The sequence below is a fragment of the Xiphias gladius genome, chromosome 21 (genome assembly GCF_016859285.1).
Source record: "Xiphias gladius isolate SHS-SW01 ecotype Sanya breed wild chromosome 21, ASM1685928v1, whole genome shotgun sequence".
Classification (NCBI taxonomy): domain Eukaryota; kingdom Metazoa; phylum Chordata; class Actinopteri; order Istiophoriformes; family Xiphiidae; genus Xiphias; species Xiphias gladius.
The window spans coordinates 12808031-12945421 of record NC_053420.1 but is presented as its reverse complement, the minus strand read 5'-3'; the positions used below and the strand labels follow the sequence as shown (position 1 = coordinate 12945421).

The window sequence follows — 137391 nt, the reverse complement described above, 5'->3', positions numbered from 1 at the left end:
AGCAAGGGGGTGTAAGTTGTTTGGTGTGTGTGTGTGTGTGTGTGTGTGTGTGTGTGTGTGTGTGTGTGTGTGTGTGTGTGTGTGTGTGTGTGTGTGTGTGTGTGAATACATGTGTTTCTGAGCACTTCCATTTTTTGCTACTTAGAAACTTACTTTACACTTAATATTTCTTTTAACTTCTACTCAACGTCACTGGTGGATGCATCTTACGTCTTGCTCCACTACATGTAGTTCACAGCTGCCAGTACTGTTCCAAATTACTTTGCAGATTAAGCTTTTACATTAAAAATTTATGATAAGCTTATAAAAAACAATGTATTGTTCAAGATTAAACTAACTTTTTGGCTTGTGACCATTAATAAAAAAAAAATAAAAAAAAGACACACAAAAATTAACACATTTCCCAAGATGTGACTCTATTTCCGAATCCAAACAAAGATGGTATGAAAATGGCCTTGCTCGATTTGCATGCAAGAAACATAATTTAAAACGTTTGTCACCAGTTATATTTGTTGATTTATGTTACTTTCCATTATTCCAATAACATTTTTGCTAAAATGTGTTTATTTTTCTCCTGTTTGTAAAAAATGAGTAAAGAAATTGGGTCACATGTGTCTGTGATGAGGCCCTACAAGTAGACACTGTTTCATTTTAAAGGTTCACAAGCCAAAAAATCTGGGAACCATTATTACAGAAGATCGGAAGGAGCCTAAAAGGTCATTATTCATGCCATAATAACCACATGCGAACAATTTGGCCCATATAGGAATAGTGGCGATTGTTTTTGTTTTTCTAATACCATCTACCTCTCTTTCATTCTACCTACTCACGTCCCACAGTGACCAAACCAAGATCTACTGGACCAATTTATTATCAGCAGCCCCCTCTAATTATTCCCTATGGAATAAGGTTTGTGTTTATAGATACAATAAGCCTAAAAGGGTTTCATACTGTATGTTGTTCTCTTACATAAATTACTCCTATTAATATCTCTGCAGCTTTGCACTGTTAGCCTGTTAACCTCAACGGATGTATGTGGATCAGAAATCATACAGCATGTATTGATTTGTGAAGTTTTTCTTTTTTGAACAAGAACGATGAATCAGCGATTGCGACAGAGCTCGGATTTCTCATGAACCTGCATTGCAAAACCTCCACAGGAAACGTGTTTATGGGGCCAAGTGCTTGTGCTTGAATACGGTTTAGCCACTAAGAACATGTCATCAGTATCAAAGTATCTCTCTGAGCCAGTAAAGATGGATACTTGACATCTGAGCGAAGTGTGAGGTGGGGGGAGTTGCAAATGGGGTGATTTCATGACATGCTGAGCAGAAAAACATACATCAACAGTACCATCAGTTGTAACTGTTGATTCAGAAGCCCATTTAAATCAGAAAAAGAAAAAGAACAGATGGAAAAATTTAGGAACAATAAAAAATGTGCGTAACTCAATATTATGGGATGTTGGGTCAAATTAGCAGGTATTTAGTTATATTTTTTTACTTACAAGATCAAATCCAAACTAAGAAATAACGATTAAACGGTTTGATGTACTAAGTCAAAATTATTTTTTAAAAAAATTCAAACAATTACATGCAAAAAACAAAAAAAGTCAAATTTACAAGATAGAAAGTGAAAATGATGAGGTCAAAATTTAATAATAACGTACTATCTGATCATTTTGATGTGGTAAGACGAGATTTTGATTTATTATCTCACAATTCTGACTTAATATGCCATAATCTTAATTATTTTTAGTTCTCTCATTTCTAAAATTTCATAGTTTCTTCTCCTTTTCCTGACAGAAACGGGCTTCCATGTATTTTCCACAGTACATCTGTTTTTTTCAGACTATAAAGGAATATTTATTCATTCAGTTTGTCTGGAAAGAGATCAACATAGTTGAAACACGTAGTTTTCACTGGACAGCAACGATATGATGGAAGACTATAATGGATAGATTTTTCAGCCCAGATTAGCACAAAATTGTCCCCAATCGCCAAAAATCCAAGTGAAATTTGGTGAAGATTACATGTAACCCTGTCTCCTAGAAATTATGTGTATATACAATTTAAAATGCAGCAGCCGATACGTTTTGTGGTGATGTGAGATCTCCTGCTGATAAACCTGTCAAAGATACAGATTAAGTGCCACTCATGATGGGTTTTATGGATGGAGTCACTTTCCACCGAGGCAACAACACTGCAACCAGCACGGCGAGATGATGGACAGATTGTAAAGCAGCCAGCATTTATAGCCCGATCCACAGAGATTACAGCACTGCTGGCCCTCCCCTATGTTGTGGTGGATGGGAGTGGATGCAGGGCCATGTGACCGAGCTTACACCTCTCCCTCTCACACACTCGCTTGATCACACACAAAAAATGAGGGATTTTTCGAAATATGGTCGTAACCTCTGGTCTCCATCCTTTCCTTTCCTTTCCCCTCTCTCGTCTCATTCTCAACTGTGATTGGGTGAATTCCTGCTCAAGCAGAAGAAATCAAGTAGCAGCATCCTATATTTAGACCCCTGTTTGATCATATAAGCCTCTCCGCTGCACTCTCTGCGGCTCTCAGCTCTGTCAATTACAGGGTGCATGTGTTGTTTCATATTTTCTCCTTGATCTGATAGTGGTCAAGAGAGGACTGGTTTCCTTTTCCTGTCACATCTTTCGCGCATGGCAGTTTCGGTGGTGTGGGAGTACGAGTTTGTACTGTAAAATGAACATGAATATGACTATGAACTGTATTATTGTATTAAATCTTTATTACTGAGATGAGATATTTTCAGTTGCTTCACTCAAACACACGCAGTTTGCATACAGTAACTCATAACTCAAGTGAATGAATCTAATAATTTCTCAGTCAAGCTGAATTATATAAAATAAATTTAAACTCAGTGCCAAAAAATGACAATTTTTTTATATAAGAATAAAATGTATTCTCTTGATATCAAATTAATGGTACATTTCCTGCAGGTTTTTTTTTTTTTTTTGGTTTTGGCCAGATCTGCAGGTCCATACCTGCAGAGTTTCTAGCAGTCATACTTCAAAACTACTGCTGGCATAGATGAAGTTTACCAACCTAGGCAGAGAATGCAGGAAGTTACTGCACGAAATAGCCTGACACATAAGCTCCAGTAAAACCACAACTTGTCATTTTAATACTCGGTTTCTTGCCAAGCCAGCTGTTGTCCGCTGTTTTCAGTCTTTCTGCTAAGCTAAGCTAACTGTCTGTAGCTTCATATTTAACGGACAGATATGAGAGTGGTGTCAATCTTTGCGTCTTACTCTCGGCAAAGAAAATAAATAATCATATTTCCCAAAAACGGTCCGAAACTTCATCAAATAAAGCAACAAAGCAACGTTGGAAATAATGTAAACAAATGGTGGACAAATAGCTAGATGTACTTTGGCAGATGGAGTACATATCTATCTATTGCTCTATCTAGGCTGTACTTTTATGCTTTGACACTCATACAAACGCACACACCCTTTCAGTATTCCTGCGTGAGAGTATGTAACTGATTTTTACATATAAGGAAAACACACTACACATGCACATCCATAATTGTTTATGTTTATTAAACATTGCGCTATATTGCTTCCCTAATACTGCATTGCCCATTTCATATCACAGAAAAATTAAATTAGTTGTGCATCTTTATTTCAAGTCATGTTTAGTTTGCGTAATTACCTTTATTTCTCAGGGTATAGAGGTTTAAGGGACTCTTAAATAAGGCCTAATGTCAGGATAATGCATCATTTAACATCACGTAGCTACAGTACATGCAGTATAATGCTTGTTTTGCAGAATGAGCAGCATCTCCGGAAATGCTGTACATTCATTCTCACCAATAATAAGCCTATAGGGAACCACCAGCTCTGCTCTGTTACTTAATCGTCTCCCTGCGAGAGAACAGAAGACATCACATGCTGCTCTTGCTGCTGCTGCTGTGCTCTCTGTTTCTGTGTCTCTGTCATCCCTGTCATCCTTACTGTGTCTCATGCTGTTGTTCTTTCTTAATTTTTCTATTTTTCACTCCCTGCATTTCTTATGTGAGTCTCTGCTGTTATCCAGTAGTGCCAGTATTGGTACTTCACTGAGTAGTTCCATTAAATGCTACTTTATATGTATTGTATGTGTGTACCAAATGTCATACCGTGTCAGTCAATCCAGTAATTGTTGAGACATTTTATTCCAAACCACAAATGTTGGCCTTTTGGTGGCACTAGATAAGAACTCAGAGGATCACCAATATCAGTAGGATTCATCCTCTGGGGACACAGCGCCTTTTTACACTGTTGTATTGCTACTTATACCCATTCACGAACCATCCTCTTTCTCCAGCTCTCTTTCTCCTTTTACTCCAACTCAGTCGTTTGTTCTTTTCTTTCTTTGCATCTCTTTCTCGGCTTTACCCCTGAACTCCCCCTCTTGCTCTCCTGCTTTCTCTCTTGCACAGCTCCCCACCCACTTTCATTTCCTTTTCATCTGTAAGAGGAAATCTTGCCTTTGAGCAGCACAGAATCAATCCCCCACGGACTCACTTCACCTCAACACATGACAGAGTCTGCGCATTATGTCTCTGGATTTTGGAGGCATTATAGGCAGGCACATCCAAACAAGAAGATCCATTGAGTGTCACAGGCATAAATGCAAATTAATATAATAAGCTTGAAAAAACAAACAAACACCGGTATACTCTTGAGTAAGACTTGAAGGGTGACATAGTTATGAATATGTAATATGTTCTTTTTTTAGCGTTAAATTAGGAGTTGATACAGTATGTAACAAGCCCATAAAGCAGTGGTTAGAATTTGTTAGTATGAGATAGTCTATAATATATAAATGATAGTGTTAACATGGCCAAATTTTAAACAAATTTGGGCATTACTCAGGTTGTAACTCACATTCATCAGTCATCTTAATTGACGTTTTTTCCTCTGTGCACAATTCACTATGGTAGTTAGCTCTTGTTTAGTGAACATTGATCATAACGTCTTTTTACTTTGCATTGTGGGATAATTTCACTACATAGAGAACAACAGTTCTCATGAGAAATTTGGACAAAATGGTGAATACTGAAAATTTATGGACACAACCAGGGCTAACCGGCCACTTACTGTATTTTTCTGTCTGCTCTTTGGTGCTTCGCAGGTAGAACACAGTGGTTACCATTATGTTGGAATTAGTCGATGTTAATGTAAGAAAATATTACTCAACGGAGGGCATTATATTCCCACTTACACTTACAGCACATATTTATGTAACTAATCAACATAAATTGATGATGAATCATGTAACTCTCATTGCCTCCTTACAGTTGACTGAATTGACCAACTAATTACTTGATCTGAATGTGAAAGATTTCTCATCACATTTGCCCTGGAGATGCGTCAACATGTAAGTAAACAGATAAATGCAGTAGATGTAAAAAGTAGAATATCTCTGTTATGTTTCCATGGAGTTAAACTGCAGATCCCCTTTAAAATAGCAGAAGTGACAGTAACAGCCTCTGTCCTTCCTTTCGGCTTCTGCAGTAGTGCTCTTGAGCAACACGGTATGTCAACGGTTGCTCAAGCAGAGCGGCTAAGTAGGAGGACTCTGCAGCAGTTGTGGTGTCCTCCCTCGCCAGATGCTACACATATGATGAATAACGACTACCATGCTAATGCCCTCTTTTTCTTAGTTTGTAGCATTGACTGACTATATAACAAAACACTGACTGTCCTCCATCAGAGAAAATCACTTGTACATCGGACTTGTAAAGTCTCTCCACTTCCTCTTCAAGCTGGCTTCGTTAGTCATTGAGTGATTCTCTCTCTCTCGCTGTGAGTATACGTGTGTGTGTGTGTGTGTGTGTGTGTGTGTGTGTGTGTGTGTGTGTGTGTGTGTGTGTGTGTGTGTGTGTGAGAGAGCTTGTGTTTTGTCCCAGATGTACATCGTGTTCTGAATGATCAAATGCAAATATAGTGTTTGAGGTTTCTGTTCTACTGACGCGCAGCATGGGCAATTATCCACTGAACATACTCTCTTTCCTGCACCCTATATCAATCCATCTTTCTCTTCACGCTGAATCTAACTTCTCGTTTGCTGACTGACTTCATTCATTGTGGTCGAAGGACAGTATAGGAGAACCAAAGGCAGAGTCAACAGATGAGAAAACAGAATAGAGAAGCAGAATGTGTATTGGTGTGGGTAGAAGATAAGTGGGTGGTCTCTGCTCCGATTGAACTTTCTTATTGGTTAATGGGAGGGGATGAATGAAAGGATGCTGATTTGAATGAAGGCCAGATGTCACCGAGCATCAGGGCATGAAGCACCGCTGGGATGACAGGAGGGAGGGAGGAGTGAGGGAGGGAGGAGGTAGAAATGTGAGTCAGAGTTCTCTTTGTCCTACCATCTATCTATCTGTCTATTTGTCTCTCCTCCCTCCATCCTTCACATCACTGTGGATAAGCTGGCACACACACATCAGTACAAAATACAGAGTAGAGTTGAAATGTTGAGTAACAAAATTAGAGTATAAGACTAATAAAAGACAGGTCAGGAAAATCAAAGATCTCAGTTTTGTAATTTTGTTGTAAAAGAAGTCAAAGTCAATTATATTGAGTCTCAAAACACACGAATCATTCTTTAAAATACCCACCATGTTTTATGGTTTTAGCCATGCTATCATTGTGGCTCTAGGGATGTCAACGTCTGTCTCTCAGTCAGTAAGTCCAACAATTTGATCCTAGGCCTAATGAATGGATCGCCATGAAATTTTGTACAGACATTCATAGTCCCAAGAGGATGAAGCCTACTGAAATTGGTCATCATGTGGTTCACATATCTGGTTTAAGTTTATGACTAAATACATGCAAAACGTCTGACATTCCCATCAGCCTCAACAGTACATAGTCTTTAATGCTAATTGGAAAACGTCCTGTTGTAAAAAACGAGCCCATAGGTCGTCTGTGCAAGCAGCTTATTACAACCAGTAGTAACGTTTTGTTGTTAGGTGGTGGCTGTAGTAATTATGATGAGAGCAAAGGAAGAGGCCCGGTGACGTAGTATAAAGAACGACAAAGTCCGTGGTAGGAGGAGGAGGGTGGTTTGGAGGGATGGGTCAACAAAACACAGGACTTTCACACAGGAGAGAACGCAATTCGTTTCCTGTTCGAAACCGATAGTCATTGTTGTTTCTTTTAATCGTGACCGTTCCTCAACTGTGCGTTTACTATTGTAACCATGACGACAATGCATGCCTCCTATGGGTCGTATCTGAGGGTAGGGACAAACGACTTATAGGCTCGCTTAATATGAAGGGCTTGTTGGCTAATTAGCAAATGTTAGCATGCTAACATAATAAAACTGAGATGGTGAGCATTGTAAATATTGTACCTGCTAAATATGAGCATGTTAGCATTGTTCTGGTCAGCATTTTAGCATGCTGATGTTAGCAGTAACTCAAGGCCCCACTGTGCCTGAGCACTGCCTCACAAAGCTGCTAGCATGGCTGTAGACTCTTGGTTCTTGTTGTCATTATATCGGAGCCATTCAGCTGATTGATGCTGCATTGTTGTGTTTGTTTTGTATGTATATTATTTTGTTTTATTTTCTTTGTATGTTAGAGCTTTTTTCTATCAATTCAGGTTCTTTAGCTATATCTTTCTTTTTAAATTTTTGATTTAGGGGGAGGACCACTGTATAAACCTGTGGCTTCTTGACTGCCTCTGTCATATCTGTTTCACATCTGTTATATGTTTTTATTCTGTTTATATATGTGCAAAATTATAAAATAGTGGCATCCTGATGACCTATTGGTCTAAGACGTCCCACCGCTTTCGTTCCCTCTCCATGTTTCCTGTCTACATCCAGTGTCAAGTTTCAAATAGTGGCAATAGGCTAAAAAGATGATAAAAACATTATAATAGAATATAAACTAGACTTTTTGTCTTGTTGATACTCACTGCTGCAGACTAATTTCAGTCAATTCTAAAAAAATTCTGAGGTTCAGTGCTTAGCCAGATTGTGTTTATATTTGCTAATTTATTTTAGAATAGCATTTATTACTTGCGAATTTCACAGCTGGTTTCACTTTTACTTGCTCTTGTTCTTTGCTTTGAGTTTGCACAGCAGTCTTGTTTGACTTTGTCCATCATATTTGACTTTGTGCATCAGTTTGCTTCTGGCAAGTAGAAACAACAACAGATGTCAGTCTGCATTAAACAGTGAGTCAGGACACCAGACAGATACAAATACCGTTTTTTTCAATAAGTGGTATGAAATCCCAAAACAGTGTACAACTGAAAACATTCCCATTAGCTATTTTTTGGCATAAACATAACCTTAACTGGTGTTGTTCATGCATAACTAGTAGATCCAAATTTTGTGATTCAAGGAAGTAAACTATTGTTGTTGTAATGTTACTTCAGTATTCCTCAGGAAACCTTCTTGAATTTTGCTTGGAAATATCTTAATTTTCCTGTACAACATTGCTGCTATACGGCTTAAAATAGAAATAAAACCTGGTGAAATAAAAGCTAACATATCCAAACATTTATAACAGACAGTTTTGTTTTCCTCAGTGAATGCAAAGCTAAAAAACACATTTTAGACCCCGTACAGCATACACTCATTTGTCAGACATCAAAACAATTTTCAAAAATCTAACCTTTTCTTTGAAAACACTATCAATGTGATATCCAACAATAATCTTAGAAATGTAGCCCAGATAATGGTTTTCTTCTGCTTAAATGACCTCGAAAGACTGAGACATGCTGATATTTCTTCCAGAATTAATTACTGTAATGTACTCGTCTCAGGCGTCTCCAGTCTGCTCTCAATCAAACTAATTCAAAACTCAGCAGCAAGAAAATGAATGTGAGCCAGTAAATATGATTACATTGTATCAGTCTCTGTTCATTGGCTCATTGTGAATGCACATATTGATTATAAACTTGTGTTTCGAACTACCAAAGCATTACGCTGTCTCTCCACACAATACATCACTGATTCCCTCGCAGCTGTGTTCACAGGATACACGTTCATTGTTATTTTTCAAAGAGACAGCTCAGAGCGCAGCCTTTTCTACTGTAGCTTCTTGACTGTGTCAGGGTATCAGACACGGTCTCATTATTGGTGACTTGGTCAAGACTCAACACCAATTTATTTTCTGCAGCCTAAAGGTCACCTGAGCTCTCAATCTAGCAACAATACTTTCTCCGTCTTCTCTTCTTTCTTTTTTTGCCTAAAGTATTTCAGTTACTTGCCTCTGCTTCTGGCTGTCAGGAATACTGTGTTCAGACACACACACAAGAGATAAGACTTTATTGATCCCTTGGAGGGAAATTCACATGTTACAGCAGCACAAGAGACAGTCGTACAAGCAGCCATACTACAGTAAGACCCATATTAATGTAACAAATAATATAAAAAATATAAAAAAATAAATACCATAAAAAAAGCTATGTACTACATATATTAGGGCTCAAACTAACAATTATTATTACTGATTAATCTGCCGATTCTTTTCTTGATTAATAGATTAATTGTGTAGTCCAAGAAAAGAAATTAAACATTTGTGAAAATTGCTCAGAGGCTGCAGAAATGTCTTCAACAGTATAAAACCTTAAGATATTCACTTTACTGTCATATATCACAAAGACAAACAGCAAATCTTCACATCTGAGGAGCTGGAGCCTGGGAGTGTTTGGCATTTGTGCTTATAAAATGACTGAAATGATTATTAGAATAGTTGCCAATTAATTTTCTGTCCATCGACTACTTGATTAATCGTCTAACTGTTGTAGATTTAAGTTATACTTTACACTACCTTTAAGTACAGTATGAATTGTGCAGATATTTGTTGGGATATACAAAAAATTCCTTACAGAGGATACAGTTACTTGTTAGTCTTAGTAGTAAATGATAACTATTAAAACAACAAAGCTTCACATCAATAAAACTTGAACCAGCAAATGTTTTGCTTGATGAATGATTAAAAAGATTAATTAATCATAGAAAATTGGTTGACTAATCAATTAACCGACTGATAGTTTCAGCACTAGTATGAAACTGGTTGTTAATTTGTTTGCTGAACATGGCCCCAAACTTTGGCATACCCTCCAGCTGGATCTGAGAACAGCAAACATCCTGGTCAAGATCTATGTTTTTAATCTGTTTTTTAAATTTAATCCAACCTCATTAAACGTTTATCTTCGGTATCTACATTATTTTTTCCTATTGGTATTATTGGTATTGTTTTTAATGTTTGATCATATTGCTATATTCAAACTTATTGTTATTGTATGTTTTCTTTTTTTCAAACACTGTTTTTAAACCTGTTTAATAAAGCACCGTGGGATGCATCTTGGCATGAAAGTTGCTATACAAGTAAAGTCATTTTTATTATTATTGTTTAAGTAAATATGAATTTTTTCACAACCTGGGTGCACGGCCAGATTAACCGTGGTGGGTTCTCAAACCACAATTAGCTGAGGCCCCCCGTTGACCCCCAAATTCTACCACTCTCTGTCCGTTATGTACCTCTATGTATTAGTTAGTAAAAAGTAGTTTGTTTGTGGCAACTTGATGAAGCAGAAATTAATTCAGGAGCATGTGCCATGTAGGCACAAGATAAACTGAAAAAATAAAGGCTTTAAAACCATATTTTAACTCAGGGCTCCTCTGGCAGACAGTATCTCAGTATTAATAGTATGTAATAATGCAGACATAAGGCCCCTGTTATTTCAGTTTATATTGTGGTTGTAGTTGTGTAAATAAGAAGCTAATTAAATTACCACAAACTAATTTTGGCACAGTGAACCTGGAGCCTTCAGGCCCCTTGAGGGTCATTAGCCACATTGCAGGTACCTGCTTTCCCTGGGTGTCATATTTCTGGCTAATCTGCTTATAGGTTAGCATTAAACTGTACTCTCCACTGTCACAGTAGAGACTGTAGACAGTTGCACTTTGCTGGAAACAGCTGTACCACAGGACCCAAAGAACCACCAGCCTAAAATCTTCTCTTTAAACAACAGCAAAAAACATGGAAGGATTACCATACGGACCTACTGGGCAAAGCCTCAGGGGCCCAAGAGTTCGGGGGGCTTTTACCTCTCTGTGGCCAGTGTCCCATAGTCTCATAATCCTTCCATGAGAAAAACTCTCTTGTACATGATTTAGGCCATGCTCCACACTTCTCCTGATATATAACTTCTCAGTTTTACTGGCCAGGTCACATCTCAATGTAAACAAATGAGAGCCATGCATCACGAACACAGTTCGTAAACGAATTGTGGCTTCTGGGTTGACCATTGACCCACAAGTAGCTCTGCAATGCTAAAGACTCTCATAATGGATTTTTAGGGCGCAAAACTTTAAATGTTTACTTTCATTTAGATTGTTTTAATTAGACTTCCCAAAGGTTGCTTGTGTTAGTTAAGATTGAAACGTTTAAAAGCTGTCTGAGACACATAATTTCTTGGCGGTCGTATGATTGTTTTAATTGCACATGTTCACAATATCTATAATGACATTGATGTGTGCAGCGCAATAAGACCAAGATTATTGGAGAATTTTCATTTTAAAAGGCTTTAATCTCTGCCTTTCAAAACAGTTACAAATATCTGTGGAGAAATAAATCACTATTATGATGTTACAACGCTCTGGTTTAAGTTTGGTTAGGTTTAGGCACAAACAGCCTGGTTAGATCACTGGGTTAAAATAAACACTTTATAAAGGCTAGCTTTCACTTGAACATAAACTTATGTATTTTGGGGTCTCTTGCTGAATGGCCTGATGCTGTCATCCTTCTCAGGAGGACAGTCTCCTTATCACAGATGACATGGATTGAAAAAAAGTGATTTACTGGTTAAATAACGGACCCAAAACTGAGCCAAACGAACTGTATTAATCATATTCTGGTGACTCACTTGTATCACTGCCACACTCGTCCACATTCACACTGTGCACACACATTTATTTCACAAACAGTACACACATAAATGTGTTTTCACAACACACCTACGCGTGCACACACACACACACACACACACACACACACACAAGCACACACACCTACGCGCGCACACACACACACTTGGACACAGTGCAGCTCAGCATTGGGTATTTTTGAACACAGTGTTGTTGGGTAGCCCGTTATACAATATGTGTCTCAGGGACAGCCAGTCTTACTCTGACCTGTTTTCTGTCTCAGTGGGAAGGTGGGAAGAGACTGGCCTCACAAACAGGCACGACTCACCATTATCCTCCCAGAGAGAGAAAAAGAGAGAGAGAGAGATGAAGTTATCATCACTGCCACCAGGTTTTTCTGCTGAATTATACTGACGAGGTACTTGAACAAACATAAAACCAGCACTGCAGACTGAAAACACTGAGGGGACGTTGTGATGTGAGGTGCATTTGATATGAAAATGTAATTTTTAAGTGTTGATGGTCTAGAAAATGAGGTTTTGAATTAAGTAACATACAGTATAGGGTTGAAGTGATGGTGCTGACATGCTGTGATGAGACCTTTATTGTCACTGCAGTGCTGGTATTTCACAGTTTCACATAACCTCATGTATATTATTTATGTCATACAACATTTGCCACGACAATTTTAATTACTGCTTGTAGAATTGTTTTTTGTTTTTTTTTGTCCCTCCTTACTATCTCTACCCCACTGGTCTATTCCCCATTCTGTACATCAGTGTATCTTCAGCTATATCTCAATATGCACTTCTGCTGGTTAGATGCTAAACTGCATTTCACCGTTGTGGTACTTACTGTGTGAAATGACAATAAAGTTGAATCTAATCTAATCTGATTTAAATAACTGAATCGAAGACATAGGCATTTCTTTCTGTCTTTCTTTCTTTCTGTCTTTCTTTCTCTTCAGCCTCAGACTCTTTCGCTGTGTTCAGTATCCCTCCTTTGTTTATGCATTCATTATTCCCCTACATGGTAAACAAGATTTCTGACACCCATGAATCATAACCTTTCAGCAGGTGTCATTTTGAATGACTGTAATTTTCCCTTCAATAAAAAGCAAATCATTGCACTGAGGGATTATAGCAAGAAGAAGTGTACGCGCTGCACTACTTTTTCGTTCCATAGTGGGAATTTGTGAGGGCACTACATAGAGCATACATTTCATAAGTAGATTTCAGATGCTCAGATAAAATAGTGTGATTGTGTTAAGTCAGTCACAATCACTCTGGCTCTGTGTAGAAGTCATCGAGCTGGCGTCTTCTCTCCTGGAAGACCTTCATAGAGTCACACTCAGTTGTAAACAGAAAAAGTGCCAGAAATAGTTGTGTTAAGAAGACAAGAGAGCTTCAGAGAGAAGTACAAATGGAGGTGTTTTTGAAGCTATTTGACCATCCAACAAGCAATTCAGATGAAGCATAGCTCAAGCAGCTATATTATTATTATTAATTTGGAATCTGTATAAATTTGGAAAGATTTTCTGAAGGAAATGCATGTGTGCTTATATGTACTGTAGAATCGATGTGTATTTGAAGTTTCACTTTGCTGAAACAGTTTAATTGTTTACCTTAGGAAAACCAGGATTACAGTCCATAAATGGCTAAGAGTAAGGACTTGTTTTTTTTTTTTTGGTAATGATGTGACCGTGTCTCTTCATCCTTTGTGAGGCTAGACAGTTCGAAATTAAATTAAACGAACCGTGTTTTTGCTCTGAGATGAGTGGCAAGCCTCAGTCTAGCTTTAATATTGTGAATCACTGCCAATTACTATAAATGCTGTATGCTGTTCACTTCGGATTTCTCTCTGGAGAATGTATCTTAGCTTTCCGGATTTTAAAAAAAACAAATTATGAAAGCACTGTTATGTGTGACTGTTATCCAAAAGTCCATGTCCATGACCCAGCCTGGGTGTTTTTGATCTTCAATATTCTTTGTTAAACCTCTGTGAAAAGACACAGTATAGTTTAAAAAAAAAAAAAAAAAAAATACAAATAAATACACATTGTCTTGTAACATGACCAGGCTCCTCAGAGATATGATTCACGTCTACTGAAGAGGTTGTTTGGCTCCAGGTTTGTTCTGATTATTATCCTGCTTCTTTTCTTTAGGCCTGGACAAAACCGCTCGCCAGTCTTATTCAGTGGTCTGCTGTATCTTTGTAGTTTTCAAGCCCTTTCTCTGAGGACCTACATACTGAACCATTTTATAATTCATTTGTACAAACCACTTTTGAAACTTATCATATTTGGCTTACCTTGGCTTTTTGGCTGCCAAAAATGTTACTTTATCCATGTTGTTTCACATCATTAGTAAAATTAGAGTTGCCCCTAACTAGTATTTATAGTAGGAAAAAAAATTGATTTTTACCAGAGAAAGAATAATTTTCTGATAAGATGTACTTAAATATGTGTCAGCATACATGTTATTTTACGTTTTTTTGTTTTTTTTGTTATTTGAATCTTTAACTGAAAATATTTTATATATATATAAAATATTTAGCAGCAAGCTACATAAAATTGATAAATTATTTCGTGTTTTTACTTAACTTTCGGTGATAATTGTGTTGATGCTGCACGTGTATTATTAGAGTATATCAACAAAACTGTACCGACTCATATGTATGTTGTGTCATGACAGTAGCAGAAATGAGAAGTAACCTAAAGAGAAAAAAAAAGTATAAATCAAAATATCAAACAATCAATAACACTAACAGGCACTGAAACTTGTGCAAATTAACCAAACTGCAGCAGTGAGTCTCTCCAAAGTCCGTAGGCAGCAGGAAACCGAAGTTATAGCCACAGGCTAACAGACTGAAAGACTAACGAGCACTTAGTCTACTGTCTGAGCCAGGTACAGAAACGAATCCTGTGAGCCCCAAAGCTCCCAAGCTGTCTCTTCCTCATTCTTAGGCTTGCGGGCTGCAGTTCGGCTTGTATGTGAAATGTCAAGGGCAGTGAGACTGTACGAGAGCTGGTATCAGCAGGAGCCGCATGGCGTCGAGTCTGCAAGTTTGTAAGGGTTTGTACAAATGGTCTCAGCAGCGAGTGCATAGAGCTACGATAAGGCCTAAAGGAAAAATGTGTTAGTCAGTCACCTAACACACTGCTTGAAGCTAAACCTTTTACACAGTACTCAGGTGAGTTTTTAACACTGTATAAGGTCGTAATTCTTTCATTTACATGGCTTCAAGTTAGTTTGGTAACATATAGAAAGCCGAGTAGGCGAGAGATGACGAGAGCTTTTTTAAGTCGGACTTGAGAGTGCAGCATATGGCTGTTTCTTGGAGGCAATGAGTACCTGTGTACACCTGGTCCGTACTGAACTTGCAAAAGTACTAGTAGAAAAGATTAGTCCGTTTGTTTGCAGACTCAAGATATGTTCCAAGCGCCCAATTCAATTCAGTGCACTTTTTTTATTGCAACTTCCTCGTCTTCTTACCTAATTGGTGAATATTTTGGTCTCCATACACTTCATAGTTACTAGTCATGTTGGTGTATATACTGTAGTAACAGTCATTTTTGTTTTTTGTGCTTAATTTTTACTGTATATAGCAGATGTTTACAATGTGTATAGTATTTTGGTTTTGTAAAAATTTTTAAAGTTACTTGCATCTATGCATCTGTTCTTGTACTTCTTTACTGCTGTGACACTACAATTTCCCTACATGGAATCAATAAAGTTTATCTTACTGAAGTTTGCTCGCAGTTTACTCATGAAAACATATCCTTATGACCAAACAACGTGTCCCACTCTACTTCATCTTAAGAGTTAATAGTTGCCCTTTTTCATTGGTTATGATGCCTTTGTAAAATATTGACACAATATTCACATAGGTGCTGGGCCTTGACCCCTATGACTTGGCTCGAATAAACCCCATAGAAAAAGCAGAAAAAAAAGGTTTGCTGTAGCACTTCTAGGCATTTAAACTGTTATTTATTAGTTATGAGAATTGTGTAAGACTATAATTGGTGTATTATGGTACAATTGCTGCATTTCCTACAGTATCTCAAACATTTTCAAAATTTTTAGCAAATGTTTAGATTCCTGCATTTCCATCTCTCCTCTTCTTTTATTGCCACATTGTTGCTGCCGAAAGAAATATGTGTGAAGTAATCCGTTTGCTTGTAGAAGGCTACATGCTCGTGGTACATGTGGTACAAATAATATGGCAGCCTGATCATCAAAACGTTGCTCCACAGCGCCACTATTGATCAAAAACTCCACAGGGGACCTTTAAAAGTAAAAGGTTTAATTCAGTGTTCATTGTGGCGGTTCGTGTGGTGGGGGTAGTGGGTCAACATGGTGACAAAAATGCCTACAAATTTTGGCTTCATGATAATATATTTAAACATATCAGTTATGAGGCACAGTAGCAACCTGAATCTTTCTGACTAAACTGTTCTTTTATTCACTTTTTTCTCCTCCTTTTGCTCGCTCTGCGTTTTCATAGCAGGAATTAATCTGCTGTCAGTGTGTGTGTAATTACAATGGGAGCTCTTCAGTAGTTGGCCTGTACATGTTGACTCACACACACACAGTCGTGCGCACACACTCAATGCAGGCTGAGAGTGGTGCTTACAGCTGGAACCCCACTGCTATCTGTGTGATGGGAAAAAAAGTAGGTCTCTCATCTCGTTAATCACACATATACAGTTCGCTGCAAGATGAAGGTGTTGATTAAACGTGCTGGTGAGAGAAAAAGAGAACTGCAGCTCTGCCTGAGGATTTTTACAGTGAGGTGATTTTTCGGTCAGCCCAAAAATCTTCTGTGCTGATCAGATGTTGAGTTTTCCTGTTGGTTTTTTTGTTGCTGAGAAAAGCACTCTCACACTTCAGACTCATAATCCCTGAAAAATACTTGAAAGTAAAGTAATGCTAGGGTGACATAATGCTAAGCTAGGGTGACATAATAAATAATAGTGCACTGTATGCAATGTAATGAATGTAATGTAAAACTAGCACAACAGCAGCATACATAAATATTTTTAAAATACAATATCATATAAATCATAATTTTTCTAATTTGAAGGATTACATTTATCCCCAATTAATTTCTTTCTTTATGGAAACAGTGTTTGTAAGGATCCCGTACGCACTTCAGTGAAGTCCGACAGTGCAAGAAACAGCAATCGGATGATCAAACGGGTTGTAAGCAAGCAAATAGTTTAGCCTGATTATACTTAAAGTTAAAGTGAGCTTGCCCAAAATGTTGGTAATAACCCCTCATTGCACATGAAATCGAGGAATGATGGCCAGAACTATGAAAATAAGGTCCAAGTTGTAATAAAAACAAATTATTCTGTAATATTGAGCCCAAAATCCCTCAGTAAGATGAAAAAAAATGACTCACTTATACTTACTCATCAACTTCCTGTCAGGTGCATTAGACATCCTTGAGCACTGGTCCACACCATCTACCTCACCTGTGCCTTAAAGCTACCTCACTGAACTGCTTTGCCTGGCACTTACTACCACACTGCCAGCGTGCTGCTGCAGCGCTGCTACTAGCAGCACTATTGAGTTTGCCTTTGATAATGCCCATAAATAATAATAATCATCCATCATTGACAAGTGGTATGAAAAGTGAACAGTTGTTACCAGAAAGCAGATTCGTGATTTTCGTTCGCCCTCGTTCAGAGCAAGAGAAGAGAAGAGAGAACCTACTGTTCTCTTAACATAGTCACATAATACAATTATAACCAACATCAAGTTTCTGTTATGACTATATAGTAAACACGTAGCCTTGACTTTCTCTTTTAGTAACATGCAATAGCTAAAAATTTCTTTAAAAAATTAATATTTTTTTCATGTCTGTGTCATACTCTGACTACAAAGATACAGCAGACCACATATTCAGCCTAGACAAAGAACCTATAGTGAAAGGTGTCAGTTTTATTTAATGTTGCTAGTATGATGTCAAATGACTGTCAATAGATCTTTTCCCTGTCTATTTTTGCTGAGAACCGCACGCTTCATGCACGAGGCCCGACCCGCACCTCAGGTGCACTTCTCACGCAGAGGAGGTAAGCAATGTGGCTTGGGCAGACACCACATATACAATATTTACTCTAATGTGGGTGGGAGCAGGCAGTTAGCATCACCATTGTGTGACGAAATTAAATATATTTAAATTTAAAAATCTGTCCATGCTGGGCTTAAAGGGGACCTATGATGCTCATTTCCAGCTCTATATTTTTATTCTGAGACTCCACTAGAGTAGCTCTGCAGGATTCACAGTTCAAACAAAGGTCCTTTTTTTCTCAAACTGCCTGTTATTCAGCCCCTCAGTTGAGCCTGTGACTAAAACAGGCAATATAAGCTCCAGGCTCTTTAATCCCCCCCCCAAAAAAAGCCCACTTTCTACTGATTGGTCATCCTCTGCCAAGCACCCAGTGCTTTTGAGCACCGCCTCATCCTCTTATGGTGTGGAGGTTCTGAAACCAAATTTTAAAACTAAGTAACTAGTTACTAAAACTAAATAACGCAACATAATTGATTGGAAATGGCAACTTCTTAGTTCCATTCCAGTTACATGTTCGAGCCCGAATCTGATGTATTTGTAGGAAATTCACTAAAATGCTGACTGAAGTGGTAAACATCTCCTATCAGGAAATACCAAAGCTAATGTTGCGAGTCGCTAAACAACTGTACAGTAAACTTGCGCCGTCAGTTATTTGTATGCTGGTGTAAATTAACATTAACATTAGTACATTAAGCCTGTACTTTGTGGGCATGCTGTGCCTAGAGCTGTGCCTGGAGCGGATGACCGTATAAAGAAATCTTCTTCTTTGGAGTCTGCACTCCAAACTCACTCCAAAAAGTGAGACATCTGATCTGTAAACAGTTACGCTATCTCTGCTTCTCAGAATTCAGACATTCCAGCATCTGGTTTGTATCTGCTGCTATGGGAAACAGCACAAACTATCAGAGAAACAGGGACTCGATCCATAATGTTTTTATCCAATCTTAGGTCCCACAGCTTCAAGTTTAATCCATAAGGAGGTGAGGTGCACAGATTTCCAATATAAAACACTGGTGCGGATTCTAGTGATCAGACTTTTGTTATTTGATTAATTTTTTGCAAAAATCCAAATATCTGTCTCACCGTCATAGCCAAAGAAAATTTGTAACAGAGCCACAGTATTTGAGGTCCCTCTCCCCCATAAAATATTTCTCACGTACAGGTGGAGAAGTTAAGAAAATCCTGACAATGTGAGATATGATCATTTTCCTCTGCGCTGCCGCTGCCTCATGTGTTCCTGAGCAGAGGCCATGTGACAGCAGATCCAGGCAAGCAGCCAGAGGAGAGCAACTGCACAGACAACAATGCACAGGAACATGCACGACAAATTACACACGCATTCATGTCCACGCCAATGTATCTCTCCATCCATGAGAGCAAACATGCTGTGGCCAAACACACACAGACACACTATTTTTTCTGTATATGTGCAGACAAAGTCACGTGCGTGTAACACGAAAAACTAACATCGAGAGGGAATACAAAGAAATGCATGCTACACAAGCCTGCTTACCCCTTCTGTCGGTCTCAGGACTTTCTTTCACTAACTCAAGGCCAGTGATGTGTGAAACTGAGATGTGCAGCATGTGACTCCATTAATGAATGAATAGCTCTCAGCATAGACTGTGTGAGTGCGCTTGCATGTGAGTGTGTATGTCTTGAGTACAGTGGAATTAATACTCCCTTTGATCCCCTCTTACAGATCACTCAGTACTATAGATGACTGTGTATACTGTATGTATGTGTGTGTGTGTGTGTGTGTGTGTGTGTGTGTGTGAGATGGAGTGCAGAAGAGAGGGGGTGTTGGCAAATCCCTCTCATTCAGCAGCTAGCTACTGTTTGATATATCATTCAACTAAAAACGAGCCTTGGCAGAGGGAGGGAGAGGTGGGGAGAATGACGGGGTCGAGGCAGAAAATTGAAGCTGACAGAGATGAAGTGAGGCGGTATGTGACAAAATCGGAAGAAAAAAAGATGAGAGAGCCAGAGAAAGGAAAGAAGATGGAGAGAGAGAGGTGGTAGAGGGATGAAACAGGATTGAGAAAAAATGGGAGAGTATAAAAGGAAAGAGGCCACTGCAAAGGATAATTAGAATCTAGGATTTATATTTCCTCTCCATTGATTAACTATGAATGGAGCTGGCAGTGCAGTTTTGCAGGGCAATGCAGGGCTCCCTCTCTCTCTCTCTCTCTCTCTCTCTTTCTTTCTCTCTCTCTCCGTATTTGTGTGTGTGTGTGTGTGTGTGTGTGTGTGTGTGTGTGTGTGTGTGTGTGTGTGTGTGTGTGTGTGCGCGCGTGTGTGTGCACGCTTTGGTGTGGCCTGCATCGTGTACCCGAACACACAAACGTGGTCGAGCAGAATCGTTGGCTGTGTCCAAACATCCTGAGTGGAACACAGTGATCTGTGAAAAGTCATGTGATCAGTTGTGCTCTGAGGAGCACACACACTCCAGTAATCAGCACTCCAGCGGTAGCTCGACTCCTATTAAGAAAGAGAGGAGGGAGAGGGAAAAGAAGACAAAAGCCCTGACAAATGTTGGATTTTACGAATGAGAGCAAGAGTATGCATTTCTGCCTTTTGCTGTCTCCAGGCAGTAACAGGCAAACTCCAGTTGGAACTGAACTAAAACAAGATGTTTGTGTGTATGTCTATATGTCTTTTTGTTTATTCTCTCCTCCGCCTGCCATTTTTCAATATCTTTTTTACTTTATATGAATTTTACTAACATAGTAGTATTATACTATTAGTCTGATTGTAGAATTTACTGTATATCTATTTTGAACATCACCACTTAAGTCTGACTAAGGATGCATGAATATAACTGCCACATAAAAATTGTTTAATGTCTTCTGTTCATAGTGTCTAATGTGTCACTGCTGCGATAAATCTCTGAGAAGTGGAGCTAAAATTTTTTCAGTGCTACACTCCAAATAGCATGGTCTGCACTTCAGCTCCATTCAGGTCCTTTATACCATTAGTGGAAATACTGTATCTGTCATATATCATAAATGAGTCACTGGAATCAGTTTTATTCCTCTTTTATTTTTCGTAGTTGATTGTCAAAACCTTAGATTGCTTAACTCATAATTACAGATCCCTTGGCATTTTTTTTTTGGCCTCACTAGTGGCTCTTGGTGAAGTGAAATCATAACTTCCCAGTTGTGTACCAGGAGTAAGAAAACTTCGTTCAAAATCTAGCTGTAAGTATGCTAATAACTAGAAATACAACCTTGGAATGTAGACTTTACTAACAATACGGCTCGAAACGTATGTTTAGATAAGGATGGGAAGTTTTTGAAAAACAATCAAATATTGTTGTTTGCTCAATATTTATCTGTTACCATTTCCCACAAGCCCACATTCGTGGACTAAATTCCCTACCTCCCTCACCTCTCATTAACGAGATGAGGCGTTGTGGTTAGTTGAAACATGTCTGTAATAACATCTGGATGGAGAGGACTGAACGCTGTGAGATAGAGCTGGAGACATGACCTTGGAAAAGAGCATTTGTGAGTGTTATGGATATGGACAAAACCAAGTTACAATGATATAAGTATGTAATTTTTTCATTGGGGTTGTACTTTTTTCTGTGCTCACAAAGTAATTGTTGTTACACTTTGTTAAAATCTCAAAAGTTTCAATTTCTTATAAAAACTGCTGTAGGGAGTGGCAATTTGTTTTAGAATATGGAAGGTAACTTCCAGGAACCCACTTCATTTTTTCCTGAAAGATCGATGAAAGAAACGCTGAATGAGAAACTGTACAGAATGACAGAAACTAGTGCAACAGAGGCTAGTCTGGATGTGACGCCAGGACTTTGGCTTCCTGCAACCATCAGATGGATTGCCATAAAATGCGGCACAGATATTATTAGTCACCAGGACATGAATCCTCCTTAAATCTTGTAAGCCTCAACTGTACTTTGACATAAATTTACAGCATGCTAACATGCTGCTAACATCCGTAAGCATACATTGTTGGCATACTGGGAAGCTAATACGTAGACATTAAATCCTAAACATTAGAATGCTAACACGCTAACATCACTTGGTTAACGTCAGTATTTTTTACAAAACATCGTTGTCGGGTCAAACCTTGGAACTAAAAAAAAAAAAAAAAAAAATCTAAACAATATTTTACATTAGTTGCAAAGTCTGGTCCACCTGGGGCCTTCTAAATAAAAGTGACCTTATATTCTTTTAGTAGTGGTGGCAGCTGACGTTGCTGTCTACTGTCCTAGATGAGGCCTTGAAAAACAGAGGATTGTGTGTGTTTATTTCGGGGCTAAATCATGAGCGAGGCAGCAGCATGGAGGTACAAGTTCCTCCTGAGGCCATGGTCCATCTGGGAGCAAACACAGCCAGCATGATGGTTTTTTGGTTTTTTTTTTTGTTTTTTTTTAAATTTCTGTTCAACTCATGGTCACCCCTGCTATTACAGAAGAGCTCCTTCACACTGTCTTTATTTGTCTTGCTGGACCTTAAATTTGAATCTGAAAGAAGGTTTCCCTGATCACGTTAGTGAATGGTCGTCATCACTGGGAGCCGGTTACACCAGCTCTTCATATGTTTAAACTTGGCATAGTTACAACTTAAATGTTTAAGATTTACACAATATTACATTAAAAAGGTTGGATAACACATTCTTTCTTATTTAGAGATTAGTTGTTAGTAAATACTTACACCCTTAAACTTAATAACTTAAGTGCCAGGTAGCTGTAGGGTAGCTAATTGAATAAACTGATATATGATTAAAATGCTTTTAATAATGATGGACTAGGAACATTTTAATTGTGTTTCTTAAAAATAACACACTAGGCTATATCTCAAATTATAAAACAACACACCAGGACTGTTAGCCAGATTGGCCTAATAGCATCAGATAGCTTAGCTTAATTATTTATGTACTACTTCTCCTAAACTGCATGAATACCACTAACGCTTAAACACAAATATTTCCGCATGTGTTCAAATATACAAATATAATAAAGTTATAACAGTATTTCCAAAGGATAGTTTAAGGTATTGTTTGGTCTTAAAACTGTTGTTATGGCAGTTCAAGTATGTGTCAGCTTGTGATGCTACTGTGACTTTCAGATTACAATGATACTTTTTTAAAGACAGGGCTATAGACTGATTTACAAATTACTAGACTTTTCACCAGTAAATCAATACTTTGAAACAAGTAGTTTCAAAGTATTGAGTAGTTAGAAGTTACTTGGAACTTACGACACACTTTTTATTATATTAATATAATATCATAAAATATGACATTAAAAAAATTACTTAATTACTTTACAATCTTACTCCACTTGATAACTTAAATTACTAGTTACTTTGCAGATTCAGATTGATAATATAAAATATAGTTAACAGATAAATTTTGATGTATGATTATAGGGTTAGGATGAGGTAAGATAAAGCTTTATTGATCCCCCAGGGGAAGATTCACAAGCTAACCAGTAGTATATAACGTAATTAAAATGATCATCATTAAAGTGATGCAGTATAATCCTATTATATAAAATATATGATTTGGAAATGGGCCATTCTGCATAATAAGTACTTTTACTTTTGGTTCTGTTCGTACATTTTAATACTAATACTTTTGTACTTTTACTTAAGTACATTTTTCAATATACTCCATGACTTTCACTTGTAAGAGAGTATTTCTACACAGTAGAATTGCTACTTTTACCTAAGTAAAATATCTGAGTACTTCTTCCCCTAATGAATACATCCAAAAAACATGACCCAGCCTAGTTTTTTGTAGGTGCCTGTGTTTTGTCTAATAATAGTGATGTATTTCAAATTAAAAAAAAATTTTGTTTTTTTTTTTGTTTTGTTTTTTTGTCAGGGCTGTTTTGTAGAGCAGGCCTGTGTGCGTCAGATCCCATGAGACACCGGCCCATAACTCTGACCGTGTGCCAAAGCTTCCACAAACTATCGATTCTCCGGTGCACTTTAGATGTAATCCAGCTCTCGGCCCCCATCAATCCTCTCAGCCCCCTCTGCATCCCGCTGCAGCATCCAAAACTGCCTCATAGGGTACCAGGTCTGACTGGAAATTATCGATCCTGGCATGGACCATCTGATTATGATGTGTTTTATGACTCTCGGGATGGGAGCTTTATTGTTTTAGTGGCCGCATCTGGTTTCTGATGATGGACTTGATGAGGTCAGAGTAGAGGGAGAGGAGAGGAGAGGGAGGCAGAAGTGAAGAGAAAAACACAAAGAACAATAGAGAAAGAGAGAGAGAGAGAGAGAGAGAGAGATGCGTTAGAGGGGAGAGTTTAATCGATACTCTAAAGCATGACATCATCGTTTAGCCAGTCTGGAGGGACGTCAGGCGCTCTGCCAGTAACTGACAACAACCAGACCCCGGCCATGAATCATTAATGTCATCCATGCCTCTGCTTTGGTTCAGTCCACTCTGATGTTACAGGCCACGGCACCTTCAAGCCATGCAGCATGTTTGTCAACAACAGCAGCAACTGATTTCAAATGCTGCTGTTGTTGTGTGGAACTAATTAATAGCATTGGAGCTTGAAGCCAGACACTACAAACCATTACTACCACTACTAGACCATCACTTTGTTTTTCATTTTTGCAGTGGTTTATTGGTCTACCTGGTTGCATACGACTTTGCTTTTTTAAAAATGATTCCTTTATCATTTCTTATAGTTTGTCTTTCTTTTTTTGTACCATTGGTTTGTGTTTCATCCTCAGCATTGTCATTTCTAGCAGCAGTAGGAGCAGTAGTAGCAATAACTAGTGCTGAAATTGAAACACAAACTATAAACAAGAAAACCATTTCAATAATCAATTAATCGGTCAGGTCATTTATCAAGCAAAAATGCAACATTTGCTGTCATACATTTGAATAAATAGGGGTCTAAAAAGTGGATTTTTGCTCTAATGAATAATTCTGACAGATGGTTGAGATCATCAGCACTGAAAACTGTATTTTACCGGTGTCCAAGTAGTATCATCCTCGGTGTTACTGAATTGGTTTGATCTGTGGGTGAGCAGACTGAACTAGTCTTAAATCTCCACCATCATCCATCAAAAATATGGCTTAAAGAGTTCTTTATCATTTAATTTTACAAACAACTGACACGATGATTTGCAGCAACTGTGAGCAGGTCTTAGTGATTTAGGGGTCCTCTGGACTGCCACTATATTTTCACAAATTTAGGAGCTTAACATGACTTCATGGGGTTGCGTACTAATAGCATGCCGCTTTCAGGACGCTTCGCGTGTCATTTCTACACATTTTAAGCTTTTTCGTGTGTAGTATAACATCTTTTAGTCCTGCGTGTCATTTAACACCGTTTTCGGTTAGGGTTAGCTTTAGGGGTTAGTAAGTACAGCAATGACGTGGTGTGAAATTACTCAAAAAGCAAAAAATGCGTAGTGATAAAATGCAAAATGACTTAAGCAATCGGTGTGCTATTCATATTACACATCAAGTTTTATTAGGAGTCTTAATGTCAGGACTGACACACCCCTTATTTTTTGGGGTTTCTCAAAACTCAGCCAGTTAGGAGCTACAGTACTTTTAGCCTGAGGATGTTTTGTGAATGTTGCCCCTGAAGCACAAGACACAACATTTTTATTTTTATTAACATTTTACCAGACCTCAGCTTTCTCCTAATCTAAACCAAAGTGCTTTAGTTGCCCTGAAGCAATGTGCTTTGTGCTTTTCCCAGCCAACCACTGGAAAAAAAAACCTTGTCTTTGAACACAACCCAGGCAGCAACTACGTGTCGTATTAAAATGCAATTGGCAAAACAATTAAGTAGTATACTAATCTAATTTCTAGAAGAAAGGGTTGACTGAAGTATTGTACTTTGATGACTTCTATTACACAACATTTACACTCTTTCTGTTTTCAAGTAGTACTAATATTACAACATAGAACTACTATTACCTATTATTATTATTACTTGTACTATTGTTTACTACTGTTACTACTTCTTTTCACATTATTACTCTTACTGTATAACTAATAAAACTACTAAGACCGCAACTACTATTCCAACTACAGCTACAATACAATATATCATACGACCACTCCTGCATCGCCACTACTGCTACAATATTACTACTACTACCACGTACCTTGAGAACAAAAGGTATAACTTATATCTACAAAGTTTTTTTTCAATAATTGATGCAAGGCAATTGCAATGGTTTTTTGAAATTACATGTAAACATATTTTTCATATGACCCTGCCTTTTAGGAGCCATACATGTGAGAGGAAATCCATACAACACCACCCACATGCTAAATTAGGGAAACCTATTAGATGGCAAACAGGAGACATCCTCTACCTGACCCAGCTGACCTCTAGACGAGATATCCTATCTCGTCTAGAGGTCATTAATTCAAAAAACAAAAAACAAAAACAAAACAAAAAAACAAAAAAAAACCCCACAGACAACCACAAGGATGCAAAAGGCAGACGACACATACTCACAAATTCAAAGATATGTGAGATGGACACATGAACAGACAGAGGCAGAGAAAGGGAGAGGAAGATGGGTGAGGTTAGTTAGTATTCTTGCTGTCTGGAGCTGTACTGGTCTCCTGTGGATTATTAATGAAGCAGGTAGAGCCCTTTGAAACCCTGTACTCTCACCCATTTTAACTTTAATGATCCAGGCACATCTGAAGTGCTGTATATCCTTACTGTTTGCATACACAGACTGAGACAGACAGACTGGGACAGACAGGCAGCTGAAGAGATACTGCAGATCATATGATCTAAAATCTTTCTAATTCAATATTCTGAATGAGTTTATTTATGGTAAGGTAAAATAAACAGATAAAATGCATAGACATGACATAAAAAACAAAAATTCACTACTGACCAAATACAAAAATGGAAACCCTATACAAAATAAGGTTTAAACAGGTGGATCTGGAGTTGCTTTTTGAAGTTGCCCACTCAATGTTCTCATCACTGCTAACTTCCAGTGTTGGCCTTTGAAGGGTCCACACAGCTAATTGTCCTCTTTGATACACAAGGAGTCACCAGGTGTTTCTTTTCACCCCACCTCTGGAGGGGTGTAACACACGGTAATGTTCATGCAATACTTTGAGAGACCCAATCTCTCCACCTTAATGTCGCGCCAACTAACCAGGTGACTCCAGTGCAGTGAGAAAGACATAATCCCCCGCTGGCTTCCCACCCAGGAATATTCAGTTTGATGGGGGTCCAGTATAGGGATATCAAGATGGGTGTAATGTGAGAAACTTTTATGTATCTTGTTGAAAGCCTGGCAGTTGTGTTCTGGACCACTGCCTTGGATCTGAACGATCCAAGGAAGTCCTGCTAATGGAAGCAAAAAGAGAGTTAGAGTAATCCTAGTGGGATGAGATAAATGCAAGATTAAACCATGGCCATGAAACATAGAGGGACTCAGATTCAGAGTGAAGGGTATAAGCAGCAGTGAAAGAAGTACTCACATCCTGTTCTTAAGTAAAAATACAAGTACAACAGTGTAAAAATACTCAAGTAAAATTCCTTAATTTAAAATGCTACTTAAGTAAAAGTACAGAAGTATTGTCAGCTGAATGTAGTTAAAGTATCAAAAGTACTTATTTTGTAAAACAAAAATTGATTAGATTGTTATTACATAATGCAGGTACTTTAGTCCAGTGGTATCCAATATAGAGATTGGGCCTGTCTAAAGGGTCACAAGGTAAATACTGGAGGAAAGAAGACAAAACAAAATCCTGTGACATATAATCTCTGCTTTTTTGGAAATACTGTATATCTGAGAAATGTAAAGGGAAAAAAATCTTTCTTTGGTGGAACTGCATCTGAAACGTGACAGCAGGTCCCAAGACACTGCTTTCTGGTTGAAGAGATCACCGGTTTAATTTTTAAGAATCTATTGTATTTTATAACTTTCACATGTTTTTTATGTAAAATTGTAAACTGAAAGTAAACCGTAAATATAGTGGAGTTAAAATAACAATATTAACCTCTGAGGAAGTATAAAGTAGCATGATATGGACATGAATATTGCACTGGATATTTGACAATTTTGACCTGCTGGTGGTGCTACAGGAAAAGTCAAGGGATCACTAAAGTCAGTAGGATTTGTCCTCTTGGGGTCATGAATTTCTGTACAAAATTTTAAGGCAACCGATTCAGTTTTTGGCAAGATGTTTCTGTCTAGACCAAAAGTGGTGGACAGGGTCACCGATGACTGACACTACTATCGCTAGAGGCTGAAATCACTCATTTCTGATTGGCCAGTAGGGGTCAGGTGTAAGCGGAAATTTTAAACATGGTTGTGGTCAACAATTTAACAACTTTTCTAAATCAGTACGCAAAGTACTGTATATTAAACTGCAGGTAACCATAGCAACAGGACTGCTGCTTCCTGGTATGTTACCATTTAGTTTTCTCTCAATGGTGAAATGAACCTGACCACGTTGTAAACTTTTCTATGCCCTTCGTCTTCAAACATCAAAACGCCTCATCTTGCCGTACCACCTCTGTCTGAGTTTGACATTTTTCATCTGGATAAAAAACAGGAGCCACTCAAGCATGACACGCAGGTCAAAAGTCAAGGCCTGGTCAAAAGTGAAGCCTGAGTTTTTAAAGGTAAGAGCATCATTCACCTCGGGGACCAGCCTGTCTGGGGCATGAATAAACAAAATCAGCTGTGAGGGAGAGCAGATGTTGCGGTCTCTCATCTTTTTATATGTGGGATCAAAGCATTCCCACAGTAGCTGTTGGAGTATCTAATGAAAAGCCCCTCCACAATCTCCTTCACTGGTGTAAAGAGAGGTGTGATATCCACAAAGGTTAATCCCAACATCACCGCCACACATACGCAGATGCCTTAACATGCAAGCACATGTTTATGTACACAAACAAATGTGTACATTCATACAGATACTTACACTCTCACAGATAAACATGCTAACGCTTCACATGCTCACACTACCCCCCTAACTTCACATCGGTTAGTGCTGTAGCCTAGTTGCCATAGTGACAGGGTGACAGCATATTAAGCTCTATGTGTGTGTGTGTGTGTGTGTGTGTGTGTGTGTGTGTGTGTGTGTGTGTTTGTCACACTTCACCCTCTCCCAGATCGTGTTGAGTGTTGATTTTTGAGGATTTCATCAGTGCTTCAGCACAGCGCTGCTGCAGCTTGTCTGATTGTGTGTGTGTGTGTGTGTGTGTGTGTGTGTGTGTGTGTGTGTGTGACAAAACAGAGGAAACACTTGAGCTCGTCTGTCGGCACTCCAACCAGAAATAGGCTTGATGAACACCTACTCACCAGATAAGAGCCTCTTTTCCATTGAGCCCCAGACTGAAAATCACTCTGACTCAAAAATTACTCATTTTCTCCCCCTGAATCAACCAGCTGAGAGCTGACCTGTACAAATTATGTCCCACTTTATAACTTTTATTTGAAGAAAATACTAAATTAGGCGATTAATTGCAGAAGGTGAAACATGTAAGGCCAGACATTTATTCTACACTGCATAAAACATAAATCTTAACAAGACATTCTGCCTCAGATGGAGGTTTTCAGACTTAGAATCAGTTTTTTAAAATAAGGGTAAGATACTAATGTAACTTGATTGTAGATGATTGGTTGGTACTGCTTGTTTTCAGTAAGATACCTCAATAATAGACAAGATGATGAGGAATTTTTTGCAGCGTGTTCTTTCAAAAAATGGGTGACATTTGGATTTTTAAAATGAATGATTCAAAAATCTTTGAAAATGCCATTTGCACTGTGAAAGTTCTATATCGTAGTCAGACTTTTTTTTACATTTTCTTTACAGGGACTGTGGCCCACAGTTACCAGTGCTATAAGGGGTCAGCAAAGTTGTGATCACACCAGTTCATTTCAGAAGAGAAAGGCAAGAGATGTTTTCACTCCTGCCTCATTTGCTTCAGACAGCGTTCAATCTGATTGAACTATGACATGCAAAATCCCGAGCCTCTCCAGCACCCGACTTATTTTAGAGAGGGATTGAAATAGATTGTTTATATTCTTGTTTATATAACTACATGGCAAAATAATACATGCAGCAGAGAAGGAGTGATACTGCTTGTCTGCAGGACTGAAGATAATGACAAAACACATTCGATTACCTGTCCCACTTGCTTTGAGCCTCACCAAGCAAGTAAATCTGGCTTGGTGAAATCCAGTCTGACAGGTAAAGGACCTCAAGACAGGTAAAGGACTCAAAGGCTAACAGGTAAAGGTCAAAAGCAAAGTTTATTGGTTCAAAGGGCAAAAGCAGGATTCAGTCAGAACAATCCAACCAGAACAAAAGGACATGGCAGACAGGCAAAAGTCCAAAAATAACCAGCAAAGGTTACAACATAGAAATACAGAAACCAGGTAGGACAAAACATGTAGACTGAACTGCAAATAGACAACCTGCCAGAGAACAGTGGAAAAAGGGCTGGTTTATATATGGAAGGACTAATTAGGTGATTGGAAGAAGGTGCGCGAGTGGGCACGGAGGTCAGGTATTGATGAAAGGCGGAATACGCTGAGGACAACTTCAGGGCAGGGAGGGAATAGGCCTTTCCATTGTTCTTATCAATTTCTATTACTGGAAGCATTTTCTGAGCGCTCACAAGAGGAGGTCCTCGTTGCTCATGAACTACAGTTGTCAGCATCTTCTTGAAAACAAAACAACATTTAGTTGCGTTGGAACTAAAAAAAATCAGGGTTAAATTCAGTTTAAGGCAATCTGCTCCTTTGAAAAAAATCTGGGTGAGTGATTGTCACATCAGCCTTTTATTTACATTCTTTACTTTTCTTTTATTTTCTGTTCGACCATAAGCAGTACAAATAGTTTGTCTGCTCTCACTGTAACCCCATACGCCCATCATTGCTTTAACAGGAAGCTGGGTGGTTAGCATGTTCGATGTTAATGGTCACAGCATCTATTTTCAGGCTGAGTGCTGCAACCTGAGACGGCTGGCAGCTGTCTGGACCTGGAATGGGCTGCAAGCCCTGAGCACGGGGACAGGACAGCAGTCTGGACACTGGTGGTTAGGTGTCAGTATATGTGTGTGTTGTGTGTGTCCAAGACAACAGGAAGCGGACGTGGACACTCGAGTCGTCTGATATGTGGGGAATCTGTCGCCTCTGATCGCATAATGGTGGAATCTTTTGCACCGGGCCAAGGACAGGCCAAGACTTTCCCACAGTCAGAAGATTAGTCAGAGAGACACAGGCAGAGAGTCACTTCTGTCAGTTCTGCCAAAACCATGAGGTAGAGACTGAGCAACACTTCCTGTTACACTGCGACCTCTATCAGGACATAAAAACCAGCTTGTTTACTCAAATACCAATAATTCAACATACGTTCAGACCAAAACAAAATATGTAATATTTACTTGGGGGCAAATAACATCAGAGCAAGTCTAAGTCTGAGGGAAAACCAGCAACACATAAATAACAACAAGACATGGAATTGTCCTTCAATATCTCCCTCTTCTTTTTTTTTAGTTAATCTCTTTCCTTCTATGGTTAGCACCTTCACCATTACATTTCATTGTCAAACTATATCTCATCTACATAATGTATATTCTTTTATAGTTTGTTTTTGATGACTTGAGATCGATAGTTCAGTCTTGACCTTGGAAACAGTGGTTGCGAGAACAATCTCAACACAAGGTCCATTTAGCAGCTGTTGCAGAGTTTTTGAAAATGTAGATGTTTCAGCTTTGCGTTTTTTTAGAACATTTTAAGGATTTTTTTTGTTCAAATTAGCTTAAAAGATTGAAAGGGGAAAAAAACAATCTGCTGAGGAGGATTTTGTCAATTTTTTATTGTATAGATGCATAGTTTAGCATTGTGTATATTTTTGTATAGTGCAGATAGTGTTGTGTATTTATGTGTTATGAATTGTTATACTTTGTATAATAATTACAACAGGACCTTGTACAACCTGAAAATATGGCAATATTGTACTTTAAATTGCAGTCGAGCCAATGAAAAAACTGGACAACGAGATGGACGGCAGACAACACCTATAAGACGGGTGAGAAAAATTAAGCATTAAAACACTGAAAGATCTGTTCTGTTGCTAACATGGTATGACAGCAGAACAGTGTTCCAATAATGATCTGGAGCGCACCATGTGTCACTTATCAAACGTGTGCGTGGCTTGTTAGCTGACAGAGTGAGAGGGCAGATTTGACTTGACCCTGTCACATGCTGCAGTTAACAGAGGGAGGCAGAGATGATATCACAACCCTCAACGCTCTGAGAAAGAGAGGCGACAGAGGCTTGGATTCATGTGTTATTCTCCAGTTAGCTAGTTACCATGTGGTAAACCAGAAAGAAAAAGCCCCCTATTGATTATTAGTATTATCTAATTTGTAGCCAGTGAAGTGATTAAAATTCACAAAACTCTGAGCCTTTTGTCAATACAAATAAATTATGTCAATGTCACAACACATTTCTTCACCACAAGTTGGATTAAGTGATGACAATACAACCATCTGAAACAGGAGAAGGTTTTCTTGCCATTTGCAGATTAAATTTTGGAAACTAAAACAAGTTCGTTCAAGGTTTAGGTTTTAGGGTTACTGAACATTTTTTTTTCTTTCCTATCATTTTAATTGTCTTTTGACCCTGAAGATTAATTTCGTAACTCCCCGGGGTTTCCGACACCCAGGTCAGGAACCACTTGGTTTTGGATATTGTTTTAGTCATGTCCTTTAAAAAAAAAAGGAAATGCAGAAAGTGCCACCTAACATGTCCTGTCAACTGAGGTGAAAACAAATGTCTGGGTCCATTCACCACCTGGACCACAACACCATTTCACTGCACTATTTCAATGTCAGCCTCATGTAGTTCTTTCATGACGAAGAATCATATTCCTGTTATCCGCATTTCATGACACTGTGGTCATTAAACATGTTTTTTCTACCAGGCTATATTTAGTGGATGTAATTTATTGAGCTATTACTTATAGTACAGGAATCCCTGTTCTACTTAAAGGGATCCCACTTAGTGTGATGATAGAAACTAATCTGTGTGCACGTGTGTGTTTGTGTGTGTGTGTGTGTGTGTGTGTGTGTGTGTGTGTGTGTGTGTGTGTGTGTGTGTGTGTGTGTGTGTGTGTGTGTGTGTGTGTGTGTGTGTGTGTGTGTGTGTGTGTGTGTGTGTGTGTGTGTGTGTGTGTGTAGGTGTGAGAGTGAGAGAGAGAACGTGTACAATCACTCAGATGCAGACATCTCAGCTGCTGTGCTGTAAAGCCCAGATTCATATTCGCCAATAAGTAGCAGCCTGGGCAGCAACACAACCAGGGGATTTGTAGCTCATTAGTAGCCCCGACACACACACACAAACGCGCGCACACACACACACACACACACACACACACACACACACACACACACACACACACACACACACACATAATGTCCTGTATCTCCTGCAGGAAATGACTTGTTGACATCCTGTTTCTGAACGCTGCATCTTTAGCTCTCCCCACAGATAAAGGGCACTAATGAGGTGAGACAGACAGATGCAAAGAGTCAGGGGCAGACAAGTAAAGACAGGGACACCAGATGAGAAAAAAAAGAGGACTCTATAAAAAAAGCATTAGCTGGATGAAAGAAAAAAGAGACATGGAATGAATTAGCTACAGAGACAATTAAGTGCGTTTGAATGAAACGAGAACACCCTGTGAGCACATAATGAGATTACAATGTGGAAAGAACATTCATGATTATTTTGAATCCACCAGAGAATGTTCATCCCCGTTGATTCCAGATGCATGTACTTCCTAATAATAAAGCACTAGATATGCAGTCTGCGCACGTTTGCTTGGTCTTAACAACAATGACAGAGTTTGATAAAACAGGAATGGAATTTAAAATGAAACCAACTCATCATTTGACTTTTTTTTGCCTCTCATTGTTCATAAAACTGAAAAATGAAATAATGCCTTTTCTCTAAATCATTTGTCAACTGACATAAAATAGGACTACTCTAGCAAATTCATTTTCTACTTCCATAAATTTGGGGGTCTTGTGCAAGGCTGGTTTACCAACCTTGCAAAACGGGCAACTTGCCCTCGGCCGTAGACCCCAAGAACCCCCCGGGTTCTTTTGGGGATATGCACATCTATATCAGCCTTTTTGTCAGCGTTTTTGTTACTCATAGCTGGTGCAACCGTCTGAAGCTTTAACAAGGTATCTGAACTACAGTGCAATAGGCAGAACCAGGTTTTACTCACATTTGCAGAAGGGGATTTTACACAAAAGAAGAGATTTCACGGTTTTCTGCGATAGAAAAAGATATTATGTAAGGGAAATGTATTTATTCATGAGTTTCTCTTGCATGAAACTCGACCTCCTGCATTTGAATCCATTTAAATCAGACAGGAACAGAAGACACAACTGAAATGTGAAATCTGAATAATTAGTGGGAGTTGTACTAATATTCATTTTTTACATTCTTGTGTTTGAAGTCTACTCTACAGGGAGTCGTGTAGCATTATGCAACACTACTCAAATTAGTTCAAGCCGAGTTTAAAATTTGGGCCATAAGAGGGATGGTTTCTCAGCTTCAGCACATCGGGGAGAAACACTTACTGGAGGATTAGAGAGTAGTTTCTTAAATCTTTATTCACGCAGGGAGTGGCTCTTGAGTACACGCTGTGAACTCTTGTCAACCCAGACAAATGGAGTGGCCCAGGCCAGATTAAATCTGTCAATGAGCAACTCCTATGGAGAAGTTGGGTGTTAAGTGTGTTGCTCAAGAGCACCTCAGCAGAAGTTAAACAGTTCCATATTTTGGAAAATGCGCTTATTTACTTCCTTGCCACATCACAGATAAAATGGTGGATGCAAAGTCAGTTAAACCGCAACTTCTCCCTTCCATGGTTCAGCATTCTTTGAAATATGTTTATTTGCTTTTTTTCTGAGATTGATGACATGATTGATAACAAATTGATAACAAATGAAGCTGGAGCCAGGAAGTGATGAGCCTAGCTCAGCATAAAGAACGGACGCCGGAGGGGAAACAGCTAGCCTGTCTCTAAAGGTGCTTTTAGACAGAGAGCCATATTTTCCTCGGCGCAAAACGTCTTTGAGTAAATAAAATGTATTATTATCACTATTATTATTATTATTATTATTATTATTATTAAATGATGTAAAAAATATGAACAGGAGTCTGTCATCTACTCTCCAAACTCTCTCTTGTTGAACCACCATCTGTACATATTCCATTCATTCTTTTAGCTATTTATCTATGTGTTTAATTTGAGATGTTAAATTTTGTCTTTCTGTGATCAGTTTGGGTAACCAAGGTAGCCATTACACTATTTGTCTGAGCCTAATTGATTCAACATTTTTCTGTTGTACGACTGTTGGTGCATTTTGTTTGTCTTGCAGACCCTGTATATGTTCACCAGATCCACTACTGTGTTGTATGGAGACTTAATGTTGTTCTTTCACTGGCCATGCATTGTTCCTTTGTGACATCTTTTTATATTGAGGACAGAAGGTAAGTCATTTGATGGTTGGCCTATACTTTTGTGAAACAAATTTTATTGTTATTGTACTTTTTTCACAGTTAGAATACCTTGGGCCTAAATCTTGTTTACTGTGCACTGCATTTTTCAGATTTGTTACCATAATCATTGAATTTGCTGTGGGTTGCCACTGTGGAACTTGCTTCCTGTAAAAACTTCTGCTGGTCATTCTCTGTTTCGAATCTTTACTGGAAGTGTGTTTGAATGCTAGATGCTGTAGAACTGTGCAGAAGGGAAAGTGCTTCATAGCTGTACCTAGATTTTCCTAATTGATATTACGATTTGAACCAATTAAGCAAAAAAATCTGGCCTTACAAATACATGTTTCTGAATTTTTTTCCCACCTTAAAAGTCCCTCATTGTGATCTGTTTCTTGTGTTTACATATGACAGTTCCCTGCCTCTGTCGTCGAGTCAAACGATCAGGATTTTATACTGCCATCATTCTCTTTCTCTCTCTTGGCAGTGGTCAAACAGTTACAGCAGTGGCATGCCGTCAGCATAGGCAAGCAGAAGCGATATCTCTCCTTACATCTCAGAACAGCCTCCTGTCCCATAAAGGGTCTGATATTGTCTGTTTGCATCCATGTTGTAGTTAACTGCCCTCTTGTGGCCACAGTATGCTATGTCTCTGGGAGCTAGGTCGACCCAGCATTTCCGTCATTTTCGTGGGCGTTGCCGCGTGCCATTGACAAAGATCAGGGCTTGTCAAGCAGAGGGGCGAGCAGCATTTTTTGGACATTTACGCATGCGCGTAATCCTAGCATCTTTGATGGGTGACTGGCCATAGCTAGCTACAGACAAGTGAGCTTGTCAAGCTGCTCTTGACTTGGCTACTACTGTTCTGATTGCACACATTATTATAGACATGTGCAAATGCGTGTGGAAACTGTACTTGTGCATTAGGAAATTACTTCGACAGTCTTCTCTTCCTAAGCGTTAAGAGGTAGCAGTAGCAAGAAAACAATCTAATTACACTGTGGTTTACCATCTTAAATCGATATAAGTTGTTGGACTAATCACCTTAGTCAACATGTGGGATGACGAGGAGTTAGGGTGTATTGTGGAGCAGCTTTTAAGAACTCAGTCAGTTAATTTCTTTGGCTTAGCTTGCCACCGCACGCCACTGAGTTACCATATTGATGCTCTCAGCCTGGAGATGTACAGATGTGACTAAAATCACACTTCCTGCATCGTATGAGTTTGGTTTCTCTTCTTGAAAACTCAAGTTTTTTTAAAGTAGTCATTTCAAGTATTGGAGATTTAGTATTTTCATTGATTTTTTAAAATTATTTTCTATTTTTAATTCAAATTTAATCACTTAATCTCTGGTAGATGTAGTTTATTTTATGCTATACTGTACTATTGAGCCCTGAAGGAGAAATTCATCTTTGGCCCCCGTCCACAGAGAGATCAAAGTACAACTTCTGATACAGAATTGAACCACAGGAAGAAAAAGACATTCTTTTTGTTGCTCAAGCACATTTCAGTAGGGTGCACTTTAACTGTGAAGGGGGACTGAATCACTGTGCCATCCAGCTGCCCACTTCCGTAATCAAGGCACAGTCGGCTGTGCACAGTCTCAGTTCAGTTGTATTGGGTTCAGTACAGTGCAGTTTCAGTCAGTGGGAGTTTGCAGAGGCTGATTATGCAAGTTGATAGATAATCTAATGGGGTCAGATAAGACTCTGGCTAGAGTCCAGGGCGCAATGATAAGAGCTCACCCATTCTACCACAACATGCTACTATGCTAATAAGGAAGACCCAGTTAACGGAGACTTTCCACTTACTGGATCTTCGACAGTTGTGTGGTGTTCTAATGTACCACAAACAAATACAGGATCTTTTACAACCTGGAATCACTTATTCTGGTTTCTGTCAGTCGGTCCTGCTGAGCTCTGCAACAAATCCACTTCCTTCCTGTTCCCGGTTACCATGGTAACAGTAAAGGAGAACTCTGTTATCATCAGAGGGATCGGGCAAAAATTATTTTTATCTCCACTTCCCCATCTCTCTGCTTCATATAACCGGGGGACTGAGTGTCCTCAAAGGTTTCACGCTACAGCTGGAGTGTGCAGCCATTTCACAGGATGTGAGAGAATTTAAAACGAGATAGTAGCAGAAAGACAATCGAAAGCTCGTTGCATTTAAAAATTGCAAATATTTCTCAAAGCCGCTGATATGCATGAGTAAACCAAAGCGCACACACAGAGCAAAGGACGAATGTTAGAGGAACAGTTGGAACACAACATTCAGAAAGGAAGGCGATATGTCGTCAAACAGTGATGGAACGTTTCCTCAATGAATGGTTCAGCTTCTTCAGTGTGTGTAATAAAGGCATATAAATAAAGGCACTTTCAGTAGCTATAAAGCTGCTCTGTAAAATAATTTCATGCTTGAAAAAAATTATTTTAACATCATGTAGAAGAACCTCTGCTGAAAATATTAAACAAAGGTGTCAAGTGAAAAGGTTTGCATTCAAAACACCATTGAAAAGTCATCCAGTTCTGCATTTTATAAGGTGAGGTGATCATTTTAAAAAGTCAAACTTAGATCCACCAACTTGGTTTTGATATTTCTGTGATGTATTTTAATCTAGAGCAAGAATAAAGCAAGAAAAATTATCAAGCAAGTATCTCATGGTGTCATTGTGTGTAAAATCATGAAAGTTTTAATCCTTATCAGATAGGTCTGGTGATTTTCTGTATTTTTCTTATTTGTCAACAAATCCCATAAGAAGATCAAACCAACAATGAATTGATCATCATCACAAGTATTTCATGTGTGGCCAAAATCAGATATACAGTAGCTTATTTCTCTGTGCCCTCCACTGTTGTCCAGAAACTGTGAAAACCACATCAGTTACCATGCTACCATCGCGCCATGAACATAGGCACTGAGGTTTATTTTGAATCAATCCCATATACACCATCTTGTTTCTGTAAACACCCACCAATAAACCAAATGTGTATTAATCCACCACTGAAACTAGTCTCCCACAGTTGCCCTGTTTACTCCTGTCTGAATGACCTTTGCTAAAACCTACAGTGCCCAGCTGTGTTAGGAAATTACTCTGCATTTTTTCCTTTTGGTATTTTGGATATGGGATTTGTTGAGTATAAAAAATATATAAAATCACCCCGACTCATACTATACTTAAGGATTTAAGTCCTAGTTGATGTGGTGACACCTGTGTTCCTTTCGAAATAACACATGTATTGACCACTGGGGACAGAAAACTCTGTTTGAAATGTGACAGACAAGGAGTAGCTTGTCTATCTGTTCACAGCATAGCCAAACCAACTACGGGTGTCATGTTGTTTCAGTAAAAGAGACAAACAATCAACAATTTCATCTCACCGTGGTTGATGTCTTCCGATTTACGTCTGATACATGAATACATCATTTCCTGGGAATCCTTTGAGCGTTTCTGTGAAGAAAACGGAAAACCTCCTTCCATGACAATGAACACTATTATATACGAAGGTTTACATTGAGTGGCTGTTGCTGAAAACATGCACTAAATCGAATCAAAACAGTGGTTTGATATAAAGGAAATCTTAACGATTAACACTGCACTTCTTTGAAACACTTATGGGGCCTCACGGCTGGATATTTGAGCTGCATACAAATGCCGCTGTTATTCCAGTTGTAAAGATCATCCTGATGCAGAGGCGCGTCCCTGTGAGTATCTGCTGCCTGCCTCGCATCCGGCAGTCATTTCTAATCTAACCGTTTGTCTCGGAGGAGCACCCGGGGTGAAAGAAGATAGCTGGGATGGCAATTTAAAGGAGTCAACGTGCTAATGGTCTGCTAATCCGACTCTGGGGAGCACACCGCAGTGTTTCATTCATCATTTATGAATGCCGGAGTGGAGAGCATGTCTAATCACTGATTATTTTATGGGTTCATATCACCTGTTGGCTGAAAAATGACATGATATATCTTGCAATACATGAGTGATTAGATGTGAATGAATGATGTGATACACACTTAAAGGGGGTTGTTTATATAGAAATAAAGTCCAAACTGCTTCTCATTATTTTGAGTTAATGCCACATAAGACTTAAGAATATCCCCAATGAATGTAAGTTGTGTGCATGTCAGACTCACCTATCCACAACAGAGAACTCCACAAGCAATCTGTCAAAACATGCTCAGATCAATCTCATGGCGGAAAAACCTTTAATGGACATTGTTGATAATGTCTCAACCTCAGATAAACAGGCTACATTTTTGGCATGTGGAGAAATGAGAAATGCTGCTCATGTCATAACAGTAAGAATATCATGGTTATCTTCAACTCCTCAAACTGGTCAAGCTCCATTAAGATCATTAATCAAAATCAGAATCATCTGGATTATGAGTGATTTAGATTATTTTAATGTTGCTTATATAAACCTCTTCAGACACACACACACACACACACACACACACACACATACTGCATATACATGACCATCATCCTGGTCTCTCCCCCAGAACACTCATGTATATTTCCCAGACACGGCTGCTACAATCTTGACTGTGGTCACTGACCGTAGTGTGGTAATCACCTGCTGTCTGTCGTTACTCTTTAACTTGCAAGCGCATGTGCCGCGTTCCTTATTAGCCTGCTGAGCAACTCATCCGCACCCAGTCTGCAAGCAGAGGAAGATAGAAGAGAGAAGAAAAAAAAAAAAAAAAAAGGCGGGGCAGGGAAAAATGAAAGAGAATTAGGAGATAATGAGAGGGAGAGGGCAAGAGGACTTAAAGGGGATGAAAATTTAGTGAAATGAAAAAGAAGAAAGAAAAACAGAGAGTTAGAAGTGAAAAAATCTATAACGAAGGGATGGTGACTCTCACTTCATCCGTATCACTGTATATACCAGACTTTGGAAGGACAATATACGGAGACCTCTACAGAGGAGCTCAGAAAGACAGTGGACAAAAAAAACTACAACAACCAAGACATGATTTATACTTAATTTTATTTCCAACCAGAAGAGCAAAAAAAAAAGCTACAACAAAGGAGCCTTGAACCTTTAATGACCGGAAAACAGTCCAGTAAAGTAACAAATGGACTACCAATATTTCCAAAAAAATCCCATTTTGGCTGATAGTGATTGTAACTAAAACTGTTGCTGTAATCATCAAATAATGCCACCATGCAGTTAAACATTTGTAGCTACTAGAAAGTACATTTGTTACCATGAAACTGATCAGAATAGCATTCTGTAATGAGTGAATTAAACAAACAGTGGAAGTGGCCTCTTAGGTAATGTCAAAGAGGGCAAAGGGAAAAGAACAGACTGAATCTGTTTGCTCTCCGAGGACAGGATCAAAGTCAAACATTCACATAGGCACATGTGACTGCACATGCACATATACAAGCATTGGACGCCCCCACAGCGGGATTGGTTTTGACCCTCCAGGGGCCAGTAAAACAGGCAGGATTTGAACCAGACCCAGCACCTGCACCTTACAGTCGCAAACGAACGAATCCCTAGGTCTTTCATCTGGGTGTTGGACCTCAACATTCAGTGAGGATTCAAAACCTCAAACCTTCAGGACCATCATCTAACATCCTGAGCCATTTGGTCAGGCGCCTCTGTACCGTATTTCTTATAGCTTTTGAGTCTTGGGGTGTGGGACTTCAAAATTCAGCGATCCTAAATGAGGATCGAGCCAACAAAGCCCACAAACGTCCCCCTCAAATCTTTCAAGCACTCCCCCTGCGGGGTCAATGCTGCTCCACTGTTAGGATGAGGATGTAACGCCTGGGAAGTCCACTGTTGGATAGGTACACAAGCACACACACACACACACACACACACACACACACACACACACACACACACACACACACACACACACACACACACACACACACACACACACACACAAACACACACACACACACACAGTGCAATAGCAGCTGAGATCATAGTCTAAAAGAATCTCGCAATCTGCTGCCAATCAAGTGTGAAACCATAATTGGCCTCAATAAAGCAGCATTTTGTAGTTGTTTTTGTGTTCTCATGTATACGGAGATCATTAGTAAAATGAAGGTCGTGTGGAGAAAATTTTTTGTTTAAAGGGCGGGGGGGGGGGTCCATTTAGAAAAATGTTAGTGTGGACAAGGACTAAGCTGATGGCAGTGATTTGTGGTGTTAAGACTTTGTTCAGGTGTGTGTTTGTAATGAGCTTGCAGGAAGTTCAGCAGCTGACACAGATGAACTGGGGAAGTGTGAATTCCCCAGCGGCTCTTGTCATACCAGTGGTCTTAAGCTTATGCCACTGACCTGCGAGGGGACACAGGTTTTTCAGCTTTACAGTGGCTTATTTCACAGCTTTTCCCCTCGTATGGTTAAAGGTACGCGGATGACTGCAATTTGTTACTCTAATGTTTGGACGGAATGAAAATGCACAGACTGCACTCCTGAGAACAGCTCTATAAAGTCAGTCGTGTACTCAAGACTCAAACTGAATTTTTAAAGACTTCCTTTTGCTTTCATGTAGAAAATATACACTACAAAGCCCATGTTCATCTTAAATACTAATTTAGATCTATTCAGTCAACATTTTGAACTCTAATGAACTTGCAAAGTCTGTTTTGAATTGAATCACGAGCAGACTGAAGTTTATTGAGCCGATGGTGGAGATGAGTGTAAAGGACAAATACAGTAGTTTATTGTCCACACACAGTTGGTGTTTAACTCAATAAACTTAAGGTGGTCTCCCACTTACAGATAAAGACCAACCTGTTTCAGTCTCAGAGGCACAAGCCAGAATACACACCTGGCAGCACTTTATCAGCCGCTGTGAGCTAATGAGAGCGTTCTAGCAAGAAGTTGAGAGTTTCAGTTGTTTCAGCAAAAGCCAAGAAACATTCAAGTGACAAATAGGAATCCTAACGCTTGTCTGTTGGGAGCAAAGGAGGAAGTTTGGTGACTTTTTTACAGAAGCACAAAAATTGGTGTACAAAGGAGGTCTGGGTGGATGGATGGGTCCACAAAATGGCTGTTAGTCGGAGTGTATTGCCGAGAGTTTTATTATAAGATGTATCTTTAATATGTTCAGTAACCACAATGAAATTGTTTTGGCTTTTTTCGCTTTTATGCTTGCCCCTCTCTGGTTTGCACTCACTTTTTTCTCTCCCTCGATTTTTTCTTTCTCTTCTTTATTCTGTACTCAATAGTGAGGCTTTTATTTGTGCTTTGCGAGGATATAAATGGAGAGAGAGAGATACTGCACCTGAACCAAAGCATTCATGATTCGTGAACCCACAAATGGAATAAAACATGTAGGAGACCCCACTCTCTCTCCAGAGTTTGCACTGACAGGGTGTGACGAGGGCAATTTTGTTTTCCAGGCGTGCAACAGATTCTGTCAAATCAATCTGTAATCTGCGTTGGCTCTGAGAAATGACAATGATCATACAAACAGATAAACTACACAACATACAGTTCTATACATTGCAGCTACAGAAAACACATGATGCATATTTGCTGCTGAATCATCACTAATGATGGGGACTGTGCTTCAAAAGCGCCTTACAAAGACGTGATGGTCTTTTGACAGCAAAAAGGGGAAATTTAATATAACAATTCAAATCTAGTGAATAGAAATAGACAATACCAAACATAGCAATACTCAGAATACAAGCTGATTTGATGATGATGATGGTGATCATAACATCGCAGGTAGATTTAAGGAATGGATAATAAGTACTGCAGCTGAAACATTTGTCTCTCTCCTCTGGTTGGCCCCTTTGCTTCCTTGTCTTTTTTAAAGTTTCCATTTTACAGGTATGCTGGTCTCAACGTGGCGAAACACGGGCATATCTCCCTCGCTACACTCCCTCGTTCCTCTCATCCTCCCTCCTCCCCCTCCACTTCCGCTCCCTCCCAGATCCCCTCTTATTATGCTTTTGAGGTGGTGCGTTGCTGGAGAGAGTGCTGCACTGGTTCTTTATATAACCGTGAAAGAGAGCTGAGAGAGTCCAGTGCATCAGTACAGTACCACTCACAGTGGGAGGACAGTGCTCGTCTGAGTACTGCAGCAGCAGCAGCAGCAGCAGCAGCAGCAGCAGCCATAGCAGCTATTTACTGTAATTATTTGAGCCAATTAAAGGAGTCGAGCTTTTTGTAAAAGTAGGCAGGCTTGAGCTCTTCTGTTTGTTAATGTCATAACTGTGGCAGATGTAAATTATCTGTAAGAGTTTCAGTTCTTTTCATCAGACAGAGAACACGAGAAGAATCTCTTTGAAAGAAGATGGAGGCATGGCCATTACTAACGTAGGTCCACGATGGAGTCAGGGGAGTAAAAATGGCAGCATCTTTCACTGATAAAACTAGGGTCTTCGGTTAATGCTGTCAAGTGACATAGAAATGAAAGTGTTTAGTATTTTTAACACTGCAAAAATGGCATTCAGCACAAATACATCACACGCAGACAGAGACACTCAAGTTCTTCACTAAACAACACCTGTTTTGTCCAGGGCAACTGGCGGAAGTCAACTACATTCTTAAACAGGCAAAGTTTGGTTGGTGCAGTTTAACTCACTCAACATCAGACATTAGAATTTGTATCATGATTGACTGGTAGGGAGAGGATGACATTTTCTGCCAACATGTTTTATTTATGTTTATTTCTGAAAATAAATTAACACTTTGGCCACGAAACCATCTGTGAGATAACTTTAGTACATTGTCACTGCAGTTAATGATTTCTCTAAAATGGTTGTGTACTTATTAAAAAAGGGCTGTTAAATGGTTGCATAATGAAGCAGTATGGGTGGGATGTCCTTGCGCACTAAGGGGCCCTTGAATCCCAAACTGTACTCGAATCTTTAAAAGAGTACTCTGCAGATTTAGCATCACACTCCTGTACCATCGTTGGACTCATGATGGACAGCTCAAAAAAAAAAAAGTGTCACAACTGACACAAAAGAACCAGATATATCGTCATTTTTATTACACAAATTCTTCTGCCTTTCCAAAAGTTTTTGCCTACAAGGCCCACAATGCAACTTGATCACTGACAGTTTGGTCTGAGATTTGGGTGTGTAACACATGCAGTTGCTAATTTAGCCTCGAGCTGCTAGCTTCAAGCAGAGATGAGGAGCGGGCTACAGAGGTCTTCACTTCTTCACTTCTTTCCAACGGCACACCCCCAGCTTTTTTTTTTCATTTTCAAACTTGTAGTCTTCTGATCCAACCCATGCTGACTCAAGTGACATGACTTGAGTTAATTTATCAGATTTTGAGCAGCTCCCTCTGGAGCCACAAAAGGCTTTATGCAACTTTTTTCACATATGCAGTGTCGCTCCCCTAGACCTGTAAACAGACTTCAGGTTCTGCCAAATTTGAGACCTGACCTGTGACTCAATGCCACATTTTTACCTATGTTCAACCGTTACTTACTGTTAGCTTTCTGTTTCCTTTTCCTCTTTCCACCGGGCACTGCATATCTGCTTGCAATACACAGATGACTGGCACATTCAGAAAGAAAGAGAGAGAAATTCCTTCATTTGAAAATGACCCAAACTAAACCTTGCACCCACCTGTAATCCTGTGTCTTAGAAATTATGTTTGTATAGTACTATATGGTTTTCCCAGGGGTTTGCATCCACAGTCCCGTCGGTTAGGGGAAAAATTTTGGTTTCGGTTAAATGTTGCTAAACGATATGTCTCGTGTTAACCCAAGTCCCCGATCTTTCCCCCACCTTAACCAAGTGCTGTGAGTGCCTCAACATAACTATAAGAAATATCATTATACTGTAGTTGCTATAAGCAGATATTGTATTACATTATATATTATGTTTGAGATGTTACTGATATGTTCAGTATCAACATCTTTGTACTTTTGCCAGATACATTAATTTACAACATTTAGTGTTATGTTTCCTTCGAAACATTTGCTGTTGCAGATTTGTTGTATATAAACAGGATTTTTGAGACATTTTTGAGAATTTTTGACCCGATACTTTATCAGGTAGCAGTCCGTGCGGAGCCAGAGCTATCCTTCCAATTGTAAACAACAACATACGCCCCCTGGACGCCAGGGCGAAGTACTTTCATTAGCATGCAGTGTGTCACATGTTTTCTGCTCTTCAAACCCACAGAAGTGCTTCAGTAGAAAGGACAAAACAGGAAAATGGCAAAGCGCTGTCGATTAAATTAAACTGTCCCAGCTCTTGATAAACTCTCAGCTTTATTTACTTCAACTTAGAGCCGAAAACATTTTCTGTTACATTAACTAGCATGATGATGATTGGCTTGTGGGATACCCTGTCATCGCATTGCCAGGAAACCAGAGAGGGTGGGGCCTTAATTCCCATTATTTCATCTCCGCTGTCCCTTTAAAACCGGTTTGAATTACCATGAGGTGAATGGCTCACTTGACGGTGCGACGGCGGAGGAAGTTGTAGCAAAAATGAAGGGGAGCAATTGTAGGAGGAGAGACAAGAAGCGAGGACAGCACTGGAGGAGACGAGATATTTATAGCCAGCTCGGCTCAGCTCAAAGCGCTGTCTTTAAGACGTTCGTTTTTTTCACCATCAACCCCCCTTCTTGCTTCCTCACTTTGCTGATTCTCTTTCTCTCTCCCTCAGTGATACATAGGTATCAGGGAGAGAACCACTGTGTTTCAGCACATTACCTCAAAATAACTATGCACTTAAAAGAATAGTTCGATATTTTAGGAATATTTGCTTACTCACTTTCTTGGCAAGAGTTAGATGAAAACATCAATACCACTCTTACCGCTGTACAGTAAATATGTAGTCGGAGTTAGCAGCCAGTTAGCTTAGCTTAGCATAATTACTGGAAACAGGGAAACAGCTCACCTGGCTCTATCTCAAGGTGTCTACCAGCGCCGCCAAAGGTCACCAATTATTAACGTTTTATCTTGTTTTTTTATTATATACAAAAACCAAACTGTAAATCGAGGGATTATGTGCCAGACCCCCCGTTTCCAGTCTTTACGCTAAACTAAGATAACCAGCTGCTGGCTGTAGCTTAATATTTATAGTATGAACATGAGAGTATCACTCTTCTCTTTTAACTCTTTGCAAGAAAGCGAATAAGCCTGTTTCCAAAACTGTCTTTCAGTGTGTACTGTGATATTATATACTGTACAGTAAACAGGGTCGGATTGTGAGTAAAGTGGTTTGGGTGGGTTTTTCTAGTCTTGCATGGTAAACACAAACAACAAGTCCCTCTTTTACTGCACACAAACACACAGTGGCGTATGGGAAGTGGCAGAGTTTCAGTTTAAATAATCAGATGTGTAGCTGTCAGAAACCTTTGAAACCACAGAAAAGATGCAACAAAATGAAGTCTGTGTATGTGTGTGTGATTGTGGAAGAAGACGAAGGGAAGTCTTAGACAAAGCATAACCAAAGAACAAATTTTAAAAAAAAAACCCAACAAGACTGCTACAGTCTTGTTGTTCTCAATACAGTGTTTTTGGAAAGGCTTATTTGCCGTCAAGTCTAAAACAAATAATGGTAACACTTTACTTAAAATTACCCAGCAATTCACAAGAATATGGCAAGTATTAGACTAAAGTCCAAATATGCATAATTTGTGTCGAAGAAGTGTGTGAAGTATTTTTTGTGTGGTTCTTTTCCTGTTTCTTGATAAATCGTCCAGCGGCCCATCAGATTTATCTTGACCCTCAGGTTGGGAACCACTGCCTTATATATCAATAACCCAACAAATACTGCACCATATAAGCTGTCGATATGTTTGTCAGTAATTCTCAATAATGCTGTTATATTAACTGAAATCGGCTCTTAGTGAAATTTTGTGTTAACAAATAAGAAGAAAACAGGTGTTAAAGAAAAAAATATTTCAATATTTTATTTGCGGTATAAACATGTCTTGTGTTGTTTCCATATACTGTACAATACATAGGGTCAATCGTATTTCCTTCTGAAGACAGAAAGGTGAAACTGCCTCGGTTAACATGCCCCTTGTTTTTATACACAGACAGATTGCATCTTTTTTTAAAAACTGTTTACAGCACAATACAAAACAGCTATTCAACATGTGTTTGAAGCTGTAACACGATGCAAGATGCATTGTCAAAAAAATCCCTGAAAAATTCCTCATTGAGGTAACATTTTTAAATCATTCACTTTTTCTTTCACTTTGTGTTTTTTCGCCGCCATCTCGCCTCTCGCTCATTCATGTCTTTCCCTCCCGAGCACATTCTTACCAAGATGTAGCTACAAGTTTAAGGGCACAGAAACTGCCGTTCCCGTGATCTGGCAAATTTACAAACAGAGAAAAAGACTTGATTTCTCTTTCATTGTTACAAAGACACAAAAACACAAGAAAGCAGCTTGAAATCAACCATATTCTTTTTAAATAGAAAAGCTCCGTACTGAAATATATTTCAATCCTAGGGTGCAAGGGATCAAGTCCTCAACATTTTTCTTATTGAAATTGGGATATGACTCCAGACAAGGGAAGTCCATTCAAGCACGGTAGTATTATTTTCATCTCTAATGCTATAATAAGAGAGGAACTTTTGCATATAAATTCATAACATATATATACTTAGATATATATTCATATTGAAAGGCCACAGGAATAGCATAGAGCACATTATATCAAAACAAGACGGAAAAAGACCTTGTAATTATTTAAGCCGGGTGGTGTAATTGTCTATTGTGAAACATAACTGGCATGCTGTACCACAGCTCTTGCTCTGTGAAGCAGTGTGTGTGTGTGTGTGTGTGTGTGTGTGTGTGTGTGTGTGTGTATACTGTATATGTCTGTGTGTCAATGAGGGCCTCTTTCAGGTTGGTATTGGGCACACTGGCCCTACATTTTGGACACCCCAGGTGAAATGTTACTTCAGTCCACAAGCCATAATCGAGCTGGATCTCGTATAATCATATAGAATAGATATAGTACAAAAGAAGAAGAATTTAAAAATTTTGAGGTCTAGGATCTACAAAATACTGCAAAAAAGGTGTTTTGATATATTGCAGAGTAACAAAGAGGACCTCGTGTGACCCGTTACGGTAAAACGACAGCTTGCTGTCTATTATTACCATTTTTTGATTCAAATAACAGATAACAAACGTTTCATTTTTTTTTTTTTTTTTTACACAACGTTTTTTCTAAAGTGAGATACAAAGAGTATTGAACAGTCAGCATTAGAAACAAGTTAGAAAGATTATATAAGGCCAGCTAAAACCAACCCTGTTCAGATTCAACTGCTGTGCCCTCTGAAACCCCGTCCTTTGTTTCTGTTTCGACCCCGTCCACATTTCCGCTTTCAAACAAAAAGTCTGCAGTTTTCTATATAACATTGGGCCTCATGCAAAAACGACTCTTACAAACAGATTTGTTATTGTCATGTATGAATAATTTAAAAGTACTAAGTTGGATTTATAACCAACTACAGGCCTGAGGAGGACCTGTAGTTGATCAAAACATCACTAATAAAACTAAAAGGAACTCTAAGTCCAGTGTGGGGGTACTCCTGCAGGCAATTGTAGTGATTTTTTTTTTTTCTTAATCCAGCCCCAATCCTTCTGAGGTTTTCTAGATATGCACACGACTACTCTAACTTGTCATATTCACCACTGTTTTCTCTTAAATACAAACAAACTCATCTGTCTTGTGAGTCTGCCTGTCTCCACAGGCGGAAAAACACCTGTATGACTTATAACTCTTCATGTATTTAAAGTATAAATGTGTTCCTGACTTTACTTTAATGCTTGACAACAGGACTTTTTTTGTAAAGCTTTTACTGGCAAGAGCGTTTTGGGTAGAAGAATTCGCTCTCCAACAGCTGCCTCAGCGTCTTAATGCTGCTCACTTGTGAGCCAAACATTCCCTGTTCCACCTGGCACTGAAAATCACCTGGAGCCTAATAGTGTTCTCTCTAATGGTATTCTCTAAATCGACCGCCTCACTTTTAAAAGTCAGAAACCACTGACCTTAGCAAGATGTTTTTTGGCATTTAACTTCATATCTGCGATGACAGTGTAGAAAACAATAGTAATAGCCTACTTCTCTTTTATGTTTTGGGTCGCCTCAGCACTGCTGACTGCCATGTTTTGGTCTGCTGATTTCCGACAGCGTGAAGTTCTTCTTTTTTTAATCATGGTGACATTTTTGTGAATGAAACTTGCCTACAACTGGAGCAGGACAGGTAGCCTTATATGGTAATTTTTGGGTGTCGAGTATGCTAATGATCAAAACTTCTGACAGTGTATCTACTCATGAACAGATAACATTCATCGGGTTGACAAGTGATTCATGACATGTTTGTGCACATAGGAGGGTTTTCTGAATCCAACTTGAAGCGCTTGTACAAAAAATATCTCATGTAAAAAAATAGGGGGTTTAGGATAAAAATATGAAAATGTTCTTGCATGAGCCCCAGTGTACCTACAGTTATTGCCATAAGCCCACATGCTGCAGTGTCGTTCCACCCATAAGATGAAACCTACATCAAAAAGACAATTATTGCAGCAGAGGGGAATTTTAACGTGTTTTTGGCTTTTTTTTCTTGAAAGCACTGCAGGATTCTCTCATTCGTTTTCCTACAACACTTTTCAAACCATAGTTAACACACTGTTTAAGTGCTACTAATGTGGCGGGGTCTCAGAAAGCTCCCTGACCACATGCTGTGTGCCGCTGTGTTCAGCAGCAACAGCAGTTAAAAAAACAGTCCTCATCATTTGTCTTCCAACCTGGTAAAGCAACATCCAACCCGTGGTTACATCTACTGTTAAAGAGCATACAGTACCATAGCATGCTCAGGTATAAAAAATAATATGGATCTGTTTACTCTATTTTATATATTATAAATATATATATATATATATATATATATATATGTACACACATATATATATATATACATACATATATACACACATACACATACATATACATATATATGTATACATATATGTGTATATATATATATATATATATATATATATATACATATATAAATTATATAGATATATAACTATACGTATCAATTTGTGTTTAATATATCTTTCATATAATATACCCAAGGCTTAAGGGTGAATCAATTCAGACAAAATTTTCTTTGATGACATGGGTGATCCCTTGGCAGAAATATCTTCCTTTCCATTTTGTCCAACGCAGTTAAGGGACATGAAGCTATTAGGTTGCTAACTGCAGTTTGTAGCTGAGGCCAGTCCCAGTCCACAACACTGTAATTCCAACACAAAGACCAAGTTGCGATCACAGTCCCTTGTCCTAGAGTCCCCTTTTGGCATCTGTCTGGGTCCTAAAAGGAACCTTATATAGGCCAACAAATCAAGCAAGTTCCTCTTGGGCATAAAGAAGTTTGCAATGCAGTTAATACAAGAGTGTTGAGGCATTCTTTGCCTGAGGCTGATAAAATAAGCAGCTCAAACAGTTGCTCAGAAATAACACTACCTTAGTTTCCCCAGCGCCAAGCCTAACCTCTCATTCAAGTCTCTGCCTCCAAGTACAAAGTCTGAGCTGTTAGAAACCAGTTTCGCAAAACATACTAGTAAAACAAAATGTTGTGACAAAATAATCGAGGAAGTTAATTGTTTAGTTTCTAACTGAAATGAAATGAATGGCTAAAATAATCAAAACAACTTAGGCAACTGGATGAACAGTCATATGGGGAAGGAAGTAGGAACTGTAAACTTTCATTTGAAAACAGTTGGCCAACTTCAAATCTACTGTACTATCTTCACCCTAACCCAACCACATTTCAAATGACAATTCTTGACCCTGTGCCTAGTCTTACCGACTGTCTTTCTTAGCCTCTAACCCAACCTTGAACCTCTTCCTTTGCCCAGGGCCCAGTTCCTGCTCCCTCCCCACTGCACAGTGCAGCTGTCGGGACTCGTCGCGGCCTGGGACTGGCTTCTCCTCTCTCCCCTCCTCTTCTCTGAATGTCTCTTTATCTGCCTGCTTCCAGCACTGACTCCAAGTGCCAACAAGTCCATGGCTACACCACTGTGCAAACTGCATTAGGTCATTACAAACCTAAAAGAAAAATGAAACTTAAAAAAAAAGAAGAAAAAGACAACTAGGAATATCACAACAACGTTCCTTTGTAGGCGTTGCCAAACCCATTCCCCTTCTTTAGTTTTACAATCTCTTAAGCCATTATTGGATTGGATTACTTTGTTTTTGGACAGAGATAAGATTTCTATGTGTATATATTTATATAAGGTATAGATTTGTGCGTAAATGTACACAAAAATATACAAAAATGCATATAGACATACTGAATTTGTTAAGGACTGCCCATACATTTTCTGCTATGTACGTTAACATACATACAGTACATACAGTACAAACATACATACTTTGTTTATGTGTGTGTGTGTGTGCATGTGTATATGTTAATTCCTTGGTTTTTAAAAACTCTACATTTAGTAGAGCGAGATCTCCTACGAGTAAATCCCAGATTCTCCACTTGGCACCAGTCAGCGCAGCTCGAGAGCCGAGACAGAAAGACAGAGAGGATGCTGTCGTCTCTCAAATCGAGCGCTGTAGATTTTTCCGTGTTCCTATCTTTGTATGAAGCTGTCTGTCCTGCTGCGACCTTCGCTCAGTTTCTCAGGCAGTTTATTCTCCTCCTCTCCTCTTTGTTGCAAGACAAGTTGATCGGAGCTCTTCCTCCAAATTAAGTCAACTCTGAGGAGGGCACCGGCGTAAACCCGTCTGTCAGTTCCCCGTTCTGGTTTAAAAGAACTCCCCTTCCCCTATAACGTGGCATCTGTGACCTCCACTGTCCCTTCAACGCTGCTCCGTGGCCAGGCTCTCAGACAATGAGCCTCAGGAGGCTAAAACATTCATTAAATCTGGTTGCTTAAAGCTAGCTCCAGTGCAGCCGTTTGTTTAACATGGTAAAAACACCACCTTGACCCCTCCCCAAAAAAGGGGAAAGCCCCCCTCTTCTGATTTTCATGTGGACTCCAGCGTGTCCAGTTGAAACACATTGTGATTGGTCGGAGTGGTGAAGAAGAGCTGGTCGTGCGTCGGGGAGGATGAGTGGTTGTCGCAGGGGCTGTTGAGGCCAAGCGTCCGCTCAAAGTCCAGGAGCTGGCCCATGAAGTTGAAGTTGGGCGAAATGTTTGACTTTTTCCGCTTGACGAAGTCGTAGGCGTCGTTGAGCGACAGGTTGAGCTTCTGCATCAGGTAGGCCACCGTGACGGTCACCGAGCGGCTGATCCCGGCCAGGCAGTGGACCAGGATGCCGCACTTTTTGGAGCGTGCCTCGTCTAAGGAGGAGAGGGAGGGACAGAGGAGGAGAAGATGAAAATAGAAGAGAGGAAAGCATGAGAGAGAAGATTAGACTACTGTTAAAACCCCAGTTTCATGCATCATATACCTAAGCCTTCAAATTATTAATGAGCCAGAGGATTTTCTGATCTAAAACTTTATTGACAGCATGAGTTCTTCCTAATTGGCATTTTCATCCATATTAATATGGGAACGTAGTATAACCGCTTGATTTAAAGTACAGTTCATTTGAAGACTAATTTAAAACCAGACTGAAAATCAGTGATTCGCTGCCCTGATTGAAATCTCAAGCCTATTTTCAGACGGGGGGTTAAGCTACTCTTTAATATAAGTATAATGATTTGATTCATTTAATGTGCGGTTCTGAAATCAATCACAATATCTTCCAAATATCAATATAAGTCACAAGATGGCAAATATGTAAAATCGTCCAAGCAATGAACTGTATTCTGCTGTTATTCATCACACAGAACCAAACTGGTCAAATGTGTAAACCAAAAAGGTACATGTAACTTAAAACAGTAACGTTTTTTAATGAAAGACTAGTTAAGAATCATTAATTTAAGCAACAGAAATCTCTAGAATGATATCATCATCATTTGTAGTCAATTCATCAATGAGTCAACCGTTTGATTGATTGATTGTTTCACTGATTTATTGTTTTGAGCAACTTTTCAAGCATGAATTGCCAAATATTTGCTGGTTCCAGCTTCTCGAATTTGATTATTTTAAGCATTTCTCCATTTTATTCCATTGTAAATTGGATATCTTTTGGTTTTGGACTATTGGTCAGACGAAACAAAACAACTGAAGATTCCTACTTGGGCTCTGGGAAACTAGGATGGATACTGTTTTCTGTTTTTTTCTGATATTTTGTAGACCAAACCATTAATTAAGAGAAAATCATCTGTATATTAATTTTTATTTAAAACATTTGTTAGCTGCAGCCAGACATAGACGTGTGTAAAGTCAAAACCATTACCCAATTGACAAAAATTTTATCAGCATATATTTGATAGGTGACTCAACATTTTAAATAATTTTTCAAACAAAAATCACAAATATTTGCTGCTTTTCAAATGTATGGATTTGTTGCTTTTCTTTGCTTATACTAAATACTTATATGATAGTATGGTAGATTTCTTTGGATTTTGGACAAAATAAGCAATTTAAAGATGTCACCTTTGGCTCTGGGGAACTGTGATCAACGGTTTTCAGTATTTTCTGACATTTTACAGATGAATCAGTGGTGAAAACAATTTAGTTAGTTGTAGTTTAAGTCACTGGATCTTGATAAAATTCTACAGAAAGTCAATGATGAATGATACTGAATTATCGCCCAGTCCTAATTCAACATGATTTATTGTTTAACACAAGCATGCTTCAACTCAAAATATGAAAAAAAAAAGAAAATTTGATCTTTCTTTCAAAAAAAAAAATCATATTACATCTATAATCCAGGGTAACCTTTCTCAATGACAGCAGAAAGTCGTGTTTCATTCTGCTTTCTAGCTCTAGGTCTTTAGAAAAACCTGAATTAAAAAAAAAAAATCTTGCAATCTTGCATTATTAACAGCCACATCCATCCGCCTTCTATCAGTCTCGAGCCCTTGCACTTGCATCACTACAGGCCATTAGAGCGACAGTTAAGTGCTTCTTTCCCTTTGTTCTTCCCTCTCTCTCTTTTTCATCCTCTCCTTCATCTCTCTCTCTCTCTCTGTGTCTCCTCACTCTCTCTAGCTGCATCTCTTGTTGTAGGATTGGGGTCAGTTGGGTCACGAGCTCAGGCTGCCAAGCGGATGCCAAATCAAATTTATATGTGATGTGTTCTCACTTTCTACAATCAAAAGGGGCCAAAAATCTTCATCAGGAGGCTCAAAAACCAGCGATTCAAGGCTCAGAAGTCGAATGAGTAACCAGCAGTTCATCTGCATTGAACTGATCTTCAGCTTGTGCAGCATTACGTCATGTTACTTGTGCTTTAAATACATAACAATGCAAGATCCTAACATTTGTCAGGCTGTTAAAACACCAGAATATATCAAATCCCTCACTCTCTACATTCTGGAATACATTAAAAACATGCTCAAACAATAATTTCAGATATTTAAGGAATCCACGGTTTACAACAGTGTAGCTGAAGGACACATCTGGGTCCCCTTTTAAGCCCGAGCTTCTCTCCTTTACCCATAATTACCCTGCTGTTACCAAAAAGATCTGATGTAACTCCCGCACATTAAAGCCAGCCAGACAGCGCCATTTAACAACAGCATGACCCAAATCTACCGTGACCTCTGGCTCTGGCATATGTCACACTTCTTCCCACCTAAGCAGAAACATTACTCCAAAAAAAAAAAAGTAAAAAAAAAAAAAAGTCAGGGGTCTGGATAATCTAAGACAAACGTGAAGGCTTTGGCACTGACTCATCAAAGAGGGAATTCACTCATTCTCAAGAAGTAAAGTCAGAAGGAATGAATGGAAATACTGAAACTGGGACGAGATAATGCAGAAAACCTGAGAGCAGCTTTAACGGGGATGAAATTCATGTGGTTTCAGTGTGACCTCATTCTCAAAGAATCCATTTCCATGTTTTATTCAAGACTCTGCTTTATATATTTTTTTTTATATTTTAAATTCTCATTTTATCAGTGATAGTAGAATAAAGGCAGCTGACAGTCCAAGCTTGGCTTAGCAAAGCATTAAATTCTGACTAAAACTATTCCCCCAAAACTGTTTATATGTGAAAAAGACAGTTTTTTTTCTTGATTTATGATTGAAATCTTGGATAAAGTGAAGCCAAAGTGAAGAATGGAGAGTAGACATAACTAGTGCTGAAACGATCGGTCAATTAATCGATTGGCTGATCGACAGAAAATTAATGGGCAACTATTTTGATCATTGTTTAAGTATTTTTTAAGCAAACGTTGCTAGAATTCACGGGTTTGTACTTTCTTCGTACTCCTGACAGAAAATTGAATATATTTAGGTGTTGGACTGCCTATTTTAGTTGGACGAAATTGGCAATTTTAAAACATGATCATGTCCTTTGTGAATCAAGAAAATAATCAACAGATTACTTGATAACGAAAAAAATCATTAGTTGCTACTCTGCAGTCACAGCTATTTTGATAATCAATTAAACATTTAAATCATTTATCAAGCAAAAAACTTGATAACATTCACAAATCTCAGCTTCTGATATGTGAAGATTTACTGCTATTCTTAATTTACTTAATTATAAGTTCGATATCTTTGGGTTTTGGACTGTTGGTCATGATTTATAAGCTATTTTAAGAGATAAGCTTCGGCTTTGGCAAAATGTTACCCACCTTTTTCTCTATTTTCTGGTGTTTTATTGACTCAAGAGTCTTGAGATGATTAACAGATGAGTAAAACAGGAAAAAAAAAAACAGACTTATGCTAAGCAAAATTATGCTGATTTTTTTAAGACTTCCTATACACTTTGCTTTTGTCTTATAAATGACTGAATAATTTTCCTCTCATAAGAAAACTGTCAGCAGATTAGTCGATAATTAAAATACTCCTGTCACCAAAAGGATCTGGTGTAATCCCTGATGTATCTCTAAACATAAGATTAACTTGAACACCCTCCACCTTTACTCACCAATGAATGAAATGGCCTCAGGGAAAAACTGTGAGAGGTTCTGGCTCCAGTGATCGGAGATCGGTATCTGTTTGTACTTGAAGTCGCCTTCGTGCTCGAACATGTTGGGCAGGTTGGGCGTCACATTGAGGATGTACTTGATATTGTACTTGCTGAGCACATCCAGGTTGGTGGAGTCTTTGGCACAGCCCAGGTAAAGGTACGGCAGGATCTGGACGGGGAACGCTGGCTGGGTGTTGGGGAGGGGGCTGCCCTCCGACTCTGTGGCGCTGCCTGGCTCGCGGTCAGATTCCCCGTCAGAGCAGTCGGAGCTGATGCGAAGTCCTCCCAGACCCAGGACAGAGGCTGGTGGGGAGCTGCTGGGACAGGAGCAGTCCAAATTGGTCTCACAGTGCTCGGGGTACTCTGACTGGAACTTGTTGAAGCCCCCTGGAGGACGAGGAAAAGACCAGCAAAGGTCAATATTTGGATAACGTAAAGAAAATAATTTCATTGCGTGGTGTAAAAAAGTGTACATAAATGTCCAAAGGCAGGTTACTGTTTGTGTGTATGTATGTATGTGTGTGTGTCAGTGTGTGTGTGTGTGTGTGTGTGTGTGTGTGTGTGTGTGTGTGTGTGTGTGTGTGTGTGTGCGTATGTGTGTGTGTGTGTGTGTGTGCAGTGGCAAAATGTGCAATTCAACATCTACAAAATGGCAGCTGGATGCCAAGTCTGCATGGTACAAGAGGTGGATCATGAACCTGAACAACAAGAAATTAACCCTTTGGATTTTTCAACCACAATGAATCAATGAGAAAGAAAAGAACAAAAAACTGAGACGATTAAAACATATTCTAGAAAAGGACAATAATGGTTTGTGTTTTCAAGTAGAAAAAACCTAATAAACACACATTTTACCACAAATAATTATTTTCCTAATGACATGATATGCTATACAGTAGATAGATGTAGTGGAGGCCAAATGAAATCAGTTTAAATACCTGTTTTATTCACACTAGAGTTTACTCACACGAATCACATTATATCATAAGTAGTGTTCAACCTGCAACTGATATCATGATATGGGTTTAAAATTGGAAAAAAAAAAAAGATTTTTGTGAAAATGCCGTTACTGTATTCATGCCATCTTTTTTTTTTTTTTTTTTTTTTTTAAGTGCCACTACATCACACACACTGATGTGACAGATAATATGAGATCAACCTGCGTCATTATGAATAAGCAAACAGGCTGGACAGATGTGCTCCATTGAGAAAAGCTGAGCCCCGGGGGAGAGTCGGCAGCACAGCGGGACAGCCAGCGCTGCTGCAACGCCGCTCCGCTCACCGGACCTTTTTTTTTGTGAATGGCAGCTCGGATTGTGACACCGACGAGACATTTCTATGACTGTTCTCTAAACCAAACACACAGATACCCTCGAATAACTACCACGCGCTGTGCGTGGCTTTATGCCTCTGTAACGGCGACACCTTGTTCTGTTCGTGCCGGAGGATCATTCAGAGTGTGTCGTCGTCTGCTCGTTTCCCTGTTCATTCATGAAAAAAAAAAAAAAAAAAAAAACCGCTTGTCTTTTCCTGAAGGAACACACAACATGGCGGGGCCATTTTTTTTTTTTTGCAGCATTTAATTGAAAACACGTTTGACCCAGCTCTTACAGAGCGAGACGCAGGGCAGTGGCGTCGGGGTCCCTGTGATACTAACTGACGCTATTCCGACGAAGACAGAGCTGAAAATGAAGCCATTTCCATCCTCCGCTCCGTCCGGCATCAAAGTTCATTACCACTTCACGCAAGCCGATGTGTCTCAGTGTGTCTCTTACAATAACTGTGATACAACAATATGCTCTGTTATTACAAACCAAGGTGTCGCCGCCTCGTTATGATGCGTGAATATTGAATCGCAGACAAACTTTGGTCTGTGGACGGACGCCAACAGCTGGATTTATTTGAAGTGGCGCCGCGCTGTGACACTTAAACACTTTCATAATCTCTGAGAACATTATTTTATTTTACTTTTTTAATTGAGACGTGTGTCTGGTCATATATATTCTATCAGAACCATGCTTCTGTTAAGGCAGGCCACCGGGAAATAAAATCCAGTCAATGTATCCATTAATTTCATGATCCGGGACCAGAACTGTATCATCGTTTTAGCTTTACTTGTTCACGGCGTGGTGAGAGGGGGACACCATCAGATCGACCACGTATAGATTCTCCAACTGGGACAGTCTCAGTTCATCAGAGTGAAATGAAACCATTGGTTTTGCTGCTGGAGTCCGGTTTGAAAGCAAAGAGTCGATGAGTTTGGTGTTGTTTTTTTTATGAATTAAAGGAACTAAAACACACGACCAGACCCCTCAGATCTAAAACAGAATAGAGTCTAATCTCACCCTCCAGATAGAAAGCCTTGCACCCGTCGTCCCGCAGCTTCTGCAGGAGCAGCCCCAGCACGGAGCTCCCCAGTCCGGACTCCTGCCGCTCCGAGGTCGCCTCGTCGTACAGAACCACCACGTCCGTCTTGCATCGCTTGACAAATTTCTCCTTGTCCTCGTTGTTGGGAATGATGGAGCGGATGGGGAGGTTGCCCTTCTTCAGCCTCCGGAGCATGAGGCCCGGGATGGCCAGGTTGATGGCCGACTCGATGTGCGAGGACTCGTACAGCTCATGGGGTCTGCAGTCCAGCAGCAGCAGAGAGCTGGCCCCGGACTCCAGCTCCTCCTGCAGCCACTCCACGCTCTTACTCGACATCATCATCATAGTCACGATCACAGAGCCTCTCCGCAGATGAATAATTCTCATCAGGGAAACGTTAATCCGCCTGTCCCCTGGCGTGACATGAAAAGCAACACACAACGCAACGGAGGACGGGAAGAAAAAATCACGGCGCTAAACTTCCCTTCCCGCGGCCGCCGCCACCATCACCGCCACCGCCGCCGCCGCCGCCGCTCCTGCTGCTGCCGCCGCCGCCGCCGCTGCTGCTGCTGCTGCTGCTGCTTCCCGCGGGCGCGCACACACACACACACACGCACCCAACACACACTTCCACACGCATCCAACGCGCACGCAGCGATGCCCCTCTGGTTGGAGCAGGAAACTTGAACATGCAGAGGTTTCTTTCCCTCCTTCCTTCAGTCCGACAGGAGAAGTGGAGCTTTCATTCCAGTCCATCGACGTCCATTCGGCGAGCCCGCTCCGACTTTGAGGCGTCCGCAGCCCAGCGAAACCGGCCCAAGGAAGCCCCGCTAGTGGCCCGGGATGACTGTGTCGGATGAGGTGCCGCCGCTAAAGCCCATGATTATTGTTGTTATTTGACATGCTGGCCCGCGGAGCGCCTCTGGTTTGTCATTTCCACTGGACGCGTTAAAGAGGCTCTGCGGGCTTGTCACTGAGGAGGGAGGAGCGGAGGGATTTAAAGGCGCAGCGCTGCCGGAGACTCACAGGAGCTCACGCTGTTTTCCGCGACATACCCTCCATTCATGACAGTCTGTGCAGAATGGTCTAACTTCGAATAACAGCCCCGGTTTGACCCGGGATGGTTAAATCTGAATTGAATTTCTAAACGGTCGCTTGTGGCGTCGGTGGAATGTAACGAAGTACATTTATTCGAGTAGCTCCTGTACTTACGTACTTTATTTCAGTACCTTCTTACAGCGTAGAGTACTGTAGCCTACATTAAAAGGGCTTCTGCACTCAAACATATTAAAGCTTAGAAATATGATGTTCCCATTATAAATTCAAAACTTCTGTACCCGAGTTGAGCTGAAGTGATTAGTCGACTAAGCGATTCGGAGAAAATGAATTGGCAACTAATTTGACGACGGTTTATGTTGATTTTTTTATGCAAAAATTTAAAGGATTTCGTGGTTCCAGCTTCTCAAATGTGAGGATTTGCTTTCTTTGCTTTTAATTATTTTAATAATTTTACTTTATTTTTAATAATTTTGTGGTTCGGACTATTGGTTGGACAAAACAGGATTTTTTTTGTGAAGGTGTTGCTGTTTTCTGAAATCAAATTAATTGAGAAGATAATCAGGATATTATAATAAATCATTATTATAAACAGTCCTATATCAATTAGCTCCACCTCAACCAACTGTAACAGTGTGTTTACACAGGAGACATTTTTCTGCATTAATACTTTTACTTAAGTAACATGTTCAATGCAGAGTATTTTTAAAGTGTGTCATTAGTACTTTTACTTAAGTAAAGGACCTGAATACTTCCTCCAACGTTGTCCTGTAGTGTTCATGGTACTTGTAGCCTTTTATTTGTCTGTTTATTGTGACATTGTTTTGTTTTTTTACAGACTTACTTATAAAAATGTCTTTAAAACTTTTTCCTTGTGAACTGTAAATGATATTTTTGATTTTGACACTGTCACAGAGGTGTTAATTCAATTATATGTTGTAGCACTGAGGTCATAGTTAGTGGCGGTGCTCTACTGGACTGCATCTCATTCAGAGGTGTTTCCAGCCTTCTGCCCCCCTCGTGTATGAAAATGGGAAGGACAAAAAAATTAGGAACACCTCTCAGTATCATGTAGCCCAGTACTAAACCACCTTTAGCTATGACCTATGGATTAAACATACAATTTTCAACTCCATTTCCAACAACGTCAATGAAACCCAAACATTATGCGGAAGCAGAGGAGGGATCACTCCTCTGTTGCTTTTCCGGAGGTTTTGTTGGTGGTGAGATTTTCCTTATCTAAATCGAGGGTCAAAGGATAGAGGGCGTCCTATGTTGTACAGATTGTGAAGCCCTTTCAGGGAAATATGTAATTTATGATACTGGACTTTAAGAATAAAATTGACTTGACTGGACTTAACTATACCCACAGTTTTTCCCCCAGATCTTTAAACTCATTCAGTTGTCACGACTCTGTGCTTAACCAAACTTCAACCACCACTGAACTGTAGTTTTCTCAGGTGGGGTCGCTACCTTCTTGTTCTGCTCTCAGCATTGTTTCTCGGGTCAAGAGGTGTACCACAGAATTATCGACCTTATACACAAGAAGTGCAAAGTTCATTTTCCTTTGGTCTCCACACCACCTTCACTCAAATCCTGACAAACAACCACTACATTAACTCAACCGCATTCACTTACAAATCAATTACTGGGCACATTCCTAACGGAAAATTGTCTCCTGCAACTAACCAGACAGAACTAATCCAGTGATAAAATCACAGAAAAAAAAATTAGACACATTTCCAAAGTGTGTCTCCAGAGAGTAATTTCTTTATCACATAGCAAAAACCTGAACCAGGTTTCTTCTTCTGTTTTTTCCAGTTTGTCTCACGATGACACAACAGCTGCTGCATCACACTGTATATGTTAAGAAGTTTTGTTGAAAGCTTGCAAAAAATTAGAAAAAAAGTATTGAAGCCTCTGATGCGTATGGAGCAAGTAAAGAAGATAAGCGGCTGAAATGTAACATGCAGATAGGAAACGTGTTTTTCTTCCTCAGGCAGCATCCAGCTCTCAGTGAGCACTTTGCGTTGATTTGTGCACCAGAATGACATCCCCACTACACCGGCCGAGGCTGTGGAGCTGGTGAGCAATTAATGTCTTTTCCATTGACTCTTTCGCAAGACATACCGCACGTTTGATAACACAATATCATCCAGATCGTCCAGTTCAGGGTCAGGTAGGTGACAGTACAGCTGCAACTACTGATTTTTTGCTCCGTTTTCAGCTATGACTATTTTATATTTTTTTCCCCCCTCGCATGAATGCTGGGTGTCATGGTGATGTCACGCGGGATTAGTTTATGTCTGTAACAGCTCAATGGTGGTGGTGTACCTGCTGCACTACACAATGCATCACTGGGTCATCACTACGTTTCACCATGAATGACCTAATAAGGCATCAGCAGGTTGTGACAGAGGCAGAGAGGGGGAAAAGAGGAGTGTTTGATTTCCTCACAGCTGCAGAGAGGAGGAGTGGGGGATGCACCAGCTGCAGACAATGGCTCTTTATCCCCCCCAGAGGCTCGCACACAGACACACACACACTCACTAACAAAACGCAGACACATACATATATGCATACACACAGCTACACAAGCAGACACACACAAACTTTAGGCCTCTTGTGTTTCAACTCCCTTCACGGACAACAACAGGCTCTCTGAGAGAGTGTGTAGCCTCTGTGTGTGCGTTTGTGTTTGTCTACAAACTGCTCTCCAATAGTAAACAAAACTATCATCGCGACCAAGGACTATAACTCTACTCGTGATGAATCTCTACCACAGGTGGTTGGAGGAATTTTCCTTGGACAACGAGAAGATAACCTGTTGATTTAAAGGCATCCGCAGACCGAGCGACAGGAACGTCTTGGTTATGATTTGTGTCAAACTGCACAGTATAAATTTTTTGGGGTATGTCGGATTGTGTGATGAATGCATGGTGAATCACAGTGCTACAGAATACCACTAAAATTGATTCAAGCAGACACATCTCATCAACTGCCATTATTCATCTGCACTACTCTCATGTTTCAAAAATGTAGGAAAACAATGAACAAGCCTTGGCGCTGGCAGTGCTGTACATCAAAAAAATCTTGAAGAGTAGGAGGAGATTGTGAAGCTGGATTGCAGCCAGGGAAAAGAGGGCAACGTGACATGCTTATTTTGAAAAGAGAGTTTGGCATAAGCATGTTTTGGAGAAGTAGCGTTATGCTAGCTCACCAGTGTTTTCTGTGACATTTCATCTCATATTCTGGTTAGCTGGTTTGTAAATGTGGGTCGTAGCAAGAGTCACAATGTTAGATTTTGGGAAGGATGTATTTAGTGGACTGGGTACGGTGCAGACGGCCAGATTTGCTGCCATTTTGCCCCAGCGGTCAACCGCAATACTAAAACAAAAAAATGCCGAGGCCCAAAAAGCATTTTCCCCATAGATCTCCAATATAAAAGAGGTGCCTGGAAAAGTTTTCACAGGACATGTCCAATTGTAAATAGTCAATTGTTACTTTTTGTATTGTGAAATTTTAATCTATCAAGATTTTATATTTGCAAAATATTCCCAGTGCATAGAAAAGTGAAAATATGCACGACGTCATTCCACTGTAAAGTCTATGGGACCAGCACTAGTGAGCTAGGGAGCAAAACACTCAGGCACGTATAATGGGCTGCATAATGTGGACATAAACTTTTTGGCTTATACACTGCTCAAATCATTTTCATTCAAATAAATGTGTGCCATCCTGGGGTCCAGAATCCAGTTCTTATAATGCATCCTTAGTGTATTCTGTGTCATTTCATGTTATGATCTGATTGACCGGTTTCTTTAACTGTGTGTCTTAAAAACAGTCACATTCTGGTATTTTTGTCCTAAGTGTTTATATAGTCCATCTCAGGTCGCCTGAGCTCCTCATTGGCAATTATTGGTCACGTCTTGCAGCGCAATCTAAAACCACTGTTTTTGACTGATGACCAAAGATTTCACATCTGTCATGTTTCTCAACTTTCGTCACCTCAACGAGGCCCTACCACCCCTGAAACCATGTTTTCAAATCTTGAGTATTTCTGTATAACCTTAAATATTCACCAACAAATAAGCAGCCATCAAAGTTGAAAGTGGAACTAAAATATCCTTTGATATTAATTATTGAGAGTTTATCACTGAAAAACTCAACTAATCTGTTTCGTCAGATTGTGTGGGTGCGGTTTGATCAGATTTGTTTGACAAAGGCCTGGAAACGTAAGCAAACAATCGTCCTCACATTTTGACCGAAATATGGCTAAATGTTGATTGGTGCTCAGAAGTATGTGACATCATTATTTCCAACTGAGCCTCATCCACAAGTGTTCATGTGGGGCCACAATGGTCATAGCTAGAAGGTGAGTATGAAAATGAATTTTCAGTGTCTTTAGTTTGGATTTCTTCATAAACGTTGGCAGTACCGAGCAGCATGAGTTAAGTAATAAAAGCAGAATTAGACAAATAAGCTTATGTAAAGGTAAGGATGTATTCACCACTATCTGAGGGACAAAAGACATGAACTCATTGCGAGCTTTACCCAACATTAGGAGTCTGCTGGCTCATACATGAATCAACAGCCTTTAAACTGCAATTATGCAAAGCACGGAGCCTTTCAAACTGTCTACGCACACACATTTCATGAGTACCTCTAGTCTGTGTTTTCAAACCGTCAATTTTTCAGAAAACTGCCCTCCTCCATACACCCCGGCTTGAGGGCTTTAATCAGCTTTATTGTTCTCATATTGAAATGAAATATGAAAAACAGCCACACAAAGAAATACGACTGCACAGTAAAACCTTTTCAAAAAGAAAAGCAATATATGCAATGTGAATCTATTTGCTGTTGACACAGAGAACCATCCTTCACAGGCTGGTTCTGCCAGATGGAAGAGCTCTTAATTCCATTTTAAGTCTATACTCCAGAATGGTAATGTAATTTTCTGAAGAATGGTGTTGAGATGAGGGCAAAGTGACATTTGTAAACCCAGACCTGAAACTGAGCTCCCCCACCTGTATTAAGTGTTGTTTTTCTGAATGAAAAGCCACATACCAAAAATATTACACAACTCCATGCAGAAACTAAAAAGCAAGGACATAGAGAAAGCTCATTATGTGAAGATATTTCGGGAGGTGAAGTGTTGTCTTATCTGGGAAAAGAGAAAAGACTGTACAATTTTACATCTACCACACTGTATGTTGAGTGAAAAATGCATCCTGAATGAAATTTTGGTAGAGCGATAAAATCAGCACTGAAAATTTAATATCTGTGTGGGAGGGCACTAAAAATAGTTTGTATAAATAGTTTCTATATCATTTCAGTTCCAATGACAAACAGGCAGTTAAACAGCTGGACTGCACACGTTGTTAGTCCTATCTGTGAATTTAGCACTCTGTACATTAATCCATGTTGTGATACGCGTTGCTCTGACAGTGTTGTCATTTGCCATATCACCACAAGTGAGCGCCTGATAGACGGAGAGCTATTGCTAGCTAGACCCCCTCCTCTGTATTTCAGAGCCACAGTCATGATGTTCGGGCTAGCCTCCGTTCCATTAGCTTCAGGAACTCAATGCAAGCTCTCATGTAGCATTCCTTTTCATCTGTCTTTGTTAAAAAACAAAGTCTGTTCCTCAAGATATCTTTCCATATTCTAGAACAATTCACCAACCACTACAGCACTGCCTATTAAATGTCGAAACCTCAGTGATCTTAAGAAAGTTTATCAACGATTTATTTTTGGCATCCAAAAAACTGTAGTGCGGAAGTGTGGCTACTTACATCATTGTAATGTGGTTTCGTCCATTTCCCTAAAACTCAACAGCTAAGAAGGATTACTATAGAAGAAAGCGTTGGTATCTCTCAGACATTTCTGAATTAACCGCAGCCCTTCAACTCGCTGATGGACTCGCCTCTTCCGTCACACCATGACTTTTACCCCAAGAACGTGTAGGACCCATGGGTAGCGGTGTTCATTAAAGGCCACTAACATAAATATTGAATATGTGATATCAGATTGTTCTCAAAAAACTATCGTACTTATCTAAGCACATCAAGCGAGTTACACAACACTGTTGAGGAAGGCTCTGTTCTGAGACTGGATTTGTAGTTTTTAGTGATGTTAGAAATGTCAGTGGGATTTCAAATGAAGTTTTCTTACTACTGGATCGGAACCCGGAAATTATGCTTTCACTTCAGCTCTCTATAATGTGGGATGAACACAGCACTGATTGTGCAGGAGCTGCTGATGAGTCAGCAGGTTTTGAAATAAAATGAACAAAAAGTAACATCTTATGTGAATCAGTGCTGATCTTAACAAGCTAAGTTAACTAGGGCTGTGTCTGAAATCACTCCGTATTTACTATGTAGTGCGCTACATTTACTATCCGCTATTTTATCTGAGTGAGACCCAACATTCCCCCACGGTGGAACGAATGCTTTGCACATCTGAATGGGACAGTACATCACGCAAAATGGCATATGACCTCATACAAACCCTGAATAAATACAAATTGGATGCCTGTGTAGCCTGCGTGTTTACTTCACGTTGCAGGTATGGGTTGGGTCTGGATTTGATTTAAATTGCTGGTAACAGGTTGGTTGCAGTACAAACTGGTAAAAATTGTTGTGCAACTCAACACATGTGAATTCTGAGGCAAAATGATGATTAATGTAGGTCTGAAATCTCAATTCAATGCTCAATATGGAGTAAACTATTGAGTATCTGTTTTATAGGGAGTAGTGAATCAGTAAAAAGAGGTTGAGAGTGGGAACCTTCTAGAAAGCTATTTAGCCCAGCTTGTTAGCTTCCACTGTGAAATACAAACCTAACAGCATGACCGGTCCTTCCAAATGTTCAAAGCTATCAAGAGACATACAACTTAAATCGATAATGATACATACATAGTGGGCTTGTTTAAAAAAAGAGAAAACATTTTTGTATCGTTTTTTAAGTGTTGTCAGTTTAACGTTCGTAGGTTGCACAGGGCTGTGACGTGCTCCACTAAGAGGCACACCATGGAAATTGACAGTGCATTTCCCAGCAGCAAATATGCGTGGTAACTGCAGTATTGTTATACTTTATAATTCCTTACACAAAAAGTGAGGAGAATTAAAATTTCAGTTCAGCTTCGATGAATATCTATGGAAATAAAGTACACTTCCGACAGTGAATGGGAAGATTATGTGATCTTTATGGACTCGTCTGGGCTTTCATTCCTATGAAAAGCATTAAATCAATGATTTCTGAACCAGAAGATCTGCCCATATCCCTGGAAAATCACCCTGGGTTGTATCCAGTATTCAGAAAAAGTCTCCCATTCATTGTCAGTGGAACAGCTCCAAAACCTTTTTTCACAGATTAAAATGTTCTTGTTTCATGCTTCTGCAGAGATTCAAACTTCGTGTTCACAAGACTGAACTGTACTTGTTCAGTAAGACATTTCTAGCTCAGATTCATTCTGATTGGGCAGGACTTGTAGTGCTTTCTCCTGATAGAACAATGTTACTCATTAATTAATTTTTTTCTTGCCCTGTATATTATTATCCAAATGTCTTGCATATACAGCATAATGGCAATGTAAATTCTCCCCCTCTCTTCCTAGAGAAAACTGGGAAAATACCAACTTGGCACTAAGCTCCCTTTCTTGTTTCCATGTTTCTATCTGATGTCTCTTTAAGGCAGACTGTGGTTTAAACCCACTCACCTCAGTGATGGAGTGAGGTGACCACCCCTCTCCCACGCTAACGCTGGCATTTCCTCTGCTGTTTCCTTTGCCCCCAAACATGCAGGTCGACAACACATAAAAACAGGCCTGGAAAATGTATCAAGCAATTCTGCCTGTCTCTGTTCAGTTGCTCTGTGATTTGTATCTATTCAATAATCAGACATTTGCAGGCTCTCGGACTGATAGTTAATGATTTTTGGTAAAATTATTACTATTATTGAGGTTTTCAGGAGGAGATTTCAATTTATGTACAATAGTGACCGATTTAGGTGTAATTCTCCAAGGTGTTCATGATATTTTGAATGGAGCATTAGGCAAAGGCAGTATTGGTTGCAAGAACTGAACCGGATTACAGTTCATCAATAGCCCTCTGCTTCTGACTGCTTTTGTTCTGCTTTTGTTCCCAGTGAAGTTCTTACAACAGAGCTATGTACAGCTATGTAGCTAAGTTTTATTAATTCAGTATAATTATTCAGGTTCTCCAGTAATTGGGAGCAAAGTTTATTTCCAACAGTATTTACATTACATTTACATTTACTCATTTGGTAGATGCTTTTATCCAAAGCGACTTACAAGGGATGGACAACACTAACGCTTTACTACAGTAGGAGACCTTGAAGTAAGTGCTTAATTCTAGATCTATTCAATGAGACAAAGTGTGATGAGATCAGGTTAAAAAAAAAAGCACCAAAAGTGCGCAGTAAGTACTAGTTAGGCATGTTAGACTGTTGTTAGACTGTTGGTGCTACGAGAGGAGGTGCTCTCAATAGACATGAGTCTTAAAGAGGTTCTTGAAGATAGGGAGGGACGCCCCATCTTTGATAACATGTGGTAGCTCGTTCTACCATCAGGGAACCAGTAACTAGAACAGTCTGGACTGTGATTGCTTTATGTGGAGGGATGGCAATGCTAAACAATGTTCCTTGGAGGAATGCAGAGGCCGAAAAGGAGAATAAGCCTGTATGACTGATTTCAAGTAGATGGGTGCAGATACAGCAGACACTCTGTAGGCAAACATTAGTGACTTGAATTCAATTCGGGTGGCCATGGGTAGCCAGTGGAGGTCAATGAGCAGCGGAGTGACATGTGCCCTTTTAGGCTGATCAAAAACTAGACACACTGCTGAATTCTGGTCCATCTGTACGGGTTTCACTGTGTGTGAAGGGAGGCCCACTTAAGGGCATTGGAGTAGTCGAACCGAGAGATAACCATAGCCTGTACCAAGAGTTGGGTGGTGTACTGAGTCAGGTGAGGCCTAATGTTTTTTTAATGTTGTATAGAGAAAAGCAGCATGACCAGGAGAAAGATGCAAAATGGTCAGAGAAGGATAGCTGGTCATCAAACACTACGCCAAGGTTTCTCATAATTTTGTTTGTGGTGAGAGATTAACAGGTGATTTTGATGTTGATGTTGTGATGGAGGTGTAGTTGAAGGTGGTGTTCCTTCATCCACATGGATATGTCTGAGAGAGGCTGAGATCCATGCCAAGACTGTGGGTTCACCTGGCGGGAAGGACAGGTATAGTTGGGTGTCATCTGCATGGCAGTGCTATGAGAAGCCAAAGAGGAGAGGACCCAGCACCAAGGGGTACCAATTTAGGGTACCCTGTGGGGAGGAAATGGGATAAGGACGTCTGTACTTGCCATGACACATTGAAGTAATATTCAGTGAGATAGGATTCAAACCAAGAAAGTGTTTTGCCTGAGATGCCCATATCAGAGAGTACAGATACCAGGATGCTCCAGCAAGATAAGGACCGAGGACTGAGCTGCAGCTCTGGCTGCCCTGAGTGCTTCTGTCACAGACAACAGAGCTGTTTAAGTGTAGTGGCTGCTCTGAAAGCTTGACTGTTTTCGGTCAGGGAAGGCGTTCCATGAGAGGACTTCCAAGACCTGTTTGAAAACCGCCCTTTTGATAGCCTTAGATAAGAATGGATGTAACAAAACCGGTCGATAGTTCTCGACTTGAGTAGGGTTGAGCAGAGGTGTTACCAAGCCGGTTTGATGGATAAAGCCAATGAGGCATTTATCACATGTTTGATAGCAGGTACAATAGTGTGAGATATGGCTTGAAAGAGGTTGGTGGGAATCGGGCCCAGCGCACATATAGTATGAGGGCTACCAGTTAGGAGTTTTGATACCTCGTTCTAGGTGACAGGGGTAAATGAGAGAAGTATTGCATCATTGGCCTGGGGAGACAGAGAGGGACATGTAGTAGGAGAGCTACTACATGGACAGCTTTTTGGTGCCTTGCATTCAGCTGGGGGGCTGAATGAGGGAGGTGGTGAGCCATTGCCCGGAGGAGGTAGAGAAGGGTATGTGAGCATAGAGGGAATGCTACATGTTTCGCTTGCTGGTGTGCTGCCCTCGACAAGAGGGGTGACCATGCAGAGTATTTGTATTTATATAGTAACATTCAAAAACAAGTTACGAAAGACTTGAACCCAAAATACGCACAGAAAAAAATTCATTAAGATTAAATTAAAATGCAACCCTATGCCCTATGTCTAGACTAGAATGTGGATGATTCTCTAAAGCCCTTATATATATTTGACAACTCTTTTTTATAGCCAATGTCACTGTTTTTAAAACCTCCCTTTCTTAATATCTCTGCATGGCAACCACGAAATGGTAAAGTTTACGATGCGACAGGTAATTACATACATATATCATACTTTAAGTCAGGTTTTCTTGCACTGTCTAAAACCTCACTGCAGAAATTTTAGTTTGATAACAAGAAGAATTTTCATTTTCATACCAAAATAGAGCTGAACTAACGAAATAACTAACTTACTAACTAGATCTCTACACCCTTACTTTTTTCCTAGCTACATGGAGAGCACACAACTTCCTGCATAGACACCGAGCATTGGTATTGGACATAAATTAGAGGTGCAGAGTGAACGGTTTTAATAGAGATTTAAATGAAAAGTAAAAACCTAGCTTGTGTGGTTCCCTAAAAGCAATCATTAAAACATATAAGCAGTGAATGTAGAGATGCTAAAATTGAGGTCATGGTAAATGGACTGCCCTTATATAGCGCCTTTGTAGTGTTATTGACCAGCAAAGTGCTTTACACTACTGCCACATTCACCCATACACAGACACACTTATACAGCGCTTTTTACTATAAAGACAGTGCTTTCTACACACACACACACACACACACACACACACACACACACACACACACACACACACACACACACACACACACACACACACACACACACACACACACACACACACACACACACACATTCACGCACCGATGATACATCGGGGGCAATTTGGGGTTCAGTATCTTGCCCAAGGGCCCTTCGACATGCAGACTGGATCTTGAACCAGTTGAAGTTTGGACAGATTCTGTAGGCTCAGATAGGAATATATATAGTAGTGGTAATCTAATCAGAATATAATAAAAGCATGAATTTGAGATTCCAAGAACTGTGCAGATAAAAAAAAGATATTATTTTTGTCCTGAAACAGAAAATCAACTGTTGACAGTTCTGATAATCAATTAATCATTTACAGTTGTCAATTGTGAGGATTTTTTTCATCTCCTCTCCTTTACATTATTGTACGTTGAAAATATTTGGATTTTAGACAGTTGGTCGGACACTGTAAGAAATCTGATATCACCTTGGCCTTTTGGAACTTGTGATGGGTGCTTTTCATCCTTTTCTGTCATTAAATGGACATATATACTGTATATATATAGATTTTTGATTGTTAGAAAGGTTCAAGATGCAAGAGTTGACTACAAAAATGACATGACAATCAAATTTATTATGTTATCATACTACAATTTCTGCAGCGATGTTTTAGACAAAGAAAATTATATAAATTTGACGAAGCATGTAGCATGTGTATGTAGCTACTTACCCTAAACATTAAGAGCCAGCTAAAATGCTAGACTAATACTTCCTTTTTGGACAAATGTAATAAAATAACTGAACGCTCTCTCAAAGACAGCTGCTGGAACAGCCTAAAACATCTGGGATGAGATCATCCGGTGAAATGGTCGAGCGCTCAGTGTTTCACACAAGTACAAAGAAAGCCAGTGTTAATGCTGCTGTCTTCAGTGAAAGGCTGCTATGAATTTTTCAGGAATCTCAGAGATAGTCAGGTTGTGGCAATATGTGTCTTTAAGTGTATATGTTGTATGCACGTGCTTACGCTTTGAACCCTGAGCCACTGAGACGTCTCTCAGTTAAATTCATTATTAAAGACCAAACTAGAAAGATAGAAAGAGAGAGAGGCTAACATAACACGAGGAAAAGAGAGAGAGAGTGAGATGTAGACAGCATCTCTTGAGAGACAGATGTTGGAGAATGGATTTAAAGAGGAGCTGACTGAGTGACAATGAGGAACATTGATTTTTACTAATGTACATCTGAATGCAACCTAAGTCTAGCAGTCATCATGGGAGAAAAAAGATGACATGAAACATTAATGATCGTGAGGGTTTTTGCTTGCCATCCTTCACTGCCAACCCCTTATCGTAAAAAATAAATTTACATACTGCTAATTGGCTGATTGTGTTTTGGTTGAAATGTAATTCTTGCCTAGATTACATTCACTCGCAATGTTTTGTCCAATCAAGTATTTGTGACATCCTATACTTAAAACAAAGTAGTTCATACAACTACGTCTAAAGTCAAAAGTGCTCATATCTGGGCGAGACATAATGAATCTTTTACATTCCAATGTCAAAAATGAGTTTGGGATCTGACGGGCACTTTGTGTGTGAATCATACTCGTGGCTACTACACTTCAAAGAAGTCATAGGGAACAGGTCAGGGTGGATGGTTGGCCCTGACAAAGCAAAGGACATAGAAAACAGAGACCAGATTTTGAGTCTTGCGTTAAAGCGACAGACAGATTGTCGGTTAGTCTGCAACTTTGGTCCAGACTGAAATATCTCAACAACTGAATTGTAATGACATTCATGGTTCCCAGAGGATGAATCCTAGTAACCATGGTGATCCCCCAATGTTTCTCCTAGCTCTATTTTTTGTCCTGTACTTTGGTTTGTGACCAAAAACCTGCAAAACTAATGACATTCCCATCCCGATGGCAGCTGTGTGAAGGTGGGAAAGGACCCAAGGACTGAACTTCTCTCACTAGCTCTCTTTTTCATTTGTTACACAACTATTTGTGGCACTTTTCATGTGTACAACCGAGTGCAACACTATGAATGCCTTCCCGGAGAGCCTGTCTTAACATGTGAGAAGTTCTCTCCATATCCAAACGATATCACGTCTCCTGTGCTCTCTCTGCTGGCCAGCTTTACACTCCACCTCCAGAAGAACTATAAACACTTTTGCTTTCCAATGTGATGTGGAAAACACATATGAGCTAGTTCTGAGAGACCATAAACCGGCCCTTATAGCTGCTAGATATCAGCATGTTAGCATTGTCATTGTGAGCAATGCTGATGTTTGCATTCAGGCCAAAGCACCGCTGTGCCTAAGAGCATGCTGACCTAGCTACTATCTGGCTGTAGACTCTTAGTCTTGTTAAAAAGTTTAAACATCCCATCAACTGCTTCAAGTCACTGTTGATTTTCTTTAGCATTAAACCACACCAAAAATTTTCCCTAAGCCTAATCAAGTGCTTTGAGTTGCCTCAGAATGTATTTGCTGATACAAATTAGTCGTAGAGCATAATTTTTAAGAGACGTGGTTATCATAGCCAGGTAAGAGATCAGGGTTTGGATCAGCACCTCTTTGATTTAGGTAGACACACTGTCTGTCAAAGAGTTAATGGTAGAAATCAACCCTAAAACTAAGTCCCCCAACTTGTCCTCAAAACCACTCTGATGCTCTCCAAGTTCAGAGCAGCTCCAGAAAACACATTTGACTGGTTTTGTTTGCAGTCCAAGTGAGTATTCAATAAATCACTGAACCAACATGACATAAGCATCATTAATTCTGTTTGAATCTTTATTTGAACATTTAAATCTTTTTTTTTTAAACCACCTGTAATCTTCACCCCACCTACTGTAACTAATAACCTGCAGAGCAAACACACTGTACTAATGTAGGCAAGATTGTAAAAGCACCGAGGTGAGTCATCGTGTGTTAACTCAGTCCTCATCTCGCTTTCCTACACACACACGCACGCACGCACGCACACACACACACACACACACAAACACACACACACACACACACACACACACACACACAAACACACACACACCTTCAGCCTCACCCCATTATATCACTGTGACAGCTGAGAGGCAGGGCCATAAAGACAGATGGCCAAAGGTGGCCAAATAACACTAACGATCTGTTGTATCTCCTGAAGGGTTTCACTTTCCTGCTCCTGTGTTTCAGTTCAGCTTGTTCCAGAGCAGCAGGAGTTGACTCACAGAACATCATCACAACATTAATCCACCAATTATGAAGTATATACAAATGACCACATAACTATTTATGTTACAGAATTACAGTAGAACATCTGACTGCCAAGGTTTAACTATGTTATAGCCATACTGTATGTGAATGTGAAAAATGGATTAGTGGAACAGTGTGGATCTGACTTTGCTTACTGCCTGTGATAAAACAGCTACAGTACTGGTCTGATGAGCATTTATTTACGATTCAAAATAATCATATACTTCAATCATCACAAAATCTGGTATAAAGTGTGAAAGGTCTTGAATCTTGTGGTGTGAAAAGTAATACGAATGGGATTTAAACTTTACAAATGTTCGTGACTGAAGCAGTTGAGTGTAATTAAATTATAACGTCACCTTTAAGGCTGCAACTAACCGTTTTTTTGATTATTGATTAATATGCTGATTATTTTCATGATTCATCTGTAACAGTTTGGTCCAGAAAAATCTCAGAAAATACTCAAAAATAAAAGAGTCCGAAGTGATCTTAGTGTCTTCAAATTGCTTGTTTTGTCCAACCAACAACTAAAGATCCCTAAAATATTCTATCTACTATCACATAAGACAAAGAAAATCCTCACAGCTGAGACTTACAACATTTGCTTGAAAAGGGACTTAAATGATTAATCGACTAAAAGCAGACGCTGATTAATTTTCTGCTGATCGACTAATCGATTTATCAACTCATCGTTTCAGCTTCAGTCACTTTCATTGCAAAGTTGTTGCTGCTGGACAGACCTTATGACAACATGACATTAGCTATTAGACTGGCGAATATGTCCCAGCACGCTTCATATAACAAACTGTTTTTACGCTGCCTGAAAAATGCAATAAAAGCTTAATTGCAGTGTACTGTCACAACGCCTTTCACATTTGACAGATATTACAGTTTTGTCTAAGGTCATGTAATAGATTGATGACACTGGCAGAAGACCATTTCTGAGCATATTAGTTAATTATCACCAGAAGGGCTGTAGCTACCAATTTGAACACAGAGATCATGCTGCCCGTATTGTGTCCGGGATTTTGGGAGTTTAACAACCTGAAAACTGGTTTTGTATACACTGGGGGGCACTGAGGATATTTGGATCCATGACCTCAGTATTTGTAAAGTCCTGATCACACAGGCACAGGCTCCTAAAATTAATTCCTGGTCATTTCAGTTTTCATGACGACAGCAATGACATTTTTATACAAGCCTTCTAAAAGTTTTACCCTGGAAATGAAAATAAACTTAGCGACCACTGTGTCTTAATTTCGGCTGCCATTCTCAGGTACATTTCCCGTTGAAGGCCACCTTAAATAGTGGGTGTGTGTCAGAGTGGTCGTCCTTTAGAGAGGCGGGTGAGGTTAAGGTGAGGCGAGGCTTTGGGAAGGAGGCAGTTGTTCTCCCGTTATCACCAGGGTTTGTTTTATGGGTTGGCCCGTTGTAAAGTAGGTCATCAATTTTACACTCTCAGCGCACATTTACACACCTTGAAGCATGTATGAGCTGGTTTTATTTGTGTTACCTGAGCAGTGGCACCGCAGTCAGGTGTGATTTGGAGCTGACCTTGGAGCATTTAGGTTACACTACAGACACTGATGTTTCCTGTTCTACTGTAAGGACTTTTTTCTCAGAATTGAAGTGGTACTAACTATTTACTTGGTAAATCCAAATTATAGGTGCATAAAGAATGAAAATCTTTGTTTAGATGCATGTGAACAAACTTGGCACAAGTTAAAGTTAAGTTTTAGTCCACTGAAATGAATCCAGATATAGTCTGTTGAAAAGAGGGCAGCAGAAATGATTGCTTCTTAGATGATTTGCAGCTTCTTTTTCACATTGCCACAACAGGCTAGTTGGTCAATGAGATTAAAAACCATTTTTGTTGCATCGTCTTATGACAGAGTAAAAAAAAAAGAAACCTCACTCCCTCTATCCATTTACTCCCATTGCGATCGAATGGAAAAGATGGTTTTGGAGCAAAAGCTGACGCGTGGGTTGGAGGAGCAGAGCGCCAAACCTCAGCCACTGCCGACAAGCACGGTTCAGTCTCAGAGGGAGGGGGGGGAGTGGGAGGCAATGAGTGGAGAGACATGGGGGGGGGTGATGAGGGTTGAAGCAGGAAATGAGACACAAGGGAGTTTTGCCAAAATCCAGCAGCGGTCAGAAAAGACATGGTGGGACTGATGCTCAAACACGTTTCTCCTCTTTTAAACTGTGACAAAACTGTAAAGACTTTCTGTAAACTTGTACACCTGTACATATTACTGGTTTATGTTAATGTGACTTTGTAAACTCCAATATACATCATCAGGGTTTGTTTTTACCCCGGTCTTTCTTTTTTGATTTTTATATACACATTTGTTTAATCATACCCTAATATCCAATTCATTACGTACAAACAGGTGGTAGACAAAATAATGTAAACACCATGTCTGGGTTTCTCCCGCAAAATCGTTTAGCAGAGGTGGTATGCCACCCATATTCAGACACATCTCGTGATCAATCAAGTTAGTACACGAGGGCCTTAAACAGCATAAGTATTTAACTTTACAAGTTATTTTAGGCTATTTTTGAAATACCCTTGAACGTGGCTCAGTCTCTGCTGTATTTTTCCACATCATTCCTGTCAAACTTCTAGCAACAGCAGACTGATTTCTTAATTAAAGTAAGCCATCAGTATGTGAGGTATCCAGTCCATCATCGCCTCCTTCCAGCATTCAGCATTACATGAATTCTGTGTGAGGACACTACATGAGTGTTGCTCAGAGGTCTATCTGTATTTTTCAAAAATTTTATTAAGTAATCGCAGTGAAATACAGAGTAAATAAACAGCCTGTGGTGCAAAAAAGTTTGGGAACCACTGGTCTAAACAATAGCCACACTCATTAAATAGCAGAATTTGGCTTTTGAAGTAGCATCTCTGCTTTTCACCCCTTATCTTTAATGTTTTATTTCATAAAAGTGTATTAATGTTTAATTATTAGTGGAGGTAGTCTTATTTCAGGCTGGGTAAAAAAAAAAAAAAAACTCTGACTTTATGTAAAAAGGCTTTGGGCATTGTCGCAAACACTGCTTCAGAAGTGGGACATAATTAGGTTGCATGCAAATTACCAGTATATGTCACAGAGTACATGTTGTCGTGGTTTAATTTTTGCAACTAATGAATGAAATAATTTAACTTTTTTTTTTTCTCTTTACAACAACGCACCTGCAATTTGGACAAAATGATGTGGCTTCTTTGGAGATGTGTTAGTTAGCTTGTTTCGCTTAGATAACTCACATATTAAATGCACATCTACGCACCAGTGTCTGACTCTGAAGTGACTCACTGGAAACTCTTGTACGTCACACCCTATAGTTTCCGAAGCGCCGGGTTATTCTATGTAATTTTACTGTGCTTCCTCAAAACTGTTCTGTGTATTTTGTATCGTCAGACCGCCTCCCATTTATTTCCTCTAACTACAAAAAGTACCTAAAAGTACTACAACCATGCTGTTTTGGTCAGCAAAGTCAATTTATAACACAGGCTAGTAGAACATGTAGTTCTAAGAATACGCACTGCCAGGAGATGTTTTTGGAAAACTGCCTGTTTTTCAGCCATGGTGAAACTATGTGTAGCGGTGTAGCCTCCACCTGCTGCAACAGGCCACAGTAGTTTTCCCATCAGAGCGGCTGGGTATCATCTCAATCTCATAAATCTGTTAGAAAATAACATATTGTTTGAGGAAACAAAAAGCCAAGAAGAGCGGGAGTACAAAGGCCTGACACACCGAGCTACTAAAACACTTAAACACACACACACACACAGGCAGTGGCAGCAACCACAGCACACCAGGAAAAACATATCCAGATGTTCTCCTCATAGGATTACCAACCCCCTCCCAAACACACACACACATACACACACACACACACACACGCAGTTGTGGGCCACACATGGGCTACATATTACAGAGGCTTGCTCTCCAACTTCTCTTTTCTTTTCTTTCTTTGTCATGCGCGCACACATACACACGCACGCACGACGCACGCAGGACGCGCACACACACACACTTTTACAGTTATACTTGAGAGGACCTTCTTTGACATGACCCTAACCCTAACCTAACCATCACATAAATCCGAAACCGTTAGTGGGCTGCTTTTGGTGGAGTGACAGATGTGAGAGATGAGTTTGAAGGCTTATCTGATGCCAAAACACTGCACAGCGGTTTACAATACTCCAAGGCAGGATTTTACAACTCTGGAAAGTTAACACAACGGCAACTATTTCATCTTTCCTCACCACTGTTGCAAGGTTAACATTAGAAATGCAGCCTTTTTCACATTCATGTGAAAAAGTAATCTGCTAGGAATGTGTGCTTGCATGTATTTGATTGGCCACCGCAATTTCTTCACATTGTGTTGCGACAAAAGTTGAGCCAGGTTCAACTTTTTTGCCAGACGCCCTGTTGTGTCAATGGAGTGTCCTCATTCAAATGACTGAGGGGGCTGAATAGTCTTCCCGTAAACTGAACAAGGGCTGCACCAAAAAATCATTTTAATGAACGATCAATCGGCCAGTTATTTCCTCAATTAGTTATAGGCCAATAGTTTGGCCTATAAAATGCCAGAAAATAGTGAAAAATGACCATCACATCCTTTCATAGCCTGCGTTGACTCCTTCAAATGTCTTGTTTTGTCCGCAGTCGAAAGATATTCGGCTCACAATGATATAAAACAGAGCAAAAGCAGTAAATGCTCACCGTAGATAAGTTTGAACCGAAGAATGTTTTATGCTTTTACTTGAAAAAATAACTTATATGATTAACCAATTATCAGAATAGCTGACAACTGATTTTCTGTTGACTAATTGATTCATTAAGTAACATTGGTGGAAGTACTGAGATCTTCTGTTTAAGTGAATACCATAGCAATACCACAGTGTAGAAATACTCAATACATTCATAACTTTATTTGAGTAAAAGTACAATCGTATTGACATCAAAATAGGGTTAAGGTACCAAAAGTAAAAGCACTCATTATGCAGAACAGCCCATTTTGGAAAGATTTATATGATACTACTCAATTATTATTATTGATGCATTAATGTGTAAGCATTACTAATGATGTTGCAGCCGGTAAAGCTGGGGGCAATTTAAGTACTTCATGTACTGCTGGGTAGCCCTCACCCATAATAATGTATCATAATTTTTTAGTTGATTATATTTTGTATTAGAATTGAGAAAGTAACTAGTAACTAATGCTGCCGAATAAACATAGTGGAGCAAACAGTAAGATACTTGGCTCTGAAATGTTGCAGAGTAGAAGTATGAAGTAACATAAAATAGAAATGCTCAAGTAAAGTAGAAGTACCTCAAAATTGTACTTAAGTACAGTACTTGAGAAAATGTACTTAGTTACATTCCAACACTGACTAATTATTTCACCTTTAAACTGAACCAAACATCATTCTAACTCTAACTCTAAAACCAAGTCTTAACCCAGACCCTTTTAAGCCTGGCCTAAAATGAGGAGCGGTGAAAATGTCACATTTCACAAAAATGCCTCTCATGTAATTAAACTAAATCTGGTCCTCTCAAAGATAGACATACTAGAGCACACACACGCACATGCTGATCAAGGTCATTTTCGGAGATATGACACACACTTGCATTAATTTTCTGGAGACTTACCGTAACCTTTACCCTAACCTTAATCACTGAACCAAAAATCAGCTTTTCCTCAATTTGGCCACAGCTTTTGTCCCCAATTGGACAAGCTGTCCCCAATTAACTGGTCTTTAGTCAGAAATTTGTCCCCGAATGTAGCGCACGCACACACACACGCACACACACACGCACACACACACACACACACACACACACACACACACACACACACACACACACACACACACACACACACACACACACACACACAGACACAGACACAGACACAGACACACACACAGACACAGACACAGACACACACACAGTCAAGTTTGCAGTTACTGAACCCACTCTTTCAGCCCCTCCTCTCCTCCACTAGAGCTCCTGGCAGGCCGTCTGGTTGAGGCCCATAGTAAAGGGAACCGTTTTCTCTGGCATGAGTGTCTAAGTGTGTGTGTGTGTGTGTATGTGTGTGTCCACGGGCCCCAGACAGGAAGGAAGAGCGTGGGCCCGGCAGCACAGCTCCAGAATTCCGGTTTTGTTTTTCTTCTTTTTCCATCAGTGCGGAGCCTGAGCCGGGTCTTAAAGAAACAGTCATTAATATTTTTCCCCTCTTAATGACACCACACTATTCTCTGAGAACGAGTGAGACCTCCACAATAGGACTCGGTATGACTCATTTCTTTAGTATGTAAACATATTACCGCTTTGTTAAATAAAAAACTCGAATGAGTAGTTCTTTTATGGCTCGATTGTTTGTGTTCCTCCAGAAGTCCCAGTGTGCGTCTAAGCATAGCATCAGGTTCATTTTCATTGATGCTGCTAAAAATAAAATCACTGATCCAGCATCAGTGGTCAGGTTACGTAAATTACCCATGGGGTGAAACATAAGGATTTCGGACACATGCAGGGCAGGCGTATTTAGCTGCCACCGCCATGCTTTTGTAATCAATCAACACTCAAAATCTGGCAAAGAAAGGGCTGAAAATTACTTGGCATAATTGATGGCTGACACAGCTCACAGCTCACGATCTTAACGTTTCTGCTGAGGACAATAAAGACAGGAAAGTCAGGATTTCTGGGGTAACTGCTCGGGCTCTGTGGACCAATCAGAGTGGAAAATAGTCTCTTGAAAGTAACCAGTGACATCATCGTTTTGGCAAAGATTATGAAAATAAACTCTCTTTCACTTGATACAGAAACAAAGCTCAGTGTTATGAAAGGGGGACCGGAATTTTTTTATCAACTAATTTCAAGTCAGGGATATGAGTAAAAAAAATTTATTAAGAAGGTACACAATAACTTACTTTCAGAGTATAAAAGTTTCAGACATAGGATATAAAGGGACGGAACAAGAGGCTTATCTTTCTAACTGCAGTAATTACAACCAGGCGTTCTGCACTCATGGTGTAAAATATCCAACTTAGAACAAGCACCATTATTTTAACTTAAAGTATAAGGCTGGCATCATTCTTAATAAGTTTTTCATTGTCAACAAATCCCATGAGAAGAATAAAACCAACAATGTGTTAGTCCGTCTCTCAGTACTTTTTGACTCTCCCACCCTGTCTGTTGCACTCAGCCATAAGCCCATTCATTCCCCCTGAAGACAAAAATCTTTAAAAACGGGCCACAAATGTATACAGGTTCCTCTATATTCCCCTACATAAAATAATACTGAAATCCTAAAACAGCAGGGCACTGTGGTTTTTTAACAAAAGTCACTCAAAGTCAAGTATATAGTGCATTTGTTAGGGGCTATTTTCAGGCTTGGATTATTATTTATTTCCCGCACTAGTGAATATTTACTTGGGATCCAAGCCCTTATTCAATACCAGTGGTCTCTTTTCCCCAAATTTAAAATCTCTATAATCTGTAAAATCTGCATTTTCATGTAATGTAACATGAAGCCAGGGATTGCTGTTGCACTAAAAACTGAATTGGTGGCCTGCCATGACTGAAGGAAAACTGGTAACTGGAAACACAACATTTAAATTGACACTGACAAAGTAACTGTATTTAATGTGGATTGGTTATGTCACGGCTGATCTGTCTAATAAGGCCAGTATCGTCGCCAACGCCAATCTGGCGTATCGAATCGGTGCATCTGTAGTATTTACTGGAGCAAGAAAATGTACATTGTAATGGCTCAAAATAACCAAGTGCAACGGTGTGGCTCAGTGACATGTTTTTAAAACTTTTTGAACAAAATTGGAGGTCTAAGGCACAGAGAAAAGATAAATGAAGCTTTGGTTCCACAATACTTTTTTATGAGGATAAATTAATTGTTGGTTTTGAGCTTTTAATGAGATTTGTAGACGGTAAGAAAAATATAGAATATCACCAAATCAATCCTTAAAAAACAACAAAAAACTGTCTCAAAACTTACCAATGTGAACTTAGTTTCTCCATGTAAGACAAAATAAAGGCACTGCAGTAACCATTTCGTTAATTTAACACTGTCAGTACTTATGATGGAAGATGGAAGTATCTGTAGGCAACAAATTAAATAAGGTCAAAGCCAGGCTGTGATAAAAAAAGGTTCCTATGTTAATGAGTTTTTCAATGTGCTGCTGTCTCCAATTTAAAATTAATGTATTGGCCTGAGTGCAACTAAAACGATGACTGTGCCCTATGGACATTTTGGGTGTGTATGCTGTATACAGTAAATTTGCTTTTCAGTGGAAAACAGCATTTTACTGAAGTCATTCTGCACCAGCTGGCACACACATACACAAAAAGAAAAACTAACACATGTGCATTGCATGGGCAAGTACCAAATTCTCTTGCACGTGTCTACACTTTTGTACAGATAGCCGTTGTGTAAACACACATGCACACATGTGGTGACTAGTAGCAGCAGGTCCTTCGTCAGCAGAAAAGGGACTGCACTCTCAGCACTGTTGTAGGGGAACAACTTCTCTAATGTTTACCTCCTTCACTTCTGGTATCTCTTTTGTAAAATAACCAGACAGTACATCAGCAGTAAAGGCTTACGGTGCATTTTAAGTCAGTCAGGAAAATGGTTCGGGTCAAGTCCTCGCTCTATGTATGAATGCACGACTGTGTGTGTAACATCTCACGTTTTATTGTGTTATAAAAACAGTGGTGTGGTTGTCTGTTCCTGGTGTTGATTTTACCCCATTTCCCTCACACCATAGCTCAACCTTTCTCTGATGCCAAAATCTTTAGGCCTCCTCTCTTCTCTGGAGATGTAGACCGATCTCCATCTGATTCTCCAGACACTCCTTGAGCTTGTCCTCTGTCAGCGTCAGCCGCTGCTCCAAGATCGAAACCGTCTGGATGAAAAAAGGAGAGTTGAGGGACGCACGATGAGAGGAAAAAGACAAAGAAAGAAAGGGTGAAGGAAGGAGATGGATAAGAGAGACAGAGCATGTTAGAGAGGGCTGTACAGCATCAGCCTGACAGTAATGACTATATAATGGCTGTGTTTGTGTGTGTGTGAAAGAGGCAGTTTGTGTGTTTGAGACAGATGTTGTGCGTGCAAGACAATCCAGCTGATTGTTGTAACCCAGGTTGCTACTGAGTTAAAATGTAAACAGTGTAAGAGGACCGAGAGACATTTATTTTTAATAGTTGCTTGATGGTTGTTTAATCGTGAATGAGTGAAAGGAAATTTATATTGATAGTGTTCAAATAGTGGTGTGCGCCTAACCTTAAAAAAGAGACATCCTTAAAGTACTTGGGTTCAACACTAAAACATGGGCATTGTGTGGGGGAAAAATATTGAGTGGATATCGTAGTTCTTGTGTGGTCAAAGTCAATGTTTTATACGTTTTTCTTTTTTTCCTAAGTTTCTAATACGTGGTATCTTTTCTATGCAAACCCAGTCTCCTGATTCTTCCTTGAGTACTGTCATCAGTGTAATTGTTCCTCCTTGTTCCAGTACCGGAATCTTCTGATCATTCTAGTCCACATAATGCTGTTTAGCTATCATACCTGTTACAGATACATACAGAAACGGGATGCTAAAACATTTTTGGCGAGCTAACCAGGAGGAGGTTACTGATGTATAATATATAAGGTGCACTCTCATTATAGTTGAGCATTTAGTTTATTCAGTCATAATACAAAAATGAAGGTATTTCAAAACCTTGATATCAAAATTCCAAATGAAGTGTTGGTTAGAGGAATAAAAGAAGGAAATACTAATGAGGAAGTAATATATTTTCTCAAACAGTATGCTTTTCTATTAGCAGAACAGTAGTAGTAAAGGAGCCCACGTCAGAGTTTCACCAAAACTTGATTGTAGATTACAACTCAGGAACTGCTTTAGCCACTTGGAGCCATTGAAATCATACACTTATGTTACAGAGGATGATGAGAATAGTTTTCATATTAGATATTTCATATTATCTAGCAAGTTTCTACACTGAACGTGTACGAAATAGAAAGACCCAATCATATCTTGCTGACTTGAAACTATAAGCTATGAGTGGCAAAAACAATGCTGAAGTTCTCAAAGACATGATGGTTCAGATTAGTGAATCCATCACTGAACTTGAACCTGCCATCCCTAAAGGAAAGGAGTCACCTGAGGAAACATCAGAGGTGGGTTTACTGAAAACTTCACCCAAACCACCTCTCAAAGTCTCTCTGGCATGGGTAGCCTACCCACCTGATAAAGACACTAAATCATTGCCTATAGCTCAAAGTGCTGAATGAAAAATAACCCCAACATTGCTACTAGTGACATCAACCCCCCTGAAGTCCAGCAATATATGCGGTTGAGCACATACTAAAGAGTGAGGATAACCCAATGCATATGCTTTCATCCCAGAGACTCAGAATTTTTTCAGGCAAGGTACATAAACCTCCTCAAGAAGCAGACTATGATACATGGCCAGTGTTGATTTACTCATGAAAGATCCTGCTGTGTAAAACCTTCAACGGTCCAAGAAAATCCTTGAAAGTCTCCTGCCTCTAGCTGCTCACATGGTCAAGCATATGAGTCCTGACACTTTGCCTGCTGTTTACTTTGAGCAGCTTGACTCAGCTTTCAAAACAGTTCAGGATGAAGACGAGCTATATGCCAAGTTCATGGACACATTTCAAGATGCAGGTGAGGAGCGTTGAGCCTATCTGCAGCATGCTCAAATGGCACTGAACCTTGATGTAAAAAGGGCCGATGTACCTGTTGCAAAAGTACGTAAGCAATTTGTAAATCAATTTTGGAGAGGACGTTGGCATAGTTCCCTGATCTCATAGCTTCAGCTGAAACAAAAGAAAGCAAATCCATCACTTGCTGAGTTGTAATTGCTTCTGTGCACAGAAGAGGATCGCTGTGCAGCTAAAACCATGCGCATGAAGCAACATCTTGGTTCTGTGAAAGAGAAAGCGGCATCTCACCAGAAGGTTGCTTACAGTGATGAATAAGAAAAAGGGGTGTGCGCTGCACTAACTACACTTATTCAGCAACTTGCCAAGCAAATGGCAGAGATCCAAAGCTAGTTAGCAGCTTTAATGGCAAACTTCCCTTTCTCCCAAGTCACCTTCCCTTTCTCCCAAGTCACCTCATACGAGTAAGCAGTTTGAGGGGAAAAAAACTGAAAAATTTGTTAGACAGCCTGTGCCAGCCTCAAGTAAAAGGCCAAAGCCCAGGCCAAAACCTGGTTACTGCTTCCAGTGTGGGGAGGATGGTCACATCAAATCTCAGTGTGACAACGAGCCAAACACTGCATTAGTTGCAGAAAAAAGAAAGCAATTCAAGGAAAAGTGTCAAAAATGGGATAAACAAAACCCTTCAACTGCAAGTGAATATTTAAACTAGAAACAGTTCCTGTTACAGGATAAATGGGCAAGCTGTGTGCTAATCTCAAACAGTCAAACGCAAAGAACCGAGTTGCTGAACTGCCTTAAGGCTTAGTGGGCTCAAAATGCACAACTGTAGTCATAGCCGACACTGATTGCAACTGCCTTTTAGATACAGGTTCTCAAGTAACCACAATTCCAATGTCATTTTACAAACAGAACCTGTCAGATCAACAAGTACAACCTTTTCACGACCTTTTAGGGGTTGAGGGTGCAGCTGGACAGTCTGTTCTGTACGTAACTTCTGTTCAGATGACTCTTTGATTTTCCAAAGACTTTCTGGGAGCAGACTTTGAAGTACCAACTCTTGCACTTGTGGTTACAGATATACCCCCTGAGACGCCATCATCATCAGTTCTAATAAGAACAAATACTCTACGAGCAATACTTTGAATGTAAGATTACAAATCATCAGCCCAAATATTATGGCTACAGGGCAGTAATTAATACCTTTGAGTTACAGCACCAACAGAACAAAGGGGGCAACGTGGGGCAATGGTGACTATTCTCAGTAAGACATCTACACTCATTCCTGCAAGCCGCTGCTTCATCCTTGAAGGCTCAGCTAAGGTTCACAATCTGTAAATTTGTGATTTCTGGTTATTGTTGGGAGATTGTTGAACATCCCACCATCACCCTTGCCTCGTGGTCTTTGTGTCAAGAGTTGTCTTATTACTCTTTCCTCTAATGCGCCTTACAAAGTCCCTGTTGTGATCACAAATGAAACCAATCCACCCCACTGTCATTGCAGAACTTGGAGCTTTTCACAGCATTCTTTCTCAGCACAGTGTGACAAAGTCCTCTGTCCCTGAGGCAAGGCAGAGGTCAGACTTGAAGTTCAATGTACTCCATTTGCTACCAGAGTAGAAAGAATACATGACCAACAAGCCCTGGGAAAGCCTGAGATCTTTTCTAACCATGATTTAGACTTTGGGTGTACAGATAAGGTGAAACATTGCATTAAATTACGTGATGAAACTCCTTTCAAGCATCGTGCCAGGCCGATTCATCCTCAGGACGTTGAGGCAATGCGCAAGCACCTTCATGAATTGCTTGAGGCCGGTGTGATAAGAGAGTCAGAGTCATTGTTTTCTTCACCTATCATCGTCGTAAGAAAATGCAACATGAATGGTTGTACATAGACTACCGGAAACTATATCTTCAAACTGTGAAAGAAGCCTATGCACTACCCAATCTTAAAGACACCTTCTCAGCCCTGACAGGATCCAAATGGTTCACAGTTCTTGACCTAAAGTCTGGATACTACCAGATCGAAGTTGACGAGGCTGACAAGGTTAGGACAGCTTTTGTTACACCAGTCGGATTCTGGGAGATCAACCGTATGCCCCAGGGCATAACGAAAGTGCCCAGTACATTCCAGAGATTGATGGAGAAATGCATGGGAGAACTTGAACACACTTGGACACTTGTCCCCTCAATTTGGACACTTCAACAAAGTACTTGTCTTTGTGGATGATTTGTTCATTTTTTTCAATACTCTGGAAGAGCATGAGATCTGGCTGATGAAAGTACTCACACGCCTAAAAGAGTTCGGATTAAAACTATCTCTTGAGAAGTGCAAGTTTTTCCAGACCTCTGTTCACTATTTTGGACGTGGTATCTGAAAATGGTGTGGAAACAGATCCAGATAAAGTCAGTGCCTTAAAAACCTGGCCTATTCCCAGAAACCTGAAGGAGCTCACCTGTGGCTATCCACCACTGTGCAAAATAACCAAGCTCAGGAGAAAATGTGATCAGTATCATGATCCAAAACAGCTTTTTGAGGGTCAATGGACAGTTGAGGTTGAACATGCTTTCCAGACTCTCATTGAAAAACGTACCATTGCTCATGTCATTGGTTTTGCAGACCAAAAGAAATCTTACATCTTATAACTACATTTTAGTGTGTTGTAAATAATGTTTTAAATGTCTATATACTGCTAATACATGCTAAATAGAGGAACCTAAAGTAAAGTGTTTATGTTCATGTACAGATTTACACTGTGCTTTGCTCAAGTAAGCTGCCATTTCAGCATGAAAAACTACTGGAAGAACCTTTGCAAATGATAAGTCAATCCAGTTACATTGCTGTTATTGTGGCTATTCAAGGTTGGACTGTATCTGCAATAATTGAGGTTTGGAGAAATGTTTTAGTGTTGGTGTATATTATATTCTTAATTATGTAAACGCACGTGCTCAAAATCCCAGGTAATTTTTTCCTGGATTTGAAATCAAATTTGGCAAGAATTCCTGGAAATCAATCCTACTTTTGACTGAAGGTTCTATTACCTGACTTTTTCTTAAAGATCTGAGGCACTGACTAGTTTGTTATTTTTCAAGAACATCAAAAATGTATTTTTGCCCAAGGCCATTAAGTGATTTGTAAACTAGCAGCAGCATTTAAAAAACATTTTTTATAACTATCACTTGAAGCGAGTGTTTAGATTGAAAATTTGTAGTAATGTTCTCAATTCTCCTGGTTGCTGAAGGCATGAATAAGTTTATCTGGACTTGAATTCTCTAATTCTTACTATCTGTTTTTAATAACAAAAGGCTCATTTAGTTATTCTCTTGAGGTGGCTATTGAAGCTCTGATAGAATAAAAGCTTAAAAAAAAGTCAGCTCCACCCTTAGTCATCTGTTCATTTAGACGGTGACACTACTGAAAATTACAGCTGGAGGCTCCGCTGATGAAAAGGCTGAGATGACACAGTGCTCGAATGTACAAGCATAAATATACAACAAACGCTGTCACTATTGGAGGATGCTGAGAGGAAAAAGTATGATGTACTGTGATGTCACTACCCACACATGCATGTCCTGTATCAGAAAGTGACTTTCCTGTATTCTTTGTATGCGTAAGTGTGTTTATGCAATTGTGTGAGAAAGAGAACAAGAGAGAGTGCGTGCCAGACACAGAGACTGCTGTTTTTGGCTCAGGCAGCAGATCTCTCTACAATAATGTAACCCAGGTTACTACTGAGTTAAAATGTAAACAGTGTAAGCAGGCAGAGAGAGAAGCTTGCAACTCTCGCCGTGTGATCTCACGGTGCAACAGGTAGCTAGTCAGAGTGGCCGTTGGGTTTAGTAAAGGTAGCAAGGGCTACGCAGTAGTCCTAACACAGGTGCAGGTCAATGCAAGAAATGTTTGTTTTAACTGCATTCAACCTAAAATCTTTCAGTGTGATGGGTTATGCTTTGTTACTGACTTGTAGATGTCCACCAAGCTGACGTTATCTGTGAAAATCTGTTGAATGAAAGCTCTGAATGCTAAAATTGATGAGTTACGCTAATGTTAGCATATTGCTACAGCAAATATTAGTAGCAAATCATGTTGTAATTTAGCAGCTATGTTAGCTTTTGTTGCAAGCGGCCTTTTGTATCTTACCCTTAGATTGTTTATGAAATGAACTGTTGTTATTCATACGGCCGTGAGGTTGTAGTAATATTCATACTATTTAGAGTTTTTGAATGTTAGCTTGTAGCTTGTTAAGCAACCAGCTGGTAAATGCGCAGTGCGGTGCTTAACTCATTGCAGAGAAATACAGCTTATTTCACACAATCTTAAAAGTATTTTAATTTTTACATTTATTCGTCTTATGTTATGCAAATTCTGTTTACACCGGAGGGTCAATATGAATGTAATTTTAAGTGAAATGGTAAACAGTGTTAATATTTAATGTATTATTATAGTGTATTATTATACTTGTATATATAATTCTCGCAAAGAGTTAATGGTTGTTGAGAAAGTTCTCGCCTTATTTGCTTATACAGTCCAGGGTTTTTCTGAGAGTAGAGTGATTTGGAAGCCAAGTTATTTCCACCATTTGACAAGGAGCATAACCTTCGAGGAACAAGGATCCAGCTTAGAAGCAAGGGGAAAAAGCAGGGAAGTTACATTACACCACACAATTCACAATTGTTAACAATGGACAAAGAAGTTTGTCAAGATTTTCATCTTTATGTAAAGCACTTTAAATTTCCCCTGTGCTAGAAAGCTGCTTTACAGATAAACTTTCCTTGGCTTGTAATTATAATTATGTAGCCAACATAATACATAAGGACATGGGTCTTAAGTGATGATTCACTGATATCTACTTGGCTTTTTGCTCTTCTGGAGTAGAAAAAACAGTGAAAAAAACACATAAAGCACATTTTCTACTTGTCATCTACTGTTTAGGCCGTAATAACGAAATGTGAAAGCGAAAAGATAAACGTCTTTGTGATGATGGAAAACTGAGTTCTGGGACTCACTTTGCAAAAATATGACAGTAATTTGAGTGAGTCTTCTTCTGGAAACATTAGAGTTGCAACAGTTCTCTCTGCATCTCTGACATAATTGTTTACTGAGTTAATGTTGCCTGGTGACAAACAGTCCGAACTTAGCAGTTTTGGATAGTAGTGCTTGGCAACAAAAATTTGGTTTAAGGCAGGAACAATCAAACAGGAAACATGTCAACCCCTGACAGATGAAACTCTCTAGATTTGGGCCAGTGAGAGGAGGATATGTCAACATGTCCTGACCTGTAATTTTATGTGCCTCCTTGTGCCAGCGAGTGTAATTTTGAAATTGCTAGAAAGCAGCGCAGAGATGAGTCACTCCCTGAGCATTTATCGAAATATAACCAGCTGTGTGAGATGTTACATCTGATAGAGAGATGGAGAGTAATGGAAAAACAAACCCGTTTTGTTTTACCTCTGGTCATCTTTCACAAGCTCTCAGGTGTAAAATTTTTCATTGAAAAAAAAAAAAAAAAAAAAAAAAACAGATAAAGGATTAATTTATTAAAACTATATCGTGGGTAACTCAAAATTATTATATGATATGCACCTCGAATAATATGATCTTGATGGTACGCTTTCTCACTATGTCTTGTTTCATTTCTGTTCCTGGAATGTCTGTCTTTCACGATCATTTAATAGTCACTTGATACAATCAAGGCAGAGCTCAAAGTGATATAATCTATTGAGAAAACTTTTAGTCAACAAATAGTCATTGTTCTTCCTCTTAAGACTACTTGATTAGCTGATTAAATGAAAAAAAAATTAATTATTTTTCCGGTATAATTTCCTCTCCACAGATTAACAATGTGCTGCAGAATCTCTAATGATCCAATGTTTGATGAGATGAAAACCAAAGCATGTGTTTATGTGGTCATGACAAAGAAAAAACCTTTTATTCGTGGATGTATAGTTATCTCACTGCTATAGGTTTGAAGCCCTTGAACCTTTAATTCCATATTTATGATCATCTGAAAAGACAGAACGTAAAATACAGACGTGGAGTGACACAAAAGAGGACCAAAGAGTTAAAAGCAAGAAAATCAGAGACTGAGGATGGACAGAGGACAAACACTCAATACTTAGATTACATAACTACTCTTATTACCCTGATATTGGTTATTTTTAACCAAATTAACATCATAAACATAGTCAGATTTACACAAGTTTTTTTTTTCTCAATTTTTCAATTTCATATTAAAATTTACAGTACTGATTTAATTTGGTTGGTGGACCGAATTCATTAACACCAAAAACATCAAAGTAAGTCCATCCAATTTTCTCCTGTAACTGTGATTTTAACAAAGTTAAACGATGATTACTTTTTGAGCACAGGAAAAACACTACAGAGCCCATGAAAATTTACAAGCGCAGTAGCGTGGGTAGTTATGTCATTGCAACTTGGTTTCATCCATTTCTGTAAAAGTCACAAACGCTCTCTTCTAAAGTCATTTTTTCAATTTTCTACTCACGATCTCTGCTGTCTTACAGTGTTCAGTCCTCTCTGTCCTTCTGTTATTACAGACAAATCTAACAAACCATGACCCCTCGGCTCACTCATGGACTCGCCACATCTGTAAAGCTGTGACGTTTAGCCTACAAACATATAGGGCTTACGGGAAATGGTGTTTGTTAAAGGCCACTAAAAAACAGAAATATGAAATAAAATAAAAAAAAACTAACATCCTTATCGAAACATATCAAGCGAGCAACACAACATACTGTTGAGGAAGGCTTAGTTCCAAGGCTGGATTTTTAATTTGTTTAGTTAAAAATGTCAGTAGGCTTTTGAATGAGATTTTTCTTACTTCTGGAACAGAACCCAGGAGTTTTGCTTTCGTTTCAGCCCTCTACAGATTATCAAGCAAATCCTGTAAAAAGGGGTTATGAGAAATTACTGCAAACCATTTAAACACTGCAGAGCTTCTATTTTAATGTAATCACTCACCCCATTCTTTAATGCGCATGTAAATGTAGTCATTTTCAAACCCAACACACCAACCTCACAGTGACACACAAACATGTACACGTGGCCAGGCATGAATAATCAAACACATAATTAGGAAGGAATTGACAAAGATTGTTGAATCTCTCAGATAATCTTATAGTCCAACATAAACATCACACACCAGTGAGATCAACAATGTGTGGGTGAGTGGTGTTTTCTTTTGGGTCATCAAGCTGGATAACATCTCCTGCTATTTCATGCATCATGGGCTCATATTTCCTCTCTCTCCGCCTGTCTCCATTTTCTAGATCAATACTACCCTGTTTATCTTACCAACCTGATATGGCTACCCAGTCCTAGGCAAAGCCAGCTTTTGGTGTTGGTGTGTGTGTGATTCTGCACGTGTCCCCGGGCAGCGGCAACATTATACGGGCCTATAGTTTTCATCTGGAGTAGAAACCAAATCTTTATGCTCCTAAAAATAGAGCGAGCTGTTTTTCTTTTTCTCTACAGAAGACATTATACTCTCCATCGCCCTGAGCATTACTGGCCTCTGTTACCAAGCCTCATAGCTTTGTTATGATCCATGCTACAATAGTCTGAGAGTCAAAGGAAGACACAGTTCTTTTTTATATATCTAGATAACTCGTGAGTTATCAAGTATGCAATTATTAAACTGATAATTATTGTGGAACTGGTGAAAAACTGATGAAAAAAAACATCACAAAAAATTTGACAGAATGATGTGTTGTGTGAAAAAAATGCAAAACTATACTAGCTATCTTCAGGTGTCAGCTATGTCTAGCTATTTTGGCTGCTGGGCTGGCTGCTTGTCTTTGCCTTTATCTTTTGTGTTGCAGATGCCCAGTAGGTGTGGTTGGGTTGTCATTCATTGGTAACACCTGGGCCCGGTGATCCCGGTGCTATAAGAGCGTGCCCAACTGGTGCCATCTTGGATATAGAAAGGGGAAACTCTGCTCCCGATGCGCCACACTCCCTGTCCTTGTTTTTCCTTTTCATCATCCAACACTTCACGCAGTATTTTATCATTCATACCTACACACCAACATTACAGATTTACTGACCACCACAGCTCGCAACATTCTGACATTTCTATTTCATTTGTGTCAGTTTCAAATGAATGGTTTTCTTTGCTTTAACTCCTTGTCTCGCCTGACATTATCTGTCATGACATAGACCAAAAGTGTTTATATCCATAACCAGACTAAAATCCATGAAATTGGCAGACAGCCAATAAACAGCCAGTCATCATTTAAAAGCCCAGCCTAGCGTTAACACACTAATGTTAGCATGTTAGCAAGCTATGGAAGCATTAAACTCAAAGGACAGGCTGAAAGTAATTTGGAACCTAGTTTCTGAGTCGGTCGTGAGGGGACTCTAAACTGTAGTATTGTACATTTTCCATTATAACCTGACTCATTTAAGAGTTTAAAAAAATCTGATGATACATTATTCTGATACTCTTTTTTTTGATATAAACACTCAACATAAACAAACATTTTTGTTTTGTTTGCGTAAATTTGTTTTTTAAAGAACTGATGCAAAGATATATACTGAATGGTACATTTTACATTTAAAAAATAAATCTGTCAGTACTCTCAGGCATATAAACTATGTAATGGCCTCACCGTTTCTAAAATAATGCAACTTATGGTATGCTGCAGCTAACAATTATCTTCTTTATTATCGATTCAACTGACCATTGTTTATTCAATTAACCAATTAATCATTTAGTCTATAAAATATCAGAAAATAGTTAAAGTCCATCACGGCAAATCCTACACAAAAAAAAATGTTTTTGCTTGAACTATTACTTGATAGTTAAAATAGTGGATAGTGGCTGATTAATTTTGTTGTATCATTGGCATTTCTGAACTGTAGTTTCTCGCTGCTTACCAGCCGAGATATTCATACCAACATATCTAAAATAAGCAAACATTGGCCTATATACTGACCCTGCCTCTCATTTGCATATTTTTCAAAAGATGTTAATAGAATAGAAAATTTCAATACTAACATGTTTGCACTGTTACCAAATTTAAAGAGAACAAGAAACCCTTTATACTTTCAGAAGCTATAATGCTAATATTTACAGTACGATAAAAGTCTTGTTGGTATTTTAAGTTACCATATTTTGCAGGATTATGGTAATCTAACATGGGAATCTTCTTTCTTGTGAGGGAATGTACCAGAAGATGTGTCTAAATATTCTAACAGGAATATGGTTTGAGCTGACTCATCTATATCTATCATATGTATTGTGACACATACGTGGGTGAAACAGGAAAGGCTGAATTGTGGCTGGATACTCTGGTAGTTTGGGGGAATTACAGAGCAAGACAAATGCTCTTTCAAAGAAATGTTTTAATACAACACTTCTGTTGTATTAACACTGTTACAGTTTTTTTTCCCCCCCAATGAGCCATGTCCCAGAGAACATTCACAAATCTCTAGTAAACTAATGTTTAATGGTCTTTTGAGGAAGAGAGGGCGCTACTGCACTTGAATCAGTAAATGAAACTGAGTAAGAGAGCGATTTTTCATTCAAGATTCTTCATAATTAAGAGGAAAAGTGCCGAAGAAGGGGATTGGAAGAAGTGTGTTGGGACAGCAGGCTTAATGTGAGAGAATATGTAAGAGCGATGAGTTTTAAGACAGAGGGAGAAGAAAAAAAGGGTTACGGGGGATGAGGATGGCGGGTGGGGGGGTGGGGTAGACAAGTGAAAAGCAGCTAACGCAGCAAACTGTGGCTTTGGATGATTCATTCTAATGTTGAATAATTCATCAATATCCTTTTCAGTCTCTTCAACTATTAGAGTTACAATGAGCTGTAATACTGAAAAATAATGCTGTTGAAAAGACTTATAAAAAGGAGCCAGAATAAAATGCAGAAATAAATAAGGTTGCTTAGTCAGCCTAATCTGCAGAGGATGGCCGCAGTAATTTAAGCCTCCATATGAGCCACCGTTGAAAAGAAATTAGAACAACAGTGTCAACTTGTTTCTGGTCACACCTTGTTGCACTTAAAAAAAAAAAAAAAAAAAAAAAACAGTGCCTGTTGGAGATAAACTGTATAAAATGGTTTGAGCCTGCCTGAAAAATACTTGTAGTGGGCTGCATTTAATGTACATTTTATGCAGACTGTATTTTTAAGGAATAACATGTATCATGGGTTACACTTTGCCTGGTAAGCTAAATCAAGCACAACGCCAAATATTCCAGTCTATTTTAAGCAAATTAGACTTTGGGTTTGAGAAAGGCCTCTGCAATATGCAGTCAATTTTACGCCTCACAAACCACTATCTCCTGGGCATTATACTATATTACATAAGTTCTAGTGGTCTGAATGAGTTGTTACATGCTCTCTCCCACAACATAATAAATTTAGTGTTACGCACCAAAACTCTTGAGATCTAGCAAACCTTCTAAATAGATTTTCTTCCTTATTTAACATTTGCGAAGACAATTTTTAAGCATTTGAACATTTTGATCCCGTGAGGGTCAGGTGGGGCTTCCCCTCCACAGACACACCTCTCTCTGTGTCTCATTTAATTACCGGCAGGGCAGCTGGCACAGGCGTTAATGAGATTCTAACTTTCTCTCTGAATGATTATTTTACAGGTAAATTTAGCCAAAATCAAATCTTTAACTTACATATGTGGTGATTTTGTCAGACGACGTTGTGGAAATAAAATCAGGATTTAAGCAGAGCAGAGCAGCAGCTTGGAAATGGCTTGGAAGTGACGGTTAACATGTAGACTTAATCGATCATCACTATTACAGTTACTATTTCATACTTGTTACTTCATACTCGGGTGATTTTATCAACAAGAGCAAATTAAATACTTGAAGCAAATGTGCAGAAATAACCGAATAATGTTTAAAAAGTAATTTTTTTTTTTTTCATTAATCACTATGCAACCAGTAGGTGTTTTTAAATCCTCATCAAAAATTAACAGTTAATGTGGTTAAAGCGGGAATGGTGGTAAAGCGGTGTGCATTTATCAATAAATGAATGTGAGTGATTCTTACAGTATATGTTGTCCAAAGCAGCTTTATATTACACTTCTCCTTCAGTTCATTATATAAATGTTAAATGATAAATGTGCAGCCTCTGATTTGAGAAGTGCTGTGTCATAACGAAGTGCCATTACACACAGGTGTCCACTGTGTTTACCTGTGATAAGTCAAGTGCAAATAAGACTGGGCTGCTACAGACTAACCACACTTCTACACATCTCTACACACATCACACTGGTCGGTTATAACTCAATTCTGTTGTTTATGCACGAGACAATGGACAGCTCATTAAGTCTGTGTGTCACTGTCTCCTTTCCAACTTTCTTTTTGGTAAAACTAGTGTTTCCTGTTTTATTCTTGAAATGCCAATGCTGCTGTGAACACATTTTAAGACATGATGAAACAATTTAGTAGAATTAAAACTGAAATAGTGTTGGATTAATGTTGTCCTATAAACTGCCTCACCAAACAATTTTTAATTATTTGCTCCTATCCTCCTTGTATTAATTAACTTTTTTTTTTTAAAAATCCTCATCTGTGTCTGCAGATTTGTGCTGCTGTATGGTGACATTGTGCTGCTCGGCACCATTCAACGATATGACTTCCTGGGGAAGCTGATTCTTCATTTGTTGAGTTGTTGACTGGCTGAGAGTGCATGTTTTAATCAGCACACCCTCCAATTTATATTCCCCTTCACCCAGTCCTTTTCCACATACAAGAACCAAAATTGCAGGTGTGTTTGGAGACACCCACAGAGTCTCTGTGCCCAAGACCTACTGCTTTGCAATTGTCACTGTGCTTGTATGATTAAAATAGGGCCCTATGTTTTATGGGTTTTGATATCAGTTGTTTACTCAAGTCTGAAACATGCTCTCTTGGTAAAACACCTCAGTAAAAAAAAAAAAAAGCCTATTAAAACACAAGACAACCTTGAGATGAACTATTAGAAACTACTAGAAATTTGCATTTATATAATATATAAAGAAAACTCTGAAGAAACCACCATACACAATTTCCTACCAGTTATCTCGGTGTATTGACCTAATCTAGAAAAGACATCAGCCGTGTTTCCACCACTGATGTATGAAGCCTATCATAATGAGACCTGATGGATAAAACAAGATGCAGACGGTCAATCTGGGATCAGGGTTAAGGTACATTGAGCTTGAAAGGAAGAAGCTGGCACCACCACCCTGGGAGGGATTAGCTAGCTGCCTGGCTGCCCGGGGGCCGATATTAAACGCTCCCACATGCTGGAGTGCAGCTTGATCAAGAGAGAAAGGAGAAAAAAAAAGAAAAAAGAAAAAAAAAAATCAGTGAGGAACCTTTGATTGAAACACACACACACACACACACACACACAAGAAGTGTTTCTGCGCCTCTGCAAGGCCATTGCGCATTTACACTTACTAGCAGTGAGTGAGGCACTGCTGCCAGCGCTCATGTATGAATGATGTATTTACCTCAGGGAACATTCACAACTTCCAGCTAAAACCCTGCACCACAAACACACATACACCCCTCCTCCTTCCTCCTCACCTTACTCTTCAACTCTTCAGGGTGCTCTTGTTCCTCTCAACTGTTTCTTTTCTATCCTACAATAATTTTCCTTAGTTCACTGTGACCTTCAATAAATTATTTGTTGTATCTAGGCAAAAAGAAAGCTTCTGTATCCCTGACCTAGCCCTTCACTACTGTGGTATTCATACTAAGAATGAGAAAAAATTTGTGAATGTGTATTGGTATGACTTTAAAGTGAGCTTTTAAGTTTTGAATGAACATACAGGACATTACTTCTAAAAATGCACATATTCTAAGTCCAATACAGTACAAAGATAGTGCAAGAAGCTGTTGGTATTTGGGGAAAATTTGGATCTCAGATGTTGCCCTGAGATTAGACATCTGAGAACTGGTTCTGGCAAAACATTACACATCTGGTGATTCATTCTTTGGTGATTTGTTTACAAGCTCAAACTAAATACTTGAACAAAATGTGCAGCAATTACATAATAATAGTAAATAATGCAAATAAACAATTTTAATTAAACTCTCCCCCAGCTGGTATACAAATTTGGATTGGCATTAAAAATAAAAGCTAATATGATTATACCAGCAATGCACCAAGTACTAAATAAATGGCCAATTCTTTCGAGCATCTGACACAGCTGCACATGTTTCACAAAAAAACCCCTCCATGTAAGTAAGGACATTATGGCTATTGATCACCTGCAAAAAAGTGTTGAGTTTAGTTTACAGCATCTTAACACAGAGAGGAAACCAAAATCAGAGATAGGTGTTAGGAACACTTTGCACTGAGCTGTAATTGTAGCTGGGTCAGAAAAATAAAAAAGCATAATAATAACAACAACAAAAACATGTAGTGCATCCACTCTCGCACTCGCAACACTGATTAACAGAAATTGCAAATCAATTCATTCCATGCTGGATAGGTCAGTCAGCTAAAGTTGTAATTTTCCTTGCGTTTTTTACATTTGGTGTGCCCACAGCAGAACCTCAAATGTTTTGACGTAATCTACAAAATGTATTCAACAGGTCTCTCCATATCCATCATTGATCATATCTATGAAACTAAACAGAAGTACACAACATAAAAAAGAACATAAAAAAGGACATAAACTGATAAGAAGCAGACCCTCGGGTCTTAACTGGTTACTGTTCTTTTCTGTTTTTGTTCAAGGGCCTATTTTTAGTCCTGCAGGTTCTGGTTTGGTCTGGCTTCACACTGTGCCTGGCCTTCACCAGTCATGAGAGCACTCACGTAGAGAGTAGAGCCTAACTAAACACAGCCATCATGGTGTGTGTGTGTATATATTGTGATGTACATGATGGATAAAGACAACAACAGTTTTTCTGTTTCATAGTTAGGATTAGAAAATTAGAACAAGATTAAGAAAATAAGTAATAAATTAGGATTAGAACGTGTTAACTAGATGAGTCACTTCTCCACTCGAATCATGGTACTAATGTAGTTAGCATATATGCATGTTATTACAGGTTAGATATGCTTAAATGATTTGGGATAAAATAAGAAAAGAAAAAAAGAATTTCTATGTAAAAAATAATTGTACAATGTAGTGATAACCGAAGCAACCTAGAGAACTCATTACACGTCCCCTAAAATTAGTACAAGTAATGAATGGATGAATGTGCAAATGTTTGTGTCAGTGCAATTTAGTGTAACAGGTGACAGTTAGCTGCTAAACTGGTGTGTATGTATACACATCTAATTTCCTCATCTAATTGACTCTAGCCATGTAGAAAGTTTAATATTTGTGTTTTTTTTTCCTCCAGTTTTATCCTCCAGATTACAGAGGTGATGGATGGATGGATGGAATTTCATTTGTGGTACATACAGCATTAAAATTACATTACAAACGTTTATGGCAACATATGTTTTGGTGAAACAGTGTCCTGGTTAACTCAAGATTATCTACAGACTTCAATATGGACGGCATCAATGTTTCCTCCCTTCTGTAGAGAATGGCTGCCAAAGAAATAATCAAATGCAACTGTAAATATGAGGAGTAAAATCTACTACACACACACACACACACACACACACACACACACACACACACACACACACACACACACACACACACACACACACACACACACACACACACACACACACACACACACACACACACACACCTGTGTAGAGTCATTGAGCCAGTCTAATGCAGTACCAAAAATGGAAAAGGCTGTACTTTTTTTTTAGTATTTTTGTGTCTGTGTTGCTGGAACCATCTCTGGCCCACAGGTTGAGAAGTAAAGGAAGCTTTTGTTCTGAGCATTGTGAGTGGGAGACAGAGTCAAAGTACAGTGCATGCTGTTAGTCATTAAAGATTAGCACTTCTTCTGCTCACCTGAGTGAGAATATCCAGTTGACCTATGATGTGTTCCAGGGTGCTGGCTAGACCAGGGGGAATCCCTCTATCTGAGGCCTGGGACTGTGATTGAACATGGGATGAATGCTGCGGTAAACCCTGGGTGTGTGGCTGATGGGTGGAGGAGGAACTGGTGCTGGGGTTTCTGTAGGTGTGGGAATGAGTCGCTCTACTGTGGCTGCCACTGTGACTGCTGCTCTGAGTGTGGGCACCAGTCTGGTAGTCCTGTCTGTTATAAGGTTCAGATGGGTCAGAGGTCTGAAAACAGAGAGAAAGGAGGGTGACGAACTGTTAAAAACTCAGATACTGTGTCTGATCTGTTTCACATCCAATATGGTATTCATATAAGAACCTCTCAATTGTATAGGGGTGTTTTATCAACAGAGCTGTTTGCAAAAGTTTGGCCACCCCTGGTTAAATTACATATTCTGTGGATTTTTGAAGTGAAAATAAGTAAATACAGCCCCTGCAGCAAACAGACACTAAAAATGAGCCACATTAACACTTCTTCAAGTGTTAATGTGCTCTCACTTTTCATTTCATTAACTCAAAAAATAGAAAAAAAAAACAGTAATTGTGGCATGTGTTTGGGCACACTACTAAGTCAGTATTTAGTAATCGCTGCTTTGCCAACTGTTAAACGGGGTTTGGAAATATTCTGCTTTGGGGTTGGCAGCCAGTGGCAAAGGAAACGCTGTAGAGGTAGAGGGCAGAAAGAATTCCACTACATATCAGTAAATTCTGGATGCATATGTCCTGCAGTCAGTCAAGAAGTGAAACTGAAAAGGGGCCGCCTTCTACAACAGGACAATTATTGAAAGCAGACCTCAAAATCCACCATGAACCACTTCAAGAAACACAAGGAATGGCCCTCACAGTCCCCTGACTTGAATGAAATCTCTGTGTAGATCTTAAACACGCTGAGTGTGCAAGACAGCCTGAAAATATCTCACGATATGAAGTGATCTGCAGGAGGAGTGGGTGTAAATTCATAAAATCAAGAATAGAAAGACTTTTAACTGGCTGCAAAAAGTGTTTGCAAGCTGTGATATCTGCCAAAGGACTGACTTAGTAGTAGTGCCCAAACTTTTGCATACAATCATATAGTGTTATTCCTTTCAGGAATACAGAAATGTGTAACACTATAAACTCCTGTATTTTTGATGTTCAGCAAGTATACTATCAAAAGTGCAGAGACAGTGAATCGAGATTGCCATTTGTTTAATCCTTAGACCAGATGAAGACCTTGAAAATCAGTGCCAGGTAACTTAAATACTGAAAATAAAAGCTCTGGTCTTTCAACAGGACAGAACAAAATGCTAAATTAAATCATCAATAAATTACAAACTGGCTGTCTAAAGGGTCATCACCTCGAGGTAGTGACAATAGTTGTAATATTAGATCTCCAGACAACAGACTTGAGGCTTACTCAGCCCATAATATATTTAACACCAACAATCTTTTTTTATCATTGGTATGAGCAACACATTTTGCTCAGAACTTCATCAGGCTCTTTTCATGGGCTTAGTCTGTGGTTGATACCACAAGCATTTGTGACTCAAATGTTTTTCTGACTGCAATGATGTTTATCTTGCAGTTATCACCAACTCTCGCTGCACATACTTTGCACACATATCTTACTGTTTTTTATGGAACATATATGGTCAGGGATGAATCAGATGTGCATTCTGTTCAAAGTTTGATGCATTCTGTCAAATTCTAGTCTAGTTCTTGTAACATATTAATTTGGTTTTAGAAGGTTTTGAGTTGACCAATAAAAATGTAACAATGAATACCGATGTGAAATTTTCTACAACTAAAAAACACGAGGTCGCTCATTGATTAGATTATATGGAAAAAATGGGTATTTCCAGCATTATACAGAACATGTGAAAAAATTCAAAGTTATTCCTTTCACCAAATTATTATGCATTTGCAATTTTATCAGAAATTGCAGATTATTAAACAAAAATATAAGAAACAGAAGTTTCACATTTGAGAGGCTAGGCCTGATTCTGCATTGATTTTGAACTTCATTTTTCACCCCCCCCCCAATCAATTGACTTTCAGCACCATACCAAACATTCACTTTCCTTATATTTTGCCAAAGAATGTTAGAACTTAAAATGTGCCCAGCAAATGGAAACCAATCACAAATGACTTTGCTAAACTGACTTCGAGTGGATATGGAGACAAAAAAGGGAAACTTTTGACTCTCTGTTTCTCACACACGCATGCAACACACACAAGTATACACACAAATTTCCACACAGTCTGCTTGTGTTGTGATTAATTCAATGAGACAAAAACACATGAAGGTCAGTGACCACATCTCTCCATCACCATGTCTCTGTGACTAAAAACTGTGTCCACACATCTATAGGTTTCTCCATATTTCTGCCTATCTCTGCAGACCTCTGTCTGGTTGTAAAGATTGGTGGGTGTGTATGTGTGCACCTGTTCCGAGACAACATCTCTTCTGCATCTCAGCGAGGGAGACAACAACTGTTTTACTCATCACCATACAACAGGAAATCTGTTCACACTCAGCTAAACATGTTCAGTGTCAAACTGTGCTGTACCTAAATGAAGCCAGATGAGTGGAGCTGACAGCTGTCGCCTGGCTCAACACATTTGCCACAGACAGAGGTAAGTCATACTGCCAAAATGGGCAGCGGTTCCCAGTAGTTACGTACAATGTGTTATGACATGATATTAACATGAACAACAAATTATATAAAGTGTAAAATTGTAGCCTTTGGATGTTGCATGAAAGTGACAAAGAATAAAACAATAGAAAAAAGGTTGGTTGTAGGAAGGCCAGCGCCGCAAGAAAGTATGATATGTGAAAATGAGATCACAGGTCCAGAATCACTTACGTGCTGGCGAAGAAAATGGCAAAAGTAGAACTCAGTGCCCTTAAATACTTACATTTGATTCAGCACTCGATATGGTTTCCGTACACTACATGTTGCATGCCTAGACTGAGCAAAGAGATGACTTAATTCACAAAAAGAGAAAAGAAACTGTTCAATCACTCGGCTTGTTTTTTGGTCAAAATCAGAATGTATCAGTTTGTATTTCCTGGGAATTCTCTCTGAATTCTTAACGTGTGCTTGTTTGTCTGTGTGCATCTGTGTTTTTGTATACTGAAGGATTTCACATTAATTGAAACAGATCTATTCCAACCTTCATTATTGTCTCCTCTCATATTGTCCAACCTTAAATTGTGACTATTACAGTACTACAACTGGATCAAGTTTTCACCTTATGCCCTTAATTTCAATTAATTTTCGAGCTGAAATGATCTACATTGTAGCTTTGTGAAAAAATAATTTTTAGATTAAGTGAACGAAGCAGAGTAATCTTTAAACAAAAACTATGCATTCAATTGCAAAACTGCATTCAAACAGGTGGGGAGTATGAAGTGCAGATTGCCCTAATGTTACACCTGAATGTCCAAAATAACACACCGAAATGGCTGCATGCAATGGATGTTCCTTCACTGCTGCAGTTCACAATAGAAAATAATACAGTAGTAAACATTTAACAAAACTGTGTAGTCACAATATCAAAACATTGTCATGTTACAAATGATTTCACTGAAAGATACAAAATAAATATATTTAAAGTATTAACTATATCATCAATTATCGTACAGAAGCTCCAGGCGAACTTGTGAACCTGATATTAAAGCACAGTATCTGTAGATATTCTCTGCCTCTTTAATTTTCCATTCTGATCTTTGTTTGTGGTTGTACAAAGACAGGGCAAAGAGAAAAAGACAAGAGAAAGAGAGAGAGGGGGAGAGAGAGACAGCGAGAGGGAGAGAAAGAGGGGGGGGACGACAATAGAGCAGTTCTGCTGAGCCTACAAGCTCCACCAAGACTGGATTAACTCTTGTTGAGAGTACGACTTATAGCTTTGTATTAAAACAGCTGCTTAAACACACACAGACACCAAGCACTGGTCCCCACATTAACACTCATCCTCATACAGAAAAGCAGAGGCAAACATGGATGTAGGCATGTGTGCATGCACGTATACACTTGGTGACACACATACGGACACACACACACACACACACAAAACTACATACACCATCATATACACAGGGTTTTGCCTAGCTAAATCTAAGGTAGCCTACCTTGTGTTTCTGTAAATAGCCTGAAAAGCAGAGTGAAAAAATAAAAATGAGCAGAAACCTCATGAGTGAGAGTTGCTGCTGAAAATGAGGGGGGGAGAAAAAAAACAAAAAAAAAAACGTACAAACAAAATATTTAAAACAAAATATTTTTAAATTACAACAGATATACTGTTTTGTCCACATTAATTCATGTTGCTGGCAGTTTTTTCATCTTCTACACTCATAAAGTTGTATTAAAATATTCACTCATCACTTGTCAATATATCTTTTCACTGTATGCTTAACAATCAACACTAATTTAAGCAGTTAAGCAGTAAAATGGTTTATACAGTGTTCCATTGTGGGTCTAATTTACCTTATTACATAGCATCCATTGCTATGTGACGTGTACATAGTGATGTTGATGCTAAAACAATATAGTCCTCTGCAAACTCAACAAGTCCTGTACGCTCGTAGTCTTACGTGGGGCCAGGGAAAACCCTGATACGCAAAAGTGTACACACATGCTCACACGAACACAGCACACACAGTAACCACCCTCCTAATGAATCACCTGGAGTGGAAAAACCAACAGTGGAAAATTTCCTGAGGCCCAAATTAAACTCTTAGTCTGACACAGCCAGCCATCAATACACTCTGCAAGCTGCATGCAAAACCATTCATCTCGCTACACACATTCAAGCACACATTCACAGTAGGTCCCCTACTTGAAATTTTCTGAGAAAATAAGCAGGAAAGTGAAACATGCATATGAAGAGACAGATGTGTAAAACTGAAATTTCTTCTATCCGCTTCAGCAGCTGGTTCCTTCAAGTTCAGTCTAAGTAGGATGAGAGGGTGGTTGTAACTGAACCAGATTAAAGTCTAATTCACCTTAAACACACCTGACACCTGAAAGACCATTAAGAATATTAAGGTGATGTGTCTGATCTGAGCTTAGGACATTGAAACTTGAAAAATCCTTCAATACTATAACTCCCACAATACAGGGCCAGCAGGGCAATGTGACTGACAGTTGGAGGGCCAAGTTCAACCTCATGTAACAGCAACCATCTGCCAAGCTTATATTTCCCTGAATATATCCTGAAACTCTTCCAGCTCCAGTGGTGCTGTTATGTATTTGACCCTTGATGTGTGAACAAAAGCAGTGAGTGCAGTAGTAACAGTAAGAGTTTTCAGTTGAGAAAAAGTACAAGTCATGCCGTTTACTCATATTGCACTGTGTATTCAGCTTTTTTAGATTATGGACTACAGATCTTTCTAAAGATGGACACTTGTCAAACACAGATGTAACTAGTAACATTAATGATGGCTGCATTTCATGTCGCTGCACCAGTGCCAGGGCTCCAGTGTTATGCATGCTGGCTCATTGGCAGACCTAAATGAACCTGGGTCATCATTAATGTTACTAGTTAGACCTTTGCTTTGACAAGCTAAAATGTCAAATGTCAAAATGTTAATTGAGAAATTGGAATCTGCTACACTTTTACAGGATTTCTTCTTATGATTTCAACTCTGGTACAAAATGCTAGGAAGAAGAAGTAACACCCAACCCTGAACAGTGATCTTTTATTATTAGTGAAAATTTTCTACTTAGGGCTGAACTCCTTCTCTTAATTTGAAAGAGTCTAATTTTTTTTAATTGGAAAAGCGGAGATTTTGATTATAAAATACATAATAAAAAGTGTCCCGAACTGTAGCAAGTGAATCTTCAAAGAATAACTAAACCATCAATTTTTTTTTTTTGCTGTACAAAAATCCCACAGGGTTTTGTTGGCATATGATGTCGATACAAACGATTTTTCCAACAAAATTTATATTGTACATAAACACGTCTTTTTCTTCTCAAATTTAACTAGTCTTTGCCTGCTTGAATTTTTTTTAGTTCCGTCAAATCCTTTGGCCCCTCGCTAACGTTACAAAATAGGCAAGACTCCAAGCTCTATTTTGTACACTGACGCCCCTGCCTGTGATAGCAGCTGCTATGACAAGTATAAGAAGCAGAGCAGTGGCTGACCATGTGTTCCTCTCACACATGGCATGAACCCAAAAGCAGCTTCTCATGGTTGGTTACCTGACTACAGCTCAAGGTCCTCCTGTCCTGGCTACAGCAGTAGTCAGGCAGTCTCCTTCGTGTCTTGCCTAGTACGTAGCCACCAAGCCACACCTGCTACAGTAGTTGCCTCCCTCACTCCTCTGTTGCATTTTTTAATGTACTGGAAGAGAGGCTTCTAGCTGAATTTGAGGGTGTAGTTAGCCTTTAAGCTGTAGTTAATTATGTGAGTTAGCAAAAAAAAACAAACAAGAAGAAACTCTTGGCTGTTGTCTGGTTAATAGGCCTTTTCCACAGAAGACAATTTTGACGTGTCACACTAGGGAAAGCACAGGTGTAAATAATGAAATAAATAATGAATGATGGCTGAATTCCATTTAGCTACTTCAGTTTCGGGGTATTGTGCATGCTGTCTCACCGTCACACTGTCATGGCTTCCTGGTACACTTTGTTAGTTATTAGTAACTCCTGTGCTTTTCCAAGTAATGCACTCATGTATCTGTACATATAACTCAAAGATGGTTTTATGGAAGACAAAACACTACTCTGTACCACGCTTGATGAACACCAGTGCTGTTACTGAACGGAACCCTATAAATTTGCGCAGTATACAGGTCAGGTGATGCAACATGGCTGCGATTGTTCTGCCGGCTATGTGCTGTCTAAAAGGGACTTTCGGCATAACTTTGGCTCAAAGTCATCTTTAAAGATGTCATCATCCATCGCGATGTTTCACTGTAGACATCGACATGCCAATTTGGTAGACATCGCCAACCCCTTACTTGATGTAAGGTTGGGCGATGTCTACCATTTGAATATCATCAATTTATTTGAATGCTACTGAGTATATGTAATATTTCAATAAATATGAGCTAAATTGGTCATCTGGTTAACTCTCCTCTGACTGGTTAAAAAAAAAAAAAAAAAAACATTGGAAGTGATTATGCTTGGTACAATCATATCTTGTTGAATACTATGTAGACTACAAATACATATGTGTTTTGCCTCTTAATTTACAGAAAATAATAGAAATTAAATTGCAATTGTTGCAATTGCAGTTTTCTGTCTGAAAAATCGCTATTGGATATTTTCCTCACATCGTTTCTCCTATGAAACTGCATTGTAGCATCTGTGGAAACCTTTTAATGTAATGCCGCACTCACTTATCCATAGGAAGAACACAAATACTATAAGAAACAACAATATGGACCCTGTAGTACAAAGCTGTTGCTATTTAACAGGCCCAGGACTTTTAATTGGCTGTTAAAGATCAATGTCTGCATTACTTTACATTCATACCAATCATCCAGGCCCATCTTCTCCTTTAGATTGCATAGATGGCATTGAGGAAGTCTTTTTATGCGGTTTAATGTGTACAGTTTAAATATCCAATGAGACAAGCCAGGGGTGAGTGTTTTCATGCCAGTATCCACATTCAGTGTCTTCCCATTGGACAATATTACTGTTTGATTGAATAGGAGGCTGGGAAGTGTGTGTGCCATAATATAACCAAAGGATGTAGACAACCCATTTCACCAACTGCCAACATCACCCATAATTACAGAGGAGATACATTTTATGACAAGCTGCTAGTGATGCTTTTTGATGAATGAAACCTGTGATGTGACTCAGCTATAACTTGGGCTTCTGGACTCTGCTATAGCTTGCTGCAGTAATTCCCAACCAGGGGAACTTGCATCCCAAGGGGTATTTCTGCAGTCCCCATGGGGTACGTGGAAAGAATTTATGATTTGATCAAAAAAATACATCCACATATTATTGATTAGGAGTGTGTGAAACCTAATTTGCAAGAAAGCAAATGAGTTCAAATAATTAGCTAAAAGTATAAGCTGTTGAAGTAGATAACTAAAAGTAATGGACTAATAATTGAAATAACTAAAAGTGAAGAATGAACCACTAAAATAGTTAGCTAAAAGTAACAAATAAGTGGTTTAATCACTTAAAAGTAATGGATAATTGGTTGGAACGTCCAGCTTTGGCCACTCTGAGTGGCAGAGGTATGAATGCAAACTTAACCAAATTGAACTAAACACTGTTAGTTCAATTATATGAAAAAAAATTAACACATCCACTATTGTCTCTCCACTTGTATGTGATTAATAGATAAATAACATCCAGTTTCAAATCAATGCAGACTAACACATTTGGAACATGACTGATGTTGTTGATGAAGGGGTACTTGAGCTCCTGTGACAGGGGCCTGTCTCACCACAGGCTTAAAGAATCGATAAGGGACGGTGTTTCTCACTAAACTGTTTTATTCATGCTAGTCACTCTACTCTTCACTCTCATTTTCCACTTCTCCCTGGCTGCTTCTCTCACACTTTCTTCATTCACTCTCTTTTCTAGCTCCATTCTTTCATTTCTCCCTCCCTGCTAGTCTTTTGTCTGCCTCCATTTTCTCAGCTTCTGCCAATTTCTCCTGATCTCCTTCTCTTCAATGAGTCTGTCTTTAGTGTAATAAGGATGAACAGGTGTCTGTTAATGGCTTTTAGATTTTCTCTTTTCATTATTCTTTTGCTTCTGCTTCCCATCTCAATTTTTTTTCTTGGACTCCAGTGTGCTCATGTTGTCTAGCTCGCTCACGTGCTCACCCTGTGTTCCCACTTTCACTACCTTTCACTCTCCCTCTCCCTGTTCCTCACTGATGCTCTCTCGCTCCACTAGACCATTAGGCTCTCTTTAACTCCACTGATATCTTGTCTTCAACACTCCCTTGTCACACCCCCTGTCTTTCCCTCTCTTGCTCGCTCTCTATCCCCTGCCGTCAAACACATTCAACTCCCGCTGTCAGTACAATACCACCTGCCTTTCCATACCAGCACCTTAAAGATGCACACACGCAACCCCAAACACTGTATCAGAAACTGCAGTCTACGGTGCAATGCTCTGAGTATTTAAATACATCCATATCAGTGAATTGTTTCACTGCTTCCACTGCTGTTCAATCATCAATTAAGTGGAGTGCTGGTAATGTTTGGCATAGTGACAGCAGCCTATGAGCGCCTGTACATGAATAAAATAATGGTAAAGAAGATAGAACTTCATACAGCTACTGCAGTCTCCGAACCCCCTCCCCACTCTCCAATCCACCTCCTAAAGCTGAGCTGAACGGTGCAGTGGTGTGTGTGTGTGTGTGTTTGTGTGTATGTTGAGCTGTGAGGGGAGGCCTGCTGTGAGCGTGCAGCTCGTCTGTCTGCACACGTGAGTGGGAGAAAGATCCAGATGTGAAGCTAGAGACAGGAAGGGAGGAGGGGTGGGGGTGGCTGGTGGATGGAGGGATTAGGGCGGATGTGATCAGAGAGAGCTGATCTGCCCGTCAGCAATGGTTGGCACTCGGGCACATACACACACACCGATGTATCTATTCTCACACACCGAAAAAGCGGCAAATAAAGATTTCCTCAGTTCTGTTCAGCAGAGAGACAGCCTGACTGAACCACACACACTCAATCTTTAGCTGGAGAGAACTCATTTTAGAGCTGGCTTATTGTGTTTAACAAATAGGCCTACATGTTCCTGGTATAGTGCCCATCATTGGCAAATTATCATGGAACTTGGCATCCAAGTACATTAAAGGATCAGCACATCAAATTAGCTACTTATGAATTCCCTGTGGATATGATTCTGAGAGGGCAGCACACAGGGATGGCGTTTGCCTCTGGATGAATAAAGACAGCATTACTGTCTCTCGTCAGTTTCTTCCTGGTGAAATGAATTATAGCCAAAGGCGTTATTGTTTAATACTGGATGTTCAGCATAGTGAGAAGGGATGGTTTAAACACCTAGGTAACATTTCACAGTTTAAACACAGACTAGAGGTCTGAAGTTCTGACTCTGTACTATGAGCCTCAGCCGACTCATGAGGGGATTCTTTTGAGGTTTTCTGTCCATGTTATAAGGGTGATCAGTATCTACCTCTGTACTTCTCTGTACTTGAAAAAATCTTGTCATTTTAAAAATAAGCACAAGACAACACTGATTATATTACAAGCATACAAATACAACAATTCCCATGAGTGTTTGCCACAATAGTGTTGTCAAAGCCTCATGGGAGCTGTAGTTGTTCAATGCTGTTTTAGACAAATGGGAAAATATTGCTAGATGTAGAAGAGGTAATACCATGTTCAATTTGTTGCCAGGGGTTTGGCTAAGTTTATGTCCTTAGGCCTTTCTTGATCGGCGTTCTTGTCTGTTCTCGTAGACTTGTGAAACTTTATCAGTCACAGCCCGAGTACTGTTCCAGTTCATAACCCACATCTAGTCAAGACAGCCCAAATGACCGGAAGTGTTCTTGTTCCGCCAATTTTATTGAGGATACTTTGGGAGATGACTTGTGTGGACTTGGGGTAGTAAAGTATCCCATAATGCCTTTCGACCAGTGGCAAAGGCAGAGGTCCTACAACTGTTACTATTACACTTTATTAGTTATTGATATTTTTTCAGGTGAGAAAGTAACCTTTTAGTTTTAGAATATGTATTCAATGTATCCAAATAATGCCTCTTTGGAAATTGTCTTCAGACGCGAGGACCCGAGTGAGACCAGCCGGTCATCTTAGCGCTTAGCAATTTGGCTCCCAAGATGACCGATGTCATCAATGTCTGGTCTTATACCAAATTAATTAAAAAATGTATTAAATATAATTTACTGCTGTCTCTGCTGTCTCTGTAACGTTTTGATATATGATGTTATTCCTATTGGGGGATAAGTTTTGTGTCATTGAATTTGAATGTTAAATTTTTGTGTGGAATTCTCTGCCTCTTAATATGAGAACAACAGTATCAACTGAGTCTTTCAGGCTTGCTTTTACCTAGAATCTCCTACTGTCACTCCAGTGCTATTATGTACACTTCTGCTTTGCCTTAGAGGATTACAGTTATTAAGATGACGATGGTGGAAATGGTTATGGTAATGATAATTGTTGTTGCTACTGTCACACTCCCCTCCTCTTTTTAAAAATGTTTTAATATTTTAACTGTGTATTTTGGCTGATATGTACCGTATATATTTTGTGTAAAGCATGTTGCATTGTATGAAAGGGGCTACATAACTAAAGTTTATTATCCTTAAATATTTATCACCTTTCTGACTAAACGTAAAATAGACCAGTCACTTAATCTTGGTCATCTAGGAAAAAGAAGTGAAAAAGGTTTGTAAATGTCACACACAACATGAAAACACAAATAGGCCCTGAAATGTTATAGAAGTGATATTCCCTGCAGTCAATGCCCAAGAATAAGAAGTGGAGAAACAAGTAATCTCATGGAAAGTCCCATTGCATTTGCATATATGCATATTCCAGCTCTGCTAATAAGTCAAGTAATACATAGTTATTCATACTCTATTGGTTGCTTAGACATTTCATTAGTGGTGTAGTTACTGATATTTCTCCTTTTTGTTTTTGTGCAAATCATTTTTTGGTTTTCTACAGGTTCACCAAACTAAATTTACCACTTTTAAAAAACTTCTTAATACCACATTGAATGAAATTTAATACCTATTTAATTCATTACCATACCATCCAAAGTATAAAAGCAGGAGAACCAAGACAATATGGTCTAGAATTATTTATTATATCACATTTTTTCAGTACGTCCCAGGAGTATATAACAATGATTTCTAATGATATGATTAATATAATTATTGCGACCTGGACCCAGATAAGCAGGAGAAAAATCGATGGATAAAACAATTAAAAATAATTAATTAATTTAATTTTTTTTCTAAAATCGACACTTGCCCATTATGAGATGACTAGCTTCATAGCTGCTGTAGCTAGCAGTAGCGACAGTGTTTGCTACGGGTCTAATGTCTGTTAAGATTCTCAGTTATCCAGGTCATGGTATTCTGTAAGTGCTATGCACTTACAGAAAACAGGTCAAATGGTGCTGACTCAAACTCCGCCAAAAAGGACTGAACAGCTTCCTGTGCATACAGGTCACTGCTTTTTAAGTCGTTTTTAAAATGAGTGAACATACATTATGTGATTTCAGTCACTTTGGTGGCACAGAGCCATGCTTTCCATCTAGCCTAAACACTGTTATGGTACCCTAAACAACTGAAAATATACAGCATAGCAGGTATACCTCTCAGGTATTGTTGCTACAACAACTTCATTAGGTGCAACAACAGATATTTTGTTTTCCATTTTAGAGAGTACCTATAAAAAGCTGTCAAGATGGTTTGCTTAGTTAGTCCTAGTTTTGCTTAACTGACATGGTTACCAGACAAATATAGTTTGATTTGACTATTTTTAGACACTTGTTTTAGACAAACCTTCAATTTCTAATGATTACAGTTTTCTGATATAAAGCATAATCTTGAGGGTAAACAGGCTGAAAATATTTACTTTTGCGCATTTCTTTAATTAGGCTACAGTCTGGTATTTGGTTTTATGAGTGGCAGTTGTGTTCCACAACTCCTTTCATGGCTGCTTTCAGCCAAAGAACATCCTGTTTACTATATTCTGCCTCTCTGAAAATAAGTCAATTTATAACAACACATTAGATCCAATTTTCCTATATGAGAGTACCTCTGTTTTTTTCCTCTCTCTGTAAACTCATAAAACCTTTGAATACTCTTTCCAAGAGAGAAGAAAATGAACACATTTATACGAGCTGGTAACATTTTTCTCTTCTCTGCTTTCTCTCAGGCGACATGTGTGTGAGACTTGCGGCAGTTTATGAAAGATGAAAGGGCCTGTATTAATAATAAATTATGAATGGATAAATTATATATGAAAAAGAAAATCTAAGATGCTGGCATTTCCAGGTGCAGCTGCCACCATTATTTTAACTGTAACAACTGAGTGATAACAATTCATAAAAAAGGATGAAAGAAATGTCAATAGGATCTAACTTAGGTTAATGAGGTGTCATTTGTGTGTGTGTGTGTGTGTGTGTGTGTGTGTGTGTGTGTGTGTGTGTGTGTGTGTGTGTGTGCATACAATCTAACTGTCAATAAATACAGCATTGTTAAAACGTTATTTTAATAGTTGTAGTAGCAGTCAAAATATTGATTTAGTATTGGCAGAAAGATATTAACTAGTTTGTGAGGTCAAATGCCAAAGTCGGATCTATTATTGTTGTTTCAATCATTTTATGTATTTATGTATTTTTAGGACATTGGTGTTTCAGTTAAAGCTGACCATTTGGATATGATGCCTGCCACTGAATAAGAAGCTTTCATGGTAACAGCAACATTAATAACATGTTTAACATGTAGCGGCCAAGAGAAGCCAAAGCACCACCAGGTCTGGTTCTGTCTTTGTTCCCTCCATCAGTCAAAACTAATACGTAGTCGACCTAATCATCATAACCAGGTACACTTGTTGCTTTTGCAGAACTTTGATGAACTTCAATTGGATATGGAGTTGGAACTGAACACTTTATTTACATAGGCTTTTGCATTCATTATTTGTATACATTATACATTCATAACTCTGTTTTGAATCTACCCAGCCTTTGAACTATTTGCATTTATTTTATCCACGTTAAAAAAAACTGCATAATTATCACCACAGGCATGAGACCAGTTTTCATAAAGCTACTTCAATTGCAATTTTTCATTGTCTATGAAGATTATTTAATTGTGAAATGACAGTTTCTGGTGTAATAAACATTACACTGTATATTATCCTATAATACCATATTTAGCCTTCACAGTGAACAAAATAAAAAGCTGTTAAGTGTTTAAATACAGGGATAGCTGGGTATCTTAAACACTGCAAAAAGTATCCATCTTAACAAGTCACTTTTATCTCAGATACAGCAAACCTTAATTTCCCTAAAAAGAAGAAAACAGTTCTGCCAAAGGAGAAAGATGATTTCACTTGTCCTCAGCGCAGCTTTCCTTGCCTTTTTTGAAGGAGTGCCAATATCTTGAGCAAGACAGGATTAATCACCACACCCACCATCATAAAAGAAATTCTCAACCTACAGAAAACACTGTAACTGAGATAAAAGAAAAACTGTGGTATTTTTAAACTTGTGCCTTATTATCATAATTGTTGTCATTTTAACTATGTCAGTTACTGATAATGAATTTGCTATCTTATTTTTGAACCTTCAGCTTGTTTTAGAGACAACTGTCTGAAATGATTAAGCTAAAATTGAAGTTTATTTAACTTTTCCCCCCGATATATGTTGTTTTGCTGTAATGAAATTGTTGGCGTCCATGCTTCCAAAATGGCCACAATTATGAGAACTCGACCCAGGTTCAAAAATACCAGAATTTTCTTTTAATTTTGCATTTTCCTTTTTACCTGTCCACGTACGTTCTCATTTATAGTAAATGAGTACAGTAAAATCTCTAGTGGTTACTGGACATGTAAAGACTAAGTTTAGACAATGTGTCCTTGGATGTGGCAGCAACTTTGACCCAGGGCTGGGCAATACGGCCAAAAAGTTAAATCTCAATTTTTCTGGCTATATGAACTATGAACTATGCTACTTTTAGGTGTAATAGAGCAGTTTTTCCCTCAGGTTGAGAATTTACTGTGGTGGAGCGCTGCGTTTGACCGATGAGCATGCAGAGACTCGTGCAGTGTAGAGGGCAAGACTGTAACCCCGGTAATTATCTATCGCTAAAATTTACAGATGTCCCCTAAAGGCCTCACATGCATGCTATCCGAGACGCTAGCTAGGCGGCTGCGAACAGAGAAGCCTCTAGTTCCCACTCAGTTACTGCAGCACACGTAACTCAGAGACGTGTGGGGCCAAAAATTTGTGAGTTTGATTAGAGTGAAATGGGGCGTTCTAATGTAAGATTTACCTAAGTTTAGTGTTTTTTTTTCTACCTGGGTGATTCGGGCCACCCAAGTAAAGCCCATGTATGGGAAATGCTTAGAGTTTTTACGAACTTTACACAGCACAGTGGTCTGTTCCAAGTTGGACCTTGCAAAACCAAATCATTTCCATATCACTGAGGTAACATGACTACCTTTCTTTGGTATTACTTTGTGATTTTCAGCGGCTGCCATTACTCAAGCTTGTTGTTTACTGGCAAAGCTCATATGTGCAGGCATCTCCAAGGAAACAGTGACAGCCTACTTTTCTGTCGTAACTACAGAGAACTGCTGGTGCTGGCATTGAAGTGATAGTAGAGGAAGCACTAATCTTGATTTTACAATTTAGGCATCTTTCACATCATTCAAAACAAAAACTCAAATTAACCGAATACATTCGATATATCGCCTAGCCCTACTTTCACCTTTGACTTTTCTTTTTTTGCTCACCATGCTAGTAATGCTAGCTACACAAGCTAGGCTTAACTAACCAGACAACAACCAACACACTGACAGAGCTTTGTGAGTGGCTCTCACAATTTTGAATTCAGAATCTGCAGCTGCCAAAACACAGACTGCAATTATTTGGTACGTAGGGTAAAAATCAAATACATCCAATACAGAAAAAATATACATAACATCTCGCAAACATGTCTTATCAGTGCGTATTTTTTTAGAAGACAGAGAGCCAACACAAAAACCAGAGTTGAATTTTCTTATACCTCATTTCTTAATCAAGCAGATGTGAAGGACCGCTTTTCTATTAAAACTAAAGCGTCATACCACTGTATTTGAAAAACCATATTTCCCAAAGAGAAAGTTCAGTAGGGTTATACAAGAACATTAGTTCTCAGAAGAAGAGAATATGTTTCATACATTGCACTAATCATCTCTCTCCACATGGTCCAGCTTCCCATTTGATAATTACCCTTTGAGGCAAGTGTGTAACAAAGGCTGACAAGTGGAAGAGATATTAAAATCCATTTACAAATCTGTATCACAGCAGTGAGAGAGAAAGACAGATTCAGATATAGAAGAAGTAAAAGAGCCCCAAAGGGTCCACGGATGGCATTACGAAAACAGGGGTTTAAAGGGCATTAAAAGACATACTTCCACTGTTCAAGTCAGTTTATAGGAGATGTTAGAGTTAATCACCCTCACATAGTTGAAGCTGCTTAAACACTTGCTTCAAAATACATTTTGCCATAATCGGGCCTAAGCTGACTGTTGAAGCTTTTTCTTTAAACCACTGGTTTGACCGAGGAAATGAAAATCTATCAAGGAACAGCTAATTCTGTTGTTTGCCGTGGGAACATTTTTGGAAATTTTCCTAAATCTTTTGTAATTAAGTATCAGTGTAACAAAATTTCATTGCTGATACGCAGCTTCAGCAACCAAAGAAGTCCATGTGTCTGACACTGAAGCAGACAACAAACATGATTTCAGAACTACAGTACATTAAAAGAAATATACATCTGCTTCTTACAGTTGTATTTTATCCATATCAATTCTTAGTATTCTGTGCTATCAGTACTATGGTCTTTAAGATTTTCTAACTAGGTTATAGGTTTTTAAAGCGTAAACTAACCTTAAAGTTAAAAGAAGTTAAGATTCAGTACCAGTTTAATGTTGCACCACCTCACATTTGTTAATAATGACTCATTATGAGGCTTTGCTGGATATCCAATAAGGTGTAAAGGAAAGGCAGCATCACCATGGGCTGATGTAAACTTCTAGAAGAGCGATCAATAAGAAGAAGGAGAGAAAGGACGGTTGTGTGTTTGTGTTTGTGTGTGTGTGTGTGTGTGTGTGTGTGTGTGTGTGTGTGTGTGTGTGTGTGTGTGTGTGTGTGTGTGTGTGTGTGTGTGTGTGTGTGTGTGTGTGTGTGCGCGCGTGTGCGTGTGTGTGCGTGCGTGTGCGTGAGAGAGAGAGTGTGAATGGACCTTGGCTGTGCCCTTGTTGATGTAAGAATCACTGTAACAGTCAAAGGGGTTGAAATCCAAACCTTCCCATGAGGTTTCATGGCCAGCTTTGGGGTTAGGCATTAAGTTGTGATTGTTAAACTCAGGGTTATGGGACTAGGAAACTCATTATGTCAATGAGTGTCCTCACAACTTCAGAAAGACCAACATTTGTGTGTGTATGTGTGCATGCGCATATGTGACATCTGACAAGATGTTTTAATATTTAAACATCACTAATGACTGCACTGCTCTCTCACTTTCTATCTGTTTCAATTCATTTATCTTTTGGTCAAAATCTTTGTCCATGTTTTTTAACCCTTCTTGCTCTTAGCCTAACCTCACCAGTTAGTCATATTAAAATCAAAGCCTTGATTCATTTATCGCAGAAATTTGAGTAAATGCCTGAAAAATAACTTACAACTTATTGGCCAACAGATTTTATGGTTCTACCTTCTCTAATGTGTAGATTTGCTGCTTTTTTATTTTTTTATTTTATTTAACTGAAAACTGAATATTTTGGGGGTTTGGACTGTTGGTTGTAAAACACAAGAAATTTGACAATGTCACCCTGGGCTCGTGGAATTGTGATGGCCTTCTCCCACAATTTTCTGACAATTTTTAAACAAATATTTGAAATAAAACATTTTTAATAAATTATTGATAATGAAAATAACAAGTACTTGCAGCACTAGTTTAACTCTTTATGCCAAAAAAATCTGCCTTTAATAATAGTAATGCAATCAGAACCCTGACTGTAATGAGGATGAGGAAACAAATTTGCTAAACCAAATTAATTAAAACTACAATTAGTCATGAAAATGGGTTCTACTTCCATTTTGGGAAGGTTTTTTATGGTTTTTATGAGCTACAGGCAGTTACAACCACACATTTAATGTTAATAATCGTTTTTACGTATTGGTAAAGTTATCCTTTTTAAATGGATCCACAGAAAGTTATTTGACAGTATATTAACTATTCTTTCCTCTTGGAAACATATACACAGCAGTCAGAAAGGGTGTGGTGGAATCAGTTCAAGTAGAGACTCCTACTGAATAAAAGAGAATGATGTTTTATTATTACTTTATTACTGTAATGAAAATGGAGAAGATGCTGCCACAAAATGGGCTTTGAAGTCTAGAAGGCTTGTTTTCCATCTGAATATTTTTATAGTATAACTGACTTTGGCATTTATTGACTCACATAATACTATCCAAACCCCTTAGTTGTAAGATTGGATAAAAATAGTATTATTAAGGATAGTGGAGTGTCACATGTACTGTAATGACATTAGGAATAATAACATTAATGTGTTATTAAGTTACTAACGCCTAACATAAAGACACTCAAGAGATTTTATAGCACAAAAAATGAAGAAATAACTAAATTAAACGTAACCACGAACAATTTTGGAAATTTTCATTGACATCATTGGCCTCTTTTCAGCACGGTAAGTTCATGACCGTAGGTTATCCCATAACAGTAATAATATCCGTCTGAACTCAATCATGCTTGATCAGTGCTTATTTGTTTTCAATTTTAATAATTGATCATCATCATTTACATTTTTTAAACTCACTTGCAATGTAGTATGATATCTGTATATTTTTGCATTAGAGGGTGTCATAAGATGAACACAGATTAGTATTTGATCTACTTCATGTGGTCAGAGAGATAGGGTAAAAAAACTTCCTCTATATCAAAGTGTAGATGTGGGAATAAAGTAGGTATTTCTTGCCCTGCATGTGAGATATGAATGTAGCTTTGGGCTACACTGCAGACTTCAAAGGAAGGATATGCATGGAGGAAATAAGCCAGCCACACTGGCAGCATGAAATACTGAGGGGTATCTGTGCATGTGCATGTGTCTCTTATGTTCATTTTTGAGCCAGTTGGCACAAAGGCATGCAAATGTGTGTGCATACTGGTTTCAGTTAGTCTTTTTTGTGCTAATGTGAGCACTTGTGTACATATAGTAAACATATCTGTGTGTGTACATTTGTGTGTACATACCACATCAACCAAACAATAAGATGACCCCTTTTACAACATTTTGGAGTCTTCATGAGTTTTGCTTGAGCCACCCTCAGGACAAATCTTACATTTTAGCAACACTATTGGTAAAAAATAAAAATATCAAAATCATAAGTATATTGTTCATTGCCTCCAAACCATGGTTTGTTTGTTTTTTTTATTGTTATATAGACATATATAACATATAGACATATACTGAAGTGTCTAGCCTCAACAGGTTTTAGAAGTGTCACATTTATGGAAATCCGTGTCTCTTAATTCAGAAACTTAAGCCTTGAACACTTTGAAAAAACTAAATCAACTGAATAGGGCATCCTGGTGGTTTAGGGGTTAAAGGCAACTTTACGTTTTCTCAGAACTAGTTCATAAGACATGTTGTTTGAACAAATCAGAAATTAAAAGTGTTTAAACCTTTTGCCAATGGCCACACTGGAAGGCAGCATGAAAGCCAACCATCCTAAAAAAGGGGGAGACACAATATTGTTTAAAAACAGGATCAAAAGGAAAACATTTTCAGAGAGCCTCTTCTGGAAGACATTCATAGTGTTGCACTCAGTTGTTCATATGAAAAGTGCCACAAATAGATGTGTAACAAAAGAAAAGAGAGCTAGAGAGAGTAGTTCAATCCTTGGCTCCTTTTTCACCTCTGCACAGCTGGCAAATCACTGAGTGAAGTGGGTGTGAGCGTCAGATCGTCGGCTGTGGAAAGTTATAGAAATGGTTGGACACAGACCCCCGCTTATCCGATGTCAGAAGGTGTTTGTGAGTGTGAGTGTGAGTGTGAGTGTGTGTGTGTGTGTGCGCGCGTGTGTGTGTGTGTGGGGGGTTTCCGAAGCTATCTGACAATTAGTTCGGATTGGAGTATAAAGCCTGCTCAACTGGCACACAACAACCTCCTGACTGTACTGTATCTTCACTGTCAAAGTATCCAATCAAGACGAAAATGCCAAATATAAAAATTTACTGAAATATGAACGATGCTGCTCTACAACAGTCGAACCCAGACAAAACTTATTTTTACATTGGTAATTAATCAAAACCGAGTTTGCCAATATAAATTTTGTACATACTCTATGTATGGCCAGATAAACTCTTAATAGTGTGCATGATCATATTTATTTACTAAGGACAATAGTAATGTTTGCATATAAGGGTTAGGTATGTTAGGGAAAGGAAAGAATATGTGCTGTGTGACTGGTGTGTGTCCAGTCTAGGATAAAAATTTATTTGTGCAAAAGAGCTAAAAGGATGCATAAAATACTGGATCGAAATGGGACATCAAAGTAGAACTGCTGTCAGTTCACTATGTTTGTCTCCAGCTGTCTAAACTTACCTGGCTGCGGAGCACAGATGGGTGCAAGTTAAAGGGAAGGTGAGCCGTGGAGCTGGCTGGTGGGGCCTGATTGCTGGAAGTAGTTTTATGTTGTGGTCTAACAGTGTCACTGCACTCACTGCAGTCAAAGTTGCTCTTCCACACCATTACCTGTAGGTTGAATATAAATTGTTGTTTATTCTAAAACAATACACCAAAGTCGAATGACCAACAATTTTATAAACAAAAAATGAAATGTGCTATATAAATACAGTTTTACTTTCTCTTTTACAAGTTCTTAATTCATTGTAGTCTCCTTTCATAAATTGTAAATATACACTATCAGCAGGAGGACGGCACATGATATGGACCTTTGCCTACCAAAACATAAGCAAGCCATTCAGCTTGGTTACATCTGGTTCAATGTTTTGGGATCAGTTAGAAGAATCAAACATCACCTGTTCATCAGAGCCTCCAGAGGCAAAGTACTCTCCTGTCCTGGAGAAGGCCACACAGGTCACTGGACCCTGGTATAAAGGAAAGAGAAACAGAGAGATTGAGAACTGAGGTGATAAAACAGTGAAATCACATCCCATTTTTTCATTATCTTTATTACAAAGACAAGCATCCTGAAAACGTTTAGCTGCAGCTGTTTTTCAAGTGGAAAAGAAAATCAATGTCATTGTTGCTATGAACCACTGAGTTCCAAAACACAGTTCCAAAACAAATCCCAATGAACAAAAACACAACGAGCATGGCAAGATCCATCCTGCGCAAATCTCACGACGCGGGCTAAAATCAATTGTCAAATAACTGATGAGTCAATTGACAGATTTGTCAACAGTAACTAATTTGATAACTGCTCGACTGTTTAAATCATTTTTCAAGTATAAATGACAAACATTATTTATGTATTTGCTGCTTGTCTTTGTCTTAAGTAATGACATTCTTAATATTTTTGGGTTTTGGACTGTTGGTCACACAAAACATGCAACTTAAAAATGTAACCTTGAGCTTCAGAAAATCAGGAAATCATTTTTTCTTTAACCAGTTTTTGACATTTTATAGACTAAATGATTAGCCACAGCGCTAAAAAATGAAACCATCCTTGTGAAAGTGGAGCTGTCTATGGGTTGAATTCAGTCCATTCATTCATTCATTTTCAGACCTTACACAGGGTAATTTGGATTAATATGAACAATTAAATATTTTTCTTCTGCCAATAAATATACAGTAGCTGCAGTGAGAATGTAGGTGTTAATTTAAAACATACAAGAAAGTAAGCACTATATAATTTAACAAAATACAGAATAAAAAAATAAAATATGTATTCCAAACACAGTTTTTTCAAAAGTTATATATAACATACAATGACAGGATGAGACCTGAAGAGGATCAAGTGGGGGTTTTTTTGTGTCTGTGGCTCATAACATTTAGGAAACACTTTTCTTCTTTAAACAATCTGAGGAAACAAAACTTGTTCAGAACAGAAGCTCCTAAAGTTTGCGTGTATGTGTGTTTGTGTGTTTGTGTGTGTGTGTGTGTGTGTGTGTGTGTGTGTGTGTGTGTGTGTGTGTGTGTGTGTGTGCGTGTGCGTGTGCGTGTGTGTGTGTGTGTGTATGTGTGGAGGAGGAGGGTGGGTGTGTGGGGCTTTAGCAGAGCAATCAATAACAGAAAGCGGAGACTCAGGTGGGGTGAGGTCACACATCGTCAGAGCCAAAAAGGACCACCTGGGGATGTCAGGAGTTTGATGTGTGTGTGTGTGTGTGTGTGTGTGTGCGCGCGCGTGTGTGTGGTTGAGTATGTGTGCTCAGGTCTGCAGCGCAGACAGGATCCAGATTTAAAAACTCAGAAATCACACTCTCTCTCCTGTTTTATTCTTTTCTCTAGCTCACAATGCAAAATGGGGTCAACGTTTACAGCCTGAGCCCTCTGACTGTGTTCAAAAAGAAGATGAAGGACAGAGCAAACAAAAGAAAAGGAAAGAATCAGACAGGGACGCTGCTGGGAAGAAAAAAGAAGCTGTGTCCTGTGGCTGGCACCCAGACAGGCTGGTTTGGGTGAGGAATGGTTTCCCAGAAGCACCTGAGAGAAGCAGACAGTGTCACTATGGCAACGCGACAGCCTGACAGACAGCATGTTCTGTCTCTGCTCTGACTAATGCCTGGTGCCAGGCTGGCACTTGCCATGGCCAGACACACACACACAGACACACAGACACACACGCAGACACACGCACCCACACACACACACACACACACACACACACACACACACACACACACACACACACGCACACTTTCTGACAGGGCAATGAACCTACCTGGCACATTTTATGTACTGATAAATGAATAGGGATTGCAGAAACCAGACAGGCCCCACATGGTGCTCTCCACAAACTTATGACTAACAAAAAGGATTACATGCTTGTACTAGTTTTACTGCGTTATTTCTTTAAAATATACCTCTAAGAGCAGTTATAAATACTTATATTTATCACTGATCCACATGAAATAATGTCTCTTAGTCCACGTTGTTCTAAAACTGTAATGATGCACTCCTGTAATGCTTCTAAAATAATAATAATTTATAAGGAAATTTTTAATTTACACGAGTGTAAAAAAGACAGATTATGAATGTCTCCAATTACAGTTTAGAAAGGAGATATACAGAAAATGAACAAAGAGCACCAGTATCACGATCAGTACATTGTATCAACCAATACTTTATATCACTACTAAAGTGTACTTATCAGAATTGGTATTGGGGATAGACGGGATAAGTGCATTATAGCTGAAACAGTTAGCTGATTAATTGATAAGTCGATCAACAGAAAGATAGTATTTTGATAGCCGATTAATTGTTTTTAATCATTTTGCAAACGAAAATAGTGAAAAAATACTAAACATTCTCTCCTTCCAAGCTCTCAGATGAGAGTATTTACTCCTTTTTTGTGATGTGTCATTGTAAATTTAATATCTTTTTTTTTTTGATCAACAGTCTAAAAAATAGATATCTTAAGATGCTACCTTGGGCTATGTGAAGTTGCAATGGGCAATTTTTCACGTTTTTTTGACATTTTATGCACTAATAATTAATGGGAGATTAAATCTGTAACGAAAATAATTGTTACTTGCAACCCTAAAGTGCATCACTACACATCTGGTCTTTGGACTTCAAGATATGTGTTCTGTGTAGTTCTTTATCAAAATTCCCTTTTCTCATCCTGTAAACACATATTACACATATTGCACTCAGGAGTATTTTAAGATTCCAACCCATAAAATCTGATCATAGATTTTCAGATGTTAACTGTAGAAACCTACATTTCTCCTTTAACTAGCGTTAGCGCCAGTAATGTGATGAAGGTTTATATGTGAGCGTCGGCTTCCAACAACACATCACCAACACCATCAGCATCGTTGACAAAAAGTGAACGTATATATAACAAAACTCCTTTGTAATAGGTGATGGAGGAGGTAAAGTGATGTTCTCTTCCTCAGAAAGACTCGTTCCACATACACTACCAAAAAGAACCGCTGGAAAACAATGAAAATTCCCTGACCGCCACACATATTCAGAAACTTATCTTTGTATCATCACAATTTGATAATAAAAGTATCACAATAAAAATTTAAGTTAAGACAATCTATATTTTCTCATTATTTTTGTACCATTCGTGTGCAAGACATTGGCCTGATCATCCAGAGAAAGACTTATGTGCACATGTGCTACGGGCCCAAAAATGCAGAAAAAGAATGAAGATGGGGCAAATTTCAATGGAATGAACGGATGATGTTCTCCTGCAGAGTTTAAATTCACAGTTTCACACCACGACACATTCTATGTATCTTCCTTACTCAAAAATAGATCTGCAGAAATGAATTTTGGTAGAATTTGATACCCATGGTTCAAACTGTTTTCATCCATGTTTGCTTGCTAGAAGTCCTCTTCTACCTTGCTGTAATTGGCGCATTGCAGTGTATGTCTTAGCATGTTACTGCCGACAACTGCTAATCAGTGAAAGAGCATGAATCCATTGGCAGGACTGTGAAACACAACACCCACTTGCGCCATGTATACACGTGCATATGTAGTGCATGTGAATGAAGCACAAACAGGGCCACCTCTTAAAAACATTGCTCTACTTAATGGTCCAGAGGGACATTTACTGCATACATGTAGTTGAATAAAGGCTCTCAGTGTCTATTTTATTTTGTCATTGCTAATTTTTATTTTTCTAAAATCAAGTCTAAACTGACATTATGTCCCACCCTATAACCACCTTTAAGCAGGAGTGCATTAAAGTATGTAAAAACACTAGCATCTCATCTATTTCATGGGGGTCTTTAAAAGCTAAAATGTACTTATGAATCAAGTTGAAGATGTGCTTCATAAAAAGTTTCGGATCACCACAAATGAAAGTCGGTTGTTGTAGAGAGTGACAGAGACAGATTAACCTAATTTAACGTGATTCTACCCAGTCAGGTAAGGTCCTCCTAAGGCATCGGAAACAACACGTTTATCAGATCCAACAGCAAAACACTCCTTCAGAGCCCTCGCGTGTTTTCACAAACATTACATGCACATAGGCCTCCACTCATACAAGCGGACACATAAACACACACAAACCCACATACCCACACTGAACAGATTGGGGTTTCGTCCATCTCTAGCTATAAGATTGGAGTGACAATTAACACCCTGTGTGCTCCCAGCACCAACATACTGGTGGAGTTGCCACCGAGCCAAAAAGAACAACAACAAAAACAGAGACACAGTGCAGGAGATGACAAATTTGGAGGTGTGAAGAGAGAAGGGGAAAAGAGCTTTTTTTTTATTGAGAAAGAGAAGACTCTTGGCAAACGACTGGAGAGTAGCACAGGTGACACAGAAAAAAAAGACTGAACAAGAATGAGAGACAGGCAACGTATACAGAGGGATAGATAAACAGACAGACCACATGTGGTACTGGCAAGCCACTGATTTCCACAACTAGCCAGCAAGCCAGTTCATCAGCTGTTCAAACAAACTGATACAGTCAGTGAGCCGTCCAGCCAACTAGTCCGGCCAGCCAAAATGTGAGTACATCAGATATAAGAGAAAGGGAGGAAGTAGGAGCAAATAGAGAAGGAAACAGAGGACAATGATGGTGGCAACACTAGAACATCCCTAGAGCACATGAGGACATAGAGAGAGGCACGTTAAAGTCAAAGAAAAAGGACGGGACGGAAAAAGAGAGGAGGATGAAGAGAAGAAGAGGAGGAGAGGATCCAGAAGAACGGAGGCCGAAACACAGTTCTCTTTCCTTCCAACAACCCTGAGATGAGTCATCATGAGTGGGCTGCCTGCTCGCCTGGCAAGTACTAAAATACACCACATACAAAAAAGGCATCATACGCACACACTCGCATACATACACACTTCACAGAATCAAACTTGCACAATGGAGGTGTCAAACACACTCACGCATAAATGTGCACACCAAACCCTACACACACACACACACACACACACACACACACACACACACACACACACACACACACACACACACACACACACACACACAGGAACGGCAGAGTAGACTACAGACATGACCTATCGTGATCATGACCGGGTAAACTGCACAGTTAGGCCTGTAGGATATCCAAACAGTATTTGTGTGTGTGTGTCTGTGTGTGTGTGTCTACCTGGTGTCCATGCAGTGTATACAGTAGCTTGCCCTCTACAAGGTCCAGTATCTTCACGGTGGAATCGCTGGACGCAGTGATGAGGAAATTACCAGCCGAGTGGAAAGACAAGCTGTTCACCACACCACTGTGGACTGGAAAACACACAAACACACACACACATTTTATAACTGACTGTATGCAATTTAAGTCTAAAAGTCTTAAAAATCACATCAGTTGTATTTTGCAGTTTTACAAATTCACTTTTTCTGCCTGTGAAATAACTTGGAATCATTAAACATCATTATGATCAAAATGACAACAATGACAATAAAAATGATTATGACTAGGACAGCATCTCATGATTATTTTCATTAAAAATTAATCTGCCAGTTATTTTTTCGATTAAGTTTTAAAAAACTCAGTCCAGCAACGGTCCAAAATCCAAAAATATTTAATTTACTGTTAGAAAAACAGCAAAATTCTCATGACAACATGGCATCATGAAATATTTGGTATTTTTGTGTGAAAAAATAACTTAAATGATTTATCAGTTATCAAAATAGTTGCAGATTAATTTTCTTTCAAACATCTAATCGGTTAACCAACTAATCGTTGCAGCCCTAATTATACTACTGTTATTGGGATACTGCACCAGCATTTTGAGACAAAGTATTATATATCTAATGTCAAATAAAAATATTACGGAAATATATTGTTTGTCATACTTATCCTTAAGTAATTCTATACTTTATTGATTCTAGCAGGGTAATTTGTTTCCCTTTTCATCTCTTCACAGGAATCAGAGGACCAGGTCACTTATATCCACCACCTCAGGTGCTGTTACGAGCAGAGTGTCTCGCTCATGTACACTTCTGCAGACCAGATGCTTGCTAACATGTTTGCCTCAATCCCACTGTTGCACAACACGCTGCCCCAGTTGCCGTGTACTTTGAGAATGGCTTACCACCAGGTTTACATTAGCACATATCATTACGTCAAGTATTGTAAGCTATGGCAAGCCATCAAAACTTCTCCCAGACTTGAAATTATTCTAACGTGTTGAATGGGTTCCTGATGGAGATAAAATGAGGACCGCAGCAGACATTTGATAAGCGACATGGTCCCTCTGCTGGCTGCAACATGCTATGACACATATGAGACATACTGGTACCTCTCGCTGCATGAAGAGCCTGAAAAGCTGCAACTAAGTATACTGAGAGCAGGGGGAATATAGTCTCTGATATGGCTTAGGTCCATGCAAGGATACAGAGCAAGGTAAACATCCCCAACAAACACAATACCAGTTGAATTAACCACCCAACAGCAAGCTAAGACAGCTAAAAGACAACTAATCATACTGTAGCTTACTAACTATTCATACATGACCCCTTCAAGAGGCAGTATTTAATGGCTTTTAGGAGGTTTAAACCTTAAATTTTACTCATTTACCTTCCATTGTTTGTGATTATTAATAATTCCCATGGTTGTCTAACAGTAGCCACACCACATTTTAACCACAATTTAACACTTTCAGCTGGCTAAAAAGGTAATTAACTATAGCTTGTACAGTGCAGCACTGTGGAGAGAAGAGGAAAGCAGAGGAGAGGAGAAGCTTTTATCTTCATGCTCAGTCTCCTCAGACAGATGTGATTATCCATTATTAGATCTCACGATTTTAAATCCATTTAAGAGAGCTGATTAGAACAATCAGACTGAGTAGCAGACTGACAAAAAAGGCATCAGCATTTGCTTTATTGAATATGCAAGAAATCATGAATCTAATCACGAGCTTTAAAGCTTAATTTGATCTTTTCTGTTATTTCAGTTATTTTTTTGTAAACCTCAGCTGTATTTTCCACTGTGTTTGTGAGGCTTTAGCTGTATTGCAGAGTGCCCCCCTTCTGCTGTAGTATATATTAAAAGTCTGTAAATGTTTAAATGTCAAACATTAATATATCAGGTATAACACATCAGGGTTGGCTAAACTGAGAGCCTTGAAGCAAAACATGTAGCAAATGCACATCTTTAAGGTTGATTTTGTTGTCATTTAGTAAAGCAAATAAAAGCCTTGTATCAAAGCTACAAATATGCAGTGATTAACTGCAAACTATGGTTTTAGTGTAGCAAAAGACTTCATCGTAAACTAAATACTACCATTATATGGTTTTCAGATGTCTTTACCTTGGTAGTGTTGTAGCATCTTATGGGATCTGATGTCCCAAACCTTAACAGAGTTGTCGGTACTGGCAGCAGCAATGCAAGTTCCACTGGGATGGAAGTCCACAAGGTTTGCATAACTTGGGAGAACGATAAAACATGAAATTTAATGAAGTGAGGCGTTTGGTCGAGCTTTTACGGTACTTAAAATTAATTATTCCAGGGAGTTCCAATTTTGGTCTGGACCTCTGTTCTAAAATATAGCTGGGAAACAACCACTAGAAAAAATTTTGACTATTTTGAATATTTGTTTTACACAATTTAATGAAAATTCAAAAACATTTTAGGCTTTTAGATGATACTTTAGTAAAACCTTTAAATGAGTGAGTAGTTATTCAGTGCCATTGTCATTAGGATTTTAACAAGGGGACACATAATTATGGGACCTGTCACGTTTTTCTGTTGTTGTTACTGAAACATGACAGTAAATTTAGGTCTATTTTCTGAGATTATCTGTTACGTTCCAAGTCCTGATTCAATTTAAAAAAAAAAGCAACAACAATGAAATCATCTAAAATGATCATATTGCTCAACATCCACCACACCAATAACATTACATTACCTACAGTACATAATGCTATAACTCCTATACATTTACAAAGATACCAGGGGAAAAACAAACACAGAATATGGATTCTGCTTAGTCTCTTCAGTCACTGCAGTTCTTTCTCGCACACACACTTCAATATGCATTGGGCTGGTCTCAAGTGCTCACCCAGCATGTTCATAGAACGAATGAATACACTCTCTGCTGTTCTTGTCCCACAGCTTTATAGTCTTATCATCACTGGATGACACAATCAAACGATTGTCTGGAGAAAACCTGCAAGAAATATTTATTTGTAAATCTGACATGAATTCATTTAAGTTTTAAAACAATTCAGAAATGTAAAGCACTTTTGTATTTGTAAATGTAAAGGCAACAAACACAACAAACAACAGAATAAGCCAAAATATCTGCAGCACCAATTGATATCTAAGTGTGAAAACTGCATGTAGTGAAGGTGTGTATGCTTCATACTTAGCACAGCGGACCCAGTTGATGTGTTGGTTGAGAGAGAACAGGAACTTTTGCCTGTGTACCGTCCACACTTTGATGGTCTTGTCATCAGAGGCTGTGACCAGAGTCTGTCCATCACCAGAAAAGTTAACACTGCGAACGGTAGCCGTGTGAGCCCTGAAAACTGTTGACTCAGCCTTCCTGTACACACACGCAAGCACCCAGACAACACTAAAGTTTTAGACAACAATCAAAACCAGCGAGCATCCTGCAATCTGCAATGTGCCTTCCTGCGTGCTGGCAGGTGATAAAGTGTATTCAGCAAAACTGTCGAGTCTTGTTGCTTTAATGAGTCAGCACCATTGTGGTAGCTTTCTAACAGATAACAGAAAAGGTTCCAACAAAAAAAAAAAAAAAAACTTACATGCTGGGCACCCAAAGACGTACAGTCTTGTCTCTGGACGCAGAGGCCACCAGGTGGCCAGAGGGAGAAAACTGAACAGAAATGACAGCATCTTTGTGCCCATCAAAGCGATACGCTCGCATCTGAGGTTTCATGTTCCAGATCATGACACAGGAGTCCATGGAGCCTGTGGCTGGTGGAGGAGGCACAGGTGAGTGAAGTAAACACACAGTGTATCACCCCAGAAAGCATGACATTATAGAAAATAATAATTAAAGACTACAGTGATGCATATGCCATAGGTAGGCAAACATGAAGACAGAGAAAAAAAAGCAGTAGCTGTTACCGATCTGTTTCATGTTGCAGCTGAAGTCCACACTTGTCACAGTGTCCCTGTGACCCTTGAAATGTCTCTCTAGGGTTGGATCAGACTACATGGACAAAGAGACAGAGAGACTGTTTGCAGCAGTAACATATTAAACCCAGTGAAAACTTTGTTTCAAATCCTACGTTTTCTATAATGTGCATGACTAAATAAGCAACATTCACAGTTCAAAATGTGAAAAAAAAAAATAAAAAATTACCTTTGGGTATCATTTATTAAAGGTTTAACAATCAGAAACTGCTAATGTGCTTCATTAGAACTGTGTGGGTGGGTGGATGACCTTATAATTGTCATAAATAGCTAAAAAGTGACGACATTGTCTGGAATGAGGTAAGAGACTGTACAGCTATCTGTACTCTGTTTTCAATACAGCTTGTCAGCAAGAAATGCAGTAAAGCCGGTAAAATACACGTACTGATGACTGCGAATCCAGCATCATAATGTATATTACGTAGCCAGCATGTAGCATTTTGACATGTCACAGTAGGAAAAGCACAGGTGTAAATAATAAAGTGATTGATGTATGCATTCTATCAGCTGCCTCATTTCCATGGTCCTGGTATTGTTCCTGCTGGCTCACTATCACGCTGCCATTGCTTACTGGGAGTCATTGTTAATGTTATTAACACCTGGGCTTTTACTACTATGAAAAGTCAAAATGATCCCTTTATATTCAGGTAATGTATATGTCTGTCTGTAGAGCACTAACGCCTCATGTGGTAGTATGGTTGACGCTTTGGTCTTTTCATCCTCTGGTGCCACGGTATCTGTCGGGTCACAAAATCGGTAAACTCAGATCACTGTTATAAAGATTTGTAACCTCCATCTAGATACCATAGTATTTAGAGTCACAGTCTCCTGACGTGAACAAAAATCCGTGGGTAAATCTTAAACATGCTGTGTGTACAAAACATCCTAAAAATATCAGAGAACTTGAAGTTCTTGCCAAGGAAGAGTGGGTGAAAATTTGAAAAATCAAGAGGAGAAATACTCTTTGCCTGTTCAAAAAAAGTCTTTGCAAACTGTGATACCTGCCAAAGGGGGGGGGGGGGGGGGGGTTAAGTACTGATTTAGCAGGTTGCCCAAACTTTTGCACATGCCAGAATTAGTTTCATTTAAAAAAAATATATTTTTTAAGTTCCTGAAATAAAAAGAAACAGCACATTAACATTTGAAGAAAGGGTCTTTTTTAATTTGCTGTTTGCTACTGGGTTCTAGTTACGTCTTTTCACTTAAAAAAGTTTGAAGCACTACAGCCGTGGAGTGGCGCTGTTTCGCAGTGTAGCCTACTTGTTCCTGGACTCCGAAGGATGTTTAAACTCCAGGGAAACCAACAAATTAAAACTCATGTTGAAGCTACCAGCGAAGCTGATTTCAATCATTCTTAGTGTTTGAATACGAGAAATTAACATGTAGTGATGCCTTATTTTGTCTCCAGTCCAGAGTTGTTCTGGTATAAACGATTTCAAACAAGGAAATGCGTCAAAATAAAGGGTGGTGCCCTGTATTGTGCCTGTCAGGCACCAGTTCCTGATATAAGCCGCCACCAACAATCTCCGCCTGTCAAATTAGCTATTCCGGGTATTTTGTTTGAAAAAAATGAAACCAATGTGGCACAAGTTGGGCCTTGTTTTTTTTAAACCCATTTTAAAATGCCAGACGTAAAAGCGGCTGGACGCGAATAGCTGCCTGAGAAGCCAAACTCGGGGTATAATATCTCCACTACCTCAGTTACCAAGGAGACGTGAACTGTGGCGCTAGTCACAGCTAGCCGTTATACTAGCCGTTATACTAGCCGTTAAGCTGGACTTTCGGTACCGCATGTTTTTGTGAAAGGGAACATTTCTGACATGGCAGAGCTGCATATTATCGGCCAGATCGTCGGGGCCAGTGGTTTCCCGCAGAACAGCCTATTTTGCAAATGGGGAGTTCATACGGGAGGAGCATGGCGTCTTCTGTCCGGGCTGAAGGAGGGTCAGACCCAGGTGGATATCCCCCAAACCGGAGACGTGGCGTACTGGAGCCACCCGATCGATCTGCACTACGCAACCAAGGGACTTCAAGGCTGGCCGAAGCTTCACCTCCAAGTGTGGCACCAGGACTCCTTCGGACGCTGCCAGTTGTCCGGATACGGGTACTGCCACGTCCCGTCTAGCCCCGGACATCACCGGATAAGCTGCGTGACCTGGAGGCCGCTCGGCTCCTGGCAAGAGCAGCTGGCGCAAATGTTTGTCGGCGGAGGACCCCAGCTTCGCAGCCCGGACCTCGTATACAGCGGGGCGGACAGATACAGACTACACACCGAAGCCATGGGGACTGTGGAGCTGGAGCTAGGCGTTATCATGAGACACTTTGACAAATATGGCGTCGAGAGTTAACACAGTTAAAATGAAAAGGACTTTAGAAAAATTGTGACGGATTGTATATTTTGCGGGCGGAGGTCTATCTTGTTTTTAGCAAAACTTTGTACGTTTTTTTTAAATCGCGTTTGTGTTTTTATATTTTAGATGTATGTAAATTAAAAAAAAAAAAAAAAAAAAACATCATAACGAAGCTGGTTCCACATTTGTTTCACTTTCCAGAGCAAATCAAAAAATAACCAAAATAAACCAAATAAATGAATAAAAACAATACGGAGATTGATCAATAATGAAAACAATCAATGCATACATAAATAGGAAAATTCACAATTATGCATCCTACGTAATTACCTGGAAAGTTCTTAAAATGTAATATTCAAATTGTCTTGGCCATACGTAACAAGACTTCCTGCAATGCAGTGAACTGCTAAGTACTCTCATATTTTGTTTTACTTGTTTTTGTTTTTATTGTAATTTTTTGTTTATTTGTGTACTAAAAAACTGAGCTTGATCTACAACCTTAAGCAATTTTATTTTGCTTGTGAGTGCAACTGTAGATTATTATATATTTTTCCAAATTTAAATTACTTTTTTTTTTTTTACCTTAATACTCCTCAACCTATAAACACAGGATGAAAATAGATGACTTAAGTTGTGGGCAGCTATGGAGACACACTTGATCAAAAAATGTATATCGATCTGATCTAAGGTGATGAATGTGTTTACAACTTCCACAGAGATCATCTTCGTGGGCAGCAAGATTTTAATCTATGTGATTAGCTAGGTTCCTCTCCTAAAGTTTGGTACACACAGTTTTCTGTATTTCACTTTTTTAATTAATATTTGCTCAACATTTGTACTGGCATCTTAGCAAGAATAGTTTCATGTGCATCCAGGGATTGGAAATGCTCCAGCAGACACCTGGCACTGTCTAAGGCAAAAATAATGTAAAACTAACCAAAAATGTCCTTTAGGAGTCCATGATTCTAACACATCTCCCACTTCACTACTCTATTCAGCACCATGCCAGTTTTCATGAATTGCACTCCACCCTACACCCCACTGCTCAAACTTGACAGAGATTCATGTCATGGGTGTTGGTCTGCTTTAAAAAAAACAAAAAACAAAACAATGATCACTACAAATATGAGAGGGAAATAATGTACCACATCTGTAGCTACAACCTAAGTATGACACCCTATCAGCGATACCCTAAGGTGATTAACCCGGGGCTTTTATTGCACCTGTGCAGACCTGCAACCTTTAAGATATTTTCTAAAACACACTTAACTATTTCCCCCATCAATTACAGATCCACCCTCTACTTCAAGACACTGCAGTCAGGCAACATACAACAAGGTTAAAATTAGCTCCATTTATGATTTATCCTTTGCTACACACAGCGCTAAGGCTAGAATAAATTCTGCTCAAAAAAAACTTCTCATATCTTGTCAAAAATATTAATTTATTGCTAAGTATCTACCGTTTTTGTCCTACTTTTAATAGTAATGAAGTAGTCAACGTGAAAATACTAATAAGAAACGTACTTCAGCTCGGCGGCTCAAGCAGCTACACTCACCAATGCAGAAGTCATCTTTCCTGATATCGTAGACGAACCACCGGTGAGAGCGACCCGTGTCTCTTCTGACCGTTACAACCGAAATATGACGGTGGTCTACTTCGTTATTACGATTTATGAGAATAACGACACCGTCCTGCTAGTTCACCGGTCGGCTAACGTTAGCTTACAGTTAGCCGGTAGCCGCTGACAACAACAAAGTTCAGTTTACGCGCCGCGATTGGGCGCTGAGCGCCTGGTCAGACTTCTTAAAGGGAAAGTTGGGCCGTTAACGTCTTGTGCCGACAAAAAATCGATGTCATACTGATAATGTTGAACGAGTATAAAGTAAGATAAAATACTGTACAGCTGCAAAAACAGGTTGATTAATCAATTAAACCATCCAGATAATCGAGCGCAGTTTTTCGTACGGGCCATTTTAAAAGCGTAGTTACGCACCGGCACCGCCAGGTGTCAGGAGTGTGCGACCTAATTGAGATCCTCTCCTTGCGGATGTAGCAGTTTGGGGAAATTTGATGTGGGAAAACAGAGTTATATATGAAATTGGTGCACAAAGTCCCTGAATAATATTGAAGGCGTGTCCTCAAGACCTCCCCTTAAGTGTAAACAGGGTCATTTTTCGCGCAAGCGGGATAAGCAAGAAGAAAATGTCTGATGGGCTTGATATTAGCCAGTAGTAAGTGCATTTACTTATGACTATACTTTGGCACAGTTTTGAGGTACGTATTTCATGCTGCTTTAAAAAAGATTTCCACTAAATGTTTGAGGGAAAAATTCAACTTTTTACTCTAATACATTTATCTGACAGCTTTTACTAGTTGCTTATAACTTATTGTGCATTGTTATAGCTTAAACTGCGCTTATAAAACGAGTGAAGTTGGCTCCACCTGACCCAGGTGGCAGAGCTGCTGCGCCCGTGTTAAAACCCCGTTCTTCACACCCTGTGTGCGATGTGTCATCATTTTTGTATGTTGAAAAACTATTGGCCCCAGAGTTGCTTTTAGGTAAAGCGATTTTACGCATAAACTTGGAAAAATCGCGACATATACAGTAGGCACAAAGCTGAAATAACGAAGATTTTGACTCAAGGATCTTCCTCAAGACAGGACTTCAAGATCGGTTAATATAGCAGGACCCACTTTAAGACGCTTGTCATGTCAGTAGATATCGTGCTTTGGTGATGCACATTGGCAAATTTTCAATAACCTAGCACAGACCAGTTGTAACACTTTAAACCGGGATCATTCTCGGGCCCTTGGGCACTTGCCCACTTTGTGTATCACTTAAGCGAATGTACAGCATGTTGTCACCATAGTAAGCAAATAGGTTACCTCATTGAATACAGGCCAGATCAGGCCATTTTACCCACAGTGTAACGTTTTTTTGTTTTACAAGATATGGCCTGGCCTGCTGCCATAACTGAAGGCTAAAAATAAAAGATTTCAGATTACAGTAAGATCATTTTACACAGGGCTACAAAGATTTAACAGGTGGAGTGGAAAGAGTACACAAAAACTACATAGACAAATACTGATTTAAGTATCCAAGTGTGGTATCTCAGTGGTAATTCATTCAGATAACCCATTCTGTTGACCCGTTGAATGTCAGCACAAACCCTTTCCCCTGTGGGCCTTTTCAGCTGTAAGGGTGCTGTAGCACAACACTTTATACCACAAATACTGAAACAAGTCACCTTCCTTACCCCATATTTGTATAGTATGACAGTCTGTAATAAGTGAGTGAGTGTTTTCATGTTATTTTCACACTATGTAGTCATGTCTCTGATTCAGGATGTACTTACAGAAACAAGCTGCATTTTGTCTACTAACAGTCTATCTTCAAGGTTAAGAAAACACTTGAAATAGTTCCTTGTTTCCTTTAGGGTAAACCGAAGGCCTTTAGCAGATGCAAAGGAATTTACAAAACCTACTAAACTTGGTCCGATCTGCTGGCAGATAAGGCCTTTTAGCACCATTATCTCCTTTTTAAAGATATTTACTTCTTTATACTAATTTTACCACATATATTCAAAGGTCACATTGCTTGTTTCTTACGTCCTGAAGGTGTTAATTCCTGTTCAACCCAAGAGGAGTGTCAAGAATTCCCCAACGTACTGTAATCAAAACAGGAAGTGGCTCTGATTAATTTACAGTAAATTCCTGGAGAAAATAAAATAATAACAATGAACAATACTGAAAATAATACCAGCCTTACTCTTCTTTTAATTACAGTAGGCACTCAGCGTTGTATGTATGAGCCACGGTTTTATGTTCTCTTGTTAAATAGCTACAGTAATAATAATAAATTATATACGTATGACTTATTAATCACAAATTTGTCAGAAATTTATACCACTGAGGTACAGTATCTACTATGGTGGGTCCTCCGTCCTCCATACTATGGTCTTCTCTTGTAGAAGGACCCTGTGTCGACATCTAGTTTTAAAACTGTAACTGTTTTAGTTTATACTGAGCTCATTGGTGTTTTATCAAATTGCTTCTGTTTTTTCTGTGTACCATGTAATTAACACACAGAAAACCTTGGCAAAGTTCTATTATTTAATCATAGGAGTACTTAAAGGCTGCAACCAAAGATTATTTTCGTTATCAATACACCTGACAATCATTTTCTTTTATAGCTGATTGATTATTCAGTTTGTTATGTGTCAGAACACAGAGGAAAATGTCCATCATTATTCCCTGAATACGTTAACATATTCTAATTTACTATTTTGTCTAACCGATGGTCAAAAACTCAATGATGTTGAGTTCACTATCATAGAAAACTGGAAAAAAATCACATTTGAGAAACTGAAACCATTGACTTTTTGGCATTTTTGTTTTAAAAATGCTTGGTTTCTGGATTCCTGAGGAAATAAAGAAACTACCATGTATAGTGGGGGGTCAACAGGGGCCCAACAACAATTTTTTGCCCTGGGTCCCCCCCTGAGGAGGTTAATCCGGCCATGCATTTATGGCTGCTATTTAAATCTGCAAAGGGCTCTAATCTCATCTCCCTTGTTGCCAACTTTCACCTGGAACCATATGACGTTCTGCAGCTAAGAACTGTCTGTTGAAAATGAGACATTGTGGTTTAATGAGCAGTAGACTACAAATCTGAGTTACCATCTTGACTAACAAGAGTTGGACAGTGTCAAGTTTGTATAAAAAGTAGGGATAAAGATAAAAACAAAAGAGAGTAGTAATAAAAATAGAATACTAAACATGAATAAATATATATAATATATATAAGTGGGAGGTGTTTTATATGTATGGTATTTTATTTTTTATTTTTACTGTGGCAAGCTGTTTTCCCATGCGTCCATTCTTTGTACTAAACTAGGCTAAACTGTGTTATTTCAACTCTCAGTAAAACAGCAAATAAACAACTGTCGGAGCCTTCCTTTAACAGTCTTGCTGCTTGTTGACAGACTTGATCATTTGCAACCAGGGCATCGGATCCATCTTTCCTCTTTGGATGTAAAAGCAGTAGTTGTTTTCTTAATTCATGTTCCTCTCTGTCCCTTGTATTTTGTGCCACAGATTAAAGAAAACGTGGCATCAAACCAGGAGGCTGTCTTTATTACAGCCCTGTGAGGCTTTTGACTGGTAATAGAGCGATTTCACAGGAACAAGTTATCTCACTATGTAATAATTAGTGTGAATACATGTTTGTCATATGAGTGTCTACTGATGACAGTATGCTAGGGGTGAGGTATGTGGTTTAAGGTCTCAC

At 39.1% G+C, this 137391-nt stretch overlaps 3 protein-coding genes and 1 long non-coding RNA gene across 8 annotated transcripts; 1 reads left to right on the top strand and 3 right to left on the bottom strand.

Moving 5' to 3' along the window:
- Positions 1–31826: 31826 nt before the first annotated feature.
- Positions 31827–40201, bottom strand: LOC120807018. The gene is made up of 4 exons (XR_005709777.1): positions 40112–40201; positions 39669–39698; positions 38916–38985; positions 31827–32035 (listed from the first exon to the last, which is right to left on the bottom strand). It is a non-coding gene; the product is annotated as an uncharacterized LOC120807018 (long non-coding RNA).
- Positions 40202–50556: 10355 nt separating this feature from the next.
- dusp7 (dual specificity phosphatase 7) lies at positions 50557–59435 on the bottom strand. The gene is made up of 3 exons (XM_040116401.1): positions 58847–59435; positions 56460–56888; positions 50557–52812 (listed from the first exon to the last, which is right to left on the bottom strand). Exons 1-3 carry the CDS (start codon positions 59253–59255, stop codon positions 52496–52498), a joined length of 1155 nt encoding a protein of 384 aa, XP_039972335.1. The 5' UTR covers positions 59256–59435; the 3' UTR covers positions 50557–52495.
- A 21570-nt stretch (positions 59436–81005) lies between these two features.
- On the bottom strand, positions 81006–134134 carry poc1a (POC1 centriolar protein A). Of its 4 annotated transcripts, none has more exons than XM_040115534.1 (11): positions 133657–134133; positions 129679–129763; positions 129354–129525; positions 128951–129130; positions 128645–128752; positions 127894–128009; positions 125731–125864; positions 120496–120564; positions 120059–120208; positions 99703–99981; positions 81006–83009 (listed from the first exon to the last, which is right to left on the bottom strand). In XM_040115534.1, the coding sequence occupies exons 1-11, from the start codon at positions 133669–133671 to the stop codon at positions 82899–82901; spliced, it is 1419 nt and encodes a 472-aa protein (XP_039971468.1). In that variant the 5' UTR covers positions 133672–134133; the 3' UTR covers positions 81006–82898. The 4 variants fall into 4 exon arrangements, with proteins under 4 accessions (XP_039971468.1, XP_039971469.1, XP_039971470.1 ...); XM_040115535.1 differs by lacking the exon at positions 133657–134133 and adding an exon at positions 131654–131767; XM_040115536.1 differs by lacking the exon at positions 133657–134133 and adding an exon at positions 131008–131182.
- b9d2 (B9 domain containing 2) lies at positions 130361–132115 on the top strand. 2 transcript variants are annotated; one of them, XM_040115538.1, is made up of 2 exons: positions 130361–130394; positions 131575–132115. In XM_040115538.1, exons 1-2 carry the CDS (start codon positions 130376–130378, stop codon positions 132093–132095), a joined length of 540 nt encoding a protein of 179 aa, XP_039971472.1. In that variant the 5' UTR covers positions 130361–130375; the 3' UTR covers positions 132096–132115. The 2 variants fall into 2 exon arrangements, with proteins under 2 accessions (XP_039971472.1, XP_039971473.1); XM_040115539.1 differs by lacking the exon at positions 130361–130394 and having other exon boundaries at positions 131231–132115.
- Positions 134135–137391: the final 3257 nt, after the last annotated feature.

Bases quoted from the DNA above. Each gene is read 5' to 3' on its own strand.
- dusp7 (XM_040116401.1), bottom strand. From the start codon at position 59,255: ATGAGAATTATTCATCTGCGGAGAGGCTCTGTGATCGTGACTATGATG. The intron at 56,889-58,846 runs GTGAGATTAGAC...CTCGTCCTCCAG, and splicing joins CAAGGCTTTCTATCTGGAGG to GGGGCTTCAACAAGTTCCAG. The intron at 52,813-56,459 runs GTGAGTAAAGGT...TCTCCTCCTTAG, and splicing joins TGAGGCCATTTCATTCATTG to ACGAGGCACGCTCCAAAAAG.
- poc1a (XM_040115534.1), bottom strand. The intron at 120,565-125,730 runs GTAGACACACAC...CCTTTATACCAG, and splicing joins ATACACTGCATGGACACCAG to GGTCCAGTGACCTGTGTGGC. The intron at 120,209-120,495 runs GTGATGTTTGAT...TTCAACCTACAG, and splicing joins CTGGAGGCTCTGATGAACAG to GTAATGGTGTGGAAGAGCAA.